Source organism: Hibiscus syriacus, unplaced genomic scaffold (genome assembly GCF_006381635.1).
Source record: "Hibiscus syriacus cultivar Baekdansim isolate YM2019G1 unplaced genomic scaffold, ASM638163v2 tig00110264_pilon, whole genome shotgun sequence".
NCBI classification, from domain to species: Eukaryota; Viridiplantae; Streptophyta; class Magnoliopsida; order Malvales; family Malvaceae; genus Hibiscus; species Hibiscus syriacus.
This window is the reverse complement of record NW_024062653.1, coordinates 2,422,755-2,566,933: the sequence shown is the minus strand read 5'-3', so window position 1 is coordinate 2,566,933 and position 144,179 is coordinate 2,422,755. Positions and strand designations below refer to the sequence as shown.

Below are 144,179 nucleotides of genomic sequence, written 5' to 3'. Positions count from 1 at the left end.
CAATAGAGCTAACCATGTTTATTGGAAGAATAAAATGATGTACTTCATTCAAGCAAGTGACATGGGAGCATGGAATGTCATAGAAGATGAATACATCAAACCTTCTACTCACCCAAGATTGTGGAGTGAAGGAGGGACAAGAATGTTCCAGCTCAACTCCAAAGCCATCCATATTATTTTTATACTTTTGGACCAGATGAATATGGAAGAGTTTCATCTTGTACAACCGCCAAAGAAATATGGGATAAACTACAAGTCACTCATGAAGGCACCGACGAGGTAAAAGAATCTAAAATTAGTCTTCTAACTCATAGCTATGAAAATTTCATGATGAAACCGGATGAAGACATCAAAGCTATGACGGATAAATTTTCCACAATTGTCACTGATCTCAAATCATATCAAGAGATCATTCCAAATGAAAAGCTTGTGAGGAAGTTGGTTTACTCACTTCCAAAATCATGGTAATCAAAGAAGACGACAATCATCGAGGCTAAGAACTTAAAGTCTTTAACCCTTGAAGAACTAATCGGTTCACTCCTCACTCATGAAATGATACTTCAAGATGAGGTAGACCTCGATAAGATTAATGAGACACCAAAGTAGAAGAAGAAGAACGTTGGAGTTGCTCTCAAATCCACAAAAGATGAGAGTGATTCGGATGAAGATAACGATGAAGAGGAAATTGTATTATTTGCCAAACGGTTCAGAAAATTGATGAGGCCCAACCGAGGAAGAAAATTCAAACGAAATGAAGGCTTCAAGAATGAACCAAAAGAGAATGAACCGATCATTTGCTAGGAATGCAAAAAACTGGGGCATGTCAAATATGATTGCCTATAATTGAATAGAAAGGGTCAATCAAAGAATAAGCACAAGGCTCACGTGGCTACATGGAGCGATGAAGAAGGTTCCGATGAAGAGGAACAAGAAGTAGCAAACTTGTGCTTATTGGTATTCGAGGAAGATTCTAAGGTAACCTCTAACTCATTTGATTCAGATGAATTATCTTATGATGAGTTATTTGAGGATTATAATGGGTTGGCTTCGGATTATAAGACTTTATTTTCAAAATAAAAAAAATGATATTTCAAAATTAAAAAGTGAAAATAGTCTTATGTCCAAAACCAACAATGATCTTGAAAGTAAGATCAAAGAATTGCAAATCAAATTAAATGAATTTGAAAAGAAAAATATTAATTTGCATAATCTACTTTCAAGAGTCAATGATGATCATCAAAAGAAAATTGATGATCTTAAAGCTTCTTTTGATAAAGTTGGATCAAAACGTTTTGAAAAATGAGAAAATTCAAAATCCAACTTTATTAGAAAAAGTTTTAGAAACTACAATCATAGAGGTCCTCAACGAACCTTACATGAAAAAATCGTTAGAAATATATCGGTTCCTAAAGAAATCATTATTCTAAAGATAAGGATATCATACACAAATGGATACCTAAAGGGACTAGAATTTTGGAAACTAATGAATATGGACCCAAAAGAATTTGGGTACCAAAAATCAAAAATTAATCTATGTTTGTAGGGAAAGGAGAATTGCTACAAGGCACGAAACAAATTCAAACTCATGGTACCTTGATAGTGGATGCTCAAGACACATGACCGGAGACAAAAGCCGGTTCATAGAGCTCAACACCAAAGATGGAGGAGATGTGACTTTTGGTGATAACTCAAAAGGTCACATTGAAGGTATAAGCACTATAGGTAATACTTCTTCCATACAAATTAAGAATGTTTTATATGTGAATGGATTAAATCATAATCTATTGAGTATTAGTCAAATATGCGATAAGGGATTCAATGTCATGTTTGAAATTAATGGTTGTAAAGTTATTGACATTACATCTAATCGGACTATGCTCGTTGGTCATAGAATAGGAAACATATACATGGTGCATCTAGATTCTATAGATATGACTAATTTATGTCTAGTTGCTAAGGACGAGCATGATAGTTGGTTATGGCATAGGAGACTAGGACATGCTAGTATGAGTGTTTTGCAACGGTTAATTCAAGTAGATTTAGTTCGAGGGTTGCCTATACTAAAATTTGATAATGATAAAATCTGTGATGCTTGTGCTAAAGGAAAACAAAAGCGAGTTTCTTTTAAATCCATTAATGATGTATCCACTAGTAGAGTGTTACAATTGATCCATTTAGATCTTTTTGGGCCATCTAGGATTACTAGCTTGGGTGGAAAACAATATGCATTTGTATTGGTATATGACTATTATAGATATACTTGGGTTCTATTATTAAGTACTAAAGATGAAGCATTAGAAAAATTCATCACGTTTTCAAAAGTAATCCAAAACAAAAAAAGGTTACTCTATAACTAGTGTTAGGAGTGATCACGGAACTGAATTTGAAAATATTGATTTACTGAATTTTGTAATTCTAATGGTATTAGCAATAATTTTTCAGCACCTAGAACCCCTCAACAAAATGGAGTTGTTGAGAGAAAAAATTGAACTTTAGAAGAAATGGCTAGAACCATGCTTTGTGAAAACAATTTGCCAAAATTTTTGGGCGGAAGCCACAAATACTGCTTGTTATGTTATTAATCGAGTAATGATTAGGCCTATTTTGAAGAAAACTCCATATGAACTTTTTAAAAATAAAAAGCCTATCATTAGTTATTTTCATCCTTTTGGATGTAAATGTTTTGTTTTAAACAACGGTAAAGAAAACCTTGGCAAATTTGATGCTAAAAGTGATGAAAGTTTTCTGGGTTATTCCTTAAATTCTAAAGCTTATCAAGTATTTAATAAAAGAACTTTAGTTGTAGAAGAGTCTATACATATTGTTTTCGATGATAATCCAATTCCGAGGAAGGATTCTTGTGAAAATGATGATGTAGGTATTATAAACACAAATAATGTTACACATGACGTTGGAGAACCATCATCAAAGGAAGAAACAAAAGATGAGGAAACTCAAGACCCTCTCGAGAATCCAACCATTGAAGAAAGGGAAGTCTCTTACCCAAGGGAATACAACTATGTCAATGATGGTGAAATAATAGGTGATCAATCCAAAGGGGTAACAACTCGATATTCTCTTAGAAATAAATGTAATTATGTTGTATTTATTTCATGCATAGAGCCTAAGAATATTAAAGATGCATTAAACGATAAACATTGGATGATGGCTATGCAAGAAGAGTTAAATCAATTTGAGAGAAGTAGAGTATGGACATTAGTTGAAAGGTCTAGTAATAAATCTATTGTAGGTACTAGATGGATATTTAGGAATAAGCTTGATGAAAGTGGTAATATAGTGAGAAACAATGCTAGACTTGTTGCTCAAGGTATACTCAAGAAGAGGGTATAGACTATGATGAAACATACGCTCCCGTAGCTAGAATGGAAGTAATTAAAATGTTATTAGCATTTGCATGTTTCAATGAGTTTAAATTATATCAAATGGATGTTAAAAGTGCATTTTTAAATGATTTTATAAAAGAAAAGTGTATGTGGAACAACCTCCTGGTTTTGAAGATTTAAAATTTCCAAATCATGTTCTTAAATTGACAAAAGCACTTTATGGTTTAAAACAAGCTCCTAGAGCTTGGTATGAAAGATTGTCAAACTTTTTAATTGAAAAAGGTTTTTCAAAAGAAAAGGTTGACACTACATTATTTTTAAAGCATAAAGGTAAAGATTTATTAGTAGTTCAAATTTATGTTGATGATATAATATTTTGTTCTACTAATGATGTTCTTTGCCAAGAATTTTCTAAGCTAATGCAAAGTGAATTCGAGATGAGCATGATGGGGGAGCTCTCATTTTTCTTGGGACTCCAAATCAAGCAAAGAAAAGATGGAATCTTCATCAATCAAGCCAAGTACGTCAAGGATATACTCAAGAAGTTTGGACTGGAAAACGGAAAACCTCATGTTACTCCAATAGCTCATCTATAAAGCTTGACAAAGATGAAGGAGGTAAATGTGTGGATGTTAAATTATATAGGTCAATTATTGGCTCTATGCTCTATCTAACCGCAAGTAGACCAGACATTATGTTTAGTGTTTGCTTATGTGCTAGATTTCAATCATGCCCTAAGGAATCACATTTATTAGCTGTTAAGAGGATCTTTAGATACCTTAAGGACACTCCTAGTTTAGGAATTTGGTATCCTAGAGACTCTAGCTTTAGCTTGCATGCCTTCTCAGATGTGGATTATGGAGGATGCAAATTAGATAGGAAAAGCACCTCCGGTACTTGCCAATTCCTAATAAATATGATGATTTCTTGGTTTTCAAAGAAACAAAATCGTGTTGCATTATCTACCACTGAAGCAGAATACATTTCAGCCGGTAGTTGTTGTGCACAAGTTTTATGGATGAAACAACAACTTTTTGATTATGGAATTGAAGTAGGTACCATTCCTATCAAGTGTGACAACACTAGTGCTACTTGTCTCACTAAAAATCCCATCCAACACTCTAGAACTAAGCATATTGAAATTAGACATCACTTCATTAGAGACCATGTCCCTAAGGAAGATGTAGTTCTAGAATTTGTTGACACTTTGCACCAATTAGCGAATATCTTTACAAAACCTTTAGACAAAGAAAGCTTTTGGACACTTAGAGAATTAGGTTTAACTGACCTATCCTAACTTAGTGTTTAAAATAATTTTAGCATTTTTAAATTAGATTTGAAAATGCTTATAAAATAACATTTTTAAAATTCTATGCTAAAAGTTAGGGGGTGTTTACTATCTTTGGTGAAGAATTAATTATATGTTCAAATGTAGTTTGAGGATAAAATTGATTTATTGAACATGATTAATTTCCAATATACGAGTTGCCAATACCACTAGAGCTAATTAATTTAGCATTTTGAGTATTTTAAACGGATTTTTGACATTTTTGTGCATAATGCATCGATACACTATCTAGTTGTCCGCTCTTTGTGAGTACTATAAATGAGTGCGGATGTGTATACAAGTATACACAATCGAACAAGTAATAAAGTGATAAGTAGAGTATCGTCTCCACAGGGAATTGGAGAAGTCAAATAGGTTTCTCAAGGCACTTTACTTTGTCACCTAAGTAAAGTTAGTAATGGTTTATACAAATGATAATGCAGTGGAAAAATGATATGGATGTTGTGGAAATGGAATGGTGGTATGGTAGCAAATGGATATGTCGTGGCAAAATAGGTTGTGTTTAATGCAAACAAATAAAAATGTCAAGGCAAAATAAAATGTAAATACTGGATTTAATTTATAGGACTTTAGCTCTCTCACATGACAAGCAGCAATGGGAATGAGCGATGGGAGTCACTAGGAAAACCTAAGTCTATTTCTCTGAATGGTACTTCCTCTATGCTTAACTTGCCCGACAGAGTCTACTAAAGTTCCATAAGCTATCTCTAGTAAGGGACTCAACAGATTAAAGATGCCCTGGCAAATCCGATTGGCGTAAACTCCTGCAGTGATCCTATTGGTTCAAATAATAGGATATGTCTCGGCAATACCTTTTTACGGCAGCATTAACATCTAACCTATCGGTTATGCTCTGCTCCTTTTAGTCGAATGAAATCCTATTCTTATCTCTAAGATGGATTAGGCCTAGTTACTTTTTAGAACCCCTTTGTTTATGTAGTTCCTCCCTAGTTTCTCTCGAAGACTAAATATATTTTGTCTAGGCATTCTCTTGAACCCTAAACACCTTCTAAGGAAAGGCTACTCTCATAGCTCCTACAACCTCAAAGTATTAAGTTTCATAAACAAAACAGATTAAAACATAATAAAGCAACCATTCATTAAAAATAAAACTTAGACATCCAAACGAACTCCCACCAAATAGGATTATTTCATGGAGGGTTTGAAATACACAAGTTCAAGACAAGTTCCATTTGTTCCTTACAACCCAACAACATAATATGAAAGCAAATAACTAAGGGAAGGAGAGAAAGCCTTCGACGTGCATGCCCAATGCTCCTCTCGGCCACCAGGAACTGCTCCCAACGGACTGGGTCCTCTCAGACGCTCAGAACGCCACTCCCTTCTGCTAGTTAAGGAGAAATGCCACGGCAAGACGGATTGACTGAGAGAGTTGAGATCTTCTCACTCTAACTTTTTAAGCTCAAATCAGTTTGGAACTAAAGTCTCTAACAATGTGGCTTCATCCTTTATTTATAAGGGAAAATTAACCCTTGAATAAGAGTTGACTTTCCCAAACCATGGTTAACTTTGCTTGGGAGTCAGGCAAGACAGGTGATGATACAGCCTGGGTAGCTGGCTGAGTGACCGGCATAATCCCGTGGCAGACGCCTAAGAACACCCAGGATCTGCAGGGTCAGGTGGCGTCATCAGCAGAACCAGCGGTTGCAGCGATGATCCCTCCAGGCGTATCTTCGAGGTGGATTTCTCGGACAGAGCTCTCAGACAGCTGGATACAGCTGGCTTTAAAAAATATCTTCCCGCACTTACAGCACCTTCGAAATGTCGGTTGACCTCGGCAAATTCATTTTGCTCAGCAATCTCCTTATGTCACGGCATTTTCTTTCCTCTTCTCCTTGCTCTCAATACCTGCACATCATCAGACAAGTACCTTTCCCATAAAGTAGTACCACTGTAAAAATAAAATGCCATGGCAAACCGAAATCCACCACATGCAACAAAATACTTCTAAATGCATCTACATGGTCCTAAATGAGCCTTTAAACACTCAATAACTTAAGTTAAAAGGCCCCAAAATGTGGGCTTTTACGGAGTTATCACTAGTTCATTGATGCATCCTTTGAATTTGCATCGATAATCATGAAGATGCACCGATGCACTCCATGAATATGCATCGATGCACTCAGCAGTGCATCGATACATTCGTCGGGTTTTGGGTTTAAATGCCTTATTTTCTTCTTTGTTTTAAAGCCTCAACCCTAAAACTCTCTCTATCATCGCTCATCTCTCTCATACCACTCTCAAAATTGCTTCAAAACCAACGTTTTTATCAGAATTTGTTCACATTTCAACGACAAATCCTGCTTCAATCATTAAATCGTGCAAAACAACATCTCATTCTCACAAAATCTGAAATTTTCAAGGTAATATTTCAAAACCTCTGTTTTATTGATTTATGAACTTAGAATTAGTTTTGATTAGTTCTAGGTTGAAAATATTATCGGGCATTGATTGTTTAGTTTTAGAAACTAAATTTTACAACTAATTTCATCAGAAACCCATAATTTTTCAATTGATTTTTGAAATTTTCGAAATAAAAAATTTCAAAAATCTTAATTTAATTTTAAATTTGATGTTTTTGTTTTAATTATGTTGATTTAAAAACTACACATTGATTTTTCAAAAGTTGTTTTCAAAAATTTTCAAAAACTTTGCCCATTAGGATTTGGTTTAGAAAACTTTGAATTATTGTGGACTCAATTAAGTTTTGGGATTGATTATATTGCATACATGTTTTTAATTTTGCAGGTTATCTATCCTATTCCAATTTCTTAAACCATGTCAAACCCTAAGTATCCTAGGACTTCATCAAGTCATTCGAGTCAAAACCGACCTCCCATTCCTCTCAACCTTAAAATCCAAACCCTAATAACCCAAATATGACCATTCTCAATTCATGTTTTAATGTACCTGGTCGTCGTAGAGAAGAACGTATCATAGGTACCATAACTGTTTGAGTCTTATAAAATCCGGGAAGAGCGTATTCCCTCTATTCAAGCAATGGAATATATTAACTTTGAATATCTTCCTACCTTTCGTTCCTGGAAGTTTGATAAACTCTTTTACCTAAAACCTATTGTCTACCATCAATTAGTCCGCATTTTCTATTCTAATGCGGTATGTATTCAAAATGAGCGACGATCCGCAACCATAGGTTTTTGATCCTATCTTTTAGGACAATTTATTCATATTAACTCCACTATGATCGCTACCCATTTTGGACTAGATGACGATGGTTTAGATAATGAGAAAGAGATTGTGGCATCTCCTTATCAATCTAATGCTAGTGTCAGTACCTTGTGTACTCATGATAGATTCCTCTATTTGATGATCTTGGTGGTTTAGACCATCCGGAGGTAGGTACTCCACTCTTCGTGCCAGAGATTTATGGTGGATACATTGTATCTAACATAATAAAAAGATAAATTTGCCACAAATTATTTTTAGTGAACTAGTAGATACCATAAACATTGTCCCATATAAATATATAGAAACTTTAGTTTATCGATGTCTTCTTTCTAATCTGTTTATCAAACTTGGTCTTAAAGTATCTCTTGATATTCCAATCTCTCTACAAAATCAAATCAACCTCATTTCCTTAAAGAAAGCTGTTTGGAAACAGGATGAGGAATTTGGCCAATGGGTTTTTTGACCCAATAAGCAAACCCCGGGAGCCAGTTCTTCATGAACTCCTCCTGCACCTAGCTCTTCTCGTGCTCCTCCTCCTCCGGCACCGGCTGCTGATGATGATCCCGAGCTTCAACAACTAATGCAAGATATTGATGATCACGTATCAGACGATGACCCGCACCGGAACCAGCACAACAAGAGGAAAAAAATGCCTCCATATTTTCGATCATTTATGGAGTCATTTGATCTGAGGTTTGCTTCCGTGGAATCTTAATTGACTGAGTTTCAAGGGAGATACGTGAACGTATGGAAGCTCTCACACTTGAAGTACGAGCACATTATCCTCCTTCCGATCCTATTATGGAGTAGACCTTGCCTTGCTTTGATTTTTGTTTGGGTTGAACTTAGAACTTGGATTGATAAACATTTTGATGTTCTTGGATTGTTTATTTTAGATGATATGTTTGGTTTTATGTTTTGGATGCTTGGATCTTTGAACTTAATACATATTTGGTGTGTTTGATTTTTATCTTAATTTTTGCATCATTTAGACATATGACCAATTATCCATTACACATATTATGTATGAATATTGTTTTATGGAACTAATGGCTAATCTCTCTTTTGATTGTGATCTTAGCAGCTCAAGCTATATTTATAAATATCAATTGGCTATGTTTCAAAACTTTTTCTTTCAAATACTTTCAATAGAGTCTTTTTGATTTAACAAAAAGGGGGAGAAGATGTATCATAGTAAGGGGAAGTAATTTTCAAATTTGATTTCAAAAATGATTTTCGTAAAAATCTTAAAATTACTCAAATGTTTTGTTATATCAAAAAGGGAGAGATTGTTGAAAACATTTTGATGTTTCGATATAACAAATTAAGATAAATAAATTTTAAGATTTTACAAAAGATTTTCTAAGTATATTCGATGTAATTATTTGAATATCAATATATTACTCCAAGTCTTTCAAAGTTCAATTTCAATCCTTACTAAAGTGTAAAGTTGTGTTTTATACTTAAAATATTTTTGAAACAATTTTCACAAAGTATTTCGAACCAAAAAGAGCCAAAAATCAAATTTGTGAAGGGGTGCACCAATGCACTCATTGATGCATCAATGCACTCACCATTTCGAATGCATTTTATGCATCGATGCACTCAGGTTTTTATGAAAACATCGAATGCATTTTATGCATCGATGCACATACCATGCATCGATGCACTCAGGCTTGTTTGAAACATCGAATGCATTTTATGCATCGATGCACCCTTAGTGCACTGATGCACTAAGTGTTCCAACGGTCAAAATATTTGAAATTTACACTTGATGCATCGATGCACCTTGACTATGCATCAATGCACACAAGCTCCCAACTGATTTATAATTGTTTTCACACTTAAACAGCTCTATTGACTCCACTAATCATCCCCAACGTTCAGAATCAATTGAAGGAGTATTTAAACAAGCTTTGGAGCCATTGATCAATAACAAGAATCAAGAGAGAATCAAAGAGAAAGCATCAAACCTCAAGTTTGAGCAATTTCAAGCCAAATTCCATTCAATACTCATCCTTGCTTTCAAGAACACTTATTGTGTTAATTATATTATTCTTGAGTGTTCTTTCTTTGTTCTAGAATTGTGCAAACATCTTTCCTTGTGAGGATTTTCTTGTAAGTTTGCAAAATTTGTATTGTTCTCTTTGGGAGAGAGTGTTCTTAAAAATTTGGGGTATAATTCTTGAGGTATTTGTAAGGTTACTATTTGTCCTCAAAAGAAAGACAAATTAGTGAATTTTGGAAAATCCTTAGTGTGGATAGCTAAGGTAGTGGATGTAGACTTTGGTTGAGAAAGTCGAACCACTCTAAATCATTGTGCAATTATTTTCAATTTTCTGCAAAAGCTTCCACCAAAATTTTTATTGCCAATTCACCCCCCTCTTGGCCTATTTTGTCGATCGATTAACTCAACAAAATTGCCCACTAAGGTTCTACAGCGGGTCTCTCCTAGTGAGAGGTTATTGGGGAAGAAACTAGACTATAATGACTTAAAGGTGTTTGGTTGCCAGTGTTTTCCTCACCTGCGACCTTTTCAAGTTCATAAGCTTGCATTTGCTCTCAGCCATGCACATATCTCAATGTCATTCCTCAACATAAGGGGTTTCAGTGCTTAGCAGTTGATAGGATGGTCTATAATTCTAGACATGTTATTTTTAATGAGGTTGTGTTTTCTTTTTCATATAGGGCAGCTTCAGTTAAACCACATGTGATTGAGAATAACAGTCATAACCTCTTGATATTGTGACTAACATACAACATTTACCTATGTAGCAGTTTTCTCATCATGGTACTCAAGGCAGTTTTGAGTCAGGTACATCAATACCTTATAATATGAGGGATAATTGTCTAGAAGAAGCTGCAGGTGAATCTTCTAGTTTGGTTGTGTTTATTGGGGTTGTTGCTCAATCTAGTATGGGGAATGACCTCTTAGAAGAAGCTGTGGAAGAGTCTTCTAGCTTATCCGCACCTAACAACGTTGATGTTGGACCTAGTGACAATATTGAAGGCTCTCCTGTTGTTGGTGCGCCTTGTATGAACAGCCACCCTATGCTCACAAGGGGCAAGTGTGATATTTTTAAACCTAAAGCTTACTCGAGTCACTTTGATGAGGATATTCCTTCAACAGTTAGTGAAGCATTACAATCTCCAAAGTGGGATGCTGCAGTTCAGGAAGAGTATGATGCTCTTGAGAAAAATGAAACATAGACACTCGTTAAGCTACTTCCAGGACGAGTTGCAGTAGGTTGTAAGTGGTTGTTTAAATTGAAACGTAATCTAGATGGCTCAATTCATAGATACAAGGGACGACTGGTTGCAAAAGGATTCTCTTAATGCCTGTGCATGACTATCTTGATACATTTAGTCATGTTGCAAAGTTTACAACTCTTAATGTTGTTCTCTCCATTGATGTGTCTAATAACTGGGAATTAAGGCATGTTGATATAAAAATGCCTTTCTTAATGGAGATTTGAAAGAAGCAATGTTTATACAACATCCTCCAGGGTTTGAATAGACGGCAACTAATGGTACGCCCCTTGTATGTCAATTGCAGAAAGCATTATACGGGTTGAAGCAAGCTCCCCGTAATTGGCATGTCAAATTAAAAGATGTGATGCTTCAAATTGGGTTTCAAGTTTCTCGAGCTGATACTTCCTTATTTTTTACCAATATTGGTGCTAACGTGTTTATCTTCTGGTTTATGTGGATGACATAGTTATTACAGGTTCATCATCCTCTATGATTGCTAATGTTGTATTCATATTGCAAGAAACTTTTTCTCTTAAAGATTTGGGATTTCTTAGCTATTTCTTAGGAATTGAAGTAAAACGGAGTAATGGTTCATTGATGCTCAGTCAAAAGAAGTTTATCTTGGAGCTTTTAGAAAATGTAAGCATGAGGAATGCTTCATCATGTGCAACACCTATGGTTCTTGCACCTAAATTGGCTGAGGATGGTGAGTTACTTGTTGATCCTACTATGTATCGATGCATTGTTGGATCGTTATTGTATGTATGTCATAGCAGGCATCATCTAGCATTTTGTGTTGGAAAGGTTGCTCATTTTATACATGCACCTTGTGAAAGTCATTTAGTGGCAGTGAAACGCATTCTTCGGTATCTTGGGAACTGTGGATTATGGTTTGATGTTCTTGCCATCTAACTGGAGGTTAACAGTTTCAGCATTCGATGATGCTAATTGGGGTGCAAACGTTACTGATCGTTGATCAATTTCAAGTTATGGAGTGTTTCTTGATAATCACTTGGTTGCATGGAGTTCCAAAAAAAAAATTTGTTTCACGATCAACAATGGAGACTGAATATAAAATCTTAGCTGATGCTACAACAGAAGTTACTTGGATAAGTACACTATTAGTTGAGCTTGGGTTGAAGCAGTATGGGAAATCAGTGGTCTGGTGTGATAATACAGGGGCTGTAGCAATGAGTGCTAATTCGGTTTATCATGCACAATTGAAACATGTAAACCTTGATGTGCATTTTATTCGTGAAAATGTGGATTCTCAACAATTATGTGTGAACTATGTGCCTGCAGCTCATCAATTTGTTGATGGTTTTACCAAACCTTTGGCTAAAGCAGCATTTGAAGTCTTTCGATAGAAGATTGGAGTGCAAGTGTGTTCAAGATCATAAGAATAGAAGAAGAAGTAGAGAGAATGTTAGCATTATGAGTCAGCAACAATGCTCGTGCTTATTATGCATGATGTTGTTAGTAAAATAGTTTGCAGCTTCTTGAAGTTGTTAGTAGCAGTTAAGGTTGTTAACATTAGTTGTGAAAGTTGTTAGGTTTATAACAGTCATTAGAAGCTATATATAAACAGTTGAGTTCTTTTAATTCAAATACATTTTTTTCAAATATACTAGTTTACTTCCTTCATTATTGTGTTCCTAACAATGGATGCTCATCAACCGAACAGGTTGAAGATGACGATGATGGACGATCGAACATCGACGACATTGATGAGAGTTGCCGGTATCAGCCTCAAAAGGTCATAGGTGTTTCAATAATCTTCAACTACATCATCGGCCCCTCTAAGGTTAGCAAAGTTCCGATAATCTTCAACAACAACATCAGTCTTGGGAAAGTCATCGGAGTTTCGATCATCTTCAACAACAACATCAATCTTTAAAAATCATAAGGGTTTTGACCATCTTCAACAACAACATCAGTCAAGAGTTTCGACCATCTTCAACAATAACATCATTCAAATGTGACCAACATGATGATGGTGAATGAGAGTCGAGAGACTTTGATCAAATTTAGATATTAAATTGATATTTTATATAGAATTTAAGGACTTAGATAATATTTCATCTAAAATTTAAAAATTAAATTAATATTCTATTTAAATTTGACTTGTCAAATTAGGTTGAAGCATAAAAATCCATCCCGTATATTTTATTGATTATCAAAATCATAAATAAACACTTGTCGGTGTTTTATGCTAATTACCAACCCGTCAAGAATAAGACTTTGGAGAATGTGATATAAGGTTTAATTAATCTTATCCCATTACCCTTATTCTTTTTCAAGGGGAAAAAACATATTTGCATGAACTATAGACCAATATAATAATACACATCCACATCGAACATTTATTCGAAAAAAGATATTCAAAATTGATAATATGATAATAGCTCTCGCAACCATCATTTATTTTTTTCATTTTGTATTTTATTTGAAAATATTAAAAAATATTGTATCATCCGAACATTTTCCAGAAGGCATCATATCATTTTTGAATATTTTTCGAAATATACCGTATCATTTAAAAAAAACAAATCCTTTTACACTCTACATGAATTTAACATTGTGAATGAAACAAATTATGTTAAGAGAATCCAGGGTCGACTTTAGACCAGGGCAAGAGGGGCGCCTGCCCAAGACCCATAAATTGATTTTTTAATATAATATGTTTTATATTTTAATAATAAAAATTTAAAGATATATAAATAAAATAATGAAGCCTATGAGTTCATTAAATATAATAAATTTTAAAAAATATAAAATAAAATAATATGAGCCATGGATTTATTAAATGTTAAATGTCATTATTGAATTTTTATATTAACGCTAATAAATTATTTAGCTTCCCATAAAACTCTAATTCAATATTTCTTTCTCAAAAATTTAAAAAATATATCTAATTGAATCTTTTTAATTTTGATATTTTCAAATTCCAATCATCAATTCACCAAATTTCTTTCTCGATTTACAATATCAATGAAAAATTTTATTAATGCTAATTTTTCTCTTTAAAACTCAATGGGAGAAAAAAATTAAGTACAATTAGTATGTTTCTTTTCTCTTCCATATTTTACAATTCTTCAAAAAAATATTACTCTTACTTTTTAATTTCTCATATTTCTTACAAACACAATCACAATTGTTTATCATCAATTGTGTAGCTTGAATCATATAGAAGATTGTTCTTAAAATTATAGGTAAGATCATATTTATCAAATTTTTTCTTTTGCATTTTTATATTTCCAAATTATAGATAAGACCGTTCTTTTATTTCTTATGCTATGCTATACATTGAAAAATGTATTAGAAAGCATTAATGTTGACACTATCATAAATGATTTTGCATCAAGAAATGTTCAAAGGCAATGGTTTTTATAAGTATTTGTATGCTTAAATATATTTTTGAGGTTTTTATAAGCATTAATGCTATACATTTAGTTTCGCACCTAGTAAAAAAATTGTCATGATCAGCCCTGTCTCAAGGGTCACCTTTCATGGATGTTAATTGTCAACACTCGGTTTTCGTCCTATTATCATCATCATCATTATTATTATTATTATTATTATTATCATTATTATTATTATTATTAACTAATTTTATTCCATGTTTGCAGACCAATTACAACAGCCCAACATTGGGCCCAATTACAAGCAAACCCAGAGCCCAACAGCTACTCAAAACCCATAGCCCATATAGGAGCCCAAACTAGTTTAGGGTTTTATCCTAACATCTCAGCCACCACTCACTCCAAGTCGTTGGATCTGGGAAAGATCCAATGGCTCAGATTAACCCTCAGTTAGGGTTACTCTTTGATTGCAGTCGTCGGATCTGGACCCATCCAATGGTCCAGATCGAGTAGATTCCACCGCCCGTTTTATCCAATCCCAGACCACGTCCTCTCTCCACCAACCAGAGACCTTGCGGTGTCAAAAAACCCAGAGCATATCAACAAGCAACCCAAAACAACATCACACACAAAAATCACTTTTTTGTAATGATTTAATCCGAAAAAAAGAAAAACAAAATCTGAAAAAATTAGGGCTTATATAAACCCCAAATCACATCTATAAAAAGGGTTAGACCCCCTTGATTTTGAAAGTAATACAAGAAAAACTTTTAAAGCGTTTGAAATGTATTTTTTATTTTCGTTTTTACGTGTTCGAATAAGAGATAAAAATAGTAAAAAAAATACAAAATGTCTTGCATGTAAGGAAAAAAAACATGAGAGTCGAGTAGTATCTGAGTCGGAGGGGGTCTTCTCGACGGCCGGAGGTCCAAAATCTGAAAAGTCGAAGCCTCTCTGGAGTTGTATAGGGGGTTTTCTAGGTAGCTTTAGGCTTGGGTCTGGGCTTAGAGAGATATATCGGGAGGGTTAGAGTGTTTTGGTTCGATTTGGGAGCTGACGGTGGCTGGACGGCGTCCTGAAGCGGAAAAGAGCAACCGACAGTGGGTCGAACAAGGAAAGCTAATAGGAAAAAAATAAAACTTTTTTTTGAAAACACAGTTCAAATGAAAAAAAAAGATTTAGTTTTTATATATAGAGTAAGTTAAGGGGAAGTTTCACTTAGGTCTTCCTAACTTATGCGCGTTTATATAGAGTAGACACTGGGAAGGACCTTTGTAATAATTTACCCTTTTATGTTTATGTTTTATAAATTTTGGTTTAATCTCAGTTTAGTCCCATACTTTTAGCACATTTTTGCATGTTAGTCACCTATATGGATTGTATCTGTAATTTACCCATTTATATGCTTGATATTTATTTTAGGGATATTTATTATTTAGCCCTTGTATGTTTAGTGTGTTTTTTCATTTTAATCATGTGTAGTGACTATTTAATTTTTATATATCTAGGGACCGATTTAGTAATTTACCCTTTTTATTTTTTAAATGTATGTTTTAGGCTAAAAATTAAAATATTTAGGAAATAGTCCCTAAAGTTTTTTCATATATATATTTTGAACCACAAATATTTTTTTATTTATTTTAATTTGACCATGTAATTTTAATTTATTTTAATTTATCCCCATGTTTTATTTATTTTTTATTCCTTTTAATTTTGGCACTTAATATTTAAATTGTTCATTTTAGTCATTTGTACTTTATTGTGTTCTAATTTTGGCATTATTGTTCAATTATTTATGTTTTAGTCCTATTTTTATTTTAATTTTTGCATGTCTTTTGCATATTAGTTCATTTTAGTCCTTATTAATTTCACATGATACCCTCATACGCATCACTTGACTCGAATTGAAACAAATTGACTAAGGGTAATATTCAATCATTTTAATATTGTCGTAAAGTGACTGTCTTAACGTATAAGAAAGTTATTTTTAGTAATTTTAAAATGAAAGTCTATCTCATTTAGTGACACAAATTAAATCGAATTCATTTTAAAATTCGGGGCTTGTGAAAAAGATCATATTCTTTTAATTAAATTCATCGAGTAAAGATTGTTAGATCGAATCTAAGGTCTCGTATCGAGATATTTAAATAATTGAACATCCTTATTCTCATTAAATAATGGTAAAGTAAATAATTGATTACTTGTTCGTTATGCTTTTAATTCGCTTTATTTTTGCATGTGTTTTCCCGATGGATTTTCAAAACAATAACATTATAATCGACACTGAGAATAGTAATATCTTTTTGTTTCGATCCGAGTGATAAATGATTGCTTTAATGTATGAGAGGTCATTTATTCTCGATTGGATTTCATTAGCTATTATCGTTTTCACTTGAATCGATATTGAATTTTAAGACGAAATAGTAATATCTCTTTATTTCAATTGGGGTAATAAATGATTGTTTTAGTGCACGAAATGTCATTTATTCTCGATTGTAAATAATTTGATATTATCGTTTTCACTCTTGAAATTATTTTGGGTGTTGTTATTTTGAATTATTAGTGAACTTTAGAATGAAATTTTAATATTTATTTATTTCGATTGGAGTAAGAATCGATTGCTTCAAGGTATGAAAGATTGATTCTTCTCGATAGGAAATAATTAAATATCATTATGTTTCGTCCAAAAATTCAGAGAATGTTATTTTTAGGGGATCTTAAATTAAATTAGACTCGATCTTGTAAATTTTATTGCAAAGACAATTATTCCAATTTAGTACATTGTGGGGGTGTTAATCCTTCCCCACATGTAACCGACTTCCGAACTCGGATTTTGGTAACGCATACCACAAGTTTGTTGTTTTAATTAAAATTAATATTTTATTAAAATGACAAATATTTTTTGGGTGCCCAATCACACCCTAATCAAAGATTGGTGGCGACTCCTCGAACCATATTTTATCACTAACCGGTCACCAAAGAATTATTTTCGAAACAAGACTCCCCTTTTCCCCTTCGAAAAAACCATTTTGACACTAATCAAAGGAACTATGCTGACGATTACAACGACGAACGACTGAGTAGTGACTACACCGATAAGAACCGACAACAAAATCATCAAAACAGTTTTTAGAGTTCTGGTCGTCTTCAACAACGGCATCAGTCTCGAGAAAATTATCAAATTTATGATAATCTTCAGCAGAAGCATCCTCTTAAGAGAAATTATCAGAGTTCTGATCAACAAATTTAACATGAAGCATCATTCAAAATTTTACTCTTTTGGGCTCAGATTCAAATCGAGTCAGACGGGTAGGTTTAAAAATTTTCAATTTCTTTTAAAATTTTATAAGTTTAAATATTTTTATTTTGAATATAACAATTAATTTTATATAGGGTTAACTATATAAAAAATCATTTATGTTTATGTTTTGTCTATTTTTTGTCATTGATTTCAAGAAACATAAGATAAGGTCATTTTCGTTTTTATTTAATTAAGACGTGGCCATCACATGTTAACTGTTGTTAATTGTAGGACATGTGACGTGATAGTTGGTATAATCACACATTTGGTCCATGTTATTTACATATTCTCTCAATTTAGTCATACTTTTAAATAAATATTAACATAAAATACATATTTTTAAATGAAAATAAAAATAAAATTCTTTTAAATAAAGTATTCTCCCAACTTGTTTTCCCTTTTTTTCAACCAAAGGGTGACATATGTCACTCTTTGATTGGCAAAAATAATTATATTGAATTAAAATAAAGTTAATCCTTCAACCGAATGGTGACACATGGCATTAGGGGTGAGTAAAACACGAATCAACTTGAAGAACCGATTTTTTTGACTCGACTCTTGAAAACTTGACTCAAATTAACTTCGAGTTGTAATTTCATAAACTCGACTAAACTCGAAAAAATTTCAAGTTCAACCGATTTGTAAAATACAACTCGAATAACTTGATAATTTTAGTAATTAGTGGATTGGTTTTCAAGTTTGAGTTGAGTCTCTCAACTATATATCATAAATGTTTATCACATATGAAAAAAATATGAAGAAATACACATGTATTGTATATGGTTATAAAAGATCATTTAAATTGGAATCAAATAATATCATAATATTATAAATATTTATAATTAAATTTAAACATAAACTCAAAATTTGACTCGACTCAACTCTAAAAAATTTAAAGTCAATTTCGAGTTGTAAAATAGGACTCGTCAACTAGAATAATTCACATTTTTTACTCGACTAGAATTGGCTCGATCGAACGCTCACTCCTACGTGGCATGACATGTGGCATCATTCGATTGATTAAATTTATTTTAATTTATTAAAAGTATGACTAAATTGAGAGAATATGTAAATAACAGAGATCAAATGTGTAATTATATCAAAATTTTTAACTATTGCTAATGGTTGTTAACGGTAGTTAACTCAGGGTGATCAAATCTTAATTAAATAAAAACAAAAAATTATCATATATTATATTTTTTGAAACCAGTGATCAAAAGTGGACAAAACATAAATGTAAGTGACTTTCCATGTAGTTAACCCTTTTATATAATGAGTATACAGCAAAAATCCCCAAAGTCGGACTCATTGAGACAGAATCTTTATTCAGAAAGGCTAAGGTATAGCATTTAACTTACTGTACAAGATGCCCCCTTCAATCTCTCTTATATTCCAATTACATACTTTTTATTTCTTATATTATTAAATAAATAAACAAAAGATAAGATAAGATTGCCATATTTGATTTGATTCAGCATCTTTGGTGCCAAAATTATATTCTTTTCATCATTTAGTATTTAAAAATCATAAATTGTTATTATTATTATTTATTAAGTAACATCATCAGTAATATGACATAGTCCAATTACATCATCTGTTATAGTAAAGAAGTGTCACATGATAATATATTATTTATTCATTGTTTAATGCGATACAATTAATATATTATTTTAATTTTTTAATATATTAATCATTTATTAAAAGTTTAAATCTAAAATTAGTTAACCCACGAGAATATTTATATTGTTAAACGAAATTCCTCCCTATTGTTTGTGCCGTCATGTGTCACTAGAATAATTTATCTATTAAAACTTAAACGTGAAGCAATACCCTAAATGATTCTATAAATATCAAAGAAATCAAAGGCACCAAATCAACTTAATTTATGAGAGAAACAAGGGAGTTAGAGTTCCATTAATGGATTCTCATCAACCGAACAAGGTCGAAGATGATGATGATGGACGATCAAGCATCGACGATGATGATGAGAGTTGTCGGTATCGACTTTCGAAAGGTCATCAGGGTTTTGATCATCTTCAACTACAACATCAGTCTCTGGAAGGTTATCAGAGCCCTGATCATTTTCAACAACAACATCAAACTCTTGAAAGTTTGAGTTTTAACCATCCACAGCTAGAGCTGCCTAAACGATCTTTTGAGGAGTATGTTCAAAGCTATAAGAGTTCTCTTGATCAAAAGAATTGGCCTCCTGAAAGTTATCTGAGTTCTACTTATCTTCAACAACATCCACATATGGAAAGTTACCAAAATCATCTTCAACAACAATTGCCTCGACAATATTTTGAGGAGTATGTTCAAAGTTATGAGAGTTCTCTTCATCGAAAGAGTCGACCTTCTGAAAGTTATCAGAGTTCTGATCATCTTCAACTTCAATATCGACCCTTGAAAAGTTATCAGAATTCTGATCAGATGGATTATATAATTGAAAATAATATTGTTCCAAGAAGAACTATAAGACAACCAAAGCCTTCACCTTGTTACATGTCATAGAACCCTTTATAAACCCGTCGTCCAAGTCAAATAAAACGTAATATGAATGTGTGTTAGTTTCTCCTACAAATGAAATAAATCGTACTATAGATGTTATGTTATGTGTATAATGAGCCTTAGGATATATAATAAATTTTGAATAATGAGCATTAAACGTAAGATTATTTCTAAGAATATAGTTATTAAAAAAATTAATAAAAAAATTTAATTATAAACGCACTATAAATATTTTCAAATAATAAATCTTCACCTTGTAATTGCATGTGTTTATGTGATGGAACCCTTAATGTTGTCTTCGGATGATAAATGTCGGTCCGAGTGAAGTAAAACCTTATTTGTACGCTAGTGTTTTTCTTTATACAATGCATACCTTTCGATCCAATTCGATCTTATTTAAACTGTAATAATAATAATAATAATAATATAAATAATGATAATAATAATAATAATAATAATAATAATAATAATAATAATAATAATAATAATAATAATTCGAATTGATCCATATTTAACTTTCATAAATTTAATCCGATTTACAATAATGAATTGGATTAAATTAAACTGATTTTGTAAATACGATAAAAAATATAACATAATAATGTCATAAATAAAAAAAATTATGCATTTGATTATGATATAGACTTATATTTTTGGTGTACTTATTTTTAAAGGAATATCAATGGTAAATTTATTATTATAGTTTAAAAGAAGTCAAAAGATTCTAGGCTAGATTTGTTGAGTTCGGGTTATTTTAAGTTGAAACTGGCATTTGATTGGTGTTAAGGAGGAAAAAGAGATCGAATTAAATTTTTTGAGGTCCAACAATCATCTAAGACAACGATTGTATGGTGACCAACTATGATGATGGTGAGAGACTTTAATCAAATTCGGGTGTTAAATTGATATTTTATATAAAATTTAAGAATTAAAATTCATCTAAAGTTTAAAAATTAAATTAATATTTTATTTAAATTTAATGTACCAAATTATGTTGAAGCTTAAAAATCATCACATATATTTTATTGGTTATTAAAATAATAAATAAACGCATGTATATATTTTATGCTAATTACCAACTTATATTATTTCTTCTTTTCCCCTCAAGAATAAACTTTTGGAGAATGTGATATGAGGTTTAATTAATCTCATCCCATTACCCCTATTCTTTTCAAGAAAAAAAAAAAACATATTTGCATGAACTATATCCAATGTACATATATATATATATATATATATATATATAATTTAAAAAGTAAATAGACCAATATATCGAACATTTATTTGAAAAAATATAATAATTTAATTTTTGTACCATCTATATTCTCCCACACCACCGCTGACTACACCAAAATATACTTAAGAGTGTTTAATTCACGAAACATATATCTATGATAACATAACTAAATTATCTATTTTTTATTTAAAAGTTGATCATATGATAATACCTCCCACACCATTTTTCTTTTTATTTTGTATGTTATTTGAAAACATTAAAATTGATAATAAAGAATAAATTTTAAAGTTAAATTATCTAAAATAATATTTGCTAACATTTTTTTTGAATAATGTGATGAAAAATAATATTTAGTGTGGTTGTCATAGTATTCTCAAGAGGAGGCTTAGATGGATGAATCTTCTAGAAGACGTCTGAACGGCAAGACGTCTTTGACGAGATTGTACCATTCTATGTAATCATGTGTGCATACAATTAGGAGGAAGACATTTTGTTTCTGGACGTCTTTCAAAAGACGTTATGTTGTCCAGACATCTTTTAGAAGATATCGTGTTATGGGGACATCATCTGACAATTACTATAACCACCACAATTTGATTAAAAAAAACAAATCCTTTTTTTACACTCTACATGAAAAGAAAAAGTCATCACCATGTGTAGACACATAATTTCGTCACACATTTATATATGATTATTTAACGTATATATATATATATGTTTACAAATTGTTTTATCATATTTACAGGCCCATTACACGCAAATAAAATGGCCCAAGTGACCCGGGCCCAACAAGTTCGTTTCTGATGCTTCCAAACCCTAGCACGCCCCCTCACCAGCAACGACGCATCCCTTGTTTCCAGCCGCTCGAGGACACCACAGCTTGCATGCCTCTCCAACGGTCCCCGAGTCATCCGGCGCAAGAGTCACAACCATCATCATCAACCAAAGCAATAATCCAGCATTAGAGTTCCATTAGGATTCAAAAGTGTAATTTAAAAATAGGTTTTTTTTTTCATTATAAATAGATGCAATCATCCATTGTAAAAGGGGGATCCTACGAATACCAAAGATTACAAGGGGATTACACGAAACAAAGGCAAAAAATTTTCGAGCAAAGTTATACCAATATTCAAAGCAATCCAAGTAGTTTTATTGAAAACTTCGAAGGCTACAGAGGTAAAAACCTTACCTTTTTTTGTTTGATACGCTTGCATGTGGGAGTTGTTCGTGTTTTGTTTCCGTTTTGTGCTCGTTCCAAACCCCAAATACGCTAAAAAAGCCGATGAACAGGGGTATAGGTCGAGATTTTCGAACCCAGATCTAGCCCCCGAGGCTTACTTTTTAAAGAAACGATTTTGGTTTTTTGAAACGAGGAGGTGAAGGGCTTTCGGAAAAATAAAAAATTTTAGGGTTTACCGCCGATGAACGACGGTCGGCACCGTTCAACGGCGGCCGGCGAGGCGGCGCGGGGTGGCCATTGGTCGTTTTCTGGATTTCAGCGGTGGTCGTGTTCTTCAAATGAAGAACACGGTTGAATAAACGAGAGAAACTTTAGAGATAGGGGAGGGCTCGGTTTTAAGCTAAAGAGAAAATGAAGCATTTGGTAAATATATTGGCTTATATACATGACCCATGGGTCATTTGAGATCCGCGAGTCGACCCGATGGGTCTTTTCTGACCCGCGCATTTTTGCTTCGAAGTGGGTTAATCCCAGTTTTGGCCCCCCTATGTTTTTTAAAGGCTTTTTTGACCTAGAATCCATCTTAATTTGGCATCTAATTTTTATTTTCTCTCAATTTTGACACTCAACTAGCTTTTACTTCAATTTAATCCTTGTATTTTTTATTTTGTGTCATTTATTTGGTTTCATATACATTTCTATTATATACGTATACTTCTTTATTTTTTATTTGATTCTTTTTTTAAATATTATATTTTATTATTATATATTATATATATATTTAATTTTTTTATCTATTTATTATATTTCTCTATTATTGATCTTTTATCTTTTATGTTATATTATATTATATTTTTTGTTATTTTCTCATTACATATATATATATTTTATTTTTATTATTATATCTTTCTTATGTATATTTTTATTATATATTTTTACTTATTATTTTATTATTCAATATTTGGTTATTATGTATATATTTATTCGTTTTTTTATCCTTTATTTATTGTTACTTTCATCTCATTTATTTATTTCACTTTTAATTTTTTTTTATTATTTCTTTATTTTATATTCATTATTATTTCCTTTGTTCGTTTTATTTTATTCATTTTCGTTTTTTAATGTCTTTATTTCTTTGAGGGGTGTTTAAATCAATCAAAGGTAAGTAATCGGATCGTTGTTTTTACCTTTTAAGTTAAACTTTCAATTTTCTTAATTAAAGATAACTGGAAATTACGTAGTACCGAAAGGGCAGTTCAAGGGTGCTAACCCTTCCTTGACTGTAACCGGCTCCCGAATCCGACACGTCTCTGGTAAAAACGCAGATCAGGTAAGAAATAAGGTATCCGATCTACCTATTTGTTTTAAAAACAAAAGATCGGTGGCGACTCCAATCCACATTTTTCAAGTCGAAGCCCGATTCCGGGGCCCAACGGAAAGACGGTTGCGACAGCTTGGCGGCTCCACTGGGGACACAGGTAAGTGAGTCAGGCTAAGGTAATTTCCAGTTGTCTTTTTAACGAAAAGGGTAAGTTTAAATTTTAAGGTAATATTTCGATCCTTATTACTTATTTTTTATTATATTTTTTCGAGTAAATAGTTGGACTGACCGTTTTCTAATGATTTCAGCTTTCCAAACATTTTTCATCTAAGGCTCTAAACCCGAGCTCCGAACCCGTTTTAAGTGGGGGTGAAAGCGACGCCTTCGTGTGAATTTATTCACCGTATGGGCCTAGCAAGTAGCCTTCGGGATTCATATACCTTATGCATTCGTGTGAATTTATTCTCCGTATGGGCATAAGGGAATGTGTCCTCTCGAGTTTAACTTAGTCCACACAAGCCTGTGATGGGTTTCGGACTAAGGGTCTGGTCGGCCCAAGGGGGCGCCAGCAAGGAGAACTCGAGTACCGTTTTTAGAACCTAAACCGGGAGACTTTGAATAAATAGAGCCTACCCCAAAACCACATTCCAAAACCTAGGACATTTCTTTCCTAACCTTTTTTTTTACCATTTATTTTTTATTTATTTTTATTTATTTCCATTTTACTAACTTTTTTGCCTTTGTGTTTGTTTTTAGCATTTGCATCATAACAGGCCATTGATCCCTAAAAAGGTTTTATTAAAACTCAAATAATCTGAATTCATGGACAAAGGTGTTGTAATACAAGAGATTGAAAACGCTGAGGCACAACTATGGTCCGAGAAGACTCAAAGTGAAAAGGGAGACAGTCTTCAAGGAAGCTATGTGTCAGAGTTGGTTCGCTACACCCCTATCAGCCTAAAACAGAACAATGTACAAGAGCTTCGAGATATCTGGGACAGTTGGAAGAATGATCGGAGACAGAAGTTCAGCCAACGGTACGGTGACATTGCACTCTTGCTTCATGTTAAAATTGATGAGCCCTTAATCAGAGCCATGGTTCAATTCTGGAACCCGGGATATAGTTGCTTCACTTTTAACCAAGAGGACATGGTGCCTACCATCGAAGAATACACTACACTGCTGCATTGTGAAAGCATCAAGCTTGAGCGAGCCTACATTAAACATATCAAAAGCCAGCCCTTCAAGAATGCACTGGCCAAAGTTGCAGGAGTAGATGAGAAATGGGTAATCGATCGGACTCAGCGTAGAGGCAGTGGAGAAGGAATTGAATGGATCCACATAAAGCAACTAATGAAAAACCACCCTGATGAGTGGAAGACTATAGACCTTTTTGCACTGGGTCTGTACGGTTTGATCATCTTTCCGAAAGCTTTGGGGTGCATTGACGCTGCCGTTGTGGAACTATTTGAGCAACTTTCTAAATGAGTTAACCCAGCACCAGCCATCTTGGCCGAGACCTTTCGATCTCTCAACCATTGCCGAAGAACTGGCGGAGGAAGATTCACCGGGTGCATTCAGCTCCTTCAGGTCTGGATTCACAGCCACTTCTGGAAGACTAACGGGGTTGCCTACCGCCGTTTCAGCACCACCTATTCACCTTTAGGTGAATTTATCACCTTAAAATGGCATGAAGGTGCCTCGAAGGAAAAATGGATGAAGGTCTTTACGCATCTTCAGGACCGGGATATTGTCTAGAGAGCCCCCTGGCTATTTCTCAGTGACGTTCTTTTCCGATGTGGTGACTTTGACACTGTGACCTTACTTGGACTTTGGGGAGCAGTCGGGTATGCTCCGCTATTAGCACTTAGACAGTACGGAGCACGTCAGTTTGTCCCAGCAACATGCGAGTTGGCTAGGTCAGAGTTTGAGTATCACGGCGACAGCTATAAGAAGATGATCAAAGAAGCAGCCGATTCGTGGAGGAAAGTATTCCGGATGGATGTTGTAGCTGCCAAAAGCATGCTCACTCCGGATTATGTGGAGTGGCGAAGATTAAGAAAGAATGACAACATCCCTGTGCCAGACTGTGATGACACCCGGACCATGGAAGAACATCTCAGGCATGTCCCTTCTGAACTCGAGATAGCCAAGACCGAGTTTGAAGCCGTGAATAATGAGCTGAAGCAAAGGATAAAGGAACTTGAAGCTGAACGTTATCAGTGGAAGCTTGATGCTGACTCTCAGAAAGATCGGGCAGAAAAATTGGAAAAAGAACAAAAAAGAGTCCGTTTTGAGCTCGAAGACTTGAGAAAGGGGTATCAAGACAAGGTCAAGGATAACTCCAAGTTGAAGGTAACCTCTGAATACTGGAAAGATGAGGCTTATAGCCTGAAAAGGAAGTTTGAGGGGCCTGATGAGAAAGATTGGAAGGAACAGATGAAGACTGCCCAAAGACGTTTGGCAGATAGTCAATATCAGAACCAGCGCTTGAGAGTTCGGATAGCTGACTTAGAAAAACAACATGAGAAAGATGGCAAGACAATATCTGAGTTAGAAGCTATTGTAGATGGGTTCAAGAGGCAAGAAAACGAGCTTCAGATAGTGCCTTTCGACGGAGGATTACAATGGCGTTTTCGTTGGGAACAAGCACAGCGAAGGGTGAGAGCCCGAGACGCAACCATACGAGATTTCCTGGATCAAGTGCAAAAAGCAGCCCGTCATCTTCACGGCCTAGCAAGGGAAGCTGGTGTGGTTCGACAAGGCATTCAACCAGTGACAGATGAAGGCAGAAGACTTGTCAACCTACTGGAAGCTGTTCGGGGTCTAGAGGATTTAGTCCGAATGTACCTTTAATCTGTTTTTATGTCTCTTAAAAGATAAGACATTTTTGTCTGAACAAGGGTTATTTATAATAATGAACACTTTTCTGGATTAATGCCTCCAATTGCATACATCATGCATTGCATTTCTTGCATTTTATATTTCATGTATGTTTATTTTATATTTTTTTTCCATGTTTTTACATTCGTATTAACTAACAGAACATGTCTCAGACACCGAGCTTACCACCACAAGCATCAGATACACATCACCCGCACAATACTCGAGCAAAAAAGAGACAAATGGAAGCCAGAATGGAGAAGATCAAAGAACACATGGCAAGACTTCAAAAGGAACTAGAAGATAAAATGGCTCAGAACAGTGAAAGTACTCTTGAGTCCATCAAGAAAAATCAGGAGTCCTTGGTCGACCAAATCGTAGCCAAGTTGTCGGGTCTACAGCAAGCTAGTGCATCAGGGGGCATTTCTTCCGAGGGAGTGGCCATACCACTAACCCCGCAAGTGGTTATCTCACCCGGAATATTACACGGGGACGCATCTGCTACTAAAGGGAAAGCAGCACTACCCGGGGACTCATTCGTTACCAAAGCGAAAGTTGCACCTGCTGTGAAGATACAAACTTCTACAATCATCCCTGATGATCATCCGGATGATTATCATGTCCCAGACTTTGATGAGGAAGACAAAGCCAAAAAGATGGAAGAAAAGATAAAAATATTAGAAGATCAAATAAAGATGGTCCAGGGCGACCATGATTATTATGGAGTGGACGCAATGGAGCTGAGCCTAGTTCCAGACTTGGTGCTTCCACCAAAGTTTAAAGTTCCTGAGTTCGAGAAGTTCGACGGGAATAGTTGCCCTTCAGCCCATATCACTATGTTCTGTCGAAAGATGACAGGATATGGCGGGAATGATCAACTCCTGATCCATTGTTTTCAGGAGAGCCTGGCTGGTTCAGCTATGCGGTGGTACAACCAGCTTAGCCGAACTCATATCAAGACATGGAAAGACTTAGCCAAGTCTTTCTTGGTGCAGTATAAGCATATCAACGATATGAGACCAGACCGGGTCATGTTACAAAGCCTAGAGAAGAAACACAATGAGAGTTTCCGACAGTACGCACAGAGATGGAGGGATTTATCTGTGCAAGTTCATCCACCCTTGGATGAGAAGGAAACAAGAAAGCTGTTTGTACAGACCTTGAAGGCACCTTACTTCGGGCACTTGGTAGCAATCACGTCGGGGAGTTTTTCAGATTTAGTCATGGCCGGTGAAATGATCGAGTTGGCCATTAAACAAGGAAAGATTGAGGGATGAGACTCCAGTAAAAAGGCTCCCATGAAAAACAAGGAGCGAGAGATCAACAATGTGAACACCTACAACGTCAGCAAGGGGGTTACGATCTCAAGCTCAAATTCCACAGCAGCTGTACCATCCGGTACTTCTAGACAGAACCAGAGAGAACCAAGAAGAGAAAGGGAAAAGGAGCAGTTTGACCCCATTCCCATGACGTATAAAGAATTATACCAACAGCTCTTCGACACTCATGCAGTGTCGCCTTATCCTATGAATCCAATAAATCCCCCTTACCCGAAATGGTACGACGAGAGCGCTCACTGCGAATATCATGGCGGTGTGCAGGGGCATTCGATGAAAGTTGTCTCGCATTCAAGAGACTTGTGCAACGGATGAGAAACAAGAATTGGATCACTTTCAACTCCGGAGCACCAAACGTCGCCCAGAATCCCTTGCCCAATCATCATGAGACAGGAATCAATGCCGTTACTACCGAAGGGGGCAGGAAAGTTAAATCGAGTGTTTCAAAGATCAAATCTCCTTTGGCTTGGGTATGGAGTCAAATGGTGAAGGCAGGGCTTCTTGCACCATATCCAGATACGACAGAAAATGAAGATGGTAACCATTGTTGTTATCACAACGAAGAAGGACATAAAGTACAAGATTGCCCAGAGTTCAGATCGTTAGTCCAACTCATGATGAACCAGAAAGAGCTGGAGTTTTACGAAGAAATTCAAGATTCTTTGGGAGCAGATGTTTGTGCCACCGGAGAATCGTCAGATAGAAAATTTGGTAGGGGTAGTCCTTTGATAACTACCCCTAAGGCAAGCATGACAGTGACAACACCAGCCAAGGTGGTAATCTCCGCACCTCGGCCTTTTCAATATAAGGACAATCGGCAAGTGCCATGGAAGTACGAGTGTCAGGTGAGTACTTCCGGAGGAGGTAATAGTAAAGTGGGGCAAGACCACTGGAGCCGTTCAAAGAAGATGTGCTAGTTGTCAATGAACCTATAAAGGAGGAAGAAGCTAAAGAGTTCCTCAAGATCTTGAAGCACAGCGAGTACAACATTGTAGAACAGCTCCACAACTTACCTACACGTACTTCAATGCTAGCACTATTTTTAAGCTCGGAAGCACACCGAGAAGCGTTGTTGAATGTCCTTAATCAAACGTTCGTGCCACAAGACATACCAGTCAGCAAGATGGATCGACTGGTGAACAATATTCAAGCTGATAATCTCATCTCGTTTTCAGATGATGAGATTCCATCAGGAGGAAGAGGCCGAACGAAGGCGTTACACATTACTACCTACTGTAAGGGGCACGCTTTACCAAGTGTCTTAATCGATAATGGTTCAGCCCTGAACGTGATGCCTTCGATTACATTGAAGAGGCTACCAATAGATACCTCTCATATGAGAGCTTGTCAGAATGTGGTCCGAGCATTTGATGGGACCAAAAGAGAGGTAATCGGAAAGATCGAGGTATCATTGACCATCGGACCAGCCACCTATGATGTTGAGTTCCTTGTGATGGATATCATGCCGTCCTATAGTTGTCTTTTAGGAAGGCCGTGGATTCATCAAGCCGGTGCAGTACCCTCCACGTTGCACCAAAAGGTTAAATTTGTTATTGACGGAGCATTAGTAATTGTTAACGCTGAGGAAGATATCGTGGCAAGCGTGACCACGGAGGCTCCATACATCGAAGTAGACAAGGAAGCGGTAGAATGTTCGTTCCGCTCCTTGGAGTTTGTGAATGCCACATTCGTGGCGGAAGGAAAGAGAATCCCAAGACCTCGACTCTCCAAATGCACAAGGATGGAGATCAAGCAAACCCTAGGCCGAGGCGCCAGAATCGGGAGAGGTTTTGGGAAATATTTGCAAGGAATGATCAATCTTGCCCGTCCTATCCCAAAATTAGACCAATTTGGGCTCGGTTTTCAGCCCAGTTATCATGAAAAGAGAAAGGAGATCCAAAAGAACCGGGAGAGAAGGTTGGCCAGATTGATTGGAAACGAACTCCAATGGAAGCCTATGACATTCCCGCCGCTCTTCAGAACATTCAAGTCATGTGGTTATGTGTTGGAGACCACCACATTCGAGTTAGAAACGGCTCTGGAAGATCTAAACGTTAATACCGTGACCACAGAAGATGTTGACAACGGAGATAGATCCAGGATATGCTCTCTGCCACATGGGTTCGTACCTAGCAGTTGGTCGGTGGAAGAACTACCTGTGGTTTACAAGAATCTTTCAGAGTAATATTCGAACTATCCCTATTTGCCTATACCCGGGGCAATAGGTGATCTTTTGTAAGGGTGAATAAACATTTGGTTTAAGTTTAATAAAAGATGCATTTTTCTTGTCCATGGCAAACAAACTTTTCTTTTATTTTTGAATTCATTCTCTATCTCCTTCATTCCAGTACTTCATTTCCAGTTACTCTCAAAGTTAGTTCTTGACCGTTCCGTGTGGGATATTATCCTCTCACACATGCATATCTTCCTCCTTTCAGGTTCCCAGATAACGATAATGTGGGCGCTGATGATCCTGATCCAGAGGTGGATTTTGAATCAACCATTTGTCTTGGGGAATTTGATGAATGCGATAATGAAGAGGAGTACAACTTGCCTACCGAATTGTTGAGAATGATAGAAAGAGAAGAAAAGCAAATACTGCCACATGAGGAGGCGATCGAAATCTTAAATTTAGGCACTGAGGAAGATCGAAAGGAGGTTAAAATCGGCACAACTCTTTCGACTGAAGCAAGAAAAAACCTGATAGTCTTACTTCAGGAGTACGGAGATGTGTTTGCTTGGTCGTATCAAGACATGCCGGGACTAGACACAGATATGGTAGTTCACAAACTGCCAGTCAAACCAGAATTCAAACATGTGCAGCAAAAACTGAGAAGAATGCGACCAGAAATGCTCCTTAAGATCAAGGAAGAAGTCAAGAAGCAATTTGATGCCGGTTTTCTCCAAGTAGCCAAATACCCTGAGTGGGTGGCCAACATAGTGCCTGTACCGAAGAAGGACGGGAAAGTACGCATGTGTGTCGATTACCGGGACCTTAATAAGGCCAGTCCCAAGGACAACTTTCCTCTCCCACATATAGACACTCTGGTGGACAATACGGCCGGGAACGCCTACTTTTCATTCATGGATTGATTTTCGGGGTACAATCAGATCAAGATGCATCCCGAAGACATGGAGAAGACCACTTTCGTCACAATGTGGGGAACTTTCTGTTACAAAGTGATGCCTTTCGGATTAAAGAATGCTGGGGCAACATATCAGAGAGCTATGGTGACCCTATTCCACGACATGATGCACAAAGAGATCGAAGTTTATGTTGACGACATGATTGTTAAGGCACAAACCGAGAATGAACATGTCAAGAATCTGAGGAAGCTCTTCCAGAGATTAAGAAAGTTCCAACTGAGACTGAACCCTAGCAAGTGTACATTTGGGGTGACATCCGGGAAACTATTAGGCTTTATAGTCAGCAGAAAAGGCATTGAGGTTGATCCTGATAAGGTTAAGGCCATCCAGAGTCTACCTCCTCCACGAACACAAAAGGAGGTCCGAGGTTTTTTAGGAAGATTAAATTACATAGCCCGGTTTATATCTCAGTTAACTGACAAGTGTGATCCGATCTTTCGCCTTCTCCGAAAAAACAGCCCTGGAACATGGGATGAAAACTGTCAAATTGCATTTGAGAAGGTAAAAGAGTACCTGTCCCACGCTCCTATACTGATGTCCCCTATCCCAGGAAAACCTCTGTTCCTATATCTCTCCATATTCGAGAACTCCATGGGGTGTGTCCTGGGCCAACATGATGAGTCCGGGAAGAAGGAAAGAGCCATCTATTATCTAAGCAAGAAGTTCACCGAAGGCGAGATCTGATATCCTCCTATTGAGAAGGTTTGTTGTGCTCTGGTCTGGGCTACAAAAAGACTCCGGCAATACATGTTGTATCACACTACTTGGCTGATTTCCAAGTTAGATCCATTAAAATACATGATAGGTATACCTGCTCTATCCGGAAGGTTAGCCCGATGGCAGATGCTTTTGTCTGAATTTGACATCGAATACGTGAGCCAAAAAGCGGTAAAAGGTAGTGCCATATCCGATTTTTTGGCAAGCAGAACTGATGAGAGCTATGAGCCGCTGGACTTTGATTTCCCAGACGAAGACTTAATGGCCATATCTTTAGAAGAAGCAAGCATTTCAGCGGACAGTTCCTGGAGAATGCACTTCGATGGGGCATCAAATGCACTAGGACATGGCATCGGGGCAATCCTAGTCTCCCCAGAAGGGAATCACTACCCATTTACCAGCAGACTGAACTTTGATTGCACCAATAACATGGCTGAATATGAAGCATGCGTCTTGGGAATTTGGGCCGCATTGGGGCAAAATATAAAGACTTTACGGGTGTATGGTGATTCAGCCTTAGTAATCTATCAGCTCCGAGGAGAATGGGAAACTAAGGATATAAAACTGTTAGAATACCGGAGACTAGTGCTGGATCTACTCGAAGAGTTCGACAAAGTCACCTTCCACTACGTGCCTAGAGAAGAAAATCATATGGCTGACGCTTTAGCTACATTGGCAGCCGCATTCAAGGCTGGTAGAGAGTCTGAAATGATGCCAATCAACATGCAGTCGTATGAGTACCCAGCTCATTGTTGCCAAATTGAAGAAGTGAAAGACACTAAGCCTTGGTACTACGACATTCTGTAGTATATCAAGCATCGGAGTTATCCAGAAAAAGCCACTGAAACCGATAAGAGAACCCTTAGAAGGTTGGCAGCTGGATACGTCCTTGACGGAGAGGTTTTATACAAGAAAAGCCATAACCAAGTTCTGTTAAGGTGCGTCGATGCTGAAGAAGCAAAAATGATAATGGAAGAAGTACATGATGGAGTTTGTGGAGCACATGCAAATGGGCATATGATGTCAAGACAAATAATGAGATGCGGATATTTTTGGTCCTCGCTGGAAAGCGATTGCATCAACTATGCTAGGAGATGTCATAAATGTCAGATTTATGGAGACAAGATAAATGTTCCACCCCATCCGCTACATGTAATGACGTCACCCTGGCCTTTCTCTGTGTGGGGCATGGACGTTATCGGGCAAATTCATCCGAAGGCTTCGAATGGTCACCGTTTCATTCTCGTAGCAATTGACTATTTCACGAAATGGGTAGAGGCTGCGTCATACGCCAGTGTCACTCAATCCACTATTTGTAAGTTTTTGAAGAAAGAAATTATATGTCGGTATGGTCTACCTGAAAGGATTATCACCGATAACGCAACAAACTTGAACAACAAGATGATGAGTGCTGCTTGCGAACAGTTCAACGTAAAACATCACAATTCCACTGCTTACAGACCAAAGATGAATGGAGCAGTAGAAGCAGCAAACAAAAATATTAAGAAGATAGTGGAGAAAACGACTGAAACTTACAAAGACTGGCATGAGAAGTTGCCATTTGCTTTGTTCGCTTATCGAACCTCGGTACGAACTTCGACTGGGGCAACTCCATTTTCCCTAGCCTATGGAATGGAAGCAGTGCTACCCATTGAAGTCGAGATTCCGTCTCTCAGGGTCTTGTCAGAAGTCAAACTGGATGATGCAGAGTGGGCACAATCCAGATATGATCAGCTTAATCTGATAGATGAAAAAAGACTGAAAGCCATTCATCATGGTCAAATCTATCAGAAACGAATGATCCGAGCACATGAAAAAAAGGTGCGCCCAAGAATATTCCGCGAGGGAGATCTGGTGCTAAAGAGAATTTGGCCAGTCCAGAAAGATTTCCGAGGAAAATGGACGCCAAATTGGGAAGGACCTTATGTCGTGAAAAAAGCTTTCTCCGGAGGAGCCCTCATCCTGGCTGAAATGGACGGACCTGAACTGCCACATCCCATTAACTCGGACGCGGTCAAGAAATAATTCGCTTAGGATGAAAACCCCAGAGGGCGTCCTAAGTTGAAAAAAAAGGAAAAAGAACAAAAGAAGAGAAAATAAGACGGGTTCAAGATGAAAACCCGTAAAGTGCGTCAAGAAATACTTCGCTTAGGATGAAAACCCGAGAGGGCGTCTTAAGTTGAAAAAAAAAGAAAAAAAAAAGAAAAAAAAATAAGACGGGTTCAAGATGAAAACCCGCAAAGGGCGTCTTGCAACCAAGGATGAGTCCAAGTTGAAAACCCGGAAAGGGCGATTTGGATATTAGCGGTGGAAACATCCCGGCACATGAATCTTCTACGAACTCAACAAATCAGAGAAATGTTGCACCCTCCCAAACGTTGTCGCATTTTCAAAGATCCTTTGGCAAAGGCTGCATTCAAGGTCACCAAACGGCTTTTCAGCTCAAAAGTGCCCACGTTATCGAGATCTAAGACATTCATTTACACATCACCGTGTATTCGTCTTCTAGAATGTTTGCCATGTATTGTTTGTTCTTCACCTCCCTTATGAATAAAGACCATCTTTCCTCTAATTCCTGTTGAACATCTTGAATTAGATTTAAACCTAATGATTTATTTATTTTTGTGAAAAGATAATCGCATATTACTGTACAAAGATTCATTGAAAAGTACAGGTACCCAGAAGCCGATCAAGGCTCATGCACATGCTTGAGATGGTTGAGGAGCATCTCTAAAAAAAAACCAGAATGTGCACATCAGATTCAAATATTTGAAGAATTCAATATCAGAGATCGGAACTTCAAGCTTTCAAAATCAAGAGTCAATAATGACAGGCCACCGGAGATCAAGATTTCTCTTCAGAGCCCAGAATAACATATGTTGCCTATACATTTTAGACATACCTAAGAGCATGACATCCATACCATCGCATATATGCATATCTTTGCAGGTTTTACCCAGAGCCAATTTCAACTTCACAACGAAGGATATTGGACTCCAGACAACGCAAGTTCAACTTCACGACGAAAGGACCGCTGGTTGTCAATAAACATTTCTTAATTTCAGAGCCAATTTCAACTTCACAACGAAGGATATTGGACTCCAGACAACGCAAGTTCAACTTCACGACGAATGGACCGCTGGTTGTCAACAAACATTTCTCAATTTCAGAGCCAATTTCAACTTCACAACGAAGGATATTGGACTCCAGACAACGCAAGTTCAACTTCACGACGAAGGGACCGCTGGTTGTCAACAAATATTTCTCAATGTCAGAGCCAATTTCAACTTCACAACGAAGGATATTGGACTCCAGACAACGCAAGTTCAACTTCACGACGAAGGGACTGCTGGTTGTCAACAAACATTTCTCAATTTTAGAGCCAATTTCAACTTCACAACGAAGGATATTGGACTCCAGACAACGCAAGTTCAACTTCACGACGAAGGGACCGCTGGTTGTCAACAAATATTTCTCAATGTCAGAGGCAATTTCAACTTCACAACAAAGGATATTGGACTCCAGACAACACAAGTTCAACTTCACGACGAAGGGACCGCTGGTTGTCAACAAACATTTCTCAATTTCAGAGCCAATTTCAACTTCACAACGAAGGATATTGGACTCAAGACAGTACAAGTTCAACTTCACGACGAAGGGACCGCTGACTGTCAACCGACAACTTCTCAATTTCAGAGCCAATTTCAACTTCACAACGAATGATATTGGACTCCGGACAACACAAGTTCAACTTCACGACGAAGGGACCGTTAGTTGTCAACAAACAATTTCCCAGTTCCAGAACCAGTTTCAACTTCACAGCGGAGGATATTGGACTCGGAACAATACTTGGATTTCAACTTCACGACAAAGGATTTCCAATTCTCAGGCTCAAATTCACGACGAAGGAGCCCATATACAATACCAACTTCACAAACAGATTGATCCAACTTCACGACGAATGAGTCATCTGTAGCGTCAACACCAAAGTCTTCAGTTCAAGTTCCACCTTCACGACGAAGTATCTTGATCCAGAAGACGATTCAGAGGCCACTCACCAAAAGCTTTGAGTTCAATTTCAGCTTCTCGACGAAGGATATTGTGCTCATAAACTTCCAGTTCAACTCGGCCTCACGACGAGGGAGTCATTTCGCGATTCGAATTGACAAACCAGTTTCAACATCGGATTTCAACTCTACGACAGAGGATGTTTGATATAGACAAAATTTGTGTCTTGTAATCTTTGCTCCACTTTCGTTACACGATAATGAGCAAAGAGGGGCAGCTGTAGACACATAATTTCGTCACACATTTATATATGATTATTTAACGTATATATATATATATGTTTACAAATTGTTTTATCATATTTACAGGCCCATTACACGCAAATAAAATGGCCCAAGTGACCCGGGCCCAACAAGTTCGTTTCTGATGCTTCCAAACCCTAGCACGCCCCCTCACCAGCAGCGACGCATCCCTTGTTTCCAGCCGCTCGAGGACACCACAGCTTGCATGCCTCTCCAACGGTCCCCGAGTCATCCGGCGCAAGAGTCACAACCATCATCATCAACCAAAGCAATAATCCAGCATTAGAGTTCCATTAGGATTCAAAAGTGTAATTTAAAAATAGGTTTTTTTTTTCATTATAAATAGATGCAATCATCCATTGTAAAAGGGGGATCCTACGAATACCAAAGATTACAAGGGGATTACACGAAACAAAGGCAAAAAATTTTCGAGCAAAGTTATACCAATATTCAAAGCAATCCAAGTAGTTTTATTGAAAACTTCGAAGGCTACAGAGGTAAAAACCTTACCTTTTTTTGTTTGATACGCTTGCATGTGGGAGTTGTTCGTGTTTTGTTTCCGTTTTGTGCTCGTTCCAAACCCCAAATACGCTAAAAAGCCGATAAACAGGGGTATAGGTCGAGATTTTCGAACCCAGATCTAGCCCTCGAGGCTTACTTTTTAAAGAAACGATTTTGGTTTTTTGAAACGAGGAGGTGAAGGGCTTTCGGAAAAATAAAAACTTTTAGGGTTTACCGCCGATGAACGACGGCCGGCACCGTTCAACGGCGGCCGGCGAGGCGGCGCGGGGTGGCCATTGGTCGTTTTCTGGATTTCAGCGGTGGCCGTGTTCTTCAAATGAAGAACACGGTTGAATAAACGAGAGAAACTTTAGAGATAGGGGAGGGCTCGGTTTTAAGCTAAAGAGAAAATGAAGCATTTGGTAAATATTGGCTTATATACATGACCCATGGTCATTTGAGATCCGCGAGTCGACCCGATGGGTCTTTTCTGACCCGCGCATTTTTGCTTCGAAGTGGGTTAATCCCAGTTTTGGCCCCCCTATGTTTTTTAAAGGCTTTTTTGACCTAGAATCCATCTTAATTTGGCATCTAATTTTTATTTTCTCTCAATTTTGACACTCAACTAGCTTTTACTTCAATTTAATCCTTGTATTTTTTATTTTGTGTCATTTATTTGGTTTCATATACATTTCTATTATATACGTATACTTCTTTTTTTTTATTTGATTCTTTTTTAAATATATTTTATTATTATATATATATATTTAATTTTTTTATCTATTTATTATATTTCTCTATTATTGATCTTTTATCTTTTATGTTATATTATATTATATTTTTTGTTATTTTCTCATTACATATATATATATTTTATTTTTATTATTATATCTTTCTTATGTATATTTTTATTATATATTTTTACTTATTATTTTATTATTCAATATTTGGTTATTATGTATATATTTATTCGTTTTTTTATCCTTTATTTATTGTTACTTTCATCTCATTTATTTATTTCACTTTTAATTTTTTTTTTATTTCTTTATTTTATATTCATTATTATTTCCTTTGTTCGTTTTATTTTATTCATTTTCGTTTTTAAATGTCTTTATTTCTCTGAGGGGTGTGTAAATCAATCAAAGGTAAGTAATCGGATCGTTGTTTTTACCTTTTAAGTTAAACTTTCAATTTTCTTAATTAAAGATAACTGGAAATTACGTAGTACCGAAAGGGCAGTTCAAGGGTGCTAACCCTTCCTTGACTGTAACCGGCTCCCGAATCCGACACGTCTCTGGTAAAACGCAGATCAGGTAAGAAATAAGGTATCCGATCTACCTATTTTTTTAAAAAACAAAAGATCGGTGGCGACTCCAATCCACATTTTTCAAGTCGAAGCCCGATTCCGGGGCCCAACGGAAAGACGGTTGCGACACCATGTCTGGACAATTTTATCATTATTTGCTATTAGTAATCTTTTGTTACCTAAGAAGTATATGGTAATAACGTTATCTTTCTATATTCTCAAATAATATTTATTAATGATATTCTTACATTACCAATACCAAATGATGCTGAAAGATTAAACCGAATAATACAGTCGTGGAATATTACATCACCACCTGTAAGATTAAACGAATCGAAAACACTTTAGGGTTCAAACTCAGTTGCTGCACTCAAAATTATTGAGAAGGTTAGAGACTTGAATCTTAACATTGTGATTGAAACAAATTAGACTAAGAGAATCGTCCCATAAATGAACCTCTGCAACGCTTCAACATCGTTAATCCAAAAAAAAATTCCACAGCTGTTGTTTGATGAGGTGTCGAATACAAGCATGGTGCGTTTTCTATTCTTTTTACTTTTACGAACTGACCGCTTTATTCTTGATCCATTATTGAAGCGATGAAGCTAATTAATCATCTTTCAGTTTAAAATGCTGGTTTCATGTTCAATAAATATCAAAGAAACTAAGACAACAGATAGTCCGTCGCATTTTAGAAGGAGAGCCCATTATTGTACTCCTAAAAGTCAACAACCCTGAAACAATATCTCAATTCAGACCAATTAATCTCTGTTTAGTTTTATACAAGATCGGCACAAAAGTTCTAGTAAATCAAATCAAACCTCTTCTCTCGGACTTAGTATCTGGAAGTTAGACGAGCTTTATCCCAGGCCGATCTATCACAAACAACGTCATTCTGACACAAGAGATAATTCATTCAATGCGAAACAAGAAAGGAAGAAAGGTTGGATGAAAATTAAAATCAATCTAGAGAAAGCTTATGACCACCTGGAATGGTCTTTCATTGAAGATACACTTTCCGATATAAGATTTTCAACTACTATGAGGAGAGTCATTATGAACTGTATCAGTTCATTTTTCATGCAAGTGGATTGAAATGATGATTTATCCGAAACTTTCAAACCATCGAGAGGTATCCGACGGGACGATCCCCTATTCCCATATATCTTCGTACTTGCATGGAAAGACTCGCTCAAACTATTAACACAGAAGTTCACAACAACTAATGGAAGTCTATCCAATTAGCTTCGAATGGGCCGCACATATCCCATCTCTTATTTGCAGATGATTTGATACTTTTTGCAGAGGCATATACTTCACAACTTAAGGTGATCCAAGAGGTAATCCAAAAATTTTACTAAAGCTCAGGCCAGAAGATTAGTATTAAAAAATGAACATTTTCTCCTTCAAGAATGTACCGTTGCACAAGAACTTGATAAGTGGAGGACTGGGCTTTACTGAGGACGATGACCTTGGAAAATACCTAGGGGTATCTTTTCTCCTTAAGCGGGCCACTGAAGTCACATATCGTCAAGTAGTCCAAAGAGTACGAGATCGCCTCTCAGGATGGAAAGCCTAGTCACTATCGTTGGCAGGGAGAATTGTTTTAGCCAAGTCGTTACCTTCCACCATCCCCTACTACATTATGCAGACAACCTTGCTTCGCATAAGTATTTGAGAGCGGATCGAACGATTAATACGTGATTTCATATGGGGTCACACACAAGACCGGGGTCGAGTCCACCTCGTGAATTGAGAAACACTCTGCTTACCAGTGGATCAAGGTCCGAAACACTTGAACAAACAAAACAAGACATTCATCTTGAAACTTGCCTATAAACTAATTACTAAGACAGATCTTCTCTGGGTAAGAGTCGTAAATTTAAGAAATTATAAAAGGTGAATTTAATTAGTATTTTTGGAAGAAATTGGAAATTAAATTGTAAAATCGTAAAGTTGGCAGACCATTTTAAGAAGTGCAGGAAGTTTCAGTGACTAAAACTATAGTTTAACCATTTTTTATATATGATGAATTATAAAACTCTTCCCCGTGCGCAGTTTCCATAATATTTTCAGTTTTCTCTCTCCAACAACTCTTCTTTTAACTCCGATCTACTCGTCGTTCGACCTCCGATCGACGAACCGAAACCACCATCGTGTTCGTTGTTGACCGAGGAACAAAACCCCTTAAACCTTTTGTCGTGAATCATCAGCGTTCGTCGTTAATTCAAGTCGAAAGTATCGTCGGTAATAACTCGATTCCAGTTGGTTTTTCGTTGATTCACGACGATCCGATCATCCGTTTACACCTCCCGCATCGTGTTCCTTGCATCGTTCCGAGTCCAACGGTGTTCTCCGTTTCTCCTTCGTCGGCGGCGCGTGGAGGGGTGATACCGTCAAAGTTTCTGACGTTTCGGAATTGAGCTCTTCATCGTTTAAAATTGTGAACCGAGCTTGGTAAGTGTCTCAAAACACCTTAAAATAATTTTTAGGAATTTTTTCGGGAATTTTCCGATACCGTATCACTGTTCATGCGCCCCACGCGCCACCCCTGAGAGTGGGCATCGTCTGGTTGTAATTAATTTCTGTTTAGGTGGTATTTGTGTAAAATTCGGGTGTTAGTTTTCGTAAATATTTACAGAATGTGGCTAATTTTATAATTAATTTCTGTTAGGGTGATATTTGGGTAAAATGGTCGACTGTTGACCGTTGACCTACGTTGCCGTTGACTTGCGTTAAACTCAGTTGACCGGAACTTTGACCGGCGTTGACCACAGTTGACCAGAACTTTAACCGACGTTGATCGGGCATTAACGACCTTGACTTTGACCGAGTATACCTATCCTGACATTTTTTGACGTTCCAAGTTCGATTCCACAGTCCGTTTTTCGAAATTCGGACCTGAAAGCCTCGAAATTGCCAGTCAAACCCGCTGACTTTGACTGAAAATTCAAAATTTTCGAAAAGTCATATGTTATGTTTTCGACGTCCCGAATCCGTTAAGTTGTTTTTGACTAATTTATGACCTGATTCGATCTGTTTTTCGGAATTAAGCTCTGTTTTTTTATGTAATTTATGTTGATATGGATCCGAGGAAATATTGGAAGTTGAATTAAAGATCAAAGGCGTTTGAATGGAATTTATATGGCCGATCAGTATGGAACGAGAATCGAGGTAATACTTTACTACCTCTTTATGCTTTATGGAATATGTTGATATTGTTAAATGCATGAATAAGATAATGTTGGTCATTTTTGTGGAGTTGAATAATTTATACACTTGATATGAATGTGGTAGAAATTCTGTAACTGAATACGAATCAAATGACTAATATAAGAGATTGAGGAATTGTTAGAATTAAATTACAAGTTTGTGATTAGTGATAAAGAAATCAGCCATGGATTGTAACTTATATTTTTATCATCAAAGATTAAATGTTAAAGGTACTTGGATGGAATTTATGAGAATACTCTGGTAGGGTAAAATTACGAAAATACCCTTATGTTGTAGGATGACAAGAATTGTACCTGGAAGTTGGTTAATAACTTTGAAAGATATATTGATAATATAATTACAGATGTGCTAAGAAATGATAATTTTGTTTAGAAAATTTGGATAACTAGTTTTTAACGCCAAAAGGGTTTGCGCAAGACGCTAGAAGTTTGTTAAGGAATAATTTCAAGATCAGAGAATGTTCGGGAAAGCAATTGACCATAGGATCTTTAAATTATAATTATTTTCGTTAAGAGCTAATATCGAAATTATCTGGTTAGAAAATTACAAAAAATGCCCCTGAGAGGTAAAATAGTCCGAGTTGACCCTGAATGAGAAAATACTTTAAGAATTTGTACTTAACTCGATAAATTACGGATTTAATTGTTAAGATCCTGTCTTTGTACAGAAATTTCATAATATTTCGTTTGTAAAATCTGAGAAGGCACTTGACCCGAAAATATCCGAGTAGTGAGTAAATACTTGAAGAATAATTTATTGGGGGTATTCTGTTGTCAAAATTGATCGAAATGACTGAAATAAATGATAAGATTGGACGGAAGAAAAAGATTAAAATACATTGAATCTATAAAATGACCAAAATACCCCTATAATGGAAATGACCCAAGAATACCATCAAGCTTAGGAATTATGGGATATCCTCGAGCTCTGTAATGATTGGAATAAAATTGAACACCAAAATGACCAAAATACCCTCATGGCCTATAATAAAATGTTTTGGATTAATTAAGGAGTCCAAATAAGCATAGGTGTTGAACTACCTTTAGAAATTATGGAACACAACTTAAGTGAGTTGATCAATCTTAAGGATATGTCAGTACCTGAACGGCATAGATGTTACTTGAATGTGTATTCATCTTCTCAAGTTTGGTTCGATGATAATTTTGAAAGTACTCAGCTCAACTCTAGGTCGCATTCGGTAATAAGAAATGGATATTTGTTAGACAAATTAATCACGAATACCAAATTAAATTGAACGGAAGTACAATATGTATATAAAATTCAGAAACGTCTGGATTACCCTGAAAAACCCCGAAGTAACTGTAATGGACTTGACTACTAAATGAATTAAGTAACCTCAAGGACTAAGGATTAAGTAAGTGATTTGGATGAGTCTGGAAATTTTAATGAGCATACATGATGTAATGTTCTTATGGATCACAAACAAATCAAGCACTTCAGCATTTCATGATATAGTGAAGCGTGAACATGAAATAAAACATTGGAAGATTTATTCAACGATGATTCCGAATATGATATATGGACTAGAATTTGTGGTATTAAAGTGTAAATACCCTATAAGGACAATTAATTGACCAGTCGACAAGCATTAATTCTGGGAGATACCCATTTGAAGCTGTTTAATAATCTGATAAATCGACGCCGACTGTAAATGTCATGAATCTTCATTTCTTCCTTATCAGCTCAAGTTATATTATGAATAATTGATGATTACGTTAGTTATTGAACTATTCCTATAGTGATTCTAAATTCTGACATTCTATCGGTAAACTGAAGATCCTTGTTTCTCTGCCCAAGAAGAATATCTGATAAATATTTTGATCCTCTAGTGTGTTCCACATGTACTACATGACAGTTTATATGTTTCAAATGAGTTTTTAACGAAAGTATTGATTACTGGTTTATGAACCATGGCAACATGGTATGTGATTTCCGATTACAGTTTTCATCGAAAAGTATGAATTGTACATGATTTATGAAATAATGGAATTTACTAGTTTTTGAATTATGATTACCTGAAATGTGTTATCTGGTTTACTGTTTTCACTAGAAAATATGAATTGTTCATGATTTATGGAATCATGGAATTTAGTAGGAGTGCAGGTGGGTGTAAGGTTCTGTGGAACCTAAGAACCTACACATTATGGAGTGTTGGTTGGAGGGAATAATATGATTTTTGATAAATGTTTTATAGGAAGGTGTTGTTGGAGGAAGTTACCGTTACTGCAGGCTCTTCTGCTTTGTGCTCAGGGTAAGTCCTTACTTGGTGTGTAGGTGGGTGTATGGTTCTAGGGAACCTACACATTATGGAGTGTTGGTTGGAGGGAATAATATGATTTTTGATAAATGTTTTATGAGAGGGTGTTGTTGGAAGAAGTTATCGTTACTGCAGGCTCCTATGCTTTGGGCTCAGGGTAAGTCCTTACTTAGTGTGTAGGTAGGTGTATGGTTCTGGGGAACCTACACATTACGGAGTGTTTGGTTGGAGGGATTAATATGGTTTTTGAATAAAAATATGTTTTTAAACTACTACTGTTTAAAAAGAAAAGATTTGTATCTCTTCACTGGTTTTTGGGAACACACTAGATAACTTATTCTGATTTCCTGAACTCAGTCATCCGAAACATTTCTCTGAAATGAAAGCTCATTGTCTGTTACCCTGAAATATTTGTAGGATCTCAGCTCAGCCAAAGAAATCTGTAAATATCTGAACCAATAAGGAAAAATATGTTTATATGTATCTACACGTTCTTCAGCATCTTCCGGTAGTTCTGTATTACTGAGCTTTCCTAAGCTCACTCTGTTACTCACCCTTTTCAGGTTAAAAGAATCGTACTAGTGTGGTTATCGACTTCAGTAAAGGAATCCCTCCGGCGTTGGTTACAGAGTATGGTACTTGTGATTAGGGGGCATGTAATTGTATTTGTTTTAATATTTGAGTCTGAAAATCTGTTTTATTTTGTATACTGATAAATCATTTTATAAGTTACATGTTTTAATAAAAGTTTTAAATTTTCCTCTATTTTATAGTGGGTCGCTCCGATGGCCCTAATGTGACACTCCAGATCAGATTAGGTTATCCGCATCGGTCTGAGGGTTTACAATAAGTTACAGGAGAATTTGCCATGGTCCCTGAATAGACGCAATGGATCCCACCTTTGGAAAGGGCTTCACAAACTATGACCGACCTTTAAAGCAAGTCTAATTTGGAACGTGGGTAATGGAAAAGATATAGAATTCTGAAAAATACTTCGTGATACGCGTCGTTTCTATGTCAAATAAAATTCCTTAATCTCAAATAAAGAAAATAGAATAGTAAAGAGAAAGTAAAGATCGATCGACATGTACTCAGGAGTTGCTGATGTAGAAAACTTTTGATCTAGATCTGGACGAGAATTACAAGTAAAATAAAAAAAAAAGGTTTTGTTGAGAGAAAAAAATAAAATTAAATTAAATCTAAAGAAAATATAGAAAGTAATTGAGATAAAACTTATTTGGTAAAATTAGCCTCAGTCTTTTGCATTCCGTCAATCATTGAATAAGATCTTAGCTTCATATTCATGCCGGTTACAATCTACAGAGCCCAACCCCTGTAACTTATTTTTCTCTCAAGTAAAATCGATCATCCAAAATCAATCTTTGGATCTCAGTCCTTTTGTGGACTAATATCCACAATAGATATTAGCAGTAACTCAATTAAAAGATTAGGAAAAACCCAACTCGAATTATAGCATCTCGATGAGAATCAAACCCGATTTCAGTTTGCCTTAAAGGACCGCTGCCAAGTGTGTTCACAGGAAGTCGAATGTGCTACAAGTCGATTCTTCCTTCCAACTATTAACCGAAACCACAATTAATCCAACGAGTTCTCTTTGAAGCAAAAGTGTTTTTATTGTAAAAGGATGGTTGATTATCGATCATTGATTCCAGAAAACTGAAAAATGTAACCCGAAGGGTATGAGGTGCTTTTCAATTCTCACGATCAAAATTGAGTCATCGCTTCAGCCTTTGACTTTTGAAAACTTACTAAGCATAATAAAAATCATGCTTAGCACTTTAAAGAAAACTTAAAAGAAAATAAAGAAAGTGAAAAGAAAAGAGAATAAAAGAAAAGAAAATAAAACTTTTATAAAACTAAAGAAAGAAAGAACAAAGTAATATGAGAGATGATCCTTTGAGCTTACCCCGATAAGTATTTACACTCTAAAATCCTAAGAATCAAGAAAGAAATAACAAAAGATAATTCTTGAAAAATATTCAAACTTAATCCTAAAAATAAAAGAAAATTCTTAAAAATAAGAGATAATCCTAATTTCAAATTCAAAGTTGCGACTGAGTCTCCCGTCTTCATGAAAATTCTGACTGGATGCCACGCCAGCCGAAGTCATGCCCACTAGTCCAGCCATGACTCCAGAAAATGTAAAAAATTACATAATTGTGCCATTTAAGTATTGTTTATGGAATCCGACATCCTGAACAGAAAACAAGTTTAAACACCCAAATCAACAATAAAAATCAACTAATCAATGAGTAATTATCAACAAAATATTAACTAATCTAATCACTAATCAAATTCCCCCTCACTTATTCAATGCTTGTCCTCAGCATTTCCCAATTAACTTGTCAAAATTTCAAGTTGTCATCTTCTATTTCACAAATTTCCAAGACTTCCAAATAAATCAAATCATAGCAAATGTTGAAATTATGGAACAATTAAGCAAAGACACAACTAAAAGCAAGTTTAAGCAAAGCATGACATTTTGATTATCTGCTAATTTCAAGGAAGAAAGACTTAGTACCTTAAGATGGTTCACTCATTCCGCTCAAAGTGTTTAGGGTGAAGGAATCGCTCAAGCCTAACTAATTAAAACATTACCATAAGCTTGTAACTAAATATAATATCCACTACTAAGTATGGATATGATGCAATAATCAAGGAGTCTCTAAATAAGTTGTAACAGGGCTAAGATTCGGGTAGGATAAAGGCAAAAATATGGTTAAAATTAAAGACAAAGGTAGATCATTCCACAATTTTATATAGAGGAAACAAAAATGAAAGAAATGAAATAAAGAATCAAACAATAAAAGCTCTATTCTTATTTTTCTTTTCCCTTTTTTTCGAACATCTTTTGTTTTCTTTTTTTTCTGTACTTGTTCTAACAAAAACTGCACAGTTCTTTTTCTGCTGTTCGAACAGTTTCAAATTTTCTACACTATTTTTCTTCGAACTCTTTTTTCTGTTTTTTTTTTCGCGGAACAATTTTACTTTTGTCGTGAAAAGGGTGACAAAAAAAGGGAAAACAAAAATAAAATTGGCTCTGTTTAATAATGTGATAAACAAAGAAAATGATATAAGGCTCAAAATTGGTTAACTAGGGAAAAATAAACAAAAGGTAGGCTATTTTTTCTAGAAGAGAAATGGTTAAATCCTAATGCCTCTATCACACTAAAGCATCACATTCAATCATGTAGTCTCGACACGCATTACGCTACAAGTTCTAGAATGTAAATAATTAGTCGACACACTCAAATTAAACAAACAACAAGAAAGTGATCAATGTATGCTCATTAGGCTCAAAACTCACATGAAAGGTTTAATTGAACCATGTCATGCAATCAATTCAACTAACAAACTCATGGAATGCCAAGAAATTTTAAGAAAAATCAATTAATCATGCCAATTACTATCATGCATCCTAAATTCCAACAAAAGCAAGATCCAAATTTACAAGGAAATCAAAGAAATAAGGTGAAAAAAGAGATAGACAACAATAAATTTCAACAAGTAAAATCAAGAAGAGCTCAATTTCAATCACAACTAAATAAGCAGGGATTAATTCGTTGTAAATTCCACCCCTCACTTAAGTTATATTGTCCTAATATGAAAATTAATGCACAAGAGGGAACGAAAATACTCCCCAATTTAATGACGACAACAAACTTGGCGAGAGGTGCTTGATTGGGTTCGACAGCTCAAAGAGAAGTTGTCGGAGTACGGATCGATGCCGAAATTTTTTGTAAAGTCAAAAGGTAGTTCGTCAATAATAGGGTAATAAAAGTAAGTGTGAAATTTACCTCAAAATTTTTTTGTAAAGCCAATTTGACACGCGTCATTTCTATGTCAAATAAAATTTCTATGTAGAATGCTTTTGATCTAGATCTGGACGAGAATTATAAGTAAAATAAAAAGGGGGTTTTATTGAGAGAAAAAATAAAATACAATTATATCTAAAGAAAATAGAGAAAGTAATTGAGATAAAACTTATTTGGTAAAATCGGCCTCAAGCTTTCGTTTTGCCTCAAATTCCGTCAATTATCGAATAGGATCTTAGCTTTGGATTCATGCCGATTACAGTCTACAGGGCCTAACCCATGTAACTTATTTTTCTCTCAAGTGAAATGATGATCCAAAATCAATCTTTAGATCTCAGTCCTTTTATGGAATAATCACAACAATTGATATTAGCGCCAACTCAATTGAAAGATTAGAAAAAACCCGACTCAGATTATAACGTCTCGATAAGAATCAAACCCGATTTCAGTTTCCCTTAGCGGACCACTACTAAGTGTGTTCACAGGAAGTCGAATGTGCTACAAACCGGTCCTTCCTCCCAACTGTTAACCAAAACCACAATTAATCCAACGAGCTTTTTTTGAAGTAAAAGTGTTTTTTATTGTAAAAGTATGGTCCATTTTCGATCCTTAATTCCATAAAAATGAAAATGTAACCCGAAGGGTATGAGATGCTTTTCAATTGTCACGATCAGAATTGAGTTATAGCTTCAGCCTTTGACTTTTGAAAACTTAGTTAAGCATGATAAAAATCATGCGTAGCACACAATAGCAAAATTGTTCTGTAGCGACATTTTTGCGGTGTTTTTAAATAAAACGCCACAAAATTTGAACAAAAAGCGGCGTTTACAGGTAAAACCCCACAAAACAAAGACATTAAAAACGTCGTGATTGACTCTTATAAGGCGAGCCATGCACCTTAGCGACGTTTACTACAAAAACATCGCAATAATCATGAACTTTAGCGTCATTTTTGATAAACACCGCAATAATCATTCACTTTAGTGGCTTTTTTGTAATAAACGCGCAATACTCATGCACTTTAGGGTTTTTTTTATAAACGACGCAATAGTCATGCACTTTAGTGGCATTTTTGTAATAAATGTCATAATAGTCATACACTTTAGTGGCGTTGTTGCAGTAAATGCCACAATAGTCATGCACATGAACGACGTTTTTTATAAACATCGCAATAATCATGCACTTTAGTGGCTTTTTTTTTAATAAATGTCGTTATTGTACAATCCTTTTAACCCACCGGGTTTCAAATCCCTAATTGTTTCAATCCTATTTTCTCTAATTTTTCCTCTAACTCCCAGCCATCACAGTGAAGCCACCATCGTGCAGCCATCACCACAACCGCAATATCACGCTGTCGTCGTCGGTTTTCGGTCACCAATAGGTATAGTTTGAAGACGCCCAAATTAATCTCGATCTTTCAGCTCTCTTTTTCTTTCAAACTGATTTCCAATCCCTAGCCCAGCACAACCATCGTAGCATAGCCACCATCAGAAGCAAGCATCGTCGTCGTCACACTCTTCCAGCCAACCACTTGGTATGTCTTTAAGTTCATTCCACTCCTTTTAAGCCCTCCATAAACAAATGTGTATATATATATTAACATAAAATATATTTTTAAATGAAATAAAAATAAATACTTTTAAATAAAATACTTTTACATAAAATATTCTCCCAATTTGCTTTCCCTTTTTTATGTCAACCAAAGGGTGACACATGTAACTCTTTGATTGGTGAAAATAAATATATCAAATTAAAATAAAGTTAATCCTTCAACCGAATGGTGACACGTGGCATTAGGGGTGAGCAAAACTTGACTCAATTTGAGGAACCGATTTTACGACTCGACTCTTGAAAACTTGACTCGAATTAACTTCGAGTTGTAATTTCATAAACTCAACTCGACTAAAAAATTTCAAGTTCAAACTGAGTTGTAAAATACAACTCGAATAACTTGATAATTTTAGTAATTAGTGGATTGGTTTTCAAGTTTGCGTTGAGTCCCTCGACTCTATATCATAAATATATATCATATATGAAAAAAATATGAAGAAATACACATGTATTGTATATGGTTATAAAAGATCATTTAAATTGGAATCAAATAATATCATAATATTATAAAAATTTATAATTAAATTTAAACAGAAACTCAAAAATTTGACTCGACTCAACTTTAAAAAATTTCAAGTCAACTTCGAGTTCTAAAATAAGACTCATCAACTCGAATAATTTACATTTTTTGCTCAACTCGACTCGGATCTATAGAACGCTCACCCCTACGCGGCATGACATGTGGCATCATTCGATTAAATGATTAAATTTATTTTAATTTATTAAATGTATGACTAAATTGAGAGAATATGTAAATAAAAGGGACCAAATGTCTGATTGTATCAAAATATTTAACTGATGTTAACGACAATTAACTCAGGTTGATCACATCTTAATTAAATAAAAACGAAAGTGACCATATATTATGTTTTTTAAAATCAGTGACCAAAAGTGGACAAAACATAAACATAAGTGATTTCTTATGTAGTTAACCCTTTTATATAATGAGTATACAGCAAAAATCCAACAAAGTCGGAGTCATGGAGACAGAATCTTTATTCAGAAAGGCTAAGGTATAGCATTTAACTTACTGTACAAGATGCCCCCTTCAGTCTCTCTTATATTCCAATTACATCCTTTTCTTTCTTATATTATTAAATAAATAAACAAAAGATGAGATAAGATTGCCATATTTGATTTGATTCAGCATCTTTGGTCCCAAAATTATACTCTTTTTATCATTTAGTATTTAAAAATCATAAATTATTATTATTATTATTATTATTGATTAAGTAACATCATCAGTAATATGACGTAGTCCAATTACATCATATGTTATAGTAAAGAAGTGTCACATGATAATATATTATTTATTCATTATTTAATGTGATACAATTAATATTTTATTTTATTTTTTTAATATATGAATCATTTATTAAAAGTTTAAATCTAAAATTAGTTAACCCGCGAGAATATTTATATTGTTAAACGAAATTCCTCCCTATTGTTTGTGCTCTCATGTGTCACTAGAATAATTTATCTATTAAAACTTAAACGTGAAGCAATACCCTAAATGATTCTATAAATATCAAAGAAATCAAAGGCACCAAATCAACTTAATTTCTGAGAGAAACAAGGGAGTTAGAGTTCCATTAATGGATTCTCATCAACCGAACAAGGTCGAAGATGATGATGATGGACGATCAAGCATCGACGATGATGAGAGTTGTCGATATTGACTTTCAAAAGGTCATCAGGGTTTCGATCATCTTCAACTACAACATCAATCTCTTGAAGGTTATCAGAGTCCTAATCATTTTCAACAACAACATCAAACTCTTGAAAGTTTGAGTTTTAGTCATCCTCAGCTAGAGTTGCCTCAACGATCTTTTGAAGAGTATGTTCAAAGCTACGAGAGTTTTCTTCATCAAAAGAATCGGCCTCCTAAAAGTTATCTGAATTCTAGTTATCTTCAACAACATCCACATATGGAAAGTCACCAAAGTTTCGATCATCTTCAACAACAATTGCCTCGACAATATTTTGAAGAGTATGTTCAAAGTTATGAGAGTTCTCTTCACCGAAAGAGTCGACCTTCTGAAAGTTATCAGAGTTCTGATCATCTTCAACTTCAGTATCGACCCTTGAAAAGTTATCAAAATTCTGATCAGATTGATTATATAATTGAAAATAATATTGTTCCAAGAAGAACTGTAAGACAACCAAAGCCTTCACCTTGTTACATGTCATAGAACACTTTATAAACCCGTCGTCCAAGTCAAATAAAACGTAATACGAATGTGTGTTCGTTTCTCCTACAAATGAAATAATCGTACTATAGATGTTATGTTATGTGTATAATGAGCCTTAAGATATATAATAAATTTTGAATAATGAGCTTTAAACGTAAGATTATTTCTAAGAATATGGTTATTAAAAAATTAATAAAACAATTTAATTATAAACGCACTATAAATATTTTCAAATAATAAGTCTTCACCTTGTAATTGCAAGTGATTATGTGATGGAACCCTTAATGTTGTCTTCGGATGATAAATGCTGGTCCGAGTGAAGTAAAACCTTATATGTACGCGAGTGTTTTTCTTTATACAATGCACACCTTTCGATCCAATTCGATCTTATTTAAACTGTAATAATAATAATAATAATAATAATAATAATAATAATAATAATAATAATAATCTAAATTCTAATTGATCCATATTTAACTTTCATAAATCTAATCCGATTTACAATAATTGAATTGGATTAAATAAAACTGAGCTTATAAATACGATAAAAAAAATATAACATAATAATGTCATAAATAAATAAAAAAATATGCATTTGATTATGATATAGATTTATATTTTTGGTGTACTTATTTTTAAAGGAATATCAATGGTACATTTATTATTATAGTTTAAAAGAAGTCAAAAGATTCTAGGCTAGATTTGTTGAGTTCGGGTTATTTTAAGGTGAAACTGGCATTTGATTGGTGTTCAGGAGGAAAAAAGAGATTGAATTAAAATTTTTAAGGTCCAACAATCATCTAAGACAACGATTGTACGGTGACCAACTATGATGATGGTGAGAGACTTTGATCAAATTCGGATGTTAAATTGATATTTTATATAAAATTTAGGAGTTAAAATTCATCTAAAGTTTAAAAATTAAATTAATATTTTATTTAAATTTAATGTACCAAATTATGTTGAAGCTTAAAATCATCACATATATTTTATTGGTTATTAAAATAATAATAAACGCATGTATATATTTTATGCTAATTACCAACTTATATTCTTTCTTCTTTTCCCCTCAAGAATAAACTTTTGGAGAATGTGATATGAGGTTTAATTAATCTCATCCCATTACCCCTATTCTTTTCAAGAAGAAAAAAAAAACATATTTGCATGAACTATATCCAATGTACATATATATATATATATATATATATATATATATAATTTAAAAAGTAAATAGACCAATATATCGAACATTTATTCGAAAAAATATAATAATTTAATTTTTATACCATCTATATTCTCCCACACCACCGCTGACTACACCAAAATATACTTAAGAGTGTTTAATTCACGAAACATATATCTATGATAACATAACTAAATTATCTATTTTTTATTTAAAAGTTGATCATATGATAATACCTCCCACACCATTTTTCTTTTTATTTTGTATGTTATTTGAAAACATTAAAATTGATAATAAAGAATAAATTTTAAAGTTAAATTATCTAAAATAATATTTGCTAACATTTTTTTTGAATAATGTGATGAAAAATAATATTTAGTGTGGTTGTCATAGTATTCTCAAGAGGAGGCTTAGATGGATGAATCTTCTAGAAGACGTCTGAACGGCAAGACGTCTTTGACGAGACTGTACCATTCTATGTAATCATGTGTGCATACAATTAGGAGGAAGACATTTTGTTTCTGGACGTCTTTCAAAAGACGTTATGTTGTCCAGACATCTTTTAGAAGATATCGTGTTATGGGGACATCATCTGACAATTACTATAACCACCACAATTTGATTAAAAAAAACAAATCCTTTTTTTACACTCTACATGAAAAGAAAAAGTCATCACCATGTCTGGACAATTTTATCATTATTTGCTATTAGTAATCTTTTGTTACCTAAGAAGTATATGGTAATAACGTTATCTTTCTATATTCTCAAATAATATTTATTAATGATATTCTTACATTACCAATACCAAATGATGCTGAAAGATTAAACCGAATAATACAGTCGTGGAATATTACATCACCACCTGTAAGATTAAACGAATCGAAAACACTTTAGGGTTCAAACTCAGTTGCTGCACTCAAAATTATTGAGAAGGTTAGAGACTTGAATCTTAACATTGTGATTGAAACAAATTAGACTAAGAGAATTGTCCCATAAATGAACCTCTGCAACGCTTCAACATCGTTAATCCAAAAAAAAATTCCACAGCTGTTGTTTGATGAGGTGTCGAATACAAGCATGGTGGGTTTTCTATTCTTTTTACTTTTACGAACAGACCGCTTTATTCTTGATCCATTATTGAAGCGATGAAGCTAATTAATCATCTTTCAGTTTAAAATGCTGGTTTCATGTTCAATAAATATCAAAGAAACTAAGACAACAGACCAGACCAACAAGTTTCAAAAAGAAACAAGGGAGTTGAGTTAACTGTAAAAAGATGAGTCAGTCTTCTCAAGGGTCGCCTTTCATGGATGCTAATCAAAGGAACCAGGTTGACGATTACAGCGACGGACGACTGGGCAGTGACAACACCGGCAAGAGCCGGCAACAACATCATCAGGAAAGTTTTCAGAGTTCTGGTCGTCTTCAACAACGGCATCAGTCTCGAGAAAATTATCAGATTTCTGATAATCTTCAACAGAAGCATCCTCCTAAGGAAAGTTATCAGAGTTCTGATCAACAACAGCAACAGCATCAAACTCGAGAAGGTTGTCAGAGTTCTGATCATCTTCAACAAAAACTTCGTCCTAAGGAAAGTAATCAGAGTTCTGAACATCTTCAACAAAAACATTGTCCTAAGGAAAGTTATCAGAGTTCTGATCACCTCCTGCAACAACGTTGGGCTCCTCGGGAAAGTTATCAGGGTTCTGATGATCTTCAACAACAGCAACAGCCTCGGAAAAGTTATCAGAGTTCCGATCATCTTCAACAACAGCCTCAGGCTCCACGGGGAAATTATCAGAGTTCTTATCATCTTCAACAACAGCATCAGCCTCCAAAAAGTTCTCTGAGTTCTGATCATCTTCAACAACAGCACACGCCTCGAGAAACTTATCAGAGTTCTTTTCATCTTCAACAACAGCATCAGCCTCCGAAAAGTTATCAGAGCTTCAATCATCTTAAACAAAAGCAGCCTACAGTTACAGATACACCTTCAGAAGCATATGCAGTAAACGATGATTCGTCTTTGATTAACAAAGTTGCTTCAGATCACTCGGCTTCTGTTACTGGTCATTCAAGAGATGCTCAGCCTAGTGGTTATCAGAGTTCCCATTCTCAAACACCTCGGGTTGAGGCTCATTTGACACATGAACAGAATCCCAATAATTATAATCATCGTCGTCTTCTACTGTATCATGAAGAGCGTGATAATTCAACTGAAGCATGGGGCGAAAATGTTCCTGTAAGGAAAGCTTCAAATAAACCAAAGTCATCTTGTTGCCAGTGATAGAACACTTGTATTGTCTTCAGATGCAAGGTAAAAAGAGGGAAAAGAAAAAGAAAATTGTACTTGTGTACTAATATGTATGTATGTTAATTTTTATGTATAATAAGGCTGAAGATACTTAATAAGTTATCTTGAGAGCATGTAAGTTGCATTGGGAGAGCATCAAATCTACTTCAGAAACCAATGGACTAGTGTGGTTTTAAGTGCAATTGTATCGCTTTGTCCTTGAAGCAATGATGCTAAGTTATAGCATCATCTTTCACTGTAATATTCTGGTTTCATATTTAATAAATATCAAAGAGACTAAAGACCAAACTACACCACCAAGTTCGTGAGAGAAAACAGAGGGAGCTGAGTTCCCAGAAAATTTTAAAAAGAAAGCCAATCTTCTCAAGGGTTACCTTTGACGGATGCTCATCAACAGAACCAGGCCGTGCATTGAACGGCCGAGCAGTCACGACAACGCCGACAAGAGCCAGCAGCAGCATTGGCCTTAACGGGAAAGTTATCAGAGCTCTGATCATATCCAACAACAGCAGGCTCAGATCATCTCTAACAAAGTTGCCGGATATAAATGAAAATAAAGCAGATGGTTCAACTGAAGCCTTTGACAAAAATCCTGATGCAAATTCAAAGAAAGGCTAAAAAATATCAAGTTCTTGATGTAGGTGTTCCATCCGCCTTGGGTTGAGGCTCCTTCATTAGACAAACCAATTACCAATAATCATAAGCATCTTGTTCCACTGTATCATGAAGAGCATGGGATAGCCAATCATGAGATACAGTAGATGATTCAACTGAAGCATCAGACACAAATATCGGCGTAAGGAGAACTATAGCACCATCACAATCTTGTTGCTGAATCTCATGAAACTACTGGAGCATCGTAGGTCTGGTGCTGTCCAGGGCACAACGCTAAAAAAAAGTGTTAGTCCAAGTGAAGTAAATGGCCAAATCACAATCAATTACTCATCTTCAGTACCCGTCGGGCAGGGCGGATTTTGACTGGAAGACGCTTATTTGGCAAGGAATTGCTCCCTATAAGGTGGAGGCTTTTGCATGGCGGGTTCTTCTTCGACGAGTCCCGGTCAGATCGGAACTTGTGAAACGTGGAGTAATGACGGTGTCAGAAAGCTGCTGCCCTTTGTGTAACGAATGTGAGGAATCGGTAACCCATCTGTTCTTCTCGTGTGGTATTGTATGGAAAGTTTGGGGAGGGTTTCTTGAAGTTTGGGAGGTCTCCTCTGTTTTGCCCAACGACCCTAAAGATTTCTTCATGGCGTGGAAGGAACTTCTTCCTGCAGTATATAAGTGCAGAATCGTTTGGGGAATCATTCCACAAGCTGTGATTTGGTCAGTATGGCTACATAGAAATGATCTAGTATTTAATGGGAAGAAGCCGGATGTGAGACAGATTAAATTTGCTGCCAAAGTCCGAGTGGTTTGCTGGCTAGAAGCGAAGTTTAAGGGTGCTCCATTCACGAAAGAGGATTTTCTTGCAGATTTGTCACGTGCTACAGATACAATCCTTAAAAAGATGGGGCTGGTGCTATGTTCTTGGAGCCCTCCCCCTGTGGGTACCTTCAAATTCAATGTGGACGGGGCCTTTAAAGCGGATGAAAGTGTTGGGGGAATTGGAGGTATTTTGCGAAACGACGCGGGTAAACTGTTGTTCTCGTTTTCGAATCTGATTGGGAGCGTCTCCCCGCTTTTGGCTGAAGCATTGGCTATTGAACACACATTAGAGTTGACTACGGCTTCAACTTGGCTAAACAACTTCAAGGTGGTAATTGAATCAGATTGCGAAGTGATGGTAAATTGGCTGCAGAATGTCTCTTTGTACCTTCGGAATGGTATTCCTTGCTTCTTCCCATTGTGTCCCGATTTGCACAGGTGAAGGTGGACCTCACCTGCGTTCCGAGAGGGTGTAATGCTTTGGTTGATTGGTTTGCAAAGAAAGCGTTGGGGTGAGGTGAGGTGGCCGCGAGGTGGTGTAGTGTTTTGGAGCCTTAGAATGGTAATGTTGTTTCTGGGCAGCAAAGGATCGGAAACTCTTAAAGGGCTATAATGCGATGTCAGGATGTGTTTTCTGTTTGTATTAAAGGCTCAGGATACTAGGCTAGCCACTTATGACCATGTTTATCTAGCCGATGGTTATATAGTTCATAGGTGTTGAAGTTTTGGAGGGGTTCAATGGATTGCTCTAGGATAGTCCCGTTATTGCTTACGTTGGTTAGGGCGCACACTTTACAATCCAATTATGCTTAGGGAGGTTTTTAATGAGGTACTTGCCAATGTTTTCATTATTATCCCTATATAATGCTTTTCTGAATAAAATTCCTAATTTTTAAAAAAAAATGAAAAAAAAATAGAACATCTTACACAATATATATTCATAATAAACCACAATCACCTTCGCTTAAGGCTCCTTCGGCACATGAACCTTTGGAGACCCGATTCCTATATCTGCCGCATCCAGATAAGCCTGGAATGGCCTTCCTGGAAAAACAGCAGCACCCAGAGATGAAACGGTACCTGCCAATGCTGATTCAACCGAAGTGTTTGCACCCAGAGAACTAAAACAGAATCACATTCCTCCCCTGGTTGCAGCATCTCATGCAACTGCAGTTCATCACTAACGGAGCTTCAAAGATCCGATGTTGTCGAGCCTTAGGCACAATGTGCAAGAAAATCCCATGCTCGTCTCATGCAAATTATGCATAACAAATTAATTGTAATTCACTAACCCATTCCCACTTTCTTCAAGTCTCAAACAAACAAGCATTATAAGCCAAGAACATAAATAAACAGATAAGATACAAAGAAAAATTGCAGGAGTCAGTAAATTTGTATTTCTTGTTGAATAATAAAGGTACCATCGCATTATAAAACTACAAATAACTTATTAACTGCAGGTACAGAATAAACATGAACTAAGATTGAGAAGGTGGCCAAACACTAACTTTTTCTTTCTCGTATTTAACGAACAAAGCCCCGACTGCAGCTACAAATAAATCTGAATGAATATAATCGCCGGCGTATGATAACTTATCACGCTCTTACCCGTAGCCAATTCCACCAAAACCAAAGCCGTCAACCCGAGAATTGCGATCCGTCCGTTTATTCTCTCGCTATATGGGCTGAACCCGAAATCCACTTTCAACCCATTTGATACCGACTCTTTTAAAGGCACCGGAGGGAGGTAGATGGAGGATGACGATGACGATGACGAAGTGGATACGGATCCGGATTTCTTCGATTTTCGGCGCTCCGCTTTCTTGCCGGTTCCGCTTCTGTAACGGATGCGGACTTGGGAGAGGCGGGATTCGAATGGGTCGGAATCGGCTGATGTGGTGGAGGAGGAGTCGGTTTCGGTTGGGGCGTCGGCGTCGGCGTCGGCGTCGGGAGTGGCGAGTGGGATAAAGAAAATTTGGGGTTTGTATAAAGCGTGGAAGAGTGCGCGTGGGGATGGGAATGGTGCCGTCGTTGTTAGTTTGAAAGATGAAGCCGGTGGTGGAAGCGCGGCAACCATTTTCGGCGGTTCTTTTGTTCTTCAGTTCAGTGCACAGAATAGGATAATATATCTTTTCTTTTTCCTTTTAATTTCTTATAAAAGCAATTTGTTTATTTGTTTTTTTTGTGGTATTTAAGTTTTATGTTTAGATTTTTTATTTCTATTGCTTTTCCAGTGGTGGAACTTTTTCTGCCGGTTTATTTGTAATTTTTCTCACTGGAAAATTTATAAAGTAATAAAAGTAAGGCTTAAATGCTCATTGCCTTAACTATATCAATTGTATCGAATTATTTTTAAATTATTTTTTGAGATATTTTATCTTTTCAAATATAAATTATTATCTCTCTTGTCTTAAATCATTAATTCCGTTTAAAAAATTGATGACCAATCAAAACACTTCACGTAATCTTTTTAATTTTAATATTTATTATATAAATAAATAAGATTTAATTAAATAATAAAATAAATAAAATGACTAAAATGCCCTTTTTCCCCACCTCCACCGTAGCACTGCCTCTCTCTTTCTCAACTGCAAAACATCTCTTTCTCCTTTATCCAAAAAAAAAATGTGATTGGAATCAACCGTGAGGAGATGGGAAGCTTCATTCCGATGTCAGTTATGGTTACAAATCAGAGAGAGGTTATGGTCAATCTAAAACAACTCCTTCAACGACCACCTTGTTAGGTCCGTGTTAAGAAACTAAGATTTCTTCCCATAAAAAATGACGGCATCTCAATGCCAGAAATATATTTACTGCCATCCACTTGGTGAGAACATATAAACCCTTACTACAGTGTTTCTTATAAATTCCATATGATTATTGGTTTTAGAATATAACGAGATGGTTATGGAGGGGAGGAAAGTCATAAACAAATAGCATCATCGCCACTATTTTTTTGTGGGTCGCCGCCGAGCAAAGTAGCTAATCCATCAATATAAGATGCTCAATTTGGGCATGATAGGGTCATCACCCCACTTTCATCGCTATTTTCGATCCTACCTCCTTTGGGCTTGTCGTCGTCTCCATCATCCAGTTCAAATGAAAGAAAGTTGTGTTCTTTGATAGCAAATCAACGGTGAAAGTCAAGGAGTTCGATATTCTTGACAGGGATAACCGAGATTGCAGCATCCCTGCACTGGCTTAGAACCCATTTCAATCTACAAAAGATTACATAGATAACGATTATGAGGGTAAAAAAATTGAAACATGGCATGGTTTATAATGGGGTTAATGCTTTTGACACAATATCATTATCTTCGATGTTGAATTTATATGATCTTTTTGAAAGGAGAATGAGATGAATATGGAGGAGCAAACGTATACAACATCAATGGAGTGGAAGGAGTGAGAGATAGGGTAAAGGAAGATGGGGAGAGATTGGAGTTCAGTGGATAAAGGGAAAAGATGAGTGTTGGGGTTGGAGAAAGGACAAGTAATGCTACGGTGGAGGTGGGGGAAGGGGTACTTTAGTCATTTTGTTTATTTTTATTGTTTAATTAAATTTTATTTATTCAAATAATAAATATTAAAATTAAGAGGGTGGCGTGGCGTGGCGTGGCGTGTTTTGACTGATCACCAATTTTTTATTTTAACGAAATTAATGATTTAAAACAAATAGGGTAATAATTTATAGTTAAGAAGACAATATTCTAAAAAATACTCTAAAGACAACTCAGTACATATAATATAGTTCAAGAGACAATAGGATATTAAAGCCTAAAAATAAACTACTCAGACAATCATTTGTGTTTCACTATTCTTTACAGGGAAATTATGTAAATGATCACTTACTATTTGAGTAAAAAATAATTTATACTAATGTTTCAAAAATAATAACTTAATCATTAATTTTATCAAATTATAATAAATAAATCACTCATAATTAACAATTATAACTATAGTCACAAAAATTTGATGTAGCACATTTAGACAGTAGATTTTATATCATTCATCCACATTGACATCCTTCATTAACTACTTTGACTTTCGTTTTAAAAAATACAACGCTCATTAATGTCTGAGTAAATTTTTCTTTTTTGCTAATAATGTTTTAAAAATACGATGTAGTCATTGACGTTGCCAAATTATAATTAATCGATTTATTGACCTTAATAGTCTTTTGTGGAGATAATGAATACTAATGTGGTGTGATAAAACGTTTGACTGGCAACTTTGATCCATTTTCATATTGAATTGAAAGATAATGATAGGTTCGTTGCTATGATAGTTCTTCCATATGACCTAGCATTGCAGAAGGCTCTCCGCCTCAAGCCACCTTAGTTGTTGTTACTCCGCCACGAAGAGAAGGCCCCGTAAACATCCTTTGTTGGGCCACACATTTCAAATAAAGGTAACTTCATCTTGCCTTGGATCAGATCAAGATCGATGATTTATATCTTCTTCTTTTTTGGGTCATTACCTCTGGCGATAACGCTTTCTATATCGAATTTTTGGTCTCTCATTTCGTGTAGCGAAAAAAATTGGCTAGTAATTCCCTTCAGTATCGGCATCTTTTCATCATCAGCGATGAATCAACTGCGACAAAGCGATGAGTATAATTCTGTTCATCTTCTTTGTAATCATCTTTCTTTTCTTCTTATTCATTCTTACACTTTGTAATCTTTTTAACCTATTTGAATTTTTTTATTACGTTATTTTTTTCTTCATAGTTTTTTTTGGTTATTTTTTTCTTCAATTTATATTATAATCAATTCCTTAATTGGTAAGGATTTAAAGATTTGACTCATATTGATGACTGAGGATGTTGGATTTACACTGGTTTTTGTCCTTCCTGAGTCCTTTTCTACTTTTCTTTTCCTGATTTTATTTGATTAATCAAATCATCTTCCATGAATCCTAGAGTGTTGGAATTGTATTTGCCTCTTAAGATATGTAGTTTTATTAGTTCTTCTTCTATAACTTATAAGACATGATGACATTTCTATCTACTCGACTTACAAGACATGACGATGGCATTTCTCTCTACTTGGTTAAAGTGTTTTCATAAATTTGTTTAAAAAATGTAGTTTTGTCAACCTTTTTCAACCAGAGTTCTTTCTTTATCGCCTTAAGTTCAACAAGTATTAACTTTTGTTAAACTTAGATTTTACCATCCTCCGTCGTTGATTCTTGATGTGATCGTTCTTCTTGAGCGCCCATCACTTGCATCAAGAGTTCATCATGCTTTAACTCATAATCAGAATTTAACTTAGCCATCTATCTTTTTAACTTCTTTTTTTTTTGTATAGAGCATATAGTTGGTTGAAGTTGGGACATGTCTCGGAATTCTCAGGCCATTTCTGATTGCATTTTTTTCATCCTTTTGAAGTACTTGTTTATATTATCCCATTTCTTTTTATTCCTCTTAAGTATTCGATCATTGTTGTGTTTCTTCATTACTGTTGATATGTCCTCTCATAAAGGGCCTTTTCTATTGTTATCTTTATACTGCAAATCAAGATTACTCAATCTTATCAAAGTCTCCACTTCATCTTTGGGACAACGAGAAGTACTTAGATGCATATAAATCTCGCTAACATTGTTTTTTTCTTGTCTATCAACAGCTTTCGCAATGGAGAATAATATTGTTATCTGAAGTTAACAATCCGAGACAATAATGGAACCTGAGAAAAAGTAAAAGAAAAAAATCAAATTCTTTATAATAAAAGAGTATTAAAAAGGAAATAAAATACTCTTTTATATTTGATCTTGTGATCAAAATCAATTAAGGCATGTCGCTACACAGTTTTTTTAAGATAGATTTTCGGTCACTCCATGGTGCTCAAGATCTTTTGGTCGCCTATCTCCCATGATACAACAACTTGATGATCAACTACAATATCACAACAATAGAGATCACAAACTATCATTGTCTTCGACTATCACCAGAAAACTAAGGGAGAAAAAGAATATTTTCTAAGAATGAGAGAAAATATTTTTCAAGCGAAAAAAAACTTCTTGAATTTTTAGACATTAAAAATTGAGAGGATTGCTCAGTATTATAGGGGAAGTTCGAGAGAGTTTTACTCCATCTAAAACTCTTTTCATATCTAAATTTAAACAGATAATAATATCTTTTAAATTTAAAATATTAAATCTGAGAGTTTTACTCCAACCAAAATTCTTTTAATATCTAAATTTAAACAGATAATAATATATTTTAAATTTAAAATATTAAACCTGAGAATTTTACTCAAATCAAACTCTTTTAATATATAAATATAAATAAATAGTAATATATTTTAAATTTAAATATTAAACATATATTTCCTCATTTATTTTTCAAATTAAATAAATATTCTTTTAATTTGCAATATTTAAAAGGACTCTAAATTTAATATAAATATTAAATCCATCGATGTAATTCACCATTTTTCTCCAACAATCTCCCACATAAATGAAATTGATGATTTAATCAAAAACATTTTGACTCAATATGGTGATAGCCTTTACGATCGATAGTTGGATAGGATAGGTAGGTGTCCTCCATTGAACCTTCCCTTGTGACAATATATTTACTTTACTGGTTAAACAATAGACGTGATGTCCTTGAACTGTTATGTCGTTTGTGTAAACGATGACACACATCACACAACTACCCCTCTGACAAGAATTTAGTTCTCATGGGTATGTCCCTAAAGCCATGAACATCGCTTGGTTCTGCAAGAGTTTGAGAGAACTATGTCCAATAGTCTCATTAAAGCGGCCCTACTTCACTCTCACATAGGTGACTTATGTTGCTTGGCTCACCGCATCACACAATGGTCATTAAAAGCCTAGCTTAGCCTATACCATTTTCCTCATTGTTTACATCATAGGAACGAGCTTGAGATAAAAAAAAACCCCCACAATGACTGTACATGATTTATGCAATTAGGTTATACCTTTGAACCTAGATCTTGGGATCTCCAATCAGTAATGTAGGGTTTTACTTCACATAAAGCCTTTAAATTTCATGGGCTTTAGTCTCATTCCTTTAAATGTTTTCTCAACTTGATCTCGATTTAACCCTTTGGTTAGCGGATCCGCGATGTTATCCTTTGATTTTACATAATCAATAGAGATAACTTCATTTGAGATCAGTTGCCTAATGGTATTGTGTCGAGCACATGTCTCGATTTACCATTATACATAAAATTATGTGTTTTAGCAATTGTTGCTTGGTTTTCACAGTATATACATACTGTAGGCACAAGTTTCGTCCATTCTGGAATATCCTAAAAAAAGTTCTGAAGCCAATTTTCTTCTTCGTCGGATTTATATAGAGCTACAAACTCATATTCTATTGTGGATCTAGTTATAATCGTTTGTCTTGAGGATTTCCAAGACATAAATCCTCATCCTAAAGTGAATACATATCCACTTGTATTTTTGGTATCCTAAATATCAGATATCCAACTAGCATCAGAGTATCTTTCTAAGACTGTGGTATCTCTAAAATAATGCAACCCATTATTCTAAGTATATCTAAGATATCTCAGTATCCTTTTTATCCCTTTCCAGTGATTTTCACCTGGATTGCTAGTGAATCTGCTTAGACTGCTCACAGTAAAAGCAATATATGATCTCGTACAACTTATGAGATACATTAAGTTGCCTATGACCCTTGCATACTCTACTTGATGAACATTTTCACATTGATTTTTAGACAAATGTACACATGATTATATTGGAGTTATAGCCATACCAGAATCATCCTTGTTAAATTTCTTAAGGATCTTGTCCACATAGTGTGACTGTGTTAGAGTAAGACCTTTAGATGACCTTTTAATTTAGATGCCTAGAATCATATCGGCCAATCCCATATATTTCATGTCAAATCTCGAATTTAACATGTCTTTGGTGTTTTTACCATTTCATTATTACTCCCAACAATGAGTATGTCCTCAATATATAAGCAGAGAATCACATATTCCATGTTTATAGTTTTGACATATACACATTTGTCACACTCATTTATCTTGAAGCCATTTGTCATCATGACACTATCGAACTTCTCATGCCATTGTTTTGGTGCTTGTTTAAGTCCATACAAAGACTTCACCAACCTACATACTTTTCTTTCTTGACCTAGGACTACATGACCCTCAAGTTGTTCCATGTAAATTTCTTCGTCAATGTCCCCATTTAGGATAGCTATTTTAACATCCATTTGATGTACTTCTAGATTTTGCAAAGTTTCAATTGTGAGTATCATTCTTATGGATGTTATCCTTGATACAAGATAATATGTATCAAAGTAGTCAATGTCTTCCTTTTTGAATATATCCTTTTATTACCAATCTAGCCTTATACTTATCAATTGTTCCATATGTTTTCATTTTCCGTTTGAAAATCCATTTAGAATTTAGTGGTTTAATCCCGGAAGAAGATCTATTAATTCCCATATATGGTTCCACATGATGGAATCTATTTTACTCTTAATGGCTTCCTTCTATAAGGTGCCTTCATAAGATCGTATAACGTCACTATACGTTTGAGGTTCATCCTCCAACATAAAGGTTAAGAAGTCTGGCCCAAAGGATTTCTAACCTTTGCCCGTTTACTCCTTGTTAGCTCTATCTCAGTTTCGGCCTCTTGTTCATCATATGAATTATCCTCATTATTGGTCTCTAAGGTTTGTTTTATTGAACTTTGATCAACCTCCTTAGATTTATAAGGAAAAATATTTTCAAAGAATGAAGCATTCTTTGATTCCATTATTATATTCTTGTGAATCTCAGAACTATTTGATTCATACACAAGAAATCGAATATCATTGATATGTTATGCATAGCCTATGAAAAATACAATCAACTATTTTAGGACCTATTTTCATTTGCTTCGGTAATGGAGCCATTACATTGGCAAGACACCCTCACATTTTCAAATGTTTGTAGGAAGGTTTCCGACATTTTCATAATTCGTATAGTGTATTGTCTTTTTCCTTTTAGGGTACCTTATTTAAAATGTAATTAATTGAAAGGATAGTCCCCCCCCCACATGTTCTGTGATAACCCATAACTGCCTAACAAGGACTTCATAATTTCTTTTAGAGTTTGATTTTTCTACTCGTCTACTCCACTTGATTGAGAAGAATATGGTGGTGTTACTTCGTGAATAATATCATGTTATGAATAAAATGCACCGAATGGTTCACATATTCACCACCACGATCACTTCTTACAATCTTAATCTTGTTATTAAGTAGGTTTTCAACTTCATGTTAATAGAAAACAAATTTATCTATAACATCGCTTTTGCTTTTTTAGCAAATACATATAACAACACTTTAGCTATCATCACTGAAGGTAATAAACTATTTATTCCCCCTCGTCTGTGCCATTATTACGATTTTTAAGAGCTTGATCACTAATAATTCATTAGTACCAATATATTCTATTTCGTAGTTACGGTTCAATATCATCTTTAGTCATTTTAAACATTGTACACTTCATAATGTGCATCAGATAAGTCTTTGAGAATGTGATTACATCTTAGAAAACCATATTTCCAAGTTTTGATTCGAGATTTTCAAGAAATAAATTCAACAATTTAAATTTATTTCTTTTTACAATATAGAATCATAATTGGTTCTCAAGAAATAAATCCAATTATTTAATTTATTTTACAAACAGAATCAAACAAGAAAATAAATTTAACTATTCATTTTCTTCTATAAGATGAAATCGATCAAGATTTCCAAGAAAATAAATTTGACGTTTTATTTTCTTTTACCAAACAAAATCATATAAGATTCATAGGAAAATAAATTCAATAATTTATTTCCTTTTCGAAGTTAGAATCAATACAAGGTTCTAAAGTGAAATAAATTCAACAATTGATTTCTCTTTTTACAGTGTTATATCTTCTGAAACATATATATCAAATCAACCATATTCTTATTAACAACCGTAAATAAAAGGAACTAATCCTTTTAACTTTGACAATCCATTATTCAAGAGTCTTTGATTATACTCTGAATCTATTTGTACCTATAAAATTTCTCAAAAGAAATTAGCAGTACTGTGTTTCCAAACACAATCCATAATTATTATAATAGTTTATAATAATTATAAATATCAAGTGATATTATTTATTCATGCCATATTTAATATTCTATATTAAAAGGCCATGATTAATGCTTACACATTTTAATATGATAACAATATTTACCTCATCCTCTCTAATGATAAGAGAACCATCCGTTATTTGGTCAAATTCAACATGACCAAATAAAACAACATCGCATGTTGTTATATCTTGAAATTTTATTCATAGAATTTTACAAGTTTCTCGTTATGGTTTACAAGTTTCTCGTTATGGTTTACAACCATAAACATCATTAAATTTTAATTCAAAATTTGAGTAGGAATCAACGTTCTAAATCACCGTTCTAAATCACAAATTAGGTGAATCACTAAGATTACCTATTATTTCGTTTAACACGAAATAATTCCAACAATAAACCAAAATAAATTTTTTATTTATTCAATTAACATAATTTAATCATGAACTAAAATTCTGAAACAAACCAGTAACAAAGTTGTTACTTCCCACGATTTCTATTAATAGAAATCAAATAATTCTTTTACACAATAGAATTAAATTCTAAATTGATTTCAAATACAAAATCAAAGGTTTCAATAAATAGAAAATTAATTCTCGTTTATTTTTCGATTTTGTTATCGGACATAATCAAAATTATGAAACAAAATCTGTAACCGCAATTACTTTCACGAAAATTTCTGTCACATAGATTTATCTACTTGAGATTCTAGTAAACCTTTTAAGACGACAGGATAAATCCCAAAAAAAATTTATTTACTATCTCGTTTTTTTCATAATTCCAAATTATCTCTGGTCAAGAAAGGTAGAAGATGAAAGGTTTGTCTTAAGATTGTTATCCAAAGTTAACAATCCAAGACAAGAATGGAACCAAAGAAAAAGTAAAAGAAAGAAATCAAATTCTTTATAATAAAAGGGAATATTTCCCAAGATATAACAAGTTGATGATCAATTACAATAACACAACAGCAGAGGTCACGAACTTTCTTTACCTGCGACTATCACCGAAAAACTAAGGGAGAAAAAGAATATTTTCTAAGAATGAGAGAAAATATTTTTCAAGAGAAGAAAAATTCTTGAATTTTTAGATAAGAAAAATTGAGAGGATTGCTCAATATTTATAGGGGAATTTCGAGAGAGTTTTACTCCAACTAAAACTCTTTTAATATCTAACTTTAAATAGATAATAGTGTCTTTTAAATTTAAAATGTTAAACCTGAGAGTTTTACTCCAACCAAAACTTTTTTAATATCTAAATTTAAACAGATAATAATATATTTTAAATTTAAAATATAACCTTAGAGTTTTACTTAAACCAAACTCTTTTAATATCTAAATTTAAACATATAATAATATCTTTTAAATTTAAATATTAAACATATATTTCATCCTTTTATTATTCAAATTAAATAAATATTATTTTAATTTAAAATATTTAAAATGACTCTAAATTTAATATAAATAGTAAATCTATCGATATAATTCATTTTTTTCAACAAATATAAAGCGGATTGCATTATAAATATGTCATGGCTCCCTAATTCACTGCAGAGGTGTAATGTCTTAGTTAGGTGAAATCCAACTATATTAATACTTGGGATAGCATCTATTTCTACATCATATTTGTAGCTTTGTTTTAACGAATGCTTATTTTCATGATAATAATAATGCATATCTTCGATTTTTCTGTTGTTGAATTTGCCGTGTGTTCTCTTCATAAATTTTTTTGGTACCCTCGCAAATATCATTCGTCTTGTGATATATTTTCATCGAGATTGATTAGGTAATGATATCTTATGTTCGTTGGATACTTTGCTCAAATATTTAATTTAATATTTCTATGTATGTATGTTGAATACTCGAATGGTTATTATCAACACGGGTTGGTTCAAGTGGTAAGCAGCTTGATTCCGTTTAAGCAATGTCTCAGGTTTGAGTTATTGTATGTAGAAAATCCCTGCTTGGAGACTCATCCACCAAAATCAGGTGTGCGACACTGGTCGGTTCGAATTAGTCAGGGCAAAACCTTAGATCCGAGAGGTCAACCAAAAAATAAAATACTCGAATGGTTCCTGATTTGAATGAAATTCTACTAAAATACAATGATAATGATCTTCTGATAGTTAATTTTTAGCAAGAACAATCATCTTTCTCACAAAGAAGTCCTAACATAAAAGAAAAAGAATTGTGAATATCGAAGGCATATCTTAAAATAGTTATATATACGTTATGCTTTTCTTTATCCATTACAACTTTGAATGAATTTCAACATGAATCTTTAGATTCTCCTGCTAATATGAACATTTCTCACGGGGTTTTAATATAGTGTTATTTTTCAGTTGACCAAGCTAATGCATTATAATATATATTTATAATTTTTTAGATGTAATTTTATAACAATCGTTTAACTTAAAATTTAAGATAATGAAATAATAAAATTTATAATATCGTTTATTTCACTATAAACAGATTATGGAAATTATTTTCAGAAAAAAACTTATTAAATATCATAAAATGATTTACACAACATTAATCAAACTGTAACACTCTAATTTAGGGGTTATGTTTCTTCTATATTAAATATGATACTGAATAAGTTATAAACTACTTTGTATTGTGATTTTTTATATAATATTTTTTATCAAATGAGAATTAAAAAAAAAGAAATCCGTTTTTGAATTACTAAATATTTTTTTAGTACATAAATTAAGAAAGTGAAATATTTTATCACATGGATAAATATGTGTATTGGATTTATAAAGCTAAGATAAGTGATTGATTGAATACAAGGGAGTGATTTGTTTATATATATATATATATATATTTCAAGATAAGAGATAAGTGATTGATCGAATACAGGGGGTAATTTATTTATATATATACCAAGATAAGGGATGAGTGATTGATTTAAAGAAATAATTCTTTTATTATTATTTTATTCAAAACATTTAGAAACACAAATTTATAAAATATTTTGGGTTTTGTTTTATAATATTTTTTTAACGTGATTGGCCATTGTTTATGGAATTCCGATATATCTCTAACATAAGGATTTGCTTGGCCAAAGGAGAAAAGAAAAGGTTTTGGTGGAGAAATTTGTCTATGAAGAGATGGTATTTTTTGGTTTTTAAGACTACCCCTTCTTCACCCCAAGGAACCAAGTGTTTCCATTTTTCTTTTCTATTCAGAAACATGGGTTGTTACCCTGATAAACCAGCCCTCATCGATGCTGATACTGATGAAACTCTCTCCTTCTCTCAACTCAAATCCATTGTCCTCAAGCTCTCCCATGCTTTTCTCGATCTGGGTGTCAACAGAACCGATCGAGTCATGATCTTTGCACCCAATTCTATCCACTTTCCTCTTGCTTTCTTCGATGTAACTGCCATAGGCGCCATTGCTACGACGATCAAACCCTTGTATATTCTCCATGAACTCTCCAAACAAGTCAAAGATTCCAATCCCAAGCTTGTTGTGACTGTCCCGGAGTTGTTGGACAAGGTTAAGGGTGTTGTTTTAACACTGTAATTTCATTGCAACGGCTTTGATGGTAACCATGGATCAAGAACTTGCGGGGAATATGCATCGGGTTTACTTGTGTGTATTGTCAATGTTCCATGTGTTTGGGCTGGCAGTTATAGCTTACGGGCAGCTATAGAAGGGGAATTCGTTGGTGTCAATGTCCAGGTTTGACTTTGGGATGTTTTTTAGGAATATAGAGAAGTATAGAATAACTCATTTATGGGTTGTGCATCCGATCGTGCTTGCCATGGCTAAGCAGATTGTTGTTAACAAGTTTGATCTTTCTTTGGTGAGGCAAATCGGTTCTGGTACTGCTCTTCTGAGGAAGGAAATGATGGAAGGTAAAGATATACGATCTGTCCGGCTCAGCTATTGCGGCGGCCTTCATAACTACGCCCTTTGTACCATCAATAGGTTGCGATTGGGTTGCCAAATCCAACCCGGGAGCTTGGTTGATTCTTCATTCCGACGCTTTAAGGCCTGAGAGCTGGTTGCTTTGGGGAAAGCTCAAGCATTAACCCGAACCCTAGTGGCTTTGTAATGAGCTGCAGAAGTCCACGGGGGAAAGGGAGAGCAGCAAACCGTCGGTGCAACTGGCCATGCGACACGTAACATGCATAGAGGATGCTGCCATCTTCATGGCACTCGTGGCTGCCGTTGACCATAGCTTTGGTCTTTGGTTCATTGCCACATGATACAACTAGATTTAATAATTAAGAGTGGTGCATGCAAGGGACACTCCATGTGAGTTATGTGGCAATGCTTCACACATCAATTATTTGAAAAATGGAGTTTTGATTCCCAAAAAGGAAAATCACGTGGTTGGTTATTAAAATAAGTGGAAAATCATCATGAGTCCTCAGGGCTTGGTAAGAACTTAGTCTTGTCTCATAGTTTCCTCTAGTTTTAGTTTATGACTAAGTAGTGCAATTAATTTGGTTTAATCCCTATTTTTAATGATTAATTATTAAAGTAGCCCCACAAGTATTCTATTATACTAATTGGGTTTCTAAATTATTATTTCAATTCTAATAAGCTATCTTTATGGCGAGGAAAATTATTTGGATACGATTTAGTAATTTTGATGGTCTGGATCGAGAGGAAAATATTGGAAGTTGAATCAAAGATCGAGGGCGTTCGAATGGAATTTAAATGGTCGATCAGTATTGTACGAAAATCGAGGTAATATTTTACTACCTCTTTATGCTTTATGGAACATGTTGATATTGGTAAATGCATGAATAAGATTATGTTGATCACTTTTGTGGAGTTGAATAATTTATACACTAGATATGAATATGGTAGAAATTCTGTAACTGAATACGGATCGAATGACTAATATAAGAGCTTGAGAAATTGTTAGAATTAAATTACAAGTTTGTGATTGGTGATAAAGAAATCAACTCTGGATTTGTAACTTATGTTTTATATCATCAAAGGTTAAATATTAAAGGTACTTGGATGGGAAATTATTAGAATACTTCGGTAGGATAAAATTACGAAAATACCTTTATATTGTAAGATGACAAGAATTGTCCCTAGAAGTTGGTTAATAAATCTGAAAAGAGATATTGATATGATAAAATTACTGATGTGCATAAGAAATGCTAGTTTTGTATAGGAAATGCAGATAACCGGTTTTTAACCCCAAGAGGGTTTATGCAAGATACTAGAAGTCTGTTAAGGAATCATTTCAAGATCAGAGAAGGTTCGGGAAAACAATTAATTATAGAATTTCCAAATTATATTATTTTCGTTAAGAGATAATACCGAAATTATCTGGTTACGAAATTACAAAAATACCTTTGAGAGGTAATAATAGTCCAAGTTGACTCTGAACTAGCAGGTAACCTGAGAATTTGTAATTAAACCGATAAATTACTGATTTAATGGTTGAGATTCTACTTTTGTATGGAAATTCCTAATAATTCGTTAGTAATGTTTGAAAAGACTTTTAACCTGGAAATCTCCGAGTTATGAGTAAATACCTGAAAAATAAATTATCAATGGTGCTATTTTGTCAGAGTTGTTTGAAATGACTGGAAAAGATGATACGTTTGAATTAAATGATAATATCAGATGGAAGGAAATGATTGGAATACACTGAATCTGTAAGATGACCAAAATACCCCTATAATGGAAATGGTTAAAGAATATCACAAAGCCAGGAATGAATGGACATCCTCAAGCTTTGAAATAAATGGAAGAACATTGAGCATAAAAATGTCCAAAATACCCTTATGACCAAGGATAAGTAAATGAATTGGATTCATTAAGGAATCCAAATAAACATGGATGTTGCATGTTTTTTTAAAAAGTTATGGAACATAGTTTAAGTCGGTCGACCAACGTTAATTCTATGTCAGTACATGAATGGCATAAATACCACTTGAATGTTTGTTTGTCTTCTCAAATTGGGATTGATGATAATTATGGAAGTACTCAGCTCAGTTTAACGTTAGAGCACATTCGATATTAAGAAGTGGATATTAGTGAGATAAATCAACCACGAACACAAAATAATGATTTTAGTAAATGCCCAAAGAGAACTAAGTGAAAGTACAACATGTATCCGAAACGCGGAAGCATCTGAATTACTCAGAAATATTCTAAAGTAACTGGGTTATTGATTTGACTACTAAAAGAAATGAGTAACTTTAATGACTGAGAATTTAGTAAGTGATTGAATGAGTCTGAGAACTCCAATGATATTGCATGATGTATGATTACTATGGGTTATGAACCAAGAATTAAATACGTTGACAATTCGTGATATTGTTGCCATGTGGATAGAAATAAAGATTATTTGTATTCTATATTGCTTCCTTTAGATGTATTCAGCGATGATTTTGAAGATGATTTATAAACAAGAATTGTTGGTATTAAAGTGTGAATACCCTGGAAGGACAATGAATTGACCAGTTGAAATACATCAGTTTTAGGAGTTGTTGATAGTCCGATCGATTGACATGGATGGTAAGTGCCCTGAATCTTTGTTCTTACTTTATCAGCTCAAATTACTCTGGTCATACTTGAACACTTTCCTGAGATATATGAATCATAGAGGGATTCGAAAATATCAACCTTAAATATTTGATTAGATTGGTTATTAATCGATTCACTTCAATATGAACTCGTTCATAGAATCAGATCAAATTTCATAAGTTTCGTGTTATCCAGACTGATAACTACAATGACCTCTAAAAACACTTGGATTCTCTAGTGTGTTCCCTACGTACTATTTAATTGTTTTATCTGTTTTGAAATATGGTACACTGAAATCTATGGTTTACTGCTTATTGATACACCACTTACTGGTGATGATTTATAGACTATGACTGATATATGATTATTGGTTTTCACTGATATATGATAACGATGATTACAGATTTATGAAATTTATGCTTACTGCATAAATTGTATTTTTAAAATACTGATTTTGGATGGATTGAATTACAGAGTATAGCTCTGACCGAGCTGATAAACCTTACGGACCTAATGTGACTCTTGGGTAGGCTCACAGTCCCCAATATGCTCCATTAGGTTGGCTTCCTTTGCTGTGTGCTTAGGGTAAGCCCTACGGACTTATGGACTTAAGGATATAGGCCCCAAAGCCTATCCTTAGGTTGGCTTCCTTTTCGCTGTATGCTTAAGGTAAGCCCTATGGACACAGTTCTGGGAACTGCGGATGGTGTACAAGAGAATGATTTAAACTACGAGTTTCAAAAGTTAAACTTCATTATGATTTTATGAGATTTACTGAATTATCATTTGATTGGTGTACCTATTATGATTTTATCGTACTGATGGAACACACTAGACATCCTATTCGACCTCATGAAAACGTGGTTGTATGAAAGGTTTCTTATGAACTGAGATTCATGGCTTCTACTCGATGAACTACTAATAGAACCCTATATTATTCCACAATTGGTATACGTTTGATTCAATGAGGAAATTATGGCTTCCCATTTATCTACATGTCATGTAGCATCATCTGGTAGTTCTGTATTACTGAGTTTTCCGAAGCTCACTCTATTACTCACCATTGCAGGTTAAAATATTGTACCAGTACAACTATCAACATCAGTAAGGGAGTTCTTCCGACGTTGCTTGCAGAGTATGGTACATGTGATTAGGGGGCATGTAATTGTATTTTGCTTTATATATGAGTCTGAAAATCTGTTTTATTTCGAATACTGATAAATTTTATTTTGTACTCATAAAAGATTTATGAGTTTACATGTTTTAAGAAAAGTTTTAAATTTTTCGCTATTTTTTTCGGTGGGTTGCTCCGGTGGCCCTAATGTGACACTCCAGATCGGATCGGACTATCCGCATCGGTCTGAGGGGGTTACACAAACACTAGAAAATGCTATAAAACATAACCCAAACATGGAGGTTGACTCAATGTCAATGTGTGCGTGCTTGATTCCCTAAGTTCTACGTTCAAAAATCCCCCTAACATTATTATTGTATCTTTCTTAGTAATATTTTTCTTTAATCAGATAGTGACATATGTTATTATTTTGTTGGAAGATAAATAATTAAATAAATTTAAATTATAGAAAATATCATTTAATCTAATGGTGACATGTGTCATTATCCGATTAGATGATTAAATTTATTGAATTAAATTAAATTAAAATTATGATCAAATTGATAGAATTTACAAGTATTGAAGATCAAATATGTAATTATACTAATTTTGTTAACTGTCATGTAAGCACTCTTGTTAAATATTAACGACGAGTGGATATATTGAAACCAATTAAATAGTTAAGTGGTCATATTGACTCAAATTTGAAAATAGTGACCATGTTTACACAAACGCCATAGTTAGGTTGTCGTTTAAGAAATTATCCTATAATTAATTAATATTTTAAGATAAAAAATCTATCAAACTTTTAAGAGGACGAAGCATGTGCGGGGTCAAACGACGTCACATCAATCTGTCTAACCCCCATGGTTTCATTTTTCTCTGTCACCCGAAACAAAAATACAATAAACAATTGAAAGAACATTTCCCCAATTCTGTCTTATTTATCTCCAAAACCCTAAAATTCCCTCGAACAAAAATACTTAACCCTAATTGCGTTGATCGGAGAAAAGAAACATAATGTCGTGGCTGAAAACGGCGGTGAACAAAGCGGTGGAGGTTGGGAACACCAGTAGCATCACTCGAAACCTAAAAAACTATGCTGATACTGTTGTTCATCATGCTGGCCAAGCTGTCGCTGAAGGAGCCAAGCTCTTTCAAGATCGCACTGTAAGCTCTCCCTCTTCATTTTTAACTATTATTTATTTACATGTTGAGGTGTGTATGTTGCCATTTCAGGTAAATTGTTTGCTAGTTTGAAAAGTATCCATGCTGGCATTTCTTTCCTTCTTTCTTAATTTGGAATTTTAGAGTAATTTTGTGAGAAATTGTGTGTTATCATTAAATTGCGATATTTTAGTTTTAGTGTTCTCATTTTGGTTTCCAACTGCTTGACTGTTTTGGCTGTTCAATTAGAATATAATGAAATGTATGTTTTTTAATCTAAAAAACATTTTTTTTTAAATCAACAAAATGCGATTTAAAATTAATCTACAATACCAGAAATGTCCCTCTTTGGCAGAACAAATTCTATACACTGGTCTGCTTCTATATGTACGTATCAGTGTACTTTATGTTAATTTAATTGGATTTAGCAATTTCTCTTTCAAGTAGTGGTGCTAAGAGGAAAAATTGATCTAATGTTAAATTTGACTTGTAATGTTGTAAAATGGTATTAATTAAGAGCTTTATGATCTAGTTGGTTATCATATTAAAGGCAGCTAGTATTTCTCACTTGATTTAATGCACTAGTAGTTAGTTTTCCCCCCTCCTTGTTTACATTCACTGATACTTTTTCCTGTTGTGGGATCTTATAATATTGTTATTGGACTTGCTTAAGTTGTATGGTTATGCAGGGGTCTCGCAGTATCAAGAATTTAAGGCAAACTGTGAAAAGATTGGAGGAAGCAGCAATCTCTTGTAGGAGTCCTGAGAGAGCTATGCTGCTGAGAAGATGGTTGGTTGCACTAAAAGAAATTGAGAAGTTATCTGAAATTTCATCTGATGGCAGTCAAAATAGCCTCGATCAAATTCTTGCTTCCGATGAAGCAAAGGAGAACCTGCAGAGGCAATCAGTTGTGAGTTATTCCATTCGCTAACAAAAATACAAATTATATGCAGTGGCTTAGGTGTTACCTCCATATGCCTTATTTTACTTATTGAGTTGTAAATGATATGCTTTTGTCAATATCAGCTCAACAAGAAGATAGGTAGGTCTACTTTTTCTGAGTAGTCTGACATAAAATTATCTATTGTGTTTCTTTTGTGAGTTAGGTTAAATAGTTTAGTATCCCTAATTATTATGTCCTTATATTTCCTTTTAAGTTTTAAGTGCATTATTATTTGTTGGATTTGGAAACTAATGATGCCGTTAACTAGCTGTTGTGTGCCTGAAATAGGTTGAAGTGCTAAAATTATGCTACATTTCAAATAAGTTTCTTGTACGGTTGTACCATGACTTCCTCTTTTGATTATTTTTAATGATTGATAGGTTTTGTATTATGACTCTGATATTGGGGGTGCACCGATGAATTTTCTAGAGGTTTTCCTTCGAAGCCAGGCTTTGGAGCTCATAACAATATCTATGGTACGATTTGATAGCTTGGTCATTTGTTCATATTTTCTTTTTAATCATGATTTGTCAAGATAATGTAGAATCTTGAATATCTCATATACCTTTTTAAACGTTTATTTCCATGCTTTGCTAGCATAGTTATTGACTAATTTTATAGATGATTAAGCATTAGATGAGAGTTTGGAAAAGTCAACATTTGTGGTATGATCATTCTGGATCTAAATCTTGTACTGAAAAAATGATAAATAATAATGATAGATCATTCAAATAAAATAAAAAAGAAAATATTTTATCATGGACCTGGTGAAGTTTTTGACATTTTTTTTGATAACTGAATAATGATTTTCCACCGACTTTACTGGAAACAGTCCTTAGTCTAAAGTTATGCAAGAACTAGAGCTTTACTCTTTAAATGTTAATGTGGTAAATTGTGAAGCTACTTCTATGCCCTGTGCTATCAAAATAATCTATTTTTGACTAGATAAATTGGGTTACTGACAATGAGGAAACATTTTGAAAAGTGATACAAATGAGAACTTTAGAGATGCATTTACCAACCTCAATATGGCACTATGTAATGGTTCCATGGTTTAGGTAAATATCATTCAGTAGAAATTTTAATGATTGAATAATTTTCATAGATCATCAAAAAGCTTTTAGTTGTGATTTATCTAATTTAAGTTGTTTATAGACATGTTACCTTTTCTGCTGGAGCATCTTCATGTAAGATTGATTGTAAGTTTGATTTTCTGTAATTTTTTCTCTAGCCATGTTCATAATTTGGGAGACTGAACGATCTTTTCTATGACTGAAAGAGCTTATTATTTCCAAAAAGCATGCAACTTTTCAGTGGCACTTTTATGTTTTGTAATACCTGCTCATTTAGGTTAATGCAGGTTAAATCTCTTCTGTGATTCAGATTATTGAAGCTCCAAATGAGGAAGAGATTTCTCTGCTCCAACAGATGCTCCGGTAAATCCTCTCTTTATTACTATTGCTTTATTATAAACTGGAACACCAACATTGAGGTTTTTCCATCAGTGTTTAAAATTGACTGTTTCTAACATATGAAGAACGATTTCCGTTTCTGCATCTTCTTGTCAGTTTTGCTTGGTTAAGTGAGACAAATAATTTATTATTATGAACATTTAGCCTGAAAGTTAAATTGGATTTTTGGAAACTTTGTTCAATTAAATGATAAGGCCTGCAGGCTCTGCCTCACTGGAGGAGAAGAGGTTCACAATGCTGTAGTCAGCAGTGTACAGGATCTAGCTGCTGCCTTTTCTAGCTACCAAGATGAAGTGCTGGTAACTTGTCAAACCTATGCTACATTTAGAATGCAATTTGGAAAGATTCAAATTTTACTTATTTCTCTTCCCCCACCCCCCAAAAAAAATCTTTTCAAACATGGTAATTTGTAGGTGAAGCGAGAGGAACTGCTTCAGTTTGTTCAAAGTGCCATAACAGGGTTGAAAATCAGTGCAGATCTATTAAGGTAGTTCAAAACAAAGAGCTTCCATTTCCTGGCCTTCAGCCTGTATTATAATGTGCACACTTTGCTGTCATGTTTTCTCTACTTTGGCTTTGGGTTCTCAATTCATGTTTCTGACAATTCCAAATTCTTGTGTATTTCTGACCTATGTTACTTTGGCTCTTCATTTTTTCCTAAAATTCCCATGTTTGACACTCATAACCAACATTAATATGGATCTGGGCATGCAGGTATGATTCTCTAATTATATATATATATATATATATATATATTGAAGTGTAGGAGTTTGTTCAATCTTGTAATCTGGTTCTTGTGAATAAAAGTTTTCTTGGCTCTCTTTTCCTCCTTCGTTGTTCCTTCATGTTACTCTCATAACATGGAGGGATTGAAGGAGGATTTTAATGAGGCCTCTTTCTATCAAAAAAAAAATATATATATATATTGAAAAAAGTAGAGCATAACCCTTGTCGGGTAATACCCGTATCCCGATTTTGAGTAACATAGCTTCTGCCAGTATCTAATTGAAATTTTCTTTCCTAATTGTACATATACTGTATTTTTCCTCTCATAAAATAAGTTTTAACTTCTAATATCTAGCTAAGAAATTTCTGTTATGTGTGAATTAAATTTACATCTGGTCATATTTTGCACGTGCCAAGTTTGCATCTATGTTAGCATAAATCTACTCGCTCTTCCTATTTTAATAAGGTAGGAATTGCTCCCATGATTTTTGGTTCATGTTCTGTATCCACTGTGTTTGCCTGAAATTTTTAGGATTTTGATGCCTGAGGTGCTTGATTGACTAGCTGAAGCAAGAGAAATTAAAATTTCTTCTTTTATCTCCAATGACAGAATGGATAGTGAAGCTTCTGATTTGAAGAAAAAACTCAGTAAGCTGAGCACACTAGAAGGTAATGATAATGAAGATGACAATTCTACTAAAGTAACTATTGAGGTAAGCAGTAAATTTGATTTGAGTTATAGAGAACTTTGCTCATCCATTGTAGTAGTTTGAAAGCTGTAGTGTGTTGGGTAGAAAATCTGGTATTACGTCAGGGAAACAATTTTTAAGATTCCTGTTAAGCTTTTAATCTAGACAAATCAAATTTCTCGTAGAACAATATACCGTTTCATTTTGTTGTTTATCTTGAAATTGTTTGATGTGAATTATTTCCTTTTGCTTCATGATTGGTCATGCATATATTACTTCAAGAAGTCACTTGTCGAATAGACTGTTTTCACTTGATAAAAATTCAAAAGAATGTAGTAGAAACACCGGGATTGCTTACCGAACTAAACGTTATTTACTATTCCTTTGCCACAAAATGGCATGTTCTGGGTGTTTTCTAGATGGTTCTCTTACCCCCCCCCCCTTAATGTTGCATCTGTTATTTGTTTGCCAAACCACTGTAATTGTGTGTAGGTACCTGAATGATGATATACTATCATTGTTGAGAATACTTTATATATATATATTACTTTTATCTGATTAGCTTCCTCAATTTGATGCATCTTGATAATTCATGTATTGGAAACAAAAAACCAACTGTCATAGTTGAGATAAGAAAAATTTAAAGGTTTTCCGAGCGCCATAACATATAGAGTAAAATATAAGCTTAAATATGTCGACACATTTGATGACAAATTGACAATAAGGCTCTGTTGATATCTAATTAAATGGGCTCTTGTCGACAGTTTGGCATCAAGTTGACAAGGCCTATGCCTCTCCAAAGAAATATGGAAAATTTATATTTTTTGAAGCTACTCATGATTTTGATTTACCCTCTGATTATTGACATTCAATGATCTTTACTGTGGCTATGTTTCCCTGAAAGAAACTATGAAAGTTGACCACGTTATCTTTGTGGTAGGCTCTGAAAGAAGCACTTGCAGATATACGAAACTGTTCAACATTGGAAAAGACTTTGCTGAGAAAGAAGTCTTTTAACAATGGAGACTCTCCTGAGCTTCACTCTCTTAAGGTAGAAATTTCTTGACATTTGGTGTCCTGATAATGTTTTAATAAGCATGAAATATGTATAAGCAACCTGCTTTCTGTTAAAGTTTGGTTCCTCTATCTAAAATATTTAATTTGGTATTTATTACCTTTCTGCAATTCAAGCTAAAAATTTAGAAGATGGGTATCTGTTTTCGCGGATGCAGCATTTTATAATTTGCCACTTTATATTGTTTCTTTGAGTAGGTTGATAAGTTGAAGGTCTTATCAGAATCTCTTGCCAGCTCTTGTGCAAAAGCTGAGAAACGAATTTCAGATCACAGGTACTTTAGATAAAAAATTTAGTGTCATTCTGAATGATATTTGATTTTATCAATGCAGTTACTTTAGATAAAAAGTTAACAGCTCTTAATACATTTTTTTATATTAAAGGGTTAGAGCAGTCCCAGCTGATTCTTTTTATTTCCTAACATTTAGGTATCTCATTAGGTACTATAAGAAATTTTGCAGCTATTTATTTTCGGTGTGAAGAAATTGTGAAATGTACTACGACCTTTTTAGATGTATCCTATTTGAGAACGTCTGAGGAAGTATGAAGCATTGTTAAGCAAACATGGATCGATACTATTAACGGATGACCAGAATTCATGGTTGCTTTAAAGGATGTCTGCTGAAGTCTTTGGTGTGATTTTATATTTATTATGCCTTATGTATGACCTTTGACTTAAATTTCCTTGTTGATCTTATTTATTATTGGTAAGGAAAAGGTTGCCCTTGGGTTATGCTATTTGGCCCAAATGTTTTTAATCCCGTCACTGGTGAATTCTTGGGATGCTTTCCTGGAATATTTATACTTCTACATAAGAGAATAGCTGGATTTTGGATGAAATCCTTGAAGACAACACTGAAGCAAGACATAAAGCAATCTGAACCTCTTTATAACTGATTCTGCTTAGAATTATAAAAAAAATATTTACTTGAAAAATTTAAGAGTTGCATACTGGTAATTCGTTTTGTTATTGGCAGACTTCAGAAGGAGGAGGCGCTAGCTATTCGTGTGTCTAAAGCAACTGATGCTGAAGGAAAAGAGAAGGTTGTATACTCGCACTGATGTGTTCTCTGTCTGCACTGCTAGATAAAAATGAAAATCTTATCATCTTGCTATTTAGGTTAGAGTACAATATTGCAAGAAGTTGTCTCTGGAATTTGATATCTAGCTACCTGTTTTCTTAATCTGTATGAAAAAAACGTGTTAAAATCAAGACTAGTTGAGTTAGATCCACTGCAGATGATTTGTGTACACTTCCTAATCCTAAATCTTCAATTCAGTGCCTTTAAGAATAAGACTTAATGACATGGCAGGTTTAATATGGAACATATCAAATTATTTACGGGTTGATTTCATTTAAAATTGGCATTCAAAGGAGTAGTTATTTATTTTCATGATTTCATGCATCATGGCACTGTATAGCAGTGATTAGTGTTGTTAGATTCCATCACATGCTGTTCAAAAAGTCTCCTAGGGGACATTGGAATTGGTTAGGACACAAGACTCAATGTGTATGTCTTATTTTTGCATCTTTAGTATGTGGGTTTATGGGATAGGGGATAGCCTCCATTTATGTAGCCTAAGCATTGAGGCGCCAAATGCATGTCCATATATACCAAAAGAATAATATGTACTGTAATTTTTTTTTTAAAAAAAGGATATAGTTTCATTCTTTTAAAGGTTTATTGTTTACTTATGCCTAAACTTTTATTAGCATCATAAACTTTGTAAGCTTTTCATGGAAACAATGAAAACCATGCTTGATCTGAGCAAATATGCTCATAAATTTTGGTGTATTTAATGTTTTAGATGAGAAATGTGATTTTTTTTTTCTAATGAACAATCCAGGAAATAGTTGCTGAGATTCCAGTGCTCGAGAGACAAAGAGATGAACTTGAAGCAGAGCTGAAAAAGGTTATTCTGCTGCATGCTTTTTCTAGTTGTTCCTTACATGTTGAGAAATCTGCAACATGGTTTTGAATGTTTATTTTTATTATCTACAAATATAGCATATCATTTCATATTTGTCACACTTATAACTTTTGTTTCTTTTGTTTATACTTGTACATGTTAGAGGTGATTGTATACTTCACTGAAGCAGAGTTTTATATACTTATTTACTTTTGGGGGTGATCGGTAAAGTATTAAATATTGGAAATCAATTACTATGGCAGATATAAGAATGATTTATCCATATGTTTTATTTCATTGTAGTACTTAAATATGTTTTAATGATCATTGGCTCCTCTTGATCTGTAATGAGTGAGTACTATCTCAATCTCAAATTATGAAGTAGTGGAACTCCCATAAAACCATACAAACAAGGCGGCTTGGAAAAGTTTAGGTTTTAAATCTCCTTCAAGTTCATGCTGTAGAAAGTGCTAAATATTGGAAATCAATTACTATGGCAGATATAAGAATGATTTAGCTACCTCTTGTGTAAAGAGATGGATTCTACCCCATTGTCATTTCAGTGGAATATGTGTAGGTTAATATCTCGTTGGCTGCTGCTAATGCACGTCTACGGGATGTCCGGGATGAAAGAGATCAATTTAGTGAAGCTAACAGTCGGATTATTTCCCATTTGAAAACGAAGGTGTGCGTCTGTGTGTTTTCCCTAATTTCTATATTACTTTTATAATGCATATAAATTATCCCATCTTGATAATTTTACGGTTTGTGACTGTTATGGTTCAAAATTCAAATAGCTAAGAATTCTTTCTGATATGTTAACAGGAAGATGAACTTTCAAAATCCATTTCTGTTTGTAGAGTAGAAGCTGAAGTTCTCCATACATGGATTAATTTCTTAGAAGATACTTGGGTTATCCAGTCCACATATGCAGAAACTAAGGAAAAGCAAGTCGAGTATGTAATCTAACATTCTTTTATTCTGTTGGATAGGACAATTATGAGTCTAATTATCCTCCTTCATCGAGCCTGGTTTCAAATTCTTTTGTTTGAAGAAAGTGATTGTATGAAGTCTGCTCTCGATTCTATTAATTTAATACTCACAATACTGGATTCTGTTAACTTTTTGGTTGATACTTATTTGCATTTCCAGTGAGGAATTGCAGCAACACGAGGATTATTTTGTGAACTTGGCCATTACTCTTCTCTCTGGTTACAAGGTATTCAATGCATTCTGACGGAGGAAATACTTTGTGAACCTAAGTTGTTAAGTAACTTTTGTTTCTTCTCTCTCTCTCTCATGCATCGTTCTTGGAAAATTTTTACTTTTTTGCAGAAAGAGCTGAGCCCTGCCATCAGTCGTATCAGTAAATTCATAGAGAACCTGAAGACGTTGAAAGAAAAGTAATCCGTATCCTTCAAGTTAAATAATTCCGGCCTATTTATTTTTACTGCAATTTCTTATTCTTTGTTTCTGAAATGGCAGATTAGTGAACACATCTAAACCAAGTGGTGAGGATTCCGAAGAATTAAACCCAAGGAAACATATTGAGGAAGAATATTTGGATTATGAAGCCAAGGTACATTTAGCTCCCACTCGTTTATTTTCTTTTAGAGGGAATTTTTGCGACAATAAAAATAAAACCGTATATCGCTTAATTTATGTTTTTCTTTTCCCACTAGTTTTAAGCACCTTTCATTTTAATCCCTTTTCTCCCCTTAATTCCAAGTCAGTCCAAACCTTCAGTTTTTGAGACATTTGTTTATCGATTCCTTGTTTCAGATTATAACTACCTTCAGTGTGGTGGATAGCATGAAAGAGCAGTTTTATAAGCATGAGACACTTTCAAGGTTAGATATATATACATTTTGCATGCAAATCCATCCTTTCCAATTTCTCTGTGGACCCCCATCCTTTTGTTTTCACAATTCTGTCTAAATGAAGTTTTTAAACCCATTTTCCGGTCTCCTATCCAGGAAAGGTGGTCCTAAGGTTAAAGAGCTGTTTAATGACATTGAAAAATTAAGAACAGAATTCGAAGCTATTGAAAGGCCAGCTCTGGAAATAGAGACCCCAAAGTTTGATACTCCAAATGAGAATCTGCAGACATCTCCGGAATCAACACGACCTAAACCTGAAGCTACAAAGGATAATCCCGAAGCACAGCTGCTGCTAGACCCTGCAGCAGAATTAGCAAAGCTGGAGTCGGAGTTTGGGAAGGGTAGCCAAGACTACTCAGCCGATGAGATAGGTGATTGGGAGTTTGATGAACTTGAAAAGGAGCTGAGATCTGGTGATACTACGCCAATCAAATAGATCAGGTAAGATAACCTGTTGGAGTATTGCTCAAAATTATCTGATGATATTATAGGCAAGCACTTGTGCTAGTATGACATGTATCGGTGTACATATAACCTGCCAAAAAAGCTGCATCTTAGAATCAAGCTTTTCACTGTTTCCCCTGTAACATTGGATGGGTTTAAATTTGTTCATTCTCATGTAAATACCTGTAATGCTGGAATTCATAGAAAAGCATGAATCTGTGTTGGGTTTCGACTCTTAACAGTTTACTGCAGATTTCTCAAACTTGAATAATTTGTAGGTCGTACATTTAAAAAAGGGTTGGGTTAGAGCTGATATCAAAGGTCCGACCTTCTCTATATGGCATGCATCTAGTATAAGTTTTTTTCATATATATTTACAATACTCATTTTCCAAAATTTCTCGAACACCATTAATTTAAGAGAAAACTAGAGTAGCATGGCCGCAAAAACACGGGACATTGCTTTGGTTGAAAGTGAGATTCATCGCTAGAAAAAGGAAGGTGGATGAACTCTGAGGCTTTGAATGGGGGTTTCCCAAATGAAAATGGTGTCCTGATATAGAAATTTGGGATTTGCCTTTTCTTTAGCATAACACCATCATTTTGCAGGGGCCGCCATAGCTTTCAACAGAACCTAGTAGGGGATGGGAGGAAAAGAGTTTCTCAAACCCACCATCTCTTCCAAAAGGTTCTTTCTAGCAACTGTACTGTTTCTGGTACGTAGTTTTTCTCTGTATGTTAGGTACCGGTGTTGGCCGGATAGCCGGCAATGGTGCCCCTCTTCCGGTCCACTTTGATAAAGTCCCTACACATCTATATTCGATATTCATTTCAAATTCGAATAATGGTTCCTTTATTTAGTTATTTTCTGTGACCTGCCTTGCTAAAGACGGTCTTAAACAAGGTAGAGTTTATCATAATTATGTCCAATATCAACCTAGCAACACTCTTCTTGTTGCCTGTTTTAGACACATTTTTTCCTTAACCGCAGAGGGGGAAAGGATAGTAGGGTAAAATGGTTTCAATAATAGAGAGATGTGAGGATAAACTTGGACAAGGTAGGGTTTATCATAATTATGTCCGATGGCAAGATTTTACAAATTTGACCGTATGCAAACAAGATAGGGTTTATTATAAACCATCATATTCATTGATTGAGTAATCCGAATTGAATACATTAAAGAGGTTCATTGTGAGGTAATCTTTTTAATTCAGCTTTTTTCATTCATAAAGTTGGGATTCAAATCCCCGACATTGCAAAAGAAATTCGAGTCACTAAATTATCCGATGCCGGTCCATGGGTAGGTGTTTGCCCATGCACAGACTAAGATGTGAAATTGTTTTGAGATAAAACTACATCTGTATTTACTTTATCTATATTTTTTTAGTCCATGATTATTTGGTTAAAATTAACCTTAAAATTTAAATAGAAATCTTAGAAGGAAAAAATTGAATGTAATTATTAAATCTCAAGAACTGAAAATGGTATTGTATGAGAAGGGTGGTTTATTTATCCAGCTAAGTGAATAGAGTGTGAATAAATATTCTTAATTAATGTTGATATTTATTTAGTAATAATTAATATGGGATTTTAAAAATTAACTTGGATCGGGGTTTAATCAGTGATTGATTCAAAGACATGTCAAATGAATTTTTGACTGCTTTGTTAAAAAGTTTGAAAAAAGTTGAGGTCAATCTTTAGGCAAGATAATCTCTGATGTTCCTCCTCCATCGGTTACAACCATAGTTAATAAAGAAATTATGTAATATCTGATTAATGTTATTTCTGTTTGAGCAAAAACAAATTTGAATGTACATTTTGGGAATATAACATTAAATATTATAAATTAAATTATATTGCTCGATGAACGAATTTAATAAAATTTTCTCTAAAGAGAGAATTTATAGAATACCTTGATAAATAACAAAATGTGATGAGGTTGTCCGTAAAATGAATATAGGTTTGTGGGGTTGGGAAAACACAAATTGGTGGTTAAAGCAAGTGTGGGGGTGGGGTTAGGGTTAAGCCAAAGCCGAATGCCAAAAGAAAAGCAGTGTGATGCAAATGGAAGGCCTCGAGCTTCACAGCATATTCTGCCATCCACCTTCCACTGTCGGTTCATCTGCTCCTTTCTTAACCGATGCCAACAACTCATCCACTCCTCTTTCTTTTTAAACAAAACAAATGCCTATTTCTATATGAATTCAATTTAGAGTTAATGATGAATGTCTTTTGGATCGAGTAGTAAGAAATTTATCACTGTTTAGGATTTTAAATTCGATTCTTATAAATGAAAAATGAATGCGTTGAGAGGTGGTATTGCTCTTTAAGATAAGGTTTCATCATTTTTAACTTAATCAAGATTTAATTAAAAATGAGTTAATTGTTTGTCATGTTTATTTATAAATTATATGTCATGTTCATTTATGCTCTCCGTCATTACATTCTTTATCTATTTACATTTAGAATTAAAAATTCGTTTTTTTTTCTACTTTAGGAGGCGTTAGATTTTTTAGTAAAGTCGATATATAAATTATAATGTTGTAAATGGAGTAAATTAGATCGATATGATTGTCTTGTGATAATTTTATAATATTTAATATGAATTAATTAATTAATTAATTAATTAATTAATTAATTAATTAATTACTAAAAATAAAAGTACTACCTTTATTATTTTAGTTGTTCTTTTAGCAGCCATTAGAGCACACATGCGGACAGAAGTTGTTTCCAGCAATAATATTTATGGTAATAAATGATGCTTGAAACCTGGTTTTGAAATTCGGGCTGCTCTCTTATTTCAACCTTTTGCCCTACATATCCCATAAATATCTATATGTTTCACTTATGTTATTCGAATTCGAATAAATATTAAAAATAAATATACTTTTATATTAAACATGTTTAATTTTTTTATTAATTTTGGGTGAATACAAGTTAATATTTATTTAAATATTTAATAATAAACATTTATACTCCTAATATATGTGGTGCTCAAACTTTAGATTTTAAAAAATAACAATAATTTTTTTAACTATTAGAATTATTTGATTTGTGCTATATATATTCAATTCGAATGAAGCCATTAAATACGAGTATGTATTTGCAGACCCAACTATTAGGGGGAGCGCCTGAGCAGGGCCCCCATTTTTTCATCTTTATAATTAGGTCCTTAATTTTTTAAATCTTATTTTCACCTTTATAATTGAGGTCCTAATATTATTCAATCTAACTTTTTATCTTTATAATTGAAATCTGTAACTTTTTTCAATCCCTTTTTTACCTTTATAATTGAGGACCTTAATTTTATAATCTCACTTTTAACTTTATAATCGAGGCTTTTAAGTTTTTTTCAATCTCACTTTTTACCTTTATAATTGAGACCCACAATTTTTTAATCTCACTTTCTTAACTTTATAATTGAGGCCCTTAAGTTTTTTTAATCTCAATTTCTAACTAATTGAGCCACCTAAGAATTTTCGATCTCAATTATACCTTTATAATTGATGCCCCTATTTTTTTTCAATTTCAATTTCTACATTTATAATTATGGCCTATAATTTTTTACAATTTCATAAATTTCTCAATTTCTCGTCCTTTTCTCCATCTCTCTCGTTAATTCATTTAATTTTGCATTAAATCTAATTATATTTGTCTTTTTTTTTACAAATCTTATTTTTCAATTTACCAAATATTCTTTAATTCTTAGTCTTCTCCAATCTCAATCTATCGATAACGTAATATTTTATTCTTTATTTTTTTAATTTATTATTCAGAATAAAGCTTCATATCATAATTTATACCCACATTCGAGTTTTTTATTCTCTTAGTTGTATTTAAGATTTTTTTTAACAAAACAATGAAATTAATATTAAAAAAAGTTTAATAATGTTTCTATGATATTAAATTAATTATTTAAAATAATGGAGTATATTTTCCTTCAAGGACCTATTTTTTTTTTTTTTTTGCACAGGATCCCAAAAATATTCGAGATGGCTTTGTGTATTTGATATAAATATGATTTGGTGATGCTCTCAGCTCACCAAAGTTATAGTAATATGGTCACTCTCACTTATAAATGACTTGTATGCGGTCTCAAGTAACTGTATAAAGGATGGACGGTCAAGAATCGAGTTGAAATAAATTTTTATTATATTTATATTTGATCTGATTTGAATTTAGGAGATATTTATTGATTCAAAATTTTATTTTATTTTTTAGATAAAAATGCATACACATTCCAATATGATCCGATATAAATATACATAAATTTATTTTTGTTAGATAAATAAATATACAAGGGATAATGTTAATATTACCTCTGGTCGATTAAGTTTTTTAACACTAAACTCAAATCTAACGTGGAACCTTTTAAAAGATTATGATTCGATTGATTTGAGTGAAAGCCAATTAGTTTAGGATCAAATGTCCACCCTAATACAGAGTACTCATTTTTTATGATTCTGTAAATTAAATAGATAAAACTGGACTGAATAATATTTATGTTCTAATATGTATCAAACTGGAATTATTTTCTTGCTACTACATGGCAGCATCACCACTATAAAGAGTGCAACCACCTCCCTCTCTTCTCAAAGCTCACCTCTTGGCCAACACCGAGAGATCGTTACCTTAGAAAACATTGAAAATGGCAGTGAGTTCCAGTGAAGAAGATGAATACATAGACATGGAAATCGCTTCATTTTCTAACTTCTTCAGCAATCCCAGAAATTCAAGGGAGTTTGAGTTCCAAATGTCTTCACTTTCCATGGAGAGGCAGCCCACAACTTCTCCAGCTGATCAGCTCTTCTACAAAGGCAAGCTTCTTCCCCTCTTGGAAATCCCGGGTTTTGAGTCGGTTCGCGACGGCAAAAATGGCATTTTCGAAGAATTCTACGGCACCCCATTGGCCACTACTACCGTCACCACGCCGACTACGACGAGTACTCCGTTTGAATCATGTAATATCTCGCCTCGTGAGTCATGTTCGGTTAGTAGGGAGTTGAATCCGGTCGATTACTCGACCGAGATGGATGTAAGCCGATGTGTCGGAGATGTCGAGAACCCGAAGAAGTCTTGGACCAAAAAGCTTAAGTTGACCTCGAGGCTGAAGGCCTCCAGGTCTTATCTCAAAGCTTTTTTCGGGAAATCCGGATGCTCGAACGAGTCATCCGCAGTAGTGAAAGATGGCAATAAAGCGTCGATTCCGATTCCGAAACCGAAACAAAGTCAATTGGGACTAATCGATCAGGATAATGGGAGGAAGTTGGCCGATTATGGGCACAGGAGGTCATTTTCGATGGCGATCAAACGATTTTCTTCAACAAACAAGTCCTGGACTTCATCATCGTCTTCTTCTTCGTCCACAAATTCGAACGGTTTCCAGCACCGCAATTTCTTAGACGGAGCAGCAGTGTGAACGCCGAGATCGAGAGTCCGATGCAGGGGGGCATTGCACATTGCGAGCGGTCTCAAATGAGGTCATAAAGAAGTCTTGGTGATGGCTTATAGTCATTGTCAGTTTCCAATGTTGCATTTTCCGAAGGTAGGCCGGACCTTTGGTGGGGCTGAATATTATAACAATAATTAAATGAAAATTTTAATCCATTTTTATCAATCTGGGACGGGCAATGAGACATCTACTTTCGTATTATCTACTCACAGGAAAATATAGAGACTTAAGATCAGGGTAGTCGAGTAGTGTGTGCTACAATCATAGGGTGTAACATCTATGTCTTCTTTCTTAATGTATTTGTAGTAATTTTTATGACTTTTACTTTTTATACGGTTCTGTCATTGGAATTTATGAAGGCTTATAATTAGGGTAGTGGAGTAGTGTTGCCTTAGTTTAGGATTTAACCCATTTGATTTTATACCTTATCGTAGCTTACTATCGCTGACTACTGTGTATCATTCTCTTCATGTTTTATCTTTTTAAATTTAGACAGGACTTACGTTTTCTGTCTATATGTAGAAATTTTTACGCAGGGATTTATTTGCAGGGATTACTTCTCATTACAGATGCGCATATGAAGACTGCATATAAAGTCTGTTCAACTATGTATTTATTTATTTATTTTATACATGCATTGTATTTTATCTTTATTTTTAATTTTCTGACTGTCGGAAGCTGCTCTCTATCTGGCGTTGGGGGCAGTCTACTACCCTAACTCCCAATACCTCATTGCATATGGAATAGGGTTTTATTGTTGTTGTTGTTTAGGTAAAGATTGTCGTACTCATATAATTACGAAAATGCTCCTTTTGTATTGTATAAGATACTAAAATCATGATATTTTAATTTAATGTTATATTAGTAAACTAAATACATTAATATTTTGTTCGACTACTTTTTCATTAAAATTCAAATAAATATATTATCTTTAACAAAACAATGGGTCCTGGATTTCTGGGTACATCCAGAACCCCAGATACTTTAATTAATTTCATTTTAGTTTCATTTTAAAATATCGATTCAGATTTTTTATTGACTCGATCTAAATTTTATTAAAAGAAATATCTAATTTTAATCATAAACGTTCCTATAATCGTTGATGCTTAATTTATACTGTTTTATTGTCTTCAAAGGCCGAAAGCATATAGTACAATAATTGAGGAAAAAGTAGGTAAAAGCTGAGCTAAATTATTAATTCACTTCCAACCAATCATCAGATAATAAAACCTCAACTGTTCTGCCTCTTTAGAACTATTAAGAGACACTCGTAGGGGGTATTAATTTTATTCTAATTTTTTATATATATTAAAGTTATCTAATAATATTAAAAGATTTTTTTATAATTATTTCAGGCGATTTTTTTCTAAACTTAAATTTAACTAAAATTTAAAAAATTTAGACACAAAAAAGTTGATTGTTTCAAATAAAATGGAATCAAAATTTATCTAATACGATTTTTTTGGTCCTCTCGACACAGCTGCCTGAATTAAATTAGGTTAAAATATTATAAAAATGTTCTTCTAGACACCTAAATAGCAAAATAAAATATGAAAAATAAGGAAAAGGTCGAAGAAATGGAAGAATAAAGAATTGGGAGTGACGAAACATCCTTTCTGGTGGTCTTGCTTTTTTCTTTTTTCTTTTTTACATTGTTAGTGGGATTTTATCAAATCTTAAATTAAGGAAACATTGTCAAGTTTCACTTTTGTTTCTGAGTTTTTATTGAATCTTATATTTTAAATCCTAAATTAAAAAGATTAACTTTAATGATATTCACTTCTATAGGACTGTTCGATAAACATGTAAAACCAAACTTTCTCCCAAAATTTAAGGCTAAACTATGCGTTTAGTACATACATTTTCAGGTTTGGTCCGTTTTAATACCTAAACTTTTATTTTTTTTACAAAGTCATGTCTAACGTTTAATTTTTGTTTCATCTTAGGACATCATTAAGCAAAACAACAACAAGAACAAAACTATTTAACTCGATTTGTGCAATTTCATCTTTTGGTGCTTCCTCATTTTTCTACTATTCAAAAATCCATGTTTATGGTTATTTGCGCTCAATTCCAACATAATTAAGCCCAAATTGGTCCAACTATTTTAATTACGAATTCCATGAGGTCCACATACCTCTCGGATAAACCTGGAACTACTAGCCTAAAAATTGAGTGTTGCATACCTAATAAAAATTATATATATGTGTGTACGTGTTGTGTGTGTTTGAACCTCCTTAAACTTGGTTCGGGTAAAATGGCGGGCGGAGAAATATAATATTCGACTCAAATTCAGGTTGCCCAAAAACCTAGCCCATGCCCTAATCAAAATTAGACAATGAAAGAGATTAAATCACCTGATTTCAAAGTTAATAGGGATCTAAAAGGTATTTAATCTGAAATTTAAAAATGAATTTAATTTGACAATATTTAACTAAAGGGATTAACATGGTCATTGAACAAAAAAAAATACAAGGCACGGGTCTCTCCTATGCCCTTAATACCTCCATCCGTTTCAATCACTTCCAATTTGCATACTCAAATTGCTTGCATAACTTGATCCCTAATTGTGTGCGTTTCATGTTGATTAGATATACTCTCAATGCAACCTATATGAAGCTAGAAAGAAGAAGAAAACCTTCGAATTTTATACAGAGAAGGTGACAATCTTTTGCTAAACCAGATTTAGATTACTTTGAGTTCGAGTTATTTTATTAAATTTAAATCAAGTTCGATCATTTTATTCGAACTTGTTATACCTTAAAGATCGCATCAAGCTAAATTGTGTTCGTGTCAAAACTGACCATTCCACTTTCACCATATGCTTTTCGCATTATGTTTCTATTTTAAAGGGAAACTGTAGCTATCATTTAACTCTATTTGTTTCGAATGATGATTTTTGTCGGAAACATAGGCAGCCGGCCGAGAAGAGGCATGTTCCGGCATGATAAGATCAAAAGGAGACATGTTTCTGAATGGGGCACAAACATGCATACCAGCAGGCATTAGTGAAAATATGTTCCATCCAAGTGGATATTACAAAACATGGACAATGGAAGCTCCCTCGGATTCTTTGAAACATGTCCTTCAAGTATGCACAGGTTGGCAACCCGTTCCTCGACCTGTTGATCGCCTTTAAGTGATTCTATTTCTCTAGGACAATGTTAATGCATGCAATTGTAATCTCAGTCATCCATTTAGATTCATCCTATGGCTATATTTTTTTGTTTAAAACTAATATTCGGGCATTATGATAAATTGCTAATAATCTTAGAAGCAAATCAAATGCAAAAATCCATCAATTACCACTTGATTAGAAAGATCAGAATCTTGGTTTTTGACAATGGATAAAAAGTTCACAGACGCTAAAACCGAACGAAATCACAACTCGGGTTTTACGAACAAAATGACTAGAAAGTAGAGGACTATTGAAATGTGAATGAGAGTGCCTACCCTACACCTTAATGGCATACTTCCTCATTGGGAAGTACATTTCCTTCTTCTTCTCCCTTTCGGTCTTCAATGATGCCTGCCAAGCAAAGTAATCAATGTTTCAAATACCAAAAACAAATCGTAGACACAAAAAATCAAGCAGTTGTTAGTTCTCTATGTACTTGAAGTTTCAGCAATGCCGGCAGTTTCAGTTAAAAGATATAACTTAAACAAAACACGAAGGACACATCTACCTGGTGCTTGGTAAGCCTTCTGCGGATGGCTCGGGTCTTCTTGGGACGCAGATCAAGGGGCAAGAACTTCTTCTTCTTATATGCTTCCCTCAGTGCAGCCTTCTGCTTCTGTGAGATTACTGTCAATACCTGAGCAATGGACAGCCTCACCACCTTGCTGCATCGGTACCAACACCGGGATCAGAACACCATTCCAAAACCAATGAATCGAGAACATAAATGAAACTCATATATGAGTCCCTAACTAGCTGAAAACATGTTACATGTCTATCCAGGGACGAAGCTATTATTTTAGTCTATGTTAGTTATACTAGTCAAATTAATCATTGGCCCCCAAATTTCGGATTAAATAATTCTAGGCCCCTAGTAACTTTGAAATTCCCCAATTTTTTGTCTAATGACAATTGTAACCACTTCTAATTTAAATAAAGTTCAAATTAATCTTTTACACTCCCAAATTTTGGATTAAAACTTATTAGGTTCTTATTAACTTTAAATTTAAACGATTTAGCCCTTCCTATTGTCTAATCCTGGCTCAGACCTTGTGTCCATCAAACCATTTCAAGTTCAGTTTCACTACTTTCTTTTCTCACATCACCAAAAAATCAAATTCCAGATTATATACACAATTAGAAGATAAACTTAAGTTCCAGAACTAAAACGTAAAAAAAATACAAAAATGAGAGAGGAATAGACTTACATCTTCGAAAGCTTGTTAGGTGCACCGCCGGTAACCTTGGCAACGCGAAGAAGAGCAAGTTCTGCTTTGAGATCTTTCAACTGAGCCAAAAGATCGGTCTTCGATTTCTGCCTCAACTCATGGACCTTAATCCTCGCTGTTTTTTTTTAAATTGTATATTTATAAACAGGAAACAGGAAATAACCATGTTCAGATTCCTCAAAATTAACAAATGCAAACAAATTAAAGGCTTTTGATCAGTTACCCATTGCCTGTTTCTTATTCTGAGACTACAACGGCGGCTTCTCTCAAAAACCCTAAATTGATAAGAAGCAAAGGGTTTTTAAGTAGAGATATTACTTGGGCCTTACTGGGCTTATTTATTTCTTATGGTTTCAAAAAAAAAATTGAAAGCTTTGGGCTTTCTTTTATGACTTAAATGCACCATATTAATTTAAACTATGCACTTTATATCGAATTACATTTTAAAATATTTTTTAAGATATTTTATCTTTTAAAGTTTAAATTAATATTTTATTTTTATTATATCGTTAATTCTATTAAAAATAAAGTTAAAAGACACATTTAGTACCCCGACTGTTCTCACAATTCGTTCTGATTACTTAATTTTTTTTTAATTATTACTAAACTTAATTTTTTGTTATGTTTTGATCACCTTCACTAAAAATAAAATTACTGGTGTGACATTTTTTTATTTTTTAGAAAACTTTGTTCAATACGCAATTTACTAAAAAAAACAAAGCAGTGATCAGTCAAAACATGCAATATCATCATTTAATTTTTTTTTATCTAATACATGAAAATATTTTTTTAATTTTTAAAATTTAATATATTTTTTAAAAACTGATATTTAACTATTTTATCTTTACCTAACCCAGCTTTATATAAAAGAGATGAATAAACAATTATTTGGAATGACTTAATTAAAGTAATGCAAGAATATAATTAATGATTTGGTTAAGGGTCGTGATCATATTTAATGGTTATTTGACATATTCTTCTTAAAAGGGTGACTTATTATATTAACATCATAAAAGAAAGTGATCGAATGATATTGATATATTTTTATAATTAGTTATCAATCATCCATATAATAATGGACCAACTCTCATTTGACTATTTCTTCTTCTTCATAGATCTATGGTATTTCAGAACTACACGAATTCTGATTATATTTCAAATTTAAATCAAACCGTATAATTATATAGATTATAGAAAAATTATTTTTTAAGATTGTATTTAACATTGTCACGATTGATTAAGATAATACTTATTTATTATCATATTGATCTTTCAAGCTTTGGATTTTCATATTAGATTTAGATAAGCAATTTGTGTTTGTAGACACTTTTTCATGATACTTGGCTCATATTTGCAATTAGATATGCTTGTATCTATATTTTATTTGAGTTTATTGAATGAGTTTTTCCACCTTTTTCTCACATGATCTCAAGTAACTAATATTTGTTCAGAACTTTCTTAACAATATTGACTTACACCATGCAAACATTGTTGCTCGAACCCAAGATCTCTAGTAAGATCGACATTAATTTTTACCAGTGAAGCGATTTATATTTATAAAATAGGCTTAATTATAAAATAAGTGCCTAAACTATATCGCTTTTCACGAATATGTGCCTAAACTATTTTTTGAATGATCTCGGTGTCCAACGTTACAAACGTTATCACTTTAAGTGCTTGGGGTTTAAGGTTTAATTTCTTCTTAAGAGACACGTGTCACAATTCATTAATTTTAAAATTTTATTTAAAATAAAAAATAAAATTATATTTTAAAAACACGAAAATTTTGAAATAACTTCAAAACTTTGAAAATCGTCATTTAAACCCCTAAACTCATGTTAAACGTCACCTTTTGACGTCGACGAAGGTCCACTTGACCTCACCTCTCCTGGTGACTAAAACCTCTATGAAATAGTGACCGATTGACAGTTGATCGACGGGGAATCGACGTTTTATACCCGTGAACCCTAGGATGAAAATTGTGATCCCACGTGATTCCGACAGATAATCGGCGACAACTACGACAACGTATGACTAGGAGGATGATAGGGACTACATCGTCGGCCGTGGTCGTGGTCGAAAATGGTGGCGACGGTGAGTTAGGGGTTAGGATTTGAGGATTTTTTGTAATTTAAGAGAAATTATGACTTTTTATGAATACAATAAAAATTTTAATTTTTTAAAAATTAAATTTTAAAATCACCATATTGTGACACATGTCATTTATGATCGTTAATGGCGCACACACCTAAAATGATAACATGTTATCTTTAAACACTTTTTTATATTAAAAATATAATTTAGACACATATTTATGAAAAAAAAGCTATTGTCTGAGCATGTATTTTATATTTAAGCCTAAAATATATAAGATCTTACTTTTTAGTGGCAAATTTGTAATTCTATTAATCATATATTATTTGTGTTTAAAGTGAAGCCCACTTGATATTTTCTTAATATGACCCACTAGTATTAGACAACACATTCCTAATAATTAGAATGCATTATGAAGATTAATTAAAATAAGCTATAAATGAATGTATACACGAATTATTAATGTATTAGGATTTATATAAATATAAATTATTGTGTGATTAGTCTGAGATATTTGATAAATAAACGTCGTGAGTGTTGAACTTTTGATCGTGCAATATGTGGTTAGGGGTTTTGTGTTTTCTTAAAACTATTTAGTGTATGTTTTGCTGATTAAATTCTATACATCTACGTGATTGCAACAATTAAGAGAACTTGTGTTGAGATTTTGTTTAAATCGATCCGACTCAAAAATATGTTTCTTTCATATGAATTTATTTCGATTCGAAAATTATATATTTTTCATTTGATATGATCGATCCGACTTTTTAGAATATAAATTCGACCTTATATAAAAAAATTACATTATTATCATTAGATCGGGTCAGAATTTTTTTACCCTCCACTCGAAATTGACCATACTGGATCTCAATCTCTTAAAATATTTGATTCGACCTGATCTAAATCCATTTTTTTTAAAAAAAATCTAATTTTATCAAATCAAATTAAATCAAAGTATATCAATTTTAATGAAAAACCCATAAAAAAGAAGGATGAAAACGTGACGAGTCTACCTGAGGCTTCGAGCGTTTGGGGGTCAAAGCTAAAACACAGTTTGGCCGCGGTTAGGCAATTGTTTTTCTGCGAAAAAGCACTTCAAACTTTTTATGATGCTTTCCATCATTTTTTAACCTAATCCAATTGATAACTCCTTTTGACTGCTTTTTAAGAGAAATACTATTCTTTTAAAATTAAAAAAGCATTTCAAATTAACTTTAAAATTATTTTAAAAAATAAACCAAAAGTTGTAATAACGATAAAATTATCATTCATCTGATAGATTGATATTAATTTTAAGTATAATCATCGTGTATTATAATAATTAGAGCTTCTTCTTTTTCTTTTTTTCTTTTGAAATGTCAAACTCATGAACTATTTATTGGCGACTTGGATAAAATTGAGAGCAATTGTTGATGACTTTGGTGTCTCATGCATAAGAATGATAAAAATGAAAAGAGAGAGGGACCGAATATGTAAATTCATTAATGAATTTTAATGAACATTACCTAAAAAGATATATCGCGTGATATCTATCGTAAATATGTATTAATTCAAACATGACACAAAAATAAACATCAGCAACTAACAGCAATTTTAATATTTTGGTTTATCTAAAATCATATCTATTGACGATAATTTTTATTAGCATGACTTTTGATTTATTTTTTCAAATAATTTTTCACATTATTTTTTTTAAAAGAACTTTTGAAGGATGCCCTAAGACTGAAATTTCTCATTAAAATCGTTTTTAAAAGAAAAATCTCATTAAATAAGCAATTGAATTATGAAACCAATTTGCAAATAAAAATGAATAAATAAAATGAAAGAGAATTACATCAAATAGATAGAATTTGGGTGTTTCTACCGAAAAATTACCCTTAGACTCAATAATTACCTGCAAGGTACCCTCTCTCCTAATATAGCACCATTTCTGACACAGTGACAATAAAGCGCTAATCATCAGTCGCACCTTCGCGGGGTTCTGTCTGAGTTTACGTCACATAAGGAAAGGCACGGATGGTCATCCGCGCCTTCGCTGAACGTCTGACACGTGCATCATTTAATTCAACCAAACCGTCCGTCTCCCACATTGATTATCACCTGTCCCCTCCCCTTTCCTTATAAATTCCACACTCAACACATCTCTCAAACCACACTCAAATCTCAAATTCTCTCATTATTCATATTATCAATTTTTCTATTAAAAAGGTAAAATATTTTTATTATATTATAGTTATTTAATAATTTATTATTTTATTAAATTTTATTGTACTATTTTTTATTATTTTTTATAGTTATAAAACGAAAGTCGGATTGTTACGTTTAGATAGGAATCGTATCTCGAGACATTTTGCTAATACGGTAATAATTTTAAATTGTGTTGTTATTTTAATTATTGTAAATGTTTTATTTATTTAATTTTATAGTATTAGTTTATATTTTAATATGTATGTTATTTATTAATTTAAGAGGGAGACTATATATTAGATACATTCATACTTAACGTTAAGTTAGATATACCTAGTCATGTCTAGCCGTATTTAGCCAAGGCTGGATTCAGTTACGTAGCGAAATATAAGGGCACTGTAACCTTGAACCCAACCTTATTTCTGCACTGGTTGAGAGGTGAAGACCATAGACACACATATTCCATCTTCCGTGTGCATAGTGCATTATTACGCTGGAGGATGTTTCCATACATTTGGGGCTTCCTGTAGATGGGGATGTGATTTCTAGGGAGGCAGATGGTGAATGACATTCCTTGTGCGAAGAGTATCTTGGAGGTGTCATGCCTAATTTCAATGGTGGTAGAATATTGTTAAATTGGTTGGATACAACTTTTAAATATTTGAGTCGCGACGCCTCTGAGGAACAGGTTAAAATGTATGCATGTGCTTGCATATTACAACTCATAGGAGAGATACTAGTGCCCGACAAATCGTGCAACCAAGTTCATTGTATGTGGTTGCGTTACCTCGTAGATTTTCACGTTGTCGGCGCACTCAATTGGGGCTCCGTAATTTTGGAAATTTTGTATAGGGAAATATGTCGAGCAACTAATTATCAGAAATATGTTATCGGCAAATGTCTCATTCTTCTCCAGTATTGGGCGTGATATCGCATGCCCTTTTTATGTCCGGTCGTGATATTCCTACTATTATTGAGGTAATTTCAATACTGAATTCGTATATAAATAATTTTGTTGAGTATATAATGAAACTTTTTTCATTGAATAAGTGGTCAAGTGCAAGAAAATATCATTAGGATTTACCGGATGAATTGGAAGAAATTCGGCTACTCATTGATCAAAAGGATGATACAGAGGTATGTATTTAAATTTTATTATTTACTTTTATTTGTCGTTATATAATTAGAAAATTATTTTGATAAGAATTATGTATATGTGTTTTAGTTTCAATGGGCTCCTTATTCTACTGAAAAAATGAGGATTTGCATCCCCCATCACTTGAGATTCCCATTAGATGTCTGGATGGCAGTGGTTCCTCTGATATATTATGTTATTGTCGAGTGACATCTTATTGATCACGTGATCCGCCAATTTGTTTTCGTACAATATATTCCAGAAGCACTTAAAAATCTCGACGATATGCATATCATCGATTAACAGGGCAAAAAAGAAGTTGACTGACTGCTGAAGAACATCAAGTGGGTAATGAACGGGAGGATCGACATGGACGTATTCCCTGTATGGAACCCATTTATATGGATCATTATTCGGTTGTATATGATTATTATGAGTGATTCAACACGAACGGGAAATTGTTCCTACTTTCTGAGGATGCATGAGACGAGATCATTCATCGATGCTGATAAAGACGTTCACCATCACAACATCATCGTCCCCCGACTCATGGATAGAGAGCAGGCGCTTCTAGCTTATCCATAACTACAGCACCAGAACCATCATATCAGTCACCGTTTACACCAATGTACATTCTGTAGTCATTTCAGATGGCACTGCAATCATATCAGATGATACCGCAACCATTTTAGATGCCACCGTAGCCGGGTCATACGCCACCGCTTCCATATCATATGTCACCGCAGCTGGTTCAGATACCACCGTCGTAAGGTTTTATGTCTCCTCTTGGCGGATATTATACTTTCATGCTTATAGATCCAGCGTGAGGTTCATATGTTGCTTATTTGGAAAGTGAAGGTTCACCACATACATAGAAACCTCCAGCGCAGTTTTTGCACTCATCGATGCCTGTGTTTTTGCAGTTTTCATAGTTTTCTATGAGTGGTAGGATAGTCAGCCATATACCTCCAGGGTCCTTATTCTATGGAGGTGCTACATCGTCATCTGTTCCTCATCAACAAAATGTAGATGCTCCTAATGATGATGATGATGATGATGAGAGTATGGAGGAAGAACAAGTTATACGAAGAAATCTTTATCATCACATATAGCTACAACCCTGCGAAACACATTCAAGACACATGCATTGATAGAGTTGTTTAGTTTGTAATGTTTTTATTTAATTTTCTTTGTTTACCAACAATTGTAAAGTTTTTATTTAATTATGACTTTTTATTTATTTTGTTTGTTAATGTTTTTATTATTTAATTGTTTAAATTGTATCGTTTGCATTTAATGTTTCTATTTAGTTGTTTTTATTGTTTGAATAGTATCATTTTCTTGTATTTAGTTTGTAATGTTTTTATTTAATTTTCACTTGAGTATCCCATTACTCAATGATGCTCAAATGATATTAATTGAAAGTAAATAAAAATTAAATAACACAAACTTAGATTTCATAAACGACAATTACACCGTCACAACATCAATGGTTACTTGATGACAAAAGAGATGAACATTTTTTTCCTATTGTGTCTTAGGTTTCTACAATGCCCACATCTTTTGTTTTCTCTGAATGTCTCTCGAATATCCATATCACAATGAATTTGAGTGGATTTTGGATGATCGGTCCCTTAATAAGGACGTATTTGGTACAATCGGAAGCTAATTTTGAACCTCATCAGGGTCTTTCTCATTACCTATAGGGAACTCAAATTCATATACTTTAAATACTTTTGAAAATCGATATACGAGATCCAAAAAATGATTATAGTATTAACGGGTATGAGAGCAAGCTGTTATGACATAGGAGCAATGATACTTCAGAGGTTGAAAAAACCCACAATCACACCACATGTCTCTTAAATTAACTCTGAACGAGTTATCTTGAATCTCTTGAAGAAGTTGCGGTATCGTTGTAACACGGAGTAATTCATGGGTTATAGAGAAGATTGTTACAGACATTCCATTTGTTGTAACAATTCTTTTTTGTGGATATGCAACTAATCTTGGGTGATAGATATAACCGTTTTGCATCAAAGTTTGAGCTTGTCCCTCGAGCTTTGTACCTAATCGAAAATACATTTTTTTAACCAAAGTCGTTACTAATAAATGGCGTGCCCCCTTTAAGATCGAATTGATAGCCTCAACCAAGTTGGTCGTCATATGTCCATATCGATATCCACTTTTATATACATTTGTCCACATTTCTTTGTTGAAGAGGCTGATGCAATTGTATTCTTGCTCATTCTTTCCTCACAAATCTTGAAGCATGGACTTAAATGTTTCAGGTAATAGTTCATAATTTGAGCGACAAATGTAGAACTTACTATTAAGTTTCCATATAAAAATAAAAATGATTAAGAAATAAAATTAGGCATTTTGACATACTCATGTGCACAAGTAATTGTCGGATACAGTACCAATGTTGGACACAGAGCGGTTGCTACATTGGGCCCAAAAAATCCATTGTTGCTTTTATCACAGCTCTGTGATATGAAATGACACATACTTTTCCCTCGTGACAATATGTAAGCGTAAATTTATAAGAAAAAAACCCAAGAATTTTTATTTTCTCTTTCAACAAGGGCAAAAATAACTGGAAGAATATTGCGATTACCATTTTGGACAACTATCAATAGTAAAACTTGCTTGTATTTTCCACACTAGAATGTCTCATCAATTTGGACCATAGACTTACAGTATTTCACAACATTAATACAATGTGGGTAAGTAAAAAAAAAGTCGATATAATTGGCATCGATCGCGAAGAAATTGATCATTGTGGTATACATGACAAGTTTCGAAGTCGATAATTATCTCAGGATTCAATCTGCACGCTACCCTAAACCAACTTGGTAGTTCGCTGTAAAATGCATCTCATTCACTGTAAAGTTTTTTTAATGGCATTCTACTTTACCTTCCATTCTTTCCTATATGAGACGGTGTACCCATATTGCGATTGTATAGCTAAAATCAGCACCACAATAGCTATATGGGAGCTTGCTTTGATCATGGGCATGATGTCTTAGTAAATAATGTCGGAGTCCAAGTAGGGATGATCTTGGTTGATCCCTCCAGCACAACATGTGTGACGAATGTTGTATACTTTTAGTTCACATATATTGTTTTTCCTCTTTCTCTTTGATTCACAAACCATTTAGTTGCATCCTTTGTCACATTGGACACAATGACAGACATACTTTTCGGTAGTGGAACGGTTGACTATGGACTAAACAGAATTACGAATGTTGTAATTTTTAATTGTTATTATCGCTTCTTCTTTGGATAGAAACTTAATTCATTTATATAACTTATCATCATTGACTGATGAGTTAAATCCGTAGTCACCAACATTAAGCATATCCGTAAATTCTGGCACGTACATTGTACTATAGTCAGCTTCATACATGTGTGTTGGAGGTTCAGTGTATACCATATTTGTGGGAACTTCATCTACATCATCATCATCAGAGTCCATGTTGAATTGCGGTGATTCTGGATGAACAAATAGTATAGTTTTGGTATCATCCACTCCTAGCTCATGAAAAGGTTCTTCTGGTGGAGATGAGGGTTCCTTCATGATGCCGACATTTAGGTCGAACAAGCTGATAGTTAAATGCTTTCCCCTTGAACTTGAAGGCATCTCGACATTGAGGTCGAAGAAGCTCGCAGTTGAATGCCTCCCTTGGAACTTGAAGGCATCATGTCAAATAGGTATTGCACAAATTACTGTGTTAAGGGTATCTCCATATTCAGGTCAAAAAATTGGTAGATGAATGTCTTCTCATTGAACTGGAAGCGATGTTTTCATACAGATTATTTGTAGAACCACCTCGATACAAATCATAACAAGTTGTTGATGAATGTCTCCCCATTGAACTTGATGGGATGGTACCATGATGTGAATTTCCCATTAACAAGTTAAAATCATTATACATTACTTGAGTTGGGTTGTCAAATTGATCAGCTTGTTGAGCCAGTCTATAGAGGGAGCATAATGACATACCATAAACCACAGACACTTCAACAAATATCGCATACATATGTGTATTAGTATCTTAATATTAATTATGAGAATCAACCATCATAGCAACGTCATCATTGTTGGACAGTTCGAACACTGTATAAGTTAATAGAAATATGGCGGTTAAAAATCTGTATTGAAGTGAGGACAGTCTTCTAGTACTTCCAACATGAATCTTCCTTGAAATTTTATTGATCAACTCCTCAAGAGTGAAGTTTCTCCTGAATGATATTCTGACATAATGATTTAATGCGAAGATAACGTCGGTTTCATCTTCCCGAATTTCTCCATCATAGTAAACAATAGCTGAAATACGCGTCATTTTGAGAGTTTGAAAGATTGGGAGTATTATACCTGCTAAAATAATAGCTGAAATATGCCTAATTAAATAAATAGTATATGAATTAAAATATAAATTAATCCAAAAATTTAAAAAATTTCACAATAATTTAAATAACACAATTTCATATTATTACCGTATAGGCAAAATGTCTCGAGGTATGATCTCACCTTACAATTTTACAACCAAAAAAAATAATACAAAATAATTAGTACAATAAAATTTGTACAAATAATTAAATATAAAATAAATATAAAATAATAAAAAATAGTTTTACCTTATAAAAAATAACAAAATCTACTTAGCTTAATTGAATGAATTAATAGAAGTGAGAATAAGCAAGTATTTTTGGTGTGGTAATATTTGCTTTCAGAGGGGTTATTTATAGGGGAGGAGATCGTTAATGTAACACCCTCAACCCGTACCCGACCCGGATACGAGTCCGAGGTGTCACATTGACTTTTCAAACTTTGACTCTTGACGAAAAAACGAGGAAATTTAAAACTTTCATTAAAATAACATTGTTGCTTTACACAAGTTAACCAAAACAAGACAAAACTGATCAGAGCATTTGTAACAGACACTTTTCTTACATGCCAACACTATACACGACAAAAGACATACTTTATCCGTTACTTCTGATCTGATCTTCTAGCAGTGTTGTTGTTCTTGCCACCCTATTTTCGCTCTTCCTAATTCTTGGTACCTACGTGTAAATCACTTACACGCTAAGTCATAGACTTAGTGAGACATATAAATATAATAATAATGCATTCAGTATGAATATGAACATGCAATCTATCCATTCAATCCTGTCGTATACAATTCAATGTAAACAATAATAATATGGTAACATATAACTATAACAATGCAATTACCTTTGATAACCTTTTATAGGCCCATGTACATTTTTGAGAACTCAAGGTATTCGAGTACATTGAGGTTGTGCACTATGCTGTCACCACAGCTCGTATGGGTCCCACTAGGGGATATGGAATTTATCCCGAAGGACCTATGTACTGTATTTATCCCGAAGGACCACTCCTTAAGAACCATATACATATTCCAGTGGATCAAATCTGTCTCAAAAGACCCTGTAAATGTTCCAAATGATACATATATGTCCCGAAGGACCACGTAGAACCCTCGACTCTTGGCATGCCAACTATACCTATAACTCTCATATCGTATACCATGGGCATTATTCTTATGTTTCATATGTTCATGTATTCATGTCATTTCTCTTGTGATCACATAACTCATATCATTTACCATGTCACATGTACATTTGAATCTATTCATATATATTATTTATCAAATCATATGAACATATATACTTTATGCATGTATCATAATAATTATCATGTATGCATGTTCATAACTATTGTGCTATGAAAATCAACATAGGAATTAGACTTATCACAAGTCTTATTCCATTATATCATACTTATAATATGTACTCACCTTAGCCTTGCTTTGACTCGATTCTAATCCTTCAATTGTTTTGGAACGAGATTACGTTCTAAATCTACATAGTATTACGTTCTAAATCTACATAGTAATACATTGATACATATCAGTATACTAATTGAAATATTCTAAACTATCACTCCTTAGGCTAAAAAAATCTATTTTTATCTTTTAATGAAGGTATGCATCGATGCACTACACCATGTATCGATGCATCCCTTGACGGGTGCATCGATGCACTATCTATGCATCGGTGCATAAATCTTATTCGATGTTTGTATTTTAAGCAGGTGCATCGATGCACTCCTTATGCATCGATGCACTAATGGCATTCAGTGTTCATTTATTTTAAATGAGTGCATCGATACACTCCATGTGCATCGATGCATCTTCAACAAATTCTGGGATTTTCTCTTGATGCATCGGTACACGTTGAATGTGCACCGATGCACTTTGCCCAGAATTCAGTTCTTGAACCCAAAAACTTATCTATTTCAACTTAAATCTTTCATGTTTCATCCCCTTTTATATTCTTAACTCCAGTACACATACTTAAACCAATCTATACTCATTTATTTCATCTTAAACCCTAAAATCCTATCCTCTTTATGAGATTCAAGAATTATACCAACTTTGCAACATGATTTAATTCCACTTCTAACACTTCATATGTCTTAACTATATTGATGACAAGTCAAATCCAACTTCCAATTCTAATTATCAACTCTATATCAAAATTTCATTCAAGAACTCCAAATCTTTAATCTTCCCTAACTCTTTTATCTTTTGATTTTAAGATAACTTAAGATTTCCTTAAGCTTAGTTATCATCTAACAATCAAAACCCAAACTTTAAATTAACAAATAATCAACAGATCAGAAAGCTTACCTTTGCTTGGCTCTCTTTCACGTATGAAGAAAAAGAAGAAAGCTCTGGAGAAGTCTCTCCTTTCCCACGTGTATATATCCTTACCATATCCCATTTTTAATTCATTTCTTGGTCAAATGACCCTTTTGCCCTTTAATACGTTTTATAATTACTAGATAACCTTCATCATATTTCCAATAAATCATTGAACTATTCAATTATCCTACTTTAATCATCAATTTCTGAAACTTTACAATTTGGTCACTAACCCAGTATTGAGGATGTTACAGTTAAAAAGTTGAGTTTTCAAGCTCGAGTAATAATGGAGTACCCAATAATTCAACGCGCATAATGAAAGGCACGGATCATGATCTGTGCCTTCTGTACGTGTCAGACGTTTAGCAAAGGCGCGGATGGTCATCCACGCCTTTCCTTATGTGGCTCCAGCTCGGATAGAACCCCGAGAATGTGCGACTGACGATCCGTGCTTTATTACTACCGTGTCAAAAAAGATGATAGATCGGTAATATTAGGGGAGAAGGTGTATGACAGGTAATTATTGGGTAAAAGGGTGATTTTTGGATAGAAACGCCTTGAATTTGAGTGATTATTGCTTAATTTTCTAATATAAACCCACGTCTTCTCTTGCTCCTCTTTAAAGCAATTACGTCACTCTTTTGTATTTATTTGATTTTCTTCCAAGTAATAAAATAATACAAAAACTCGTATTTTTCTATGGTGATATGTTGAGTCTTTGCATCATTCCTTTCTTGTAGACTTGTTCATGGTTAAATTAATTTATTCGGTTTAACTGAATTAAATCAAATTTTAAATATATTAATATGAATTATGATCGTCAAAATCATGTTAAATTAGTCACTTAAACCAATGAGGTAAAAAAAAATATAAACCGTTAAAACAACTGAGAATTGCAGTGAAAATTAATGATCCGATTGGTTAAACTGTATTTTATTTTCTTTATTTGATTGTTCAGGATAGTTAATTCAACTGACTGAATTAAAAACTTATGATTTAATTGTTTAGATCCTAACCTAGTTTTTATATTATTGGTTTAAATATGAACACCCACGTCTAGGAATGGTCATGTTGTATCAGCTTTTTTTTATCATATTTAAATTTTAATTTAATTTTTAGGCTGAAAATATATTAATTGTTTCGATCTGTCATAAATAAATATATAAAAGATTTTTATTTTATTAGATAAAATAAAGACATGAATGAAGAGAGAGAAGTATTTTTCTTGGAACGAGTTAGGTTGAATATTTTCACCATAAATTCAGTTCCTACATAACTATATCTTTTAAAGAACCTAGTCTAACTCGATTTGGACTCAAAATTAAAAAAAAAAAAGACCATTTAAGTTTTAATATCATATCAAAATCTGTAACTACATGTCAAATATTCATTCCTACTTAAGGATGGTAACTAGTTGGATTGGATCGAGTTTTTATTAATTCGACCCGACTCAAAAAATATGTATCTTTCACTTTAAGTTGAATCCGATCTGATTTGACTAGATTCGATCCAAAAAATATATATCCCCTCTGACTCTGAACTGATCCAAATTTTTAGAATATACATCTGACCCGACTCAATCCGATCCGATATAAAATAATGACTAAATTAAAAAATATTTTTTTTAAAGAAATTACATTATTGTCTTGAGTCGGGTTAGGTTGTCAGAGTTTTTTCACTCTTCACCTAATCTTGATCCAACATCACTCTCTTAAAAAATCTGACAAAACCGATCTAAACTTGATTTTTTTTCTAAAAATATTTTACTATATCAAATTAGATTAAGTCAAAATCTATCAATTTCGGATTAAATTATTATCCTTATTTCTACCTATGTTAAAATAATAATGGATTTTTATATAAAAAAATCCAGAAATTAATGAAAATTTTAAAGTAAAATAATATATTTTATTATCTGTTTATTACGTAATCCCTTTACTTTAGCAAGGGAGATTTAAATCCCAAGTTGGGTAAAAATGCAAGCAAGTAGCCCCCAGACGCCAAAACCTCATTATTGCACAGACACATCTCTCTCTCTCTCTCTCTATATATATATATATATATATATACATAGATATATACATATATATATATATATATATATATATATACATATATATATGTATGTATATATGTATGTATATATGTATGTATACATATATATACATATATATATATATATGTATGTATATATGTATGTATATGTATGTATATATATATATATATGTATATATATGTATATATATGTATACACGTTTACCTATATATATATATAGCTTTTATCACAAAGTTGTCTCAAATCCCATTAAAGCTTTGAAGTTTCGTGCGCGTGTGTACCTTCTGGTCAAATCGTTTTCCATTACTCTCTCTCTCTCTCTCTCTAGTTGCAGTATTTCCCTATCCATGGTTCGTTCTACTCTTCCTAACTCATCGTCTTTTGACTTCTCTTCGTTTTTTACACGTTCTTGTGTTTCTGATTATATATCATATCTGGGTTTTCGATTTTGTTCTTCAGGCTCTTGAAGATGGAACTGTTCGATACGAAGAGGTGAGTAATCTGTGATCGATCATATATATATATATTAGCAGTTAATGAAGGAAAACTGAACGGTTTTCTTGCAGGAATACATCACGAATTCTCGAGGATTAAAGCTGTTCACATGCAGATGGGTTCCGGTGAACGAAGAACCCAAAGCTTTGATCTTCATCTGCCATGGATATGCCATGGAATGCAGCATCACCATGAACAGTAAGTATATATATATATATATATATATATATATATTATATGTATGTATGAAGAGATGGTGATCTGAAATCTGATGACTGGTGAATCCAGGTACTGCAATTCGGTTGGTGAAAGCGGGATATGCAGTTTATGGAATAGATTATGAAGGCCATGGAAAGTCCTCTGGTTTGCAGGGCTACATCTCTACCTTTGACAATGTTGTTGATGATTGCTCCGATTTCTTCACTAGTATTTGTGGTAAGTATCATCTAATTAAGACGGCGTTAAGATCAAATATTATCTAATCTCACAAGTCAAAGGAAGTAACTTAATCTGATTTTAATGTAACATGTATGTATCCGATCTCAATTAATCGATTAATTTGGATCTTGAATAAATTTTGCAGAGAAGAAGGAGAACAGAAAAAAGATGAGATATTTGTTAGGGGAATCCATGGGTGGAGCAGTGTTGTTGTTGGTACATAGGAAGAAGCCAGATTACTGGGATGGGGCAGTCTTGGTTGCCCCCATGTGTAAGGTAAATCATATTCTCCTTTTACTTTATTTTTTGGAAATAAATATTCCCTTAATTTTTTTATCCCATTGATTAATTATTTATTAATACAAGATTATATTCCCTTTATTTTCTAAAAAAATAATTTGATTTTTTATTCCATGTTCACATCATGTCCACCATATATATATATATATATATATACTTACTTAAAAATAAAATAGTTTTTATTAATAAAAAGTAACGTTGACCTAGAAATTAGTTATCAGAATAGTCTAAAGCTTAAGCTTTGATTTTTTTTCTCTTAAGAGAAAGTCAACAATTGAAAACGGTTATATTTAAAATCAAATTTTTAGATAAAAATATTGTGTTTATATTATTATTTTTTATTCATAAAACTCAAGATCTGTAACGGCATTAAATTTATCTATTATTATTTTTGTAAATTTTATGCTTTCTATAAAAATCTTTATTTAAATTTATACTAATTATTTTATAACTAAAAATAGAATTGTAGTAATTTATATTGATTTTAGTCTTCGGCCCTTCAAAAATGTCAAAACCTTACCTCACATAAAAAACAAATATAGGCCCACTGAATATTTTCAACACAAATTATTATAACTTTCTTAGTCAAAAAAATATTATAACTTTTGGTAAAATTACGACCTTGGTCCATCTACTATTTCAAAATTTAGTCCAAACATCTAGAATCAGGCTGGCGTGGACATTCAAACAGCTGTAATGACGGAATAAATTATCATTTCGTACTCTAGAAATTGTGTTCATTTTTGCTGCTTTTTCTATTATAAAAACGTCATCCGATTGATAAAAGTTTATAATAAAAATAATAATTTTAAATTGATTTATTTTAATTATAATATCAAAATTTAACTTTAACTAAAATAATCTAATATCTCTTTTCAATAATCAATGTGGGATTTACTCATTTTTAATTTACATGCACAGTTGGCAGATGATATGAAACCACATCCATTAGTCATAAGTGTACTGCGAAAGCTGAACAAAATTATTCCAACGTGGCGAATAGTTCCGGTCCAAGATGTCATTGATGCTGCTTTTAAACAGCCTGAGATAAGAGCACAGGTATTTGTTTTCCCAAGTGTAAATTACCCTATTAGTCACCCAGTTATTATTATTGTTTATTTTGATCACCATCCTTTTGGCAAAATCCTCATTAAGTTATTTTTTTATTTTTTCACCCAAGAAAATAATGTGGAAATTAAAAAAATGAGAAAAATTATATCATAATTATCATTAATTTTTAAACATCGGATGGCCAAAATAAAAAAGCATAATGTTAGTGATGATCTTTTTAAAAAAAAGTTTGATGACCAAAATAGTTTTTTAAATGTCATAATAATTAATTTATTGTTTGATAATTTGTTTTAATATATATAAATAATGACAATGAAAACAATTATATGTTTATATAAAATTATAGTTTATTAATTTAATTTACAGGTCAGAGCAAATCCTTATTGCTACAAAGGACGTCCTCGTTTGAACACTGCCAATGAACTTCTAAACACTAGCTTGGAGCTTGAGCAAAGACTTCATGAGGTTCGTTTATTCTTACCCTTTTTCGGTTTAATTTCGCCAAACATCCCCAAACTCATCTCTAATTGCAATTCAGTTTCTAAACTATTGATATTGTATCAATCTAGCCTTTCTATTATCGGGTTACTTTGGTCATAATTTGAGTACGTACGGTGAATTAATACTTCCTTTTTTCATAATTAAATCGAAAAAGATGTTTGATAAAACTTTATGATGTTAATTCAATGGGTTGGAGATTCGAATCTTAAAATTTTTGGTTACTAATTTGGAACAGGTTTCATTACCATTTATGATACTACACGGAGGAGATGACAGAGTAACAGATAAAGTAGTGAGCCAACTATTGTATGATGTAGCAGCAAGCTTGGACAAGAGTTTCAAGTTGTATCCCGGGATGTGGCACGGATTGTTATACGGTGAGACGCCAGAAAATATTGAGATCGTTTTTACGGATATCATTGACTGGTTGAATAGGAGAATAGAATCTGGAAATTCGAGGTTGGAGAGAGAATTGAAGCTTCAAAACGATGAGATTTTGATCTCAAAACATATTTGAACTTTCGGGTGATTAGGGTTTCTTAACAAACAAAAATTAATTGGGTGATATTGTGAAAATTATAGAAGAAAATTATCAAAAAGTTGTGTAACAAATTATATTTTTTATGCGAGGACATGTGTATCAATTTACATTTTCAATTTATTTTTTGAGTAGTACATTTTCAATTTATATGAGTTAACTGCACCATATGTACCTAAACTATGATCTTTACTTTAAATTGATCCTTAAACTTTTGAACATTCTAATTTCATCCCCAAACTGTGACACTTATTCTATATTAGTCCTTAAACTTGTGAATGTTATAATTTCATCCTCAAACTATGACCATCATTCTAAATTGATCCCTAAACTTTGGATGAATAGTCTATTTGGGGTCGATTGAAGATCATGAACATGGTCCTATCATCTCTTTTGCCTCTCAACCTAATTCACTTAAATTCTTTGACCATCATAATCCCTTAAAAAATAACATTTAGGTGTAAATAAGATATAGCATACACAAATTGTTTGAGTTTGATTAAAAAAAAACGATTCACTTCAATAATAAAAGAGTCAAATTCAAGCACCATAATATCGAATTCAAACGACTCATTAGTCTAATCGAATTTTTCATTAACGCATGTTTTAAATTTTTTTATATTATTAGATACCCTAATTTTACATACAAAAGATAATTCAAGTTTGAATTTCAACTTATACAAACAAGTTATCAACAGCCCATTGATTTGTACATCTAATCGAATCGATTGTAACCTAATTTGAATTGTTACATCTAACCGAATGGATTACGTGACGTAACATGTTCATGGCACGTTTCTTTGTGAAACCTAATTATTAGGTTACAATTCCATGGTGAAGAAGCCAAAGTGTCAATCCCACAAGTTAGCAAACAACTTTTCAAGGTAGCTTCAACCACAGACAAGTCCAGCAAATGTGGCACGCTTTGACAAGCCCTCGGAAAACATTGAAACTGTGTTTGCCGATATTATCAAGTGGTTAGACGAAAGAACAAAATGCAGAAATCCGCGGCCAGAGATGTTGAAGAACGTTGAAACTGATAATTTGTCTTTGAACAAGAAGAAACGAAAAGAAAAACACTAAAGCTCTGGTTTGCTTATGAGAAAACACCAGGAAATTTGACTCAGTAGTTCGTTCGTGGTTGTTTACTCGAAAGAGCAATGTTTGAATCCATTCTAGAAAAGATAGCGGGTGGTACACATGATTACCTATTTTCAAGGAAAATTCAATCCGGAAAGAAGGCAAAAACCGAAACATAAAACCCTAATCGAACAAAACATATCGAAAACCTGGTACATCATGGTAATAACTGAATAAAGTTTTTCAACGACAAGATTTAGGGTTTATCACAGGCAAGTTCGAGCAAGCAAGGAAGGAAAAAGGAATATACCTATATCTTTTACTGACTCGAACTTGCAGGGCCAACAAGAACTCCTTGAGCTGAGCCTTCCTTCTTGCTGCTTTCATCTTTTGCGTCGCCATCAGACTTTTTGATCCTAATCTTGTATTTTGTCTCGAAATCAACAATTTCCTTTTTCTTCTTCTCCAGGGTCTCGTTAAGCCGAGCAATTACTTCCTCGAGCCCTTCTTTGTTTCGCTGCACAGCGGGGAGAACCTCTTTGATGGTTCTCTCAACCAGCACACCTCCGATCATCCGGTAACACCGCCTTGATGGGTCAAGCGGCTGAATGGCATTTATAACTAGTGAATGCTCACTCACTTCCATCTCCAACTCGGTGATCTTAGAATAGATTTGGTTTAATTCAGATCTCATAGCTCCATACATATTTGCAATCACTTGTTCATTCACTGGTTCCTTACTCTCGGATTTGCTGGCCATTTTTTCTCTGTAAAAGAAGGAAATGATTCTAGAAGAAAAGAGCAACAGGAAATATGTTAAGGGAGACATGATACCACGGATTAGAGACAGAAATAAATCTTTGAGAACATACTTTCATGATCAAATAATAGGAAGATTAATGTTAAATGTTGCAGGTAGAGTCCACAGTGCAAAATCCTAACAGGGTAACACCGACAGCCGAGAATGAGTATTTGAACAACCACCGTTGAGCTTTAACAGTAAAAAAATCTAATTCGAAACAAAACTCAAAACCATCAAATGAAACTTATTCTGCCAGCTGGGGACCATACTCGAAAAAATTCACAAAATAAATCTAAACTCGATCAATTTTTCTAATGCGTACACCAATCATTTGCACATTATCTCAAAAGGAGAAGAAAACCGATGTCCACAAATGATACTACCAATAAACGAAAAGGAAGCAATACTCCGTAGACAACCTCAAGCAGCAACCAATTAGGAAAGCAAAACCTCTCGAGGAATCGGACTCAATGTTATAAGATCATGAATACAAATTGTGGCAACGGGTAATTTTCCGATCATGTCATATTAACCGGCAACATAACGGATGTTATCATTATCAATTGCTATAAACATCAGTCGAGAGAGTCCGAATTAAAAAAAAATATAGCATCAGCTCTATAAATCACAGGTGCGGGATTCGGAATCCAGAGTTAAAGCTGTAAAACAATTCAAGAACTTCTACACAATAATTCTTAACATAAACATGATTAAAAAACTAAAAGTTTATCGCCCTCGGGTATCAAAGCAAACAAAACCCTAATTAAATCTTAAATTTTATTACAAAAACCAATTTAAAAAGGAGCAGGATCAAGCTGGTATACATTTATCAGCTCAAAAATCATAAGGTGCGTATGATAAACAGTACTGCTTAATCTGCATCAAAGTTAACAATCAAATTTCTAGACTTTCTAGAGATCCAAAGAATACCACCCATTGTAGAAATTGAAAAGAACAGGAAAATAACAATAAAAAGAAAACCTGGGTTTGAGAGCCGGTGAGGTGGCGAATCGGAGAAGAAGACGGAGAAGAGGTGAAAATGGTAGGTTTCGACAGAGATTGAGAGACAAGGCGTGAAGTCGGCTGCTGAAATGGTTCAGTTTGGAACTTGGAAGAGACCGAATTACTTGGGCCGGTTTAATTTAAGGTTTTCTGCCCAATTTTTTTTTTAAAATAATGGAGAGGATCATTAAATTATGTTCAATTATTTTATCCTTCAATTTTTAAAAGTTATGAAATTATTATTATTTTTTAATATATATAAAAATTTAACTCGAATTTAATTGATTTTGATCTTATTTATCTTATAAGATTAGTATTTTTTTAATTTAAGTTTAGTTCAAGTCGAATTAAGTTTGAGTTTAGGATAAAAATATTCGAATTAACCAGATCCAAGATAATAACATAAATTTTACTATAAATTTAAGGATTATTGGCATATCTTTCTCAATATTTTTTCAATTAAATTCTTATTTTATCGAATAAAAATACTTTTTATATTATTTGAGTCAAGTGCAAGTTTCTAGCCTAGATTTCAGGTCAAATAAGAGATATAATACTCATATGAAATTCAAGTCGGCAAAAATTTGAAACCAATAACTATTTTATAACAATTATATTGACCTAATAAACATTTTATAATTTTTAAAAGTTAAATGATGAAAACAAAAATCCGAACATAATCGTTAACAATATGATGTACTTTACACTAAAATAATAAATAAAATGTCATACGAGAGAATATTTTTTAATACAACGACTAATCTACTTGTAGTATTTACATCAAAGATTAATTGAAGTTTAAACATTCTTGATCTACCTTCAAATGCTGAGAGTTACTTTGAAGTAAAATTTAGAGTATTAAATTTATTTTTTCGTTAAAAAATAACAATTATTCAAATTAAATTTTATTTTTAATTAATTATTATTATTATTATTATCATCTTTTGTAATATACAAGAAGAGGGGCATTAGATTATGTCTATCAATTAACAACTCATAAAACAATGGAGTTAAAAACAGCAACAACAGCAAATACTCGAATTCTGCACCAACACTGAGTTTTGCCTCCACTACACAACTAGTTTGCTTCCGAACTACTTATACAGTTCTCCCACCCTCGTCTCGTGCTTGCGACTCGACTCCGGCATCTGATTTCTTCCTCGTCTGCCTTGGATTCTGACACACTACAGCCTTCTTAGCCGCAATTCGTAACCCGCGGTCCAGGAAAAGACCTGCAAACAAAGGACCTACTCTCAAGCAATGATCCCAATAGGCACAAACTAATTAGATTATTGTTAAACTAATTGCATTTCAAGCAACAATAATCCAAACTAAATTACATAACATAAACCGAAACAGGAGAGGGAATGGAAGCTACCTTAAACTTTGATGCTATCAGCTCTGATCTCAAATGATCTTGTTTCGGACTTCCTCAAGTTTCTTCAGTATCTCCCCAGGAGTACGATCCAATTCGTCTGCAATTTTTCTCTGCAAATCCAACGGTAGGGTAGGAAACTGCTCACACAAATCCCCATCGATCACATCCTGCAAAATCAATTCAAGCTTTCATACCAGAAGTAATACGATAAATAATATTAGGTTCATAACCCTCACGAAATCATTTACACCAAAGACTATATGGCTAACCAGTGTTTGACGGCAATTATTTACACCAAAGAATCAACCTTCACTACATTTATCAAACAAATCATTTTTTTCTTTCGATAGCATGAAAATGAGATGGAAAATGAACTAGCAAAATGTAACGCTGATAAACAATTGTTGATGATATAATGAAAAAGATAAAATGATAGATACATAGTATTCGGAAAATCTTCCAATTTAACGACATGCCATCTGTGAGAATATGATTTCAATAAAATTCAGTGTATAAGGAAGCAGGAGGTTCACCTTGGCAGGGAAATAAGCAGATCTATAAGCCATATGATCGCGTCCACACAAGGGAGGGTGTTCTTGTCTCATATGCATCTCTAGGTGAGAGAAGAAGTCAACATCATCACGGGAAGTGAACGGGAGCAATGCCCCCAAGCTCCCCATTACTGTTCCATAAAGAACGCATTCTCCACCACTTGGTATAAGAGATGCCTTCTGCAAGCTAGTTACCACATCTCCTACATGGAACTGAACTATCTCCTCTACCTTGTTAGGAGCTCCATTGAGCCTCCCTTGTTCCCATTTTATCTTTCCACCAGTTGGATCTTCCTCAATTTCATCCGACACATCTTGTGGTAGCCGCACAAAATAGACATTCCCAAACTTGTCTGCACCAGCCATGGTGTCAAAATCAATGTGGAACGATGCAGTAAGCCATCTTGGAACAACATCATCGGCAAATATATACAGTTGATTTTCATCCCTCCTATACTTGCAAAAATGGAATGACTGCAATAAAGGACAACATTTAATATTAGTATGCGAATAATTGACAAAGGGAAGCAGAAAAGGAAGCAAAACAGGTATTCATAGAATCAAAGTGGACTCTAGTTTAAGAACCAAGACAGCATTAAAAAGACCTTGCAAACCTTTCTTACCTTCAATCATAGCCTAAATTAAATGGATGAGTTTAAAATAAAACAGGTTAAATATAAGGCTAAAATACGCAAAAATTGGTTGTAACTGATTTAGAGTAAACTGGATAACATTTTAAGTTGAAACCAAAAATATTACATTATCCATAACAAATCAAGTAAATTGCATGACTATTCTACTTGCAACCTAAAAAGTTACTGTCAAGACATTCTCAGTTGTAACCAAAATTATAATCAATTGTGTAACTTTTTAGTGTAGACGGGTAACATTCTAAGTTAAAACCTACCACAATGTAACATTTTCGGTTGTAACCAAAATAATGACCAATATTATAACTTTTTAGGTTGGACAGGATAACATTTTAGGTTAAAACCCGCTGCAAATTAGCCTTAGGTTAGGTCTCCGCACAGCAGAACTATCCAAATTAAATTGGTTGATCAATTTTACAAAATCCATATATAGTCAAGCATCACAATAGAAGACAAGCATACAAGTAAAAAAGTAAAATTCTCAAGATATGAGAATCCAGAAAAAGACTCAAAAACCATACCTCTTGGATGTCCCCGACATATATTCTATCCCGATAAGTCTGGATAGAGACAATAGTGTTAGGGAAAAGCTTATTCTCACATTTCCTAAGCAGTCTCTTTTTCCCCAAATCATATAATCGGAGCACAGATCCTATCCCAGCAAGTAGCCTGCCCTGAAACTGGCATAAAGCAAGAGGAACACCTTCCACTTGTGTCTTGTGCACAAGTTCAAGTGATCTACCATCTTCTAGAAACCTATAAATGTGAATGAATCCTGCAACTAAGCTTCTTTTGGGCCAAAATTGTAGCCCCTTGGCTGTGCCAACAGCCAAGAGAGTTCCATATTCTTTATCATGGAAATTCACAGTACACACACCGAAAGCAGCTTCGTTGTCCTGAAGCTCCAAAAGGCAAGTTGTGGCAGCTGTTCTAGGATCAAGAACTCTAATGCAAGAAGCCCACTTGTTCGACTCCGCCTTTGGATAACCATACTGCTCATCAGAGAGGGGATCCTCTTTGTCCTCATCATCCCCACCATTTTCCAATTGGTTCATATTACCGTTGCCATTTTCGCCCATCCCAGCAGCCTCAAAGCATTCCTTTCTTGCAGCTTCACGTTCTTCTGCAGTATATGATCCTTGGTCGCTCTCTATAATTACCAACAATTTACGCTTAGGTTGCAATACAAACCTCCTAGGAGTGTACCTCAAAGGAATAGCAGTCTCATTGAAGGTTTCTCCAAGACGCTCAATGGTGAAAACTCTCAGTGCATCCCCAGCAACGGCAACAACACCTTCGGCACACTGATCAGATGAAAATGAGGCAGCAAATTCAAGTGTCTCATATGAAAGGGGTGTTAACAGAAAATGTCCCTGGTGAATATAACCAAGCCATGGTCGACTAGACAAGCAAAGCATTGCAGGTCGGCCTCTAACTTTAACAGAGAACAACTTTGGGGCTCTGAGACCTAAGAATCGTGAACGGAATCAGAAAGTTGCCCTGTTATCATATCCACCACTGTCCGGAACAGAACTCCATTCTGCAGACCAGCATTAAGGAAAAGATTGGCAGGATGATCAGCACCATCCTCCCCACCGATCGATGCCTTAACTTCAAGGAAAAGAAGAGACTCAGGAGGTGAAGATACACTCTGAACACTCAGAACCTGCATACAGTCATCAGGATCCAAAGATAATATACGGATTGTATTATCATATGAACCAACAGCAAGAAAGCGGGACCTCTGTCTTCCTTCAGGAACAGGGGCAATGTCCAGACACACCACATCTCCAGACATTTCATGCTTCTCCACTTCCATCAATTGCCCAGTCATATCCACCTCAAAGTATATAAGCTCACCTCCACTCAGTGCAATAATGACTTGAAGTCCATTTGAGCCAACTTTAACAATTGTCCTTTTCCCAGGTGTTCTCCACTCGTTAATGCGTCCATCTTCCCTTATATGCCTGATACCATTTGGGTGAACTTGCATAAGTGAATCATCACCAATCACTGAAACAGCAAGAGAAGGGGTAGTATCGAGAAACCCACTATCACTAACTTCTTCAACTGTTTCACCAATGGAAAGAACAAGAGTTGCATTGGCAAATGACACGACAATGTATGCATCAAAGGCATCATTAACATTTTTCTTTACTGTCCACACAGCACTTGGAACACCAGGAAGCTGTGAGACAGCCATCTCACTGATGGCCAAACCAGGCCTTAGTATCCTCAATGATGAACGGGGAGCACGTCCACAAAGTGAATATATCTGAGGTGTTTCTTCCTCAAAGAGGTTAGCAATTTTCATGTCCATTATCGGCATCAGACTCTCGGCTTGGTCAATCCTAACTATATTCTTAAGCCCTCTTGGCTGGAAAAACACAGCCTGGAAACCTTCTTCTGTTTCCATCAATGTAGACGATGATGATTCAACATCAGGGTCATCCCCAATAGCCTGGAACTGATACAAAGCGTGATTGCCAAACTCTGACGCTGCAAATAGAAAACCAGTTTTCAACACACACATTGAAGCTGTAACTGGAATTGTATCAAAATACTTAATCTTCAACTCCGTGACTCCATCATTTCCATGTTCCAACGTGACCTTAAAAATATCCTCATACTCTGTCTGCAAAAGAAAGAAGAACATTGACTTCTGCTTATGTGTAGCTGCTGACACAATCAAAACACTGCGTTCTTCTGGCAAATCAGCCCGTCTAGGAATCACTGCTCTAACGTCTGGATGCCCCTGATTCTTATAGATAACAAAATTCTCAGCACATACTAAAACCCCACTCGGCCCATCACCACCATCAGGCACCGTGACCAACATATTTGCGCCATTATCAACCTGTTCCGACCACTTCCTAGACACATGGTTAAGCCCTAAATCAAGTTCATAGAATGTCAAATGCTTCTGTGCCTCACCAGCAGCCACTCCCGTAGAATCCTGATCTGCCTCCGAGTAATCCAATTCAATGGCAGCGAAAATAGGGTTATCGAATCCACAATCAACACCACAGATGGAGTAAACTATCGTATGTGACTTATGAGCTTCTAAAGGCGAAGAAATGGTTAATCTAGCAGCAGTATCTCTGTTCAAAACATAAACTAATTTCTGTTTCTCACAGGCACCAATCATTACAGCTCTTCCTTTCGGGTCAATAGCTAAGTATTGACCCGGGACAATCCGCCGACACCCAGATTTTCCAAAAGTTTCTTGGTGAACTTTATCAAAGACATTCTTCTCTTTATTGTATTCAAGGATAACAATCCGACCCGAATCTGATCCTACTACAATATAGTCCTTTTGAGCTCCGGTTAGCCGGAACTGAGCTAGGGAACGTATGCAGCCGAAAATTTCGACGGAGTGAAGTATTTGGAGCTTACCGAGTTCGTCGGGTCGGAGAACAGAAAGGATCTTACCACGGGCAACGACAATTTCTTGGATTTTTCCGCCGGAGAAGTTGCCATTTATGGCGGAAACGATGCCGGTGGCTTGCTGAAGGGTTAAATTGTATAGATACATGGGCGTTTAGGGTTTTTGAGATTTAAAAGGGGGTTTCGCGTTACTCTTTTAAAAGGGGTTCACCCAGAGCTTGTGGGAATGATTAAAAGTAATCTGAGAAATGAAAATAGTGGGAATTATCTTGCTGTAAAGTTCAGAATAGAAATGAAATAGAAACCCTAGAAGGCAAAATCGAAGGAGATGCCCAAATCGATTTGAACTTTAGGGTTTTTGGGCTCAATTTGGGCCTTGTACCTCCTAACTCTTTATCTTACAGCCTAAAAGGTCTAATTTTGATTTTAGCCCCTCTACTATACTAAATTCAAGAATTAATCATGTACTTTAATTTGACAGGTCTTTTCAATTTTACAATACTATTAGTAGGTTCATCTCGAAAAAAATTGACAGCATTTGCTTTTTAATATTTTAAATATAGAAACAAAATCTTCAAATTTATTTAACTACATTTACTAATAATACATTTTAACTTTTTTCTTATTTATATGTCTCTGATGTGATATCAAAGATTGTTAAAATACTCAAATTCGACTCGAATTTATGAGGTCGATTTCTTTTAAAATTAAGGTTCATGGTTGATCGAGATGATTTTTATGAATGAAAGAAATGGTGGGATATAATCTGGTTAAAGGAAAAAACCGTTGATTCAATCTAACTTGAAATAATTAGTATAATATCCCACTATATTTAAAAATGGCTATTATAACGTACCTATATATATTTTATCAATTATCTTTTTATTTTACTGAATGAAAATGAAAAAAATATATATATCATTAAATATTAGGATGGCATAAGATCATTTAAGTTTTTAATCAATATCGAAATAACAAAAAACAACTCGTCTCGACTCATACCCATTCACATATGCTACCGTAAAAATACTGAAATCCCAATAATCAACCCTCCCAAACTACTGTAAAAATACTGAAATCCCAATAATCAAACCTCCAAAACTAAACCAAAAATAAAGGGAAATCCAACATATCTCTCATAACCGTTTTTAGGTGGAACAATTATTTATTGTTTTAAAAATAGTTACGACTTTAATTTGAAAAATTCAGTGATTTTGAATTAAATTGGATAGAGTCGCCATCGGCCTTTGGGTTAGGTAGGTCGATACCTAAAAACGTCTTTTAAAAATAATTTTAAAAAATAATTTTTTAAGACAAAAGCTGGTATGCGTTTACAAAGATTCAATTAAAATGGGTTCGGGAGTCAGTTACACGTGGGGAAGGATTAGCACCCCCCCACAGCGCCCAAAATTAGTACTGTGTTGCTTACACGTTGTCGTAATGGTGGAAATCCTTAATCAAATATAAAGTTAAAATATGATCCAATTATTGAACATTAATTAATTTGCTTCAAATTAATTAATTTAAAGAAGGAAATTCAAATGACTGAAATGAAAACAAATAAATATTACAAACCTAAATACAAATAACAAAAATAAGTATTTAAATTTATAAAGACCAAAATAGAGGAAAAAAACTAAAAAAAACTTTAAGGATCAAAATAGCAAATATAGAAAGTTAAAGAACTAAAATGGAACAAACAGAAATTTTAAGTTCTAAAACAGTAATTACAGAAATTTTAAAGACCAAATAACACAAATTGAAATTTAAAGGACTAAAATACAAATATCTAAAATTATATGCTAAAATTCGAAATAATTAAAAATATATAAATTACATTGACCAAAATAAATACACATGAAATATAGAGGATTAAAATATAATTAAACTAAAACATTCAATATCAAATTAGTGACCAAAACAAAAGATACACAGATATGAGGACCAAATCCGAATATTAAAAAATGCATAATATGTAAAAAAAGGGGACTAAAATATAATGAAAGTACAAAATACAAGCTAATTTAAGATTTAACCCAAAATACAAAACAATGACTAAAATGCAAATTTCATAAACAAAGAGAACAATTTCTAATATTAATAAAATTCACATAATAATGATCAAGTGACAAGAATACAAAATTTATAAAAGCATGGCATGAAATACAATATAAATAAAATATAACAAATATCCATATGCGAAATTTAAAAAACATGGAGGCAACGTACATGTAATTTTATCACGAGAAAATTATAAACAGACCCCTCCCAAAACAGCAACGTTTAGGTCGGGGTATATAAGCCCAAAAAGGGGCTTAGCTTCCTTTATTTCTCATTCGGTCTTTCTCTAAGAAATTAGGGGGGGGAGAGAGTCTCAAACTCTCTCAATTCCTCAACAGAGAAGGTTATGGTCACCGTAGCCACCGGCGGCCCACGGCGACGCTTACGGTGGCCGGAGAGAGAGAAGCCCCCAAAAGACTCCTCTCGCTCTTCACAACCCAGTTCCAAGCCCCCTTAGCCTTAATCCGACCCTAAAACCATAGATCTACAAGAGACACCGACGACTTTTGGTGTTACCGATAACTTTTCGACTAAGGTTTGTGCTTCTCTTTCTCTATTTGATTTAAGGTTCTCCATTTCTCTCTGTTTTTTTTTTGTGTTTTGTTCCAGCCCCCTATACCGAATACTCCCCCCTTTTTCTCTTCGAAAACTCATTCCTTTATGTTTTTTCACTCACCGAATCCCTCTTGTTCTTTTCTTTTTTTCTTGCTTTTTGGTAAGATGTGGATATGTTTATGTAAAGTTTAGGTGAGTTTTGGTTTATTTGCTGACTTTTGATGGCTAATTTTTGGTGGTTGATAGGCGTGGATGATGACAAAGGTGTGGGGTATGGGAAATGGCACATTATGGGGGAGCAGAGTGAGTTACACAGCAGACAGGTATGGGGGACAAAAATTGATGTTTACAGCTGCCCCTCTTTACTCATTGTTGTAAAACAGGAATAGAGCAAATAAATAAAACAACAATTTTTGGACTGTTAACAAGTCTCGAGTTCCAAATTCTTCTTATTATGAACTCTTCATTCTTTTTTAAAGGCATCAGTTGAGGTTGAGCAAGCTCTTCTTTGATCGGATCCCTTTTCCTCGAATAATCATTGTTTGTTGACAACATTCTTCTTGGAGGTAATTTTGATGCTAAAAATGACGTTGCTCATTTACGTTGAAGAGATCTGGCCGCTTTCAAGTAAATTATTTGCTGAAGATGAGACTGTTCCTTCTCGTTGAGGAAGTCTGGTCAATTTTGGATCAGTTGGGTCCTGATGGGCTACTGGATTTGAAGCAAAAACTTGATGGGTTTTCCATGTGAGTTGTTTATTGGGCCATCGTTTGGGCTTCCTGTAATGGCTTTATTTCTGAGCGTGATGAGGAAATCTAGTAGGTAGATGACAATGTTTGTTGTGATACTAAGTCGATCCATTGGGCACAATATTATTCTTCGTGAAGTTAAAATCGTGGGTGGCTCATTCGTCGTGAAATTGAGCTTCGAATTGGATGTCCTTCGTTGTGAAGTTGAAATCCAATATTGTAAATTGCATCACTTTCGAGTTCAATATATTTCGCTGTGAAGTTGAAATTGACTCTAAATGAAACTATTTTTTTATTGTTGTGTTGCAGAGGACTCATTCATTGTGAAGTTGGGTCAATCTTTTGGGTACGATATCCTTCGTCGTGAAGTTGAAATCATGAATGACTCATTCGCTGTGAAGTTGAGCTTTGAATTGGACGTCCTTTGTTGTGAAGTTGAAATCCAATCTTGTATTGCTGCTTGTGGGCATGATATTCTTCTTCGTGGAGTTGAAATCGTGGATGTTTCGAGTCCAATATCCTTCACCGTGAAGTTGAAATTGGTTCTGAATGAAACTGGGAAGTTGTTTGTTGATAGACGCTCCTTCTTTGAATTGGATATCCTTCGCTGTGAAGTTGAAATCCAATATATGGAGGGATTCTACTTGTGCACACGATATCTTTTGTCGTGAAGTTGAAATCGTGGATGGCCCATTCGTTGTAAAATTGAGCCTTGAATTGGATATCCTTCGGCGTGAAGTTGAAATCCAACCTAAAGATGAATGTTGCTGGTAGACACGATATTCTTCGTCATGAAGTTGAAATCGTGGATGACCCATTCGTTGTGAAGTTGAGCCTTGAATTGGATATCCTTCGTCGTGAAGTTGAAATCCAAAAGATGAACGTTGCTGGTGGGCACGATATCCTTTGTTGTGAAGTTAAAATCGTGGATAGCCCCTCCGTTGTGAAGTTGAGCCTTGAATTGGATATCCTTCGTCGTGAAGTTGAAATTCAATCTTGAGCGAGTTTCGCCAAATTGGCTTTAAGTTGAATATCCTTTATTGTGAAGTTGAAATCCAAGTATTGTTTCACCAAATTGGCTTTGAGTTGGATATCCTTCGTTGTGAAGTTGAAATTCAATCTTGTGTTGTGTTACTTCGAGTCCAACATCCTTCGTTGCGAAGTTGAAATTGACTCTGACATGAATCTACAAAATTATACACATATGCGATGCTATGGATGCAATGCTCTTATGTGTGTCTAAAATGTATATACGAAATATGTTATTTTAGGATTTGGAGAGAGATCTCAATCTCTGTTTGTCAGTTTTGATGACTCTTGATTCTGGAATCTTGAATTTTTTATTCTTGATATTGAATTCTTCAACATGCTTAAATCCGATGATGATGTTGATCTGTGAGGTGAATAGTTGCATGAGCACTCTTCATTCTATCTTTGTCTTAGTTTATCTTCATTTCCACCATAGTGTACTCTTGTAAACCTCAACCTGAGATAATTTATTTTACTTTCCCCATCAAATTTTTGCCCCCAAAATTTGGCTTCTCTTTTCCCCAACTTCGATCTTGAGCTTCAAAAAGATATTCAAGACACTTCCAGAGAACTTATCTTACTTGAAAATGCTTTTCTTCCTTTGAATTTTCAAAATTTTGAAAATTATCAAAAAGAATTTTGAAAATGTTGCCTCTTTATAGTTTTCACAATTGACAAATTATAAAACAAGAGTTCATCAGATATCAAAGAATTAATTACACTGTTAATCCTTCAATAAATTTTAGCTATTTGACAAGTGTCAAGATCAAAGCTATCTTTGGGAAATGGTAAGGAAATGATAAAAGAGTCTCAGGTTATTGTGTTTGGTCAAAGGTTGACATTCTTGATGCTTAATGGTTTGATAGGGTAGCTTGTATGATGCCTTATCAAGGAATTTGTATGATGCCTCATGGTCACATTCGGGTTGTATGATGCCTTATCAAGGAATTTTTATATTCGAGCTACCTTTTCAGGTTTTCAACTCGAATCCTCCTTTGGTTTCAAAACGTTATTCAGAATTTATGTCTTGAACCCCCTTTGTTATTTTTCTCTATCATGCATTAAAGATTTTAGAAAACTTTTTGCAAATAAAGATTAATCCTGATGGGCGGGATGAAATCTGAAGATAGTCTCTTCTGTTCAGAAATCCATGTATGATTAGAAGGGACTTTTAAGACACGTAACGTAGGCCATGATTCATGGTTATAAAAAAAGGATAAATAGGCCCAAACAAGTATTTCAGGGTATTGAACCAAAAATTAATTCATTTTGATGCCTTCAATCATGTCTTGCTCAATTTGAATCTGCTCGTATGTCTCTCTCTCTTGATGCTCTATGATCTTTGAGTGAAGTGATTCTGGAATAATTATGCTCGATCAATCTCATAGTTTGAAGCTTGATGCACCATTTGAGTTTAGGGAATCTTTGTATGTGCTTATTGTCCCTTTTTTTGCTTTTTCTTTTTCTTCTTTTTCTTTGCTTTTTTGATTCTTTTTATTTTTTCCTTTTTGCTCTTTGTTCTGATTGGATCTTCACACTTGTCACTTGATTCACCTTTTGGTATCTCCTCTGGATTGATGTCTTCACTCATGTGAGCAGATTTCTTCCACCTTGCCCCCCAGTGTGGAGGGTGATCCTTGGTTAGGGTTGAATCGAAGAAAAAATACTATAGGCTCAAAAGGGGACAACAAGGGATATATATATATACATATATGGATAAATGAAACAAAGCCGTTCATCATCTCATACACAAAAGTCTTCGCATAAGAGGTATCCCCAGGGGGATAGATTTTTAGGATTAATTTTATTAACATGAAAAAAATGTAATTAAAGTATGATAGAATTATTTCGAATGAATTCTTCTTTCTTCTTCTTGTTCCCATCATGTCTCAATGTTTAGGCTCCATGCGAGATGCCCCAAGTTGTGTCTTAGAAGAATGCTCAAATGAACTACTCAACGCCTTAGGTTTTATTGGAAAAATGTTGGTTTTACGTCTAAAAAGATGATGGTGTGACTTTATTGACTCAAAGGTATGGGTATGACTCTTTGTATCTTCATGAATAATTTTGGGAAAATATCGAGGGATTTTTTTGTTTTATATAGGATAAGAAATGTATGATCTTGCCATGTGTCAAAAATATATAATTCTTGAAGAATTAAAAGAATCTTTAATTCATTTAATATTCGAAGAACTAAAGATTAAAACTCGTTCAATTATTCCACCTTAGAATGTAACATAAATTCATTCGTTTAAAAGATTAAGCAAATATGAAAGCTAAAAAACGTGTTCAAACAAAATAATACTCTCAGTGCAAATGGTAGATGCAATGCCCCATTCTTCGATTTTCCATGCCCTTGAACCCATCAGGTTTTGGATCTTGTGTTTCAGTGCCTTACAGTTCTCAGAGGAATATCTAGAGCTTCTTATGTGGTAACTGCACATAGCTTCAACATCATAAATTGTAGGGAATGTGAACTCTTCTCTTAGATCATCCTAGAAGGCTCAATCCTACAACCTGTTGAACAAACTTCCACCGCACTGATTTCAGTTTTTTCTTTAATTGTTCAAATCTTGCTTCCATGTGGTGTCACATGATTAGGACCACTTCATCGAATCCTCCATGAAGAAATTTCATGTTTATAAAAATGCTTAAAAATGAAATGTAGATGCAAAATGCAAAAATACATGAAATGTTCGAGGCATTGATCCGAAAACATGTCTGTTATTATAAATAATCTTTATTGGGACAAAAGTGTTTTATCTTTTAAGAGACAAAAATATCAAAGGTATATTCTGACTAAATCCTCTAGACCCCGAACGGCTTCTAATAGGTTGATTAGTCATCCTCTTTTATCTGTCGTTGGTTGAACACCCTATCAAACCGCTCTGGATTCTTTGGCTAAACTGTGCAAGTGACGAGCTATTTTTTGTACTTTTTCCTGAAGTATCGAATGACTGCACCTTTGTTGAACATGTTCCCTAACAGAAACGTAATTGGAACCTTCCATCGTTAGGAGTTATCCGAAGTTCATTTGCTTGTTTCTTGAATTTGTCAATAATGGCCTCCAATTTCAGCTATCGTTTTGCTCTTGTTGTCTTTGAAGGGACTCTCCAGGTCAGTAACATTTTTCTCATCTTTCCCCTGCAATCTTTGCCAACCTATGTTTGGAAGGTTAACTTTTGATGTGCTCGGTGTAAATCCCGGTCCGTTCTGAATCCTTTATAATGCAGCAGTGTGTCATATTCTTCGATTACGGGTACTACGTCTTCTTGGTTGGCATGTCTTACAGATTGTCTCCATGACCATAGCTGAACCTCTGCATTTTTCACCTCTTATATTACAACCCTTTTGTCCATTAATGCAAATTATTTAGGTTTAACGAACACGTTTTAGTGGATCAACACATCTTTTAAATGATGCAAATGATAAAAATAAAATGAAAGAAAAAAAAAAAAAATGAAGAAAAAAAGTTAGTGGGATAATGATAATAATCAAAACAATAATGAAAAAAAAAATCCTACCCCACATGATATCTACCCCACATGCTTATTATTCCTACCCGGACATGATCTCTATCCTGCATTTTAATTTTGAACAAGTCCTAACCGCATAAATTTCTAGTTCACATGCTTTGAACAAAAAATAAAGCAGGAAATAATCTCAAAATAGCCTAGGGTTTGAAATGAGGTTTTGGGGTGGGCTCTAACTCCTTGTAGTCTCCTGGTTTATGTTCTATAGAAGGTACCCGAGTTCTCCTTGCTGGTGCCCCCTTGGGCTAGCCAGACCCTTAGTCCTAAGCCCATTACAAGCTTGTGTGGACTAAGTTAAACTCGAGAGGATACATTCCCTTATGTCTGTGCGGTGAATAAATTCACACGAAGACATAAGTTATATGAATCCCGAAGGCTACTTGCTAGGCCTATGCGGAGAATAAATTCTCACGAAGGCATCGCTTTTACCCCCATTTAAAAAGGGTTCGGAGCTCGGGTATAGAGCATGAGATGAAAACTTTTGAAAATATGAAATCATTGAAAAAACGTCAGTACAACTATTAATTTGAAAAATAATCAAAGATAAATAATTAGAATCAAATAAATAAATTAAAATTAAAATTTATAATTTTCGCTTAAAAAGACAACCAGAAATTAATTCGGCCTGACTCACTTACCTGAAGTCTCCAACAAAGTCGCCAAGCTGTCATAACCGTTTTTAGGTGGAACAATTGTTTATTGTTTTAAAAATAGTTACGACTTTAATTTGAAAAATTCAGTGATTTTGAATTAAATTGGATAGAGTCGCCATCGGCCTTTGGGTTAGGTAGGTCGAATACCTAAAAATGTCTTTTAAAAACAATTTTAAAAAATCATTTTTAAGACAAAAACTGGTCTGCGTTTACAAAGATTCAATTAAAATGGGTTCGAGAGTCAGTTACGCGTGGGGAGGATTAGCACCCCCACAACGCCCAAAATTGGTACTGTGTCGCTTACACGTTATCGTAATGGTGGAAATCCTTAATCAAATATAAAGTTAAAATATGATCTAATTATTGAACATTAATTAATTTTCTTCGAATTAATTAACTTAAAGAAGGAAATTCAAATGACTGAAATGAAAATAAATAAATATTACAAACCTAAATACAAATAACAAAAATAAGTATTTAAATTTATAAAGACCAAAATAGAGGAAAAAACAAAAAAAAAACTTTAAGGATCAAAATAGCAAAAATAGAAAGTTAAAGAACTAAAATGGAACAAACATAAATTTTAAGTTCTAAAACAGTAATTACAGAAATTTTAAAGACCAAATAACACAAATTGAAATTTAAAGGACTAAAATACAAATATCTAAAATTATATGCTAAAAATCGAAATAATTAAAAATATATAAATTACATTGACCAAAATAAATACACATGAAACATAGAGGATTAAAATATAATTAAACTAAAACATTCAATATCAAATCAGTGACCAAAACAAAAGATACACAAATATGAGGACCAAATTCGAATATTAAAAAAATTCATAATATGTAAAAAAAATGGGACTAAAATATAATGAAAGTACAACATACAAGCTAATTTAATATTTAACCCAAAATACAAAACAATGACTAAAATGCAAATTTCATAAACAAAGAGAACAATTTCTAATATTAATAAAACTCACATAATAATGATCAAGTGACAAGAATACAAAATTTATAAAAGCATGGCATGAAATACAATATAAATAAAATATAACAAATATCCATATGCAAAATTTAAAAAACACGGAGGCCACCTACGTGTAATTTTACCACGAGAAAATTACAAACAAACCCCTCCCTAAACGACAGCGTTTAGGTCGGGGTATATAAGCCCAAAAAGGGGTTTAGCTTTCTTCATTTCTCATTTGGTATTTCTCTCAGAAATCAGGGGGTGTGAGAGAGTCTCAAACTCTCTCAACTCCTCAACGGAGAAGGTTATCGTCGCCGAAGCCACTGACGACCCACGGCGGCGCTTACGGTGGCTGGAGAGAGAGAAGCCCCTAAAAGACTCCTCTCGCTCTTCACAACCCAGTTCCAAGCCCCCTTAGCCTTAATCCGACCCTAAAACCATAGATCTACAAGAGACACCGATGACTTTTGATGTTACCGACAACTTTTCGACTAAGGTTTGTGTTTCTCTTTTTCTCTTTGATTTGAGGTTTTCCGTTTCTCTCTGTGTTTTTTGTTCCAGCCCCCTACACCGAATATTCCCCCCCTTTTCTCTTCGAAAACTCATTCCTTTATGTTTTTTCACTCACTGAATCCCCCTTGTTCTTTTCCTTTTTTTCTTGCTTTTTGGTAAGATGTGGATATATTTAGGTAAAGTTTAGGTGAGTTTTGGTTTATTTGCTGACTTTTGATGGCTAATTTTCGGTGGTTGATAGGTGTGGATGATGACAAAGGCGCGGGGCATGGGAAATGACACATTATGGGGGAGCAAAGTGAGTTGCACAACAGACAGGTATGGGGGACAAAAATTGATGTTTACACTCTCCTCATAATATTATAAATGAAACAAATGATTCGGTCACTTATGGGGTTTTCACCTACTTCATATCATCAAATCCACTATCTCATTATATGTGGTATAAATACATGGATGCATGTATGTATGCATATGTATATCCTATATATATGAAACTGTAAATCTTTCATTTCATCCATCAAATTGTGTTATTTTTCAGCTAAAACAATCTTAAAAATGGCTAAAACTCCTATGTTCACATGCAAATCATTCAAGACTTTAGTCTATATACTATTGTTGGCTATCAACTTCACTTGTGCCAATTCATCAAGAGTCCTTGATGAGGTTGTGAAACCCCAAATTTTGGTTAGTGATCAAAACATAATTTTTTAAAGCTTGATGACCAAAATATAAAGATAGAAAAGTTTAGAGACCAAAAATGTAATTTTTAAAAAGTTAGGTAATTTGACCCTTTTAATAAATAGTTCACCCTTAAGTGTGGGGTTCGTGGGAATCATATTTTGGATTCAGAATTTATGTTAAAAGCTATAAATTGTTAAAGTCAGGTAAAAATTCGGTAAATCGGATCTAATAAAAATTTTGGGAAAATTGAAAGTTATATTAAACAAGCTTAAAAATATTATTTCCACATGTCAAAATGATTAAAAATAATATGGATAATTGGATTTGAGAAATTATTGCCAAGTTTTAATTTGGACTATTGGATGAAAAATGACAAGATTGAAATTTTGGAAAGATTGCATGGGTAAAGTTGAAAATGGTTAATTAATTTGTTCATCTTTAACTTTATAAAGATGATAAGAGTTATATGGCTTGGTATTAAGGTAGATTTCAAGTTTCATTAAGGGCAAAATGAATATTTCTCATTAAATAAATATTATATTCATTTAAGCTTAAATATAAGGTAACTTAACATGAAATTAAGGAGAAATTTCATGAAACCGAGCTATTTTTTAGCTCCATTTCGTGCTCTCCCATACCTAGGTAAGAGAAATTTTGTTTTTCAATTTAGAGCAATTTTCTTTGGATTTTGGATCGAGCTGTGAACTAGAAAATTGTTCTATTCGAAAAACGCTATCATTTGGTATTATTATTGCATGCTAATTTGATTTGTGTTCAAAGATCCCAAATTCTAGGGTTTATGTTCATATTAGAGTTTCATGATTTGATGAATGGTTTAGATGTTATTGAGGTTGTAAAATCATTTACAAGCTTGATTGTCGATTAAAATCACCTCATGTTTGTACATGCTTATGTTGATTTCGGCTTAACCCTAGATTTGGGGAAGATTACTATTTGATGAAATTAAGTTAGGGGTTTCATTGTAGAGATTTTATAATGTTGAATAGAGGTTGGTTTCACTCTTGAATCAAATGAAAATATTGAATCCCTTACACATATATGGTTCGACCTTGAGGAAATAAGTTTGGAAAAGTTGTAGCAAAATTCACATGGCTTAGAAATTATATTTGGAAGGTTCTACAAGCCTTAGAAAATTTTGGGTCATTTTGTAATTTTTCAAAAGTTGAGGAACCTATTCGGTAATTTTAAAAAAGTTATTGTGTGACTGTATAATTACTCAATAATTGATGTAAATTGCTGAAAATTACTATTTGATGGCTGAAATTGAAGTTAGAATGTGAAATTAAGCCATTTTGGAAAGTTGACAAAGTTTAAGTATAAAATGGTAAATATTGAGAAAGTTAGTGGCTTAAGTGGTAATTATGGTATTGTTGAGATATTGGGCTGGAAATTTAATGCTGGAAATTTATTGGGTTTAATTGGGCCTTGAATTGAATGTAATAATGACAAGGGCCCATTATGAGTAAAAAGGAAAATTTATGATAAATTTTAGAAGAATTCGAAAATAATAATACTTTTGGGTATTATTATCATATATAAAATGTTAGCCAGAGTACTAACATGTATTTTATATTTGTATGTGCTTGTATGGATACTTGTGTAGATCGTGATCAAAACTATGGTACAAGCAAAGCGAAAGGCAAAGAAAAAGTCCAAGAGTAATAGGATATTGACAGTAAGGCATAATAGTGAGACATACCAGGTGAGTGCATTTATTATGTACTTATATGATATGAGGACGACTTGCGATGAGTCAACCTCGAGTATTTTTATTTAAATATGTTTTAACGCATTTTGAAATATTTTTATAAAGTTTATGAAAATGATTTTACGAATGATTTTAGGGTATAAACTGCCCTAAAACGAATGTATGTGTTTCACACAAATTATTATTTATTAATGGTTTGGAATAAATGTTTAACCTACGATTTAGATTTTAAAGCCTATTGTATGTACATGGAGAATTATAGGTGCAATAGTAATACCAAAAATAAGGTGGTATTGTAGTAGTACTTTGTGTACTGGAACAATATGTATGTAATTGACATACTTGGTGTGTGATGAATATCTATCAATTTTGTTTAATGCATTATTGCATTTTCGTACCAGTATTTTGTGTACTTGGAGTAGTACTTTGTGTACTATGGTACTTTGTGTGCAAGGATGGTAGTTGTACGAGATTACTACTCCGGAAATGGTTAGTATAGTATTGTTGTGTACCATAGTACTTATACATTATTGTGACACTTCGGTGCTTATTGTGTACATTGCATTCTCATTTGTCATACATTGGGCTATGAATGAATATTTTGAAATATACTGATTGATAAGTATGCTAGGCATACAAAATACTGTTTCATAGGTTATTTGATGGAAAATTGGCCTATCAAGTAAGCTTTATGCGTTAATATACTTTATACAATTAAACTCATATTTTGATCTTTTATGAAATATTTATGTTTTAATATGCCTCACTAAGTGAATACTTAGCGTGATTATTTTCACGCATAGGTAATAACGTACGATCGAAGTGAGGAGTGCAACTGATATCATCTGTCAAGAATTGTCGAATCAGTAACAATATGACATCTCTAGACGTTTAATTTGATATTACTAGTTGGCATGTATTAATTATATTATGATGTTGTGGTATGGTATTTGATAATGGTTGTAGTTTTATATTATATTGAACTGAAACTACTACGTGATAAACTTAAAAGCTATTTTACATATTAGTAGTTAATAGATGTTTTTAATATTATAAAATTAAACTGTTTTATTTAAAGAGACAAAATGTTTATAGATTTTTAAGTATGAAAATGTTTTTAAAGTTATGTGACATCTACGACTCGTGTACATGAACGAATACGGGAAATAGGTGTTATAGAGGTGGAATCCGCCATAGCAATATCCAGTCCAGGAGTAGTGGCAGCTGCCACACCGACAAAACCAGACCCGCATGAGCCATCGTTGTCCTTTTTCATGCATGACATCTTAGGTGGATCACACCCATCAGCTAGGGTGGTGACCAGTGTGATTGTCAACTCAGAAATCAACGGCATACCATTCTCTAATACCAACAACGACATTTCCCGGTAGTCAGCACCACTCTACTTCTGACCGGCGGTGTAACACCCCTAACCCGTACCCGACCCAAATACGAGTCCAAAGTGTCACATTGACTTTTCAAAACATTGACTCACAACAAATAAATAAACCTTTAACTTTTATTCATTATAACAATGTGAAACCTTTAATTTAAAATAAAGCATAAAACTTCCATTCATACTTAAATAAAAGTCCTTAATAATTTACATAATTACAAAAGTATGAGTTTACAAAAATAAATCAGAGCATTTCAAATTAAACATATAGTACATGCCAACAATTTACAAAATTTCAGAAAACCTACATTCAATCAAGGGAGTATGCTATTTTCAACAACATCAACCATCAGATTTCTTCAAACCTATGCGTGAGGAAATCAAACGCTAAGTCGATGACTTAATGAGGCAAATACTAAAGAGTACTAAACTTTATAAGCGAAATCTTTATTTATTTATTCGAAACATTTCATAAAGAATTCCAAATTATTTTCCATAACAAGAAGGTATACTTTTGTATATTATTCGTTTTATATAACTTTGTTTTCAAATACCCAAAGTATACTACTGAGAACTCTAGATATTTGAGTACATTGAGGTTGTGCGTTAATGTTTTCACCATAGCTCGTAATTTACACCGAAGTACCATATAATTGTCTCGAATGACCACATTGGGTTATCCCGAATGACTATATAGGGTTGTCCCGAAGGACCACATAGGTTTTGTCCCGAAGGACCACATAGAACCCTCGACTCTTGGCATGCCAACTATACCTCTAATCCTCATACATATACCTTGGGCTTTTAACCACATAATTATTTGTCATTCATTATTCAAAGTATCTCTTATTCACATAGACACTTTCACCTTGAGTATTTTCAGATACACATGTTCATAGGTCACATTTCCATAATCATATACACATAATCATAAAACATAGCTTACATAATATAAATTGAATAAAATTTTATAAAAATATAACATAAAAGAAATTGAAAGGTTTTCTATCGAAAACATTGAAGTTGGCTTATCGTAAGCCTTCCTCAATTCTAATACGAAACCCAGAAGTTGCACTCACCTTTGCCTCACTGAAGTCCTAAACAAAGTCCTTAACACTTTTGATCGATAACTTATAATGTCGAGTTGACCAGAAGTTGATTTTTTCAACGTCTACTCAAAATAATCAAAAATAAATATCGAAATTCAAATAAATTATATCCAATCACAATAACTTAAGCTGAAAGAAACTCTTAATTTCTCATTTTATGCTCAATAGTATCGGTACTCCCACTACAGTACCGATACTTCCCTTCTATGGTATCGATACCCCCCACGGTACCGATACCATTTTGACATTCTGAAAATTTATCTTGGAAATGGTATCAATACTATACCCTTGGTATCGACAATCCCATAAAAGTATCGATACCTTCCTCAACAAGTATCGATACTACTATTCGAATTCAACTAACTTTGCCTTGAAGTATCGATATTGTTCTTCTAGTACCGATACCCTATGCCCAAAATTATCATTTCCATTTCGAAATTTAACCAAAAACTTAACTAATATCCTACTTTTACCTCATTCTTTACCTTTAAACTCAACTTCATTCATCCAAACCAACTTGTCTTCATTTACTATTCTTAAACATACAAAATCTCACTAAAACTCCTACATCTAAAAATCATACCATGATTTGAAACAAGTTCTTAATCATTTCTAAGACTCCTAACTCTTTATTTAGATCATTGACAAGTCAAATATATCCATAAAACTCCAAAAACTACCCTATATCAATAATTCATTTCAAAACCCATTTTACAAATTCATTTCTAATTCACTCCTCTTATTGTTTTAATCCCTTACAAGCTTTCCTTAAACTTATATAACATCCAAACTTTCAACACCAACCACAAAATTGAAGGAACCAACAACTTATCAAAAGCTTACCTTTGAAGTGGAGCTCACGGGCATGAAAGAATACAAGAAAAGGATTTCCAAACTTTTTCCCTTATCCACATGCTTATCCCTTACTAAAGGAGATAAAAATATCCTTCAAAATGAAAAGACCATAATGCCCTTTCTACTAATCTAAATTTACTATCAAGCCCTACACAAAAATCCACAATTAAATCCTTAACTTTTCAAATTATTCTAATCAAACCATTAAATTTTAAATTCTTACATTTTTGTTACTGATCCGATGATTGGGGTGTTACAGGCGGCAACATCCAAAGCTTTAACAACCTTATTAACCCCAACAATATACCCTTCTTAATAGGCCTAATCAGTGCACAAACCAATGATGTCATACAAAACACTGGCAAAAACGACAACATCCTCAACTTCGGCATCCAACATTTCGTCACCGTCAGACAACTCCCACCTGAAACTCTTCAAAGGCTCATGTTCGGGACCATAACCGTCGTCGATGATGAAGTAATTGAACCACATGAGTTAGGGACAGCTGTGTTGGGCAGAACACAAGGGTTCTATTTGGCTAGCTCATTGGATCATAACAGCCAAGCCATTACGTTGACAATTGTGTTGCATGGAGGCGAACACGAAACTGAGGATGTAACATCCGCAATACCGGGTTAGTGACCAAATTGTAGAATTTCAGAATTTGGTGACTAAAGTATAAGAATGAAAGAATTCAATGATTATTTGAATTTATATTAAAGGTTATTTGGTAATTATTAAAGGAAATTAAGGGTAGTATGGTCTTTTCCTTTAAAAGATATTCTTCCCCCTTTTATAAGAGTGAAAAACGTGGGAAGAGAGCTATCTGGAAGCTTTCTTCTTCTTGCTTTCTCTTCTTCACGTGGGGCTAGCTACAAAAGGTAAGTTAATTTCAGTTGGTTAATTCTTAAGTTTTAAGCTTAGTTTTGATTCTTTGGGTATTAAATAAGCTTAAGGAAAGCTTAAATCATCTTAAAAACAAATGATGGAGGGGTTATGAGAGATTAAAGATTTGGAGTTTTTATATGAAACTTTGGAAAAGAATTGATAAGTAGAATTTGAAGTTAAATTTGACTTGTCAATGGTTAAATTAAGAGATTTGGAATGATAGAATTTGATTTTGAACATATAGAAAATTTGATATGATTTTTGAATTATATATGGAAGATAGGATTTTGAGGTTTAAGATGAAATAAATGAATATAGATTGGTTTAAGTATGTGTACTAGAGTTAAGAATGAAAAGGAGATGATATATGAAGTGTTTGAGTGAAAATAAAGGAATTTTCGGGTTGAAAATATGATTTCTGGGTAAGGGGAATCGGTACCCATTCAAGGGGAACCGATACCCCTTCAAACGACAGAATTCCAGAATGTCTGGAGGGAATCGATACCCCATAGGGGGGAACCGATTCCCCCTAAAGGAAAATTGGGAATATGGGTTTAATAAGTTCGTTTAAGTTGCTAGTATCCAATTACAAGGTGTAGGTATCTAATGATTGTCCCGAAATGTACATTTATGTAGATTCTACGCATAAAGAATTCCGGAACGTTTGGCAAGTAAGATCGATCAAAGGGAAAGATAAGAGATTGGAATTGACTAGTGAGGCCAGGTGAGTGCATATTAATTAGTTTATGGTGCTAAATGGAAACAAGACTTGCGACAAGTCTTTTTCCTCTGTTAGAATGCATGAATATATGATTATACGTATATGAATGACATGAATAGTATGTATGCATGATTATATGTGTTAACATGCTTTTGAATGTAATGTTATGAGAAGTATGTGCTATGTAATGTATATATGAACATATGTGAAACTGAACTATGTGACTGCATGAGAAAGATATGAGCTTATATGGCCTGTGATATGAAAGTGTATATGTGAAATGATATGAAATATATATGTGAAAACAAGTATATGTTATGAGATCAATGATTACACGTACATGTGATACGTGACTGAAAAGAAAAGATATGTGGTTATAAGAGAAAGAATATGAATAAGTAATGTGAACTGTTATAAATGATAATGCCCATGTTATGTGATATGAGAGCTAGGGGTATAGTTGGCATGCCAAGGGTCGAGGGTTTACCTATGTTCTTCGGAACATATGGACTGTTTACCTATGTTCTTCGGAACATATGGACTGTTTACCTATGTCCTTCGGGACATATGGACTGATTACCTAGGTTCTTCGGAATCTATGGACTGGTCCTTCGGGACATTGATCGAGCTGTGGTGACAGCATATGTGTGCACAACCTCAATGTACTCACATACCTTAAGTTCTCACTAGTGTACATGGGCTAATAAAGTGATTAAACAAGCATACTGAATGTGATATGTATACGATGGGTTTATAAGTGGTTTGAAATGTGTTACGTGAATCATATGATGTTGTGTGTGTATAGTGTTTGATTGAAAATTGTTAACAATAAGAGTATGTGATTACATGATAAACTGTTAATGATGAATTATGTGTCTGTATGTATTTACTGTAATTAATCTGATATGATTTTATATGATACGAAGAATGCATGAAATTGGTATAACATGATAGAACAGAACATGCATGTATTGATATATGTTATGAAGTGCATTATAAGTTGTTATGCCTCACTAAGTCTTCGACTTAGCGTGTGATTGTTTCACACGTAGGTTTCGAGAAGAGTAAAGAGTAATGCGGAGCAAGACAGGTCAGTTTTCCTTACCAAATGTCAGATCAGAAAATGTATGTACTGTTTACAGAGTGTAGTTGGCATGTAGTCTAAAGATATAAATGGTATGAACTCTGATATCTGTCGTAAACGTTTGGAAATAATTTAAATGTTATCAAAGTTTTTAAATTACCCACTATTTTATACGAATAAATGTTTAAAAAGTCAATGTGTCACTTCGGACTCGTATCCGGGTCGGATATGGGTTGGGGGTGTTACATTTAATGGTATCAGAGCCAAGGTTTAGCCGATTCTCGGCATAAACCGAAGTCCAAAGTGTCATAAAAGGTGTACATGCCAACATAGATTGAAAAATTTCTGATCTGATAGTGTAAGGAATATGTTGTCTTGCTAATAGAATAAGAATAGTTTAATACAGTAGAAATCCGATCGTGATAATTTCGAAGTAAGTGAAAGGTGATATTCCTGATTGTGATAGCTATTCACTTGCCCTGGCCAGGCAGGATAAGAGCGGACACCTCAGGAAATGCCTAGTAAGATCAAAAGTTGATTTCAGAAAGCTGAAATCATATCTGAATAATGATAGAAAGTTTTCATCGTTTGGAATCGGAAAAACGATATAGAGTTATTATGTGGATAAGATAGAATATGGTGAACGGGTGTCACCATAAGAATGTTAAAAAGATCTAAGGACGTGAGGAGTACGTATAGAAGAACTTAAGGATAAGTGCATCAGTGACAAGTGTATAAGATGTATAAAGTCAGAGTTTATGAGTTTGAAACGAAGTGATAGTATTGCGCATAAACAAGAGTATGTTTATGATAAGGGTTTGCAATTAAGATGAAAAGAGTTAGTATGGGCTAACTAGAGTATTTGATAATAAAAAAATGTACTGGAATGATAAGATTATAAGATATTGTCAGGATATGAGAACCAAATCCGTAATGGATCTGGATACAGTTGCATATTTGGATCATAGTAATGTGGTATAGTAAAGGAAAAGAAAGTAAGAATTTGTATATTTAAGTAAAGCTGAGGATTGATAAGAAGAGTTTGAGAATATGTATATCGATGATCAGATTATAGGACACAGGAAGTCAGAATGTTGAGTTTGAGTAAAAGAAATTTCAGGATGTATGAGAATAGAGGTGAAATTGATAAGTTGAGTAAGCGAATGTTAAGATAATTTAGATTGGAAAGAATGTATATGATTGGTATAAGAGGGATTGTGCCCTAGACTGAACCAAAGTTATTATCTAGCTGTCAGAGTAAAGGTGCTAGAGTTATAAGATTGGAGGAAAAATAGAATGGAGTTAATTGATTATGATATGAATTTGAATATAATTGTATATTCTGAGCAGATAGCTATGATGTAGAAACAGAGATAAGTATTTGAATGGAACCTTCAGGAAGGAAAATACAAGTATAAGAAATGATAAAGAATGAAGTTATGTATAAGAAAGGGGTTATCAGAATAATGAGGATGCAATGAAGATTGGTACATAAAGATGAGTATAAGTGATAAGACAAGAGTGTGAATATGAAAGGAAATATATGATTTATGTATAAGGAATAAGAAGTAAAGAAATGAAAGGGATTGATTTAAAAGAATCAGATACGATAAGTATGGAAGTACAGAGGATAGTTTTGATATAGAGATGATGTATAAACGAAAAAGATAGTTGGAAAACTAAAGGATTGAAAAGTAAGTTTATGATAATGACAAGAAAGAATAAGTCAAGGAAGCAACATAAGAACATTAGAAGATATGTTCCTATTAAGATGTGCAGTGAAAATTCGAGGACGAATTTTCTTATAAGGAGGGGAGATTTGTAACATCCGCAATACCGGGTTAGTGACCAAATTGTAGAATTTCAGAATTTGGTGACTAAAGTATAAGAATGAAAGAATTCAATGATTATTTGAATTTATATTAAAGGTTATTTGGTAATTATTAAAGGAAATTAAGGGTAGTATGGTCTTTTCCTTTAAAAGATATTCTTCCCCCTTTTATAAGAGTGAAAAACGTGGGAAGAGAGCTATCTGGAAGCTTTCTTCTTCTTGCTTTCTCTTCTTCACGTGGGGCTAGCTACAAAAGGTAAGTTAATTTCAGTTGGTTAATTCTTAAGTTTTAAGCTTAGTTTTGATTCTTTGGGTATTAAATAAGCTTAAGGAAAGCTTAAATCATCTTAAAAACAAATGATGGAGGGGTTATGAGAGATTAAAGATTTGGAGTTTTTATATGAAACTTTGGAAAAGAATTGATAAGTAGAATTTGAAGTTAAATTTGACTTGTCAATGGTTAAATTAAGAGATTTGGAATGATAGAATTTGATTTTGAACATATAGAAAATTTGATATGATTTTTGAATTATATATGGAAGATAGGATTTTGAGGTTTAAGATGAAATAAATGAATATAGATTGGTTTAAGTATGTGTACTAGAGTTAAGAATGAAAAGGAGATGATATATGAAGTGTTTGAGTGAAAATGAAGGAATTTTCGGGTTGAAAATATGATTTCTGGGTAAGGGGAATCGGTACCCATTCAAGGGGAACCGATACCCCTTCAAACGACAGAATTCCAGAATGTCTGGAGGGAATCGATACCCCATAGGGGGAACCGATTCCCCCTAAAGGAAAATTGGGAATATGGGTTTAATAAGTTCGTTTAAGTTGCTAGTATCCAATTACAAGGTGTAGGTATCTAATGATTGTCCCGAAATGTACATTTATGTAGATTCTACGCATAAAGAATTCCGGAACGTTTGGCAAGTAAGATCGATCAAAGGGAAAGATAAGAGATTGAAATTGACTAGTGAGGCCAGGTGAGTGCATATTAATTAGTTTATGGTGCTAAATGGAAACAAGACTTGCGACAAGTCTTTTTCCTCTGTTAGAATGCATGAATATATGATTATACGTATATGAATGACATGAATAGTATGTATGCATGATTATATGTGTTAACATGCTTTTGAATGTAATGTTATGAGAAGTATGTGCTATGTAATGTATATATATGAACATATGTGAAACTGAACTATGTGACTGCATGAGAAAGATATGAGCTTATATGGCCTGTGATATGAAAGTGTATATGTGAAATGATATGAAATATATATGTGAAAACAAGTATATGTTATGAGATCAATGATTACACGTACATGTGATACGTGACTGAAAAGAAAAGATATGTGGTTATAAGAGAAAGAATATGAATAAGTAATGTGAACTGTTATAAATGATAATGCCCATGTTATGTGATATGAGAGCTAGGGGTATAGTTGGCATGCCAAGGGTCGAGGGTTTACCTATGTTCTTCGGAACATATGGACTGTTTACCTATGTCCTTCGGGACATATGGACTGATTACCTAGGTTCTTCGGAATCTATGGACTGGTCCTTCGGGACATTGATCGAGCTGTGGTGACAACATATGTGTGCACAACCTCAATGTACTCACATACCTTAAGTTCTCACTAGTGTACATGGGCTAATAAAGTGATTAAACAAGCATACTGAATGTGATATGTATACGATGGGTTTATAAGTGGTTTGAAATGTGTTACGTGAATCATATGATGTTGTGTGTGTATAGTGTTTGATTGAAAATTGTTAACAATAAGAGTATGTGATTACATGATAAACTGTTAATGATGAATTATGTGTCTGTATGTATTTACTGTAATTAATCTGATATGATTTTATATGATACGAAGAATGCATGAAATTGGTATAACATGATAGAACAGAACATGCATGTATTGATATATGTTATGAAGTGCATTATAAGTTGTTATGCCTCACTAAGTCTTCGACTTAGCGTGTGATTGTTTCACACGTAGGTTTCGAGAAGAGTAAAGAGTAATGCGGAGCAAGACAGGTCAGTTTTCCTTACCAAATGTCAGATCAGAAAATGTATGTACTGTTTACAGAGTGTAGTTGGCATGTAGTCTAAAGATATAAATGGTATGAACTCTGATATCTGTCGTAAACGTTTGGAAATAATTTAAATGTTATCAAAGTTTTTAAATTACCCACTATTTTATACGAATAAATGTTTAAAAAGTCAATGTGTCACTTCGGACTCGTATCCGGGTCGGATATGGGTTGGGGGTGTTACATTTAATACACCATAAGTTTCTTCGGACCATGTCGCCCGAATCACAGATCACAATGGTTTGTGGAACCGGGAAGTACGAGCACGCAAAAGGGTACGCCACGGTCGAGACCCTTCTTCACCAAGAGGATCAACACATAACCGATGGTGTGGATACGATGTTGCATTTCAATGTTGACCTCATCGAGTAGATCTGCAAACAAACCGAACATTTAGTGAACTGTTCGTGAACCGTTCGACAGGAAGTTCTTTTATGTTCGTTTATTTATTAAATGAACGAACATGAACAAGATTTTGTGTTCGTTTAATTAAATGAACGAACATGAACAGAGGGCACGTTCGTTCGTTTACGTTCGTGAAATTTCAGTAATATGTTCGTTCATTTATGTTCGTTCGTTTATGTCCGTTCGTTTATGTCTGTTCATTTATGTCCGTTCGTTTATGTTCGTTTATGAGTGTTAATTTATGTTTATCCCAATCTCTTTAGACCCATTTAAAATATTAAAGCCCAATAAATTTTAATCTGATACCCATAAATATTTTAAAATTCAATTAATTTTAAATACACATAAAAAAGCTCAAAACAATTAAATTAATTGTAATCCTAAAATTGTTAGGAAAGAAAAAAAAATCTATTTCCAGTTATGTTCGTTTATGTTCGTTCGTTTGTGTTCGTTTACGTTCATTTATTGTGTTTGTTTATGTTCATTTACATCCGTTCGTTTATGTTCGTTCATTTATGTTCGTTTATCATTTAAATGAAAGAACATGAACAAACACGAACAAGCTACATTCTTTAACGAACGAACACAAACAAGAATTTTTTTTTCGTTTATGTTCATGTTCGTTCATTTGTTTGGTTAAAGTTAAATGAACGAACATGAACATAC

The 144,179-nt window shown here is 34.0% G+C and overlaps 7 protein-coding genes, 1 long non-coding RNA gene and 3 pseudogenes across 11 annotated transcripts; 6 read left to right on the top strand and 5 right to left on the bottom strand.

The window, feature by feature from the left end:
* Positions 1–53,652: 53,652 nt before the first annotated feature.
* On the top strand, positions 53,653–55,094 carry LOC120115471 (activating signal cointegrator 1 complex subunit 2 homolog). Its single transcript, XM_039136189.1, has 2 exons — positions 53,653–54,001; positions 54,146–55,094. The coding sequence occupies exons 1-2, from the start codon at positions 53,875–53,877 to the stop codon at positions 54,883–54,885; spliced, it is 867 nt and encodes a 288-aa protein (XP_038992120.1). The 5' UTR covers positions 53,653–53,874; the 3' UTR covers positions 54,886–55,094.
* Positions 55,095–57,723: 2,629 nt separating this feature from the next.
* On the bottom strand, positions 57,724–58,474 carry LOC120115456 (annotated as a pseudogene).
* Positions 58,475–69,468: 10,994 nt separating this feature from the next.
* Positions 69,469–70,453, top strand: LOC120115527 (annotated as a pseudogene).
* Positions 70,454–74,954: 4,501 nt separating this feature from the next.
* Positions 74,955–84,605, top strand: LOC120115450. Its single transcript, XM_039136170.1, has 18 exons — positions 74,955–75,238; positions 75,925–76,146; positions 76,560–76,655; positions 77,563–77,615; positions 77,854–77,950; positions 78,065–78,138; positions 78,988–79,090; positions 80,007–80,117; positions 80,339–80,415; positions 81,119–81,185; positions 81,990–82,055; positions 82,630–82,737; positions 82,878–83,008; positions 83,205–83,271; positions 83,388–83,455; positions 83,538–83,631; positions 83,835–83,902; positions 84,029–84,605. Exons 1-18 carry the CDS (start codon positions 75,089–75,091, stop codon positions 84,366–84,368), a joined length of 1,992 nt encoding a protein of 663 aa, XP_038992101.1. The 5' UTR covers positions 74,955–75,088; the 3' UTR covers positions 84,369–84,605.
* LOC120115451 (caffeoylshikimate esterase-like) lies at positions 76,828–111,828 on the top strand. 2 transcript variants are annotated; one of them, XM_039136171.1, is made up of 10 exons: positions 76,828–76,831; positions 80,680–80,682; positions 80,735–80,742; positions 108,907–108,939; positions 109,014–109,140; positions 109,231–109,377; positions 109,526–109,656; positions 110,602–110,739; positions 111,118–111,216; positions 111,488–111,828. In XM_039136171.1, the coding sequence occupies exons 3-10, from the start codon at positions 80,740–80,742 to the stop codon at positions 111,767–111,769; spliced, it is 960 nt and encodes a 319-aa protein (XP_038992102.1). In that variant the 5' UTR covers positions 76,828–76,831; positions 80,680–80,682; positions 80,735–80,739; the 3' UTR covers positions 111,770–111,828. The 2 variants fall into 2 exon arrangements, with proteins under 2 accessions (XP_038992102.1, XP_038992104.1); XM_039136173.1 differs by lacking the exons at positions 76,828–76,831; positions 80,680–80,682; positions 80,735–80,742 and adding an exon at positions 108,688–108,797.
* On the top strand, positions 88,986–90,060 carry LOC120115452 (probable membrane-associated kinase regulator 4). The gene has a single exon (XM_039136174.1). The coding sequence runs from the start codon at positions 89,025–89,027 to the stop codon at positions 89,793–89,795; it is 771 nt and encodes a 256-aa protein (XP_038992105.1). The 5' UTR covers positions 88,986–89,024; the 3' UTR covers positions 89,796–90,060.
* LOC120115454 (60S ribosomal protein L35-like) lies at positions 93,115–94,503 on the bottom strand. The gene is made up of 4 exons (XM_039136178.1): positions 94,459–94,503; positions 94,215–94,350; positions 93,515–93,671; positions 93,115–93,357 (listed from the first exon to the last, which is right to left on the bottom strand). The coding sequence occupies exons 1-4, from the start codon at positions 94,460–94,462 to the stop codon at positions 93,283–93,285; spliced, it is 372 nt and encodes a 123-aa protein (XP_038992109.1). The 5' UTR covers positions 94,463–94,503; the 3' UTR covers positions 93,115–93,282.
* Positions 109,546–129,401, bottom strand: LOC120115455. The gene is made up of 3 exons (XR_005515480.1): positions 129,389–129,401; positions 121,256–121,261; positions 109,546–109,677 (listed from the first exon to the last, which is right to left on the bottom strand). It is a non-coding gene; the product is annotated as an uncharacterized LOC120115455 (long non-coding RNA).
* LOC120115453 (probable prefoldin subunit 2) lies at positions 112,489–114,788 on the bottom strand. 3 transcript variants are annotated; one of them, XM_039136175.1, is made up of 2 exons: positions 113,181–113,779; positions 112,489–112,742 (listed from the first exon to the last, which is right to left on the bottom strand). In XM_039136175.1, exon 1 carries the CDS (start codon positions 113,697–113,699, stop codon positions 113,190–113,192), a length of 510 nt encoding a protein of 169 aa, XP_038992106.1. In that variant the 5' UTR covers positions 113,700–113,779; the 3' UTR covers positions 112,489–112,742; positions 113,181–113,189. The 3 variants fall into 3 exon arrangements, with proteins under 3 accessions (XP_038992106.1, XP_038992107.1, XP_038992108.1); XM_039136176.1 differs by lacking the exon at positions 112,489–112,742 and adding an exon at positions 114,654–114,788 and having other exon boundaries at positions 113,026–113,658; XM_039136177.1 differs by lacking the exon at positions 112,489–112,742 and adding an exon at positions 114,654–114,788 and having other exon boundaries at positions 113,026–113,637.
* Positions 116,079–120,788, bottom strand: LOC120115449 (annotated as a pseudogene).
* Positions 129,402–130,658: 1,257 nt separating the features above from the next.
* On the top strand, positions 130,659–143,480 carry LOC120115526 (dirigent protein 24-like). Its single transcript, XM_039136214.1, has 5 exons — positions 130,659–130,694; positions 130,953–131,029; positions 134,248–134,510; positions 136,723–137,108; positions 143,310–143,480. Exons 1-5 carry the CDS (start codon positions 130,659–130,661, stop codon positions 143,478–143,480), a joined length of 933 nt encoding a protein of 310 aa, XP_038992145.1.
* Positions 143,481–144,179: the final 699 nt, after the last annotated feature.

Excerpts from the sequence above, each read along its gene's own strand:
- LOC120115471 (XM_039136189.1), top strand. The coding sequence starts at position 53,875 with ATGAGTCAGTCTTCTCAAGGGTCGCCTTTCATGGATGCTAATCAAAGG. Across the intron at positions 54,002-54,145 it reads GCAACAACATCATCAGGAAA|GTTGTCAGAGTTCTGATCAT; the intron begins GTTTTCAGAGTT and ends AAACTCGAGAAG.
- LOC120115450 (XM_039136170.1), top strand. The coding sequence starts at position 75,089 with ATGTCGTGGCTGAAAACGGCGGTGAACAAAGCGGTGGAGGTTGGGAAC. Across the intron at positions 76,147-76,559 it reads ACCTGCAGAGGCAATCAGTT|GTTTTGTATTATGACTCTGA; the intron begins GTGAGTTATTCC and ends AATGATTGATAG. Across the intron at positions 77,951-78,064 it reads GCTACCAAGATGAAGTGCTG|GTGAAGCGAGAGGAACTGCT; the intron begins GTAACTTGTCAA and ends GGTAATTTGTAG.
- LOC120115451 (XM_039136171.1), top strand. Across the intron at positions 108,940-109,013 it reads GAACTGTTCGATACGAAGAG|GAATACATCACGAATTCTCG; the intron begins GTGAGTAATCTG and ends GTTTTCTTGCAG. Across the intron at positions 109,141-109,230 it reads ATGCAGCATCACCATGAACA|GTACTGCAATTCGGTTGGTG; the intron begins GTAAGTATATAT and ends TGGTGAATCCAG.
- LOC120115452 (XM_039136174.1), top strand. The coding sequence starts at position 89,025 with ATGGCAGTGAGTTCCAGTGAAGAAGATGAATACATAGACATGGAAATC.
- LOC120115454 (XM_039136178.1), bottom strand. Across the intron at positions 93,672-94,214 it reads CCTAACAAGCTTTCGAAGAT|CAAGGTGGTGAGGCTGTCCA; the intron begins GTAAGTCTATTC and ends GTACCGATGCAG. Across the intron at positions 93,358-93,514 it reads GAAGGCTTACCAAGCACCAG|GCATCATTGAAGACCGAAAG; the intron begins GTAGATGTGTCC and ends TTTGCTTGGCAG.
- LOC120115453 (XM_039136175.1), bottom strand. The coding sequence starts at position 113,699 with ATGTCTCCCTTAACATATTTCCTGTTGCTCTTTTCTTCTAGAATCATT.
- LOC120115526 (XM_039136214.1), top strand. The coding sequence starts at position 130,659 with ATGACTTTTGATGTTACCGACAACTTTTCGACTAAG. Across the intron at positions 130,695-130,952 it reads CCGACAACTTTTCGACTAAG|GTGTGGATGATGACAAAGGC; the intron begins GTTTGTGTTTCT and ends GGTGGTTGATAG. Across the intron at positions 134,511-136,722 it reads TACCAACAACGACATTTCCC|CCGATGATTGGGGTGTTACA; the intron begins GGTAGTCAGCAC and ends TTTGTTACTGAT.